The following is a 144,179-nucleotide window of genomic DNA, read 5'->3' on the forward strand; positions in this document are numbered from 1 at the left end:
GGGACAAACTTGTCGCTTTCACAGAAGTCTCTTTGCTCTATCTCCACGCCACAATTGATAGGAGAAAAGTCAAGAGCAAACTCTCCCAAAAAATCTTCGTCGAAATAAATATCTTCCCCGTCTAATTTGGTCAGATCTGGTAGCTTCCAACCTGTTGGAGTTTCGACCTTCTTTGACTTAGAAGGCTGTAATTCTTCGTCAATTTCCTCGTCTTCATCTTCGTCTTTGGGCTTAAACTCTACAGCCTCATCCGATATCTCAAACTGCACGCCAATGGAGTCATAAGTTTCAGAAACTTGGAGTTCGGCGCTTTTTCTGATCGGAAGCTTAGTTTCCTCTGAAGCCAAAACATAATGTTGAGCCTCTTCTGAAACTTTTGAGGTATCTTCAGTGAAACCTTCTAAGCTTAATACTTGGTCTTGATCAACATTTTCGTTAGTTTGACTACAAATATTTTCAGCCAGCTCGGAATCGTTCATTGCAAATTCATCAGGAACGAAATCTTGCTCCGATTCTACAGGAACCAAATCTCCCATTATCGCTATGAACTCTTCCTCATTTTGTTCTTCCTTTTCAACGGCAGTTACCACATTCAAATCTGAGTCAGCAAGGTCGAAAACGTTCAAAACTGTCTCCTCGGACGTTTTCTCACTTGATAGATCTTCAGTGCTTGCAAGAGAGCCGATAGATATTGTTTCAAGCACCATATCGGCTTGATTTTCAGCTAAATCTGTCTCGTGCGAAGTCATTTCAGACGCAATTTCAGACACTTCTGGCTGGTCAGCGACCTCATCGGCGAGTTCAGAAACGTCTTCTTTCTCAACTGTTTCGTCAAATTCGGACACCTTATTTTCAGTTAACTCTGTCTCGTGAGAAGTCATTTCAGATGCAGCTTCGGAACTCTCTGGCTGATCAGCGACCTCGTCGGCGAGTTCAGAAACGTCTTCTTTCTCAACAGTTTCGTCAAATTCTGACACCTTGTTTTCAGCCAACTCTATCTCGTGAGAAGTCATTTCAGATGCAACTTCGGAACTCTCTGGCTGATCAGCGACCTCGTCGGCAAGTTCAGAAACGTCTTCTTTCTCAATCGTTTCGTCAAATTCTGATACCTTGTTTTCAACTAACTCTGTCTCGTGAGAAGTCATTTCAGATGCAATTTCGGAACTCTCTGGCTGATCAGCGACCTCGTCGGCAAGTTCAGAAACGTCTTCTTTCTCAACAGTTTCGTCAAATTCTGACACCTTGTTTTCAGCCAACTCTATCTCGTGAGAAGTCATTTCAGATGCAACTTCGGAACTCTCTGGCTGATCAGCGACCTCGTCGGCAAGTTCAGAAACGTCTTCTTTCTCAATCGTTTCGTCAAATTCTGACACCTTGCTTTCAGCCAACTCTATCTCGTGAGAAGTCATTTCAGATGCAACTTCGGAACTCTCTGGCTGATCAGCAACCTCGTCGGCAAGTTCAGAAACGTCTTCTTTCTCAACCGTTTCGTCAAATTCTGAAACCTTGTTTTCAGCTAACTCTGTCTTGTGAGAAGTCATTTCAGATGCAATTTCGGAACTCCCTGGCTGGTCAGCAATCTCTTCCGCTATTTCATGGACGTATTCTTTAGCGATAGTCTCGTCGACTTCCAAAACTTTGTTCTCTATTAAACCTGTTTCGTGAGACGACACTTCAAACGGGATTTCTGATACATCTGTTTCCTCAGTTGATTCAGCGGCAATTTCAGATGTCTCATCTTTTTCTATGGCTTCTAAGGTCAAACATGTTTCATTTTCAGCGACAAAACTATCATGTGATTTCATTTCAGAGTCAAAAATTGAGCTAGAAACCTCTTGTGAGACTTCGGAGTCAAATTGGTCCACGTCTTCAACAGAAGTGGATTCATTTGAGACTGACAACATACATTCAGAAATCTTCGATTCGTTTTCTTGCAGCTCAGAATCTATCTGAGAGATCTCAACGCTCGATTCTTCACTCTCTTCAAACTTATTAACACTTTCGCGTTCAATCTCCTCTGTTGTGAGCGATATTTGAATCTCTGAGTTTTTAAATTCCTCAGTAGTTTGACATTCTTCCATAATTTGTTGGAACTCAGGAGTTGTCGCGTCTTCCACAATTAATTCTTCGACTTGGTCTGCCTTCTGGTCCTCGGCGACTTCGGTTAACATGTTTACGTGAAGAGTCTCGAGGGAATCTTCTTCCACTTTCTCAGTTTCCATTGCAACATTCACAAACTCTGCAGATTCTGACATCACAGCTTGAGTTTCTTCGACGTCTAAATCAAACTCAACTTCGGGTGCCAGATTTTCTTCAAACTTGGAGTCACAAACGTCCTTTACTGTATCTGATACGGTAAACATATCCACCTTTTCCTCTGTATCATCTTCTACGTGCATTTCGAGGTATTCTTCGTCAATTTGCTCGTCAGTCGCAAAAACGTTTGACTCTTCCGTAATTTTCTGTGGTTTTTCTTCCACCGATTCGATCACTGATTCCAAAGGAGTGTCTTGAACCTCCAAAAGAGATTCTAGTTTCTCGTCCACTGCTTCCGTGGCGTGAGAGTAATTGAGCTCGATTGCTGAAAAGACAGAAACTTCCATTGGAGCTTCATAGTGTTCTGCTTCTGTGAAGTTTTCACGAGGAGTCGAAGGGGATAACTCATTGGCTTTCTCAATTACTGGAATAGAATCGTCAGCGTTTATTCCGAATAGAGTAAGCTGCTCAGCCTTTACGGATGGCGGCGACTCTGCGCGTCTCTCGGTGTCCAGGAGTCCTTGTGAAACCTCTTGGTGTTGTCCGTCGTCAGAATTTGTTTCATCCCATTCGACATAATCCATTCTCGACACACCCGCCGAAACAACAATGTTTGTCTCGGTTTTCTGAGCCGAGTAGGTTTCTGAGACATCCGAGATATCTGTCTGGTCTCGGATAAAAACCGAGTCACTATCGTCGGCAAGATCCCAACTCTGGAAAGCATCTTCGCCCATTGCAGTCGAAACTGTATTGGATTCGTTGATTGATTGGTACATTCCAAGTTCGTCGGTCTCAAAGACATCTGGCTGTTGACCAGCAAATGTCCAGTCACCTTGATTGCCTTCATGCCAGTCAACGTATGTGTCAACTGGAAGAGCTTTCAACATTGGCTGTTCTGGATACATGGGCGCGTTTAGATTTTCAAGGAAAACTTCCTCTTTGTAAGTCTGTCCTAGCATTTCATGGGTTTCAACGTTGTACATTAAATGAGATAAATCACTGCTCATTGATTCAGTGAAATTTCCTAGAGCTAAGCTTTGTTTGGTTTCATCAACCGAGAAGTTTGAAAGTTGGTCACCCATTTCTACATGAGCTGCCAAAAATATGGGTTCGACGTCATCTAAATCATTGTCAAACTCCCAATCATCTTGACGTTCGTCAGCAAATCCTGTCATAATGGATCTCTCTAGGATGCTCTTCTCGTTCAATCCAGATTCAAATCGGACGGAATCAGCTATAAAATGCTCAGCGTTATCTGCTTCAAAGATGGAGTCTAGGTTATCCCAGTCTTGTTCTAGGTTCCTCGAACGTCCTTGGACATCCGAGACATGTTTTTCAATGAGTTTTGCCGTGTTTGGTTCCCGACTCGATACGACTGCCGACATTCCTCGGTTTTCGACGAACTCCTTGGACAAGTCCCAATCATTGTCAAGCTGCTGCATCTGGGGTGCAAGGTAAAAATTGAAGCTGTCTTCAGTCTCGTCAGGAATAACACTGAGCTCGGCCGTGTAGAGTGCGAATCCCAAATCATTCTCAGCTTTGAGACAGTACTTCCCAGAATCTTCAACGCACACATCTACAATTGAGAGACACGCTACTTTAGTTCTTTCAAAATTGGCAACTGTGATCGTCTTTCGGAAATCTTCTTCAACCACTACGCCGTCTTTAAACCAAGTCACACATGTATCAGCTGTTGCCTCGATTTGGGCATCGAACTGAGCGACTTCGCCTGGTTTCGCTTCGACTCTTATCTCACTCTCTCCTACGAATCGCGGAGGCGTCGGAGCCTCGTCCACCGGAGATACTACCAGCTCTGAAACGTGTTCGGCAACTTCACCCGCGGGTCCGATCGCTTTGACTACATACTGACCGGCATCGGTTACTAAGACATCGTCAATTAAAAGTGTATAGACTAAATGTCTATCAAAGACAGAATATGTGGCATGAACTCTTTTGTCTTCATTGATGTTTCTCCCGTCTTTGTACCACGTGACTTTGGTGTCTGGATGAGCCTGGATTCTGACATCCATGACAGCTGTATGTCTTTCTGGAGTCCGTTCTGGCTCTTGTTCTACTGTCACCACAAAAACAGGCTTCATCAACTCCTTGGTCCACTCAGTGACACTGATATGACCAGTGGTTTGGTCTTCACCGACAGCGTTCCAAGTCTTCAAAGTGTACTCACCTATATCTTCCGGTTTGACATTTTCAACAACAAGAGTCGTGATGACGTTGTCATTGATTCGACTATCAGTAATCAAAGTTCTCTCATCTTCGACTATAGGCTGTTCGTTTCTGTACCACTGGAATTTAGTATCTCGTGGGCCTTGGATAGTTCCTGTAAGCTGTAGCGTGGACGCTTCGTTTATTCGCAGAGGCCAGGCTGGCTCTTCAACGATCGTCGGTGGGCGGACCTCGACTACTTGAATCGGTGCAGCTACTGTGACAACTTGTGACTCTGCGATCTCTTCTCGGAACTGGTAAGTTTCTTCATTTATGTGGAGCACATTCGTAAAATGAACTTCCTCACCCGTTACCGAAACAGCTCTTGCAACGTATTCACCAGTATCTTCGGGTGTCGGTTGCGCAATCACTAGAGAGCTATGAAGATGTTCATCTTGCTGGACCAATACTACTTTCTTTCTGAAATCTTCGTACACGGGTTTCCCGCCCTTATACCAAACAATCTTGGTGTCATCTCGGGCAACGAAAGTCGCATCGAGCTGCGCTTTGGTGTATTGAGGCAAGACAATTTCCCGCTTCGGTTTGCCAACAGGTCTCATTTCTTTAGCAAATTCGGTGACTTTCAGTTCGCTGCTTAATTCGCTAACACCTTCCTGGTTAATTGCTCTTACGGTGTAGCTTCCAGTATCCGTTTCGTCAGTATCAAAGATAATTAAACTCGAGTTTATTTTGTCCTCGTGGACATTCATTACGATCTTCCGTTTGTGGTCTTCATTGAATCGCTTACCATCCTTGTACCAGACTACTTTAGTATCCGGAGTTCCTCGTATCTGGAAGTCAATATGACTCGTCTGATTCGTATAAGATTTGACAACAGGTTGAGCGTTTTCAATCAGAGGAGCTACGTAAGGTCTAGTCCATTCAGTAACCTTGAGTTCTGTTGTATACTCCATTATCTTTCCATCTGGTGACGTTGCTTTGATCGTATATTGACCTTCATCTGCAACTGAGACATTTTTCAAATGAAGCGTCGAGTTGATTGACTCGTTGTCAATAGTGTAGTGGAACCGGGTTTTGAAGTCTTCATTAACTTCGTGGCCATCTTTGTACCAAATCAATTTTGTTTCTGGATGCGCATGAAGTTGCACGTCAAACTGCGTTGACCCATACTCTGTGACATGCTTCACGTACCTCGGTACCTGATTAAATTCAGGGTTGATCAAATGTGCGTCTCTGATGATGGGTGGAACTGAAATGTGTGCCGATCGTCGCACTGGCGGATTGCCTCCGGGTCGCTTAACCTTGCAAGTCCAGACTCCGGTGTCGCCAGGTTCAACATTTGAGATGAAAAGTGAAGAAGTTCGGTTCTCTCCGACGTAATCTGTGACAGTGAAAACTCTTCTCTTATCCTCGTAAATTCGGCTTCCATCCTTGTACCAAATCAATTCAGATCCAGAGGGGATGTTTTGCAGGCTGACATCTAGTTTTACTGGTCTGCCAGTTGTGACTGGCTCTGGTTTGACAGCTGATTTTCTCGATGCCGGTCGGATGACCTTCAATTCCGAGAAAAGTTTCGAAGTTTTCGGGGAGTCATTGTCAATCATATGCGTGTCTTCGTAAATTTTGTGCACATAAGTGCTCTTGTTCTGTTCGCTTCCCTTCTTCGGTTTGTATTCGAATTTGTTTAGACTTAATGTTGACTCATACTGTACAGTTCCTCGTGGGTTCTGTGCTTGTACTTTGTACTTGCCTTCATCGTGAGCAGTGACATTCATAATGTCGAGTGTCGATTTATGTTCGGAATCAATAACCGAAAGAGTGACTCGCTTTCGGCTATCTTCGCCAATCTGCTTACCGTCTTGGTACCAAACAACACTGGTATCTTCGGTCGATTCGAAAGATATCTCAGAGTGAACTTGTTTCTTCTCCAAGTAAGGATGCATAGGCGTCGCTTTATTGATTTTGGGGATTGCGGGTGTCCCCAGTTCCCGAAGAGTGGATGGCGGCTCGCTTCCCCAGTTTGGTCGGGAGCGATTATCTATTTGAGATGGGTCCACTTTCACTGATGATTTCATGTGGCATTCTCCGTTCTGATTAACCGCGCGGCACAGGTAGGTTCCGGCGTCTGAGAAATCTGCGTCGCGAATGATCAAATTGCACGTCAGGTGATCACTTTGTACACTATACACTGTACTGTGTTTGTAGTCGTCTCTGATTCGCTTTCCGTTTCGGTACCACACAACTTTCGTGTTGGGTGTCTTGGATATTTTAGCGGGTAGAACAATTTGTTGTCCTTTCTCAACTCTGTTTAGGTAAGGCGTCTCCACCAAAAATCTTGGTGGCATTGTGAGCTCTCTTCGGTCGGATAATTTAAGCATTGAAGTCTTTTTCGGCAAGTTTAGACTACTCGGCTTTCGTGGCGAATCAAAAGCGTCATATGCAGTCTGGTGGTGCGGTGCTCTTCTAGGAAGAACGTTGAGTCGGCCGACAGAAGTGGCAACTCCCGCTTTGTTCCTGGCTACGCAGAGAACTTCGGACGAGAAGAGATCACCTGACAGATGCAACGAGTGCATTCCGTTGGGTTCATTTCTCTCCACAATGGTTGTGCCATTAGGCACAAGTCGTTTACCATTTGAAAACCATTCCACAGTCGGCTCAGGAGATCCGTCAATGCTGACTGTGAAAACGGCAACTTTTCCCGGGTTCGTAGACACGAGTCCGACCTCCGTCAGAAACTTTGGTTTCTTCATTCGGGGCACGGCTACATTCCACGTTCCGAGGTCTTCGCGACCAGACAAGTCAATACTCTCCACCGGGAAGATCTTAATCTTCCAGTAGTCGTCATTGTGCTCCTCGGAACACTCGGACCCGTTGTCGGTGATGACTATCTTCGAGTCGGTCACTTCGGCGTACTCGTCAAAAATAGATGGATCTTTTCCCACAACAACCAACTCCTTGTACAGCGTAGCTTCCCCTATTAATGAAAACCATAAGCAATTCCAAAAGTTTTTAAACGACATGTTACCAAAAGTAATGCAATAACTGTGCAAAATAGAGTAATTCGTCCGGCCCCAAACATCCTTTTAGTTTTGAAATTTTGCCACCGAAGTATAATCCTCACGAATCCACAAAATTTCAGCTTAGTTCAAAGAAATAACTGAATCTACAATGTTGACCATTCTAACCTGCTATGTTTCTCGCTCGGATCATGATATAACCGTCATGGCAAGAAAGCGTAGATCGGATCATCAACAAGTGCGATCCGTCTTGGTAGGCTCGCTGAGCATCTGGGAGGTCATCCACATTCTCCTCATTTAAGAACCACTCCACAATTGGGGGTGGGTGTCCTGAGAGGATGCATGGTATTTGGACTGGCATTCCTGCTTCCACGAACATCGGCTCCGCATCCGTCATGATGTGCGGAGGTTCAAGGTCTCTCGACATTCCTAAAAAAGATAGATTCAGACCATCAGCTCCATCAATGCTATCTCAATAATTCTTACATATATTTGATAAGTATAATTTTGAAAACTTGATTTTGGGAAGAACACGTCTTGGGCACTTAAGAACTGAAAACGATCAAAGTTTTCACGAAATAACTATGCAAGGAGTTTACCCTGGACACAGACAGACGCGTTAGAGATTGCTTCCCCGGCCGCGTTTGTGGCAACACAAGCATAGTCGTCTTCATCCAAGGGCCTGGTGTCGTGGAGGACGAGGAACGCCCTCTCATCTGTCTCGTGGTATGTGACTCTGGATCCCTGCAAGATGAGCTGTCCGTCCTTGTACCACTTGATGTCGGGGTGAGGCATGCCGCCAAGCTCACACTCCAACACCACATCGCCTCCCTCAGGGACCTAACAAAGATTGACAGAGCTGAACAGATGCCAATCATGTCAAGTAATCTAATCTTTAGTAGTCTCATTGAAATTCTTGTCTTGCTGTTCTTTTCCCCTTTTAAAAGACTTTTTTCAATGTACTCAAATTATTACCTCTATTTTTCAGCTCATTGCAATACTCACATCGCTGTCCAAGAGTTCTTTGGCGAAGAAAGGGGGCACGAAAGAGGGCACTGTGGAAAACTGGTTTCCGAACCCATTCCGATTTGGGAACTGGTCATCTTCTCCATTCTGGGTGGGCCCATTCGCTGATGTGCTGTTTGATCTCTGACCAGGTGGGTAAGCAGACATCCCATTGGGCTGCTGCGGAGGAACCCTCACACCCGAGTTGCCCTGAGGCCCCTTAGGGTGGTCATTCGGACCTGGAATATCGAAGCATTGATGACTTTGGCGGTCATTTAATGATACAAGTTTTGCAATAAATCAGATAATTTAGAAGACGTTGTCTTAAAATTGGTTTAAATTTGAACACTCGAAGTTCTCTGGAAGAGCAAATATCTTCAGGAATGAATTTTAAAATTTTTTTGGTAGCATCCTAAAATTTTCGAAGGAAACGGGACAATTTTTCAAGTTTTATTTCCCCCAAAAAACAGAGTTGCCTTTTGAAGATTTGATTTGCATCAAACTTTATTATAAAGGTTTTTAAAAGACACAATATTATCCTTACTGAGAACGAGCAGACATGCAGATGCAGATGAGCTGCCGAATGTGTTCTGTGCATGACAAGTGTACTCTCCTTCGTCTTCAAAGAGAGTTTGCTGGATGAGAAGCTGAGAGCGACCCGAGGACGGATCAAAAACCTGCTCAAACTCACCCCCACTTGTGGGCAGTTTCTTGCCGCTGAAACATCAATCAAAAACGATTTCAATTCATAAATGAAGAGAACTCAATTAATAATGAATCATTTAGAAATTTGAGCTTTTAAAGGCTATGGATTTTGGTTCGAGTTTTTTCCAACAGATTAAATGTCTATCGCAAGTAATGATTTCTTTAAACCAGGATGCAAAAAATGTTCAATAGATTGTTCCTAATAACATCATGCAGTTTGCAAGAAATTCTTTGACGAATCACGTTGAATTTTTATTTGGATGGATGAAGAAAATCGTTACTTGCTAAATTTATTTTAAAATACTGTTTAAAAGTTATCACGAAGACAAATTAGACTTTTGAGTCTACCTGTGGTACCAGAGCACTTCGCTCTGCTCCCCAACCCCTGTCAACTTGGCCTCGAACACAGCGCTCTCTCCCTCCTGCACTGTGATGTCATATGGCCGAGTCACAAAGTTAGGCTTGCTCTGTCTGGCTAGCGACAAGGAAGACGTTTTGTTGATGACGTCACGCGATTTGGTCTTGCTGATCTTGGTGCTCTTGACCAGCTGAAGAGTGGCGCTGCATGAAGCCACGCCCACTTCGTTCTCCGCTTTGCACTTGTACTCCACGTTGTCCTTCTCGATCTCGAGGACCTTAATAGCACTTCTATCATTATATGAAATTGATCACAATTTTCTTCTTAATTCATTCTAAATCTAATGCAAACTATTCGAAATCTGAATAGTCTAGACATTATATATCATAAAACCTAAACAATATTTGCTTTCATGGATTTTGAAAAGTTAACTTAAGCCATGTCAGTTTTTGTGTACCAAACAAAAGATCAGAGCTAGAATAAGGACTAAATGATTTGAAAGGATCCCAAAATCATTCGCAGAACAACTATGATAAACCAATTAATGAAAGTGAAACAACTAAGACTTTTTTTCGTTCTCACCTTGAGTCTGCATGATCCGTCGTTGTTATATGTGATGACGAACCCGGGAGTCCCTGGTGTGATTGGGATCCCGTCCTCGAACCAGGTCACGTGAGGCAAGGGATCTCCAGCAACCACACAGTCGAAAGTTGCCATGCTACCATCCACGCTAGGTACGATGAGCTTCGAAAAAGAGGGTGCCACTCCTGAAAAAATATGACAAGTTGGATATTGATCAATGTTTTTAGATTACGCAGCACACCTAGTTTGATGTGTTTGAGGCCAAAGTTCAGATCTCAGGGTCTGAAAGGCATTCAGCCGGACACCAGGGAAATAAACTCAAACTCGTAGAGACAAAAAACCTAGATGTCTTGAGAAGCAAAATAGTCGAAAAAGGTCATATTAAGATCACACAACCTAGAGTAATTTTTTGAACGCCGAGAAACAAACGTACGGCATGAAAAAAGGACGTTGACAGACCTTTATTGGTGTTTTCTTTCTGAACAAGTTCGACTGTACTAGAGGCCATTCCACACTCATTACTCGCTCTGCATCTGAACTTCACTGACCCCAGTTCTCTGATATTGTGCACTGTGAGACTGCATGTCCCGTCGGCATGGCTGTCAATCATGAAGCGTCCATTGTCCTGTCCGTGGGCTAGTCTCTGCTCTCCCAAGTACCACACGATGTCGGGACGAGGTCTGCCTCCCACTACACACTCGAACCTAAACAGTGACAGATCAAATACCAACACAAAGCTAAGCAAATAAGAGTCGAATGTCGAAAACTGATTGTGTTGAGACAATGGTTACTTTTTAAATGAAACCTATTCTTTGAAAGCTGTCTAGTAATTTTTTTAAAAATTTTATAACAGTCGCTAACTTGGCACTGATGTTAACACTGAGCTGCTCACATTACTAAAATAGTCTTATTTTGTGTCACGACCGTTTAACCAAAAAAAAGATTGGGAATTTTAAAAAGTAAAAAATATATATGCGAGGGCAACGTGCGACCAGTCTTTTTTCTGAGATCTCCTAAAACACTAAAAAGACTACACTTAACCTGGAACTTCTGCTTGACTGGCCAATTTTCCCACCAGATTACCCTCTTTTTGGCATATATTGGCATCAAAAGTATCTTCATTAAATTTTCGGTGTCAATACGTTAATTTTATGTCTTTAATTTGTATTTAGCCACTTTTTTATTTTAGTTTGTGATTTATTGTACTCACCGTGCGAAGTCGTTTTCAATATGGGGCACAATCTGCTGCACGAATCTGGGCTGTTCGCCTCCACTCATTTGCACCATGTGTCTCTCGTGTTCTCCCGAGTAGGAGAGGAGATCGTGGGTGGAGTGGGTCTGGAACTGAGGACGCTTCACACCCTCCACTTCTGAACAAACAAACAGACACACGTTCAATTCAAACAAAAAAGAGAGAAGAATGAAAGAAAGAAAGAAAGAAAGAAAGAAAGAAGGAAAGAAAGAAAGAACACTAATTTATTCCTACAGTAAATATTTTCTACAACAAACACAAAAAATTCAACTTATTTTTTTGTACTTAATTAATTTGTTTATTAACTGTACCAATTTTGCGTCTTTGAAAGAATAGATGAAAAGCAAATTAAATGCCCACTGAGAATCTATCCTCAAGTTTCATTCTTAATAGAACAAAGAAATCTACCAAATCATGAAATCAAATCTCTTGGCTGACAAACCTAGGTTCATCTACGGTTTCTTTGTACCATCGATTTTACCATACAAGCAATTAAGACTGCTGCACAAAAACGCTTCACTTCAAAACCAACTAGTTTAAATGCATAACCTTGTAATAACACTGGTTAAAACACCATAAAATTGTTGTTTTTTGTTTAGGGGGTGGGAGCAGACTTTTTGACAGAGGCAAAGCAACGCGGAGCTTCGCACCTTTTGTGACACAACGCAAGCATAGCATGGCAAAATAGCGTACAGAGTATGAGACGAAAACCGCCACGTCAATTTTCATTTAACATCGAAAAAACTACGTCTATCAAAAATTTCACATGTTCGTTTCGATTTGTATTGACTGTTGAATTTTGGAAAACAAATTATTGCCAGACAAACAAAACTGCATGCTAAGTAAGCATCGGAAGAAAAATTAACCAGGCAGTAACTAAGCCGAAAATATTTAAGCAGACCCAAAAGTTAAACCGAAAAGTCTTTTTCATAGCTCCCCACTCAAAATACACACGCGCATAAGAATTTTTTTTCGCTCATCAAGCGAAAACAATGCAAAATAAGCGAAAAAATTGAAACCTGAAGCACAGTTGAAAAAGCTTTAACTTGATACCCAACTGACTCCCTGCGAGCTTTTTTGAGGCAAAAGCAGGTCCAGGATTTTCCACCTAGTGAGGAGTGCGGATTTTCAAAAAACGCTCCCAAAATGCTTTCTGGAAGGTTTCAGGCGGTTTATAGGTTTTGAACATTAAATAGCGGTTTTTCGGCGCGCACCTCAAATTAAACAATTAATGGTACCCGACGCAATTTTAGAACTGTTTTCGTTGACAAATAATCTCAAAAATGAAAAAAAGCAGCACAATATTCGGATAAATCTGATTCAAAAATTCAGTGAAGAAAAACTTATTACAAAAAAAATTCGTTTTTTTAGCAGTTTTTATTGCTAAATTTTCCTGGCAAAGTTTTCAAGTGCGATTGAATTACGACGTGACAAGGCAAGAAAAATTGGTACCTAAAACTAAACAAGACTGCTCGTATCAGGGCGAAGCCCTGAATGTTCCGACTGCCTTTTAAGGTTTATGGAGCAGCAGTAAAAACATAAAAATATTAAATGAAAGAAAATAAAATGACATTTTTTTTTCTAAATCTTGAAATTTTTTAATGAAAATCATCCCCCCACACGCCATATAAAGTACAAAAGGAGAGATTTCGTTCCTTGTAACAAACCAATTATGGCAAATAAGCTTCGTTCGACCAATTTGGAACGATTTATAAGACGGATTAAATCTCGGCTTACGCGCTAGTAGCGCGAATTATATCGCGCGTTAATTGTCCCAAATTGGTCAAAATGACCAAAATGGTAATCTTTAAACCCTCATAACTTTACAAAAAATGATCACAGGTGAAATATCTTTTCAAATTTAAGCTCAGGACAACAATACCTTTTGAGTGATAAAAAAAAATTCCGTCAAAAATGGCTAGTTAAAAAGTCGAAATTTGTCTGAAGAAAAAAAAACCCACCCCGAGCACAAATATTCCGTTACTTTCGTATCGAAAGTCGGAACAACAAGACTGCTCGTATCAGGGCAAAGCCCTGAAGATTCCGACTGCCTTTAAGGTTTATGGAGCAGTAATAACATAAAAAGATTAAACGTAATAAAATAAGTAGAAATTTTTTTTCTAAAACTTGAAATTTTTAGGAAAATCATCACCCCACACGCCATATAAAGTGCAAAAGGATAGATTTCACTCATTGAAACAAATCAATTATGGCAATTGTACAATTGTAGTGGAATTAAACTTGTCAGCCTCTCATCAATTTTTTGCCTAATTTACTTTTAAATAATTCAGAAGTCTTCTCGACACTGAGACAACTTTTTACTATTTTTTTCAAAGATCACAACTGCAAGCAATAAGTCTTTAATATGGCAACACACTTAAGCCCCTTACGAGCTTTCAAAAATGAAAGCTCGAAAAAAATGAATGACTGGTTCTTGTACACAGACTAGTCAAGAATCATAATAAATGCAGAAACAAGACCTGACTGTTCCGACTACCCCTTAACAGCTCCCAAACAATTGTTCCGACTTTCGATACGAAAGTAACGGAATATTTGTGCTCGGGGTGGGTTTTTTTTTCTTCAGACAAATTTGACTTTTTAACTAGCCATTTTTGACGGAATTTTTTTATATCATTCAAAAGGTAATATTGTCCTGAGCTTAAATTTGAAAAGATATTTCACCTGTGATTATTTTTCGTAAAGGTATGAGGGTTTAAAGATTGCCCTTTTGGCCATTTTGACCAATTTGGGACAATTACCGCGCGATATAATTCGCGCTATTAACGCGTAAGCGGAGATTTAATCCGTCATATAAATCGTTCCAAATTGGTTGAACGAAGCTTATTTGCCATAATTGATGTGTTACAAGGAACGAAAACTACCTTTTTGTACGTTAAATGGAATGTGGGGGGATGATTTTCATTACAAATTTCAAATTTTAGAAAAAAAAGTTTTCATTTTATTTTATTTCATATAATGTTTTTATGTTATTACTGCTGCTCCATAAACCTTCAAAAGCAGTCGGAACATTCAAGGCTTCGCCCTGATACGAGCAGTCTTGTTGTTCCGACTTTCGATACGAAAGTAACGGAATATTTGTGCTCGGGGTGGGTTTTTTTTTTCTTCAGACAAATTTCGACTTTTTAACTAGCCATTTTTGACGGAAGTATTTTATATCATTCAAAAGGTATTGTTGTCCTGAGCTTAAATTTGAAAATTTATTTCACCTGTGATCATTTTTCGTAGAGTTATGAGGGTTTAAAGATTGCCATTTTGACCAATTTAGGACAATTAACGCGCGATTTAATTCGCGCTATTAACGCGTAAGCGGAGAATTAATCCCTCTTATAAATCGTTCCAAATTGGTTGAACGAAGCTTATTTGCCATAATTGATTTGTTACAAGGAACGAAATCTCTCTTTTTGTACTTTATATGGCATGTGGGGGGATGATTATCACAAAAAATTTCAAATTTTAGAAAAAATTTTCATTTTATTTTATTTCATTTAATTTTTTTATGCTTTTACTGCTGCTCCATAAACCTTAAAAGGCAGTCGGAACATTCAGGGCTTCGCCCTGATACGAGCAGTCTTGTTTTTTTTGTTATAAGAATTTTTGATAAACTGTAAATCTTGGCCTGCCAATAACCGAAATAAAGTGCTAAAATTTGAGTCCGATTAATATCACCAATTATTTTGCGTCAATTCAATTTGGAACAATTCACCACAATTCAATTTGGAGTGCGGGATGATTCGCCACGTATAAAATCTATGCGCAATGGAACAATTAACTTTTAATCGAGCAAATCCTAACGCAATTAAGTTGGTGGCAAGCAAACTCGCTTGGTAATCCACAATTCCCGGAGCGATCCACACGATTCCCAAACTTTCTAAGTATTTTAAAAAAAAATCACCCAGAGCATATACATTGCTCACTTTCTTCGAAGGTAATTTTAAGGCTAAGCAAAAACTTTTTAAACGAAACACTTTTTTTGCGTCTGGAATGTTGCTCCTAAAATGTTGCAATATTGTCTTTTGTATACAAGAGCAGAAAACCCAATAGTAGCGGGATTAAGGAAAAGCATGCTGGGTTTGTTGAAATTACAAAATGAGCTCTTTTCAATTTTCTCAGCGTCCGATCTTAAACTACAATCAGGGGATAGGATTTTTTCGAGGAGGGGGTGGGGTGCGGAATTTCAAAAAGTAAATTAAAAATTTTTTTAGGCCGACCAAATTAATCTTCCGAGCTTTCATTTAGAAACATTCAGGTCGGTGCCAAAAAACTATGTTTTAAAATTGTACTAGCGGGGGCTATCTGGGTCGTCAGGAGGTCGAGTTCCTGAGGAGAGCGCGCGTCCCCGCACTAAATACGTTAATGTTTACAAAATTAAGAAGTCTAAAAAAATCACTAGCGAAATTTGATGCAAAAGAAGTTGTTCGATTTTGTTCATACTGAGATTTTTCAAAAGTAAAGTCAATTTAACTAGCTTTTAGATGGTTGATTTTCAGAATAATCCAAGGGACAGTTCGAAACTGGAAACAAACCATATCAGGCAAAAACTCAAAAACCTGCGGGATTTTAACTCACGCCAACTTGAGCCTCTGTCTTGCTTACGATCGCGTAGTCCACTACATATAAAGCCTTGACAGCGATATCATCAAAATCCTTTAATATATACATTATGAGTTAAAAAAAGCATCAACGAATATTTTATTTATACTTCTCAGTCACACCGGAACAAGAAACAATGCCATCTGTGCAAGGGAAAAGCAGTCTTTAAATTCTCCGATATCCATTTCTAAAATCAATAAATACCAAATAACTTCAAAAAACAAGTTTCAATGAGCATGCGGCGTTTCAGTGTCATTTCGAAGCTTTAGCTAATTACTCTGCCGAAACAAATAGCGATTTTCAAAGCTTCGAAACAGTAAGATTAAGCAGTCATATTTCGACAGGAATAAAAAGGCAAAAAAATGACCAAAATGATACCAAAAAACTCCACTGATGACTATTGATCATCAACCTCGCTTAAGATTAAAAATTAAAATCAATCAACTTGAACTTTTATCAGACAAAAAAAACAGTAGAGCAATAAAAAACGAACTGAGTGCTTTTTAAGAAACAAACAATGAAACAATCTGAACAGACCCGATTAACAGGAAACTGAAAACATGGCCACCAGACAAATGGAAAAGAGTCATGAACGCAAGAAAACAACAAAAAAAGAAAATAAACGCCCTTAGAGCTCTTTGAATTTTAAAAACAATTCATGATGAGTATTTTTTTTTGATAATTAACCATATTTGAGAAATTGAACCAATAGGTAAATTGTTAATTCCGCAGAGAAATCTGAGGCTATATTCCTCTTTCGGAATTAGAAGTCGATCACATTTTTTGCGACCTCCACAATTTACTTTAAAATAATGATGAAGTCTTCTCGACACTGAGACAACTTTTTACTATTTTTTTCAAAGATCACAACTGCAAGCAATAAGTCTTTAATATGGCAACACACTTAAGCCCCTTACGAGCTTTCAAAATTGAAAGCTCGAAAAAAATGAATGACTGGTTCTTGTACACAGACTAGTCAAGAATCATAATAAATGCAGAAACAAGACCTGACTGTTCCGACTACCCCTTAACAGCTCCCGAATAATTGTTCCGACTTTCGATACGAAAGTAACGGAATATTTGTGCTCGGGGTGGGTTTTTTTTTCTTCTGACAAATTTCGACTTTTTAACTAGCCATTTTTGACGGAATTGTTTTATATCATTCAAAAGGTAATATTGTCCTGAGCTTAAATTTGAAAAGATATTTCACCTGTGATCATTTTTCGTAAAGTTATGAGGGTTTAAAGATTGCCCTTTTGGCCATTTTGACCAATTTGGGACAATTACCGCGCGATATAATTCGCGCTATTAACGCGTAAGCGGAGATTTAATCCGTCATATAAATCGTTCCAAATTGGTTGAACGAAGCTTATTTGCCATAATTGATGTGTTACAAGGAATGAAAACTACCTTTTTGTACGTTATATGGCGTGTGGGGGGATGATTTTCATAAAAAATTTCAAATTTTAGAAAAAAAAATTTCATTTTATTTTATTTCATATAATGTTTTTATGTTATTACTGCTGCTCCATAAACCTTCAAAAGCAGTCGGAACATTCAAGGCTTCGCCCTGATACGAGCAGTCTTGTTGTTCCGACTTTCGATACGAAAGTAACGGAATATTTGTGCTCGGGGTGGGTTTTTTTTTTTCTTCAGACAAATTTCGACTTTTTAACTAGCCATTTTTGACGGAATTTTTTTATATCATTCAAAAAGTATTGTTGTCCTGAGCTTAAATTTGAAAAGATATTTTACCTGTGATCATTTTTCGTAGAGTTATGAGGGTTTAAAGAATGCCATTTTGACCAATTTAGGACAATTAACGCGCGATATAATTCGGGCTATTAACGCGTAAGCGGAGATTTAATCCCTCTTATAAATCGTTCCAAATTGGTTGAACGAAGCTTATTTGCCATAATTGATTTGTTACAAGGAACGAAATCTCTCTTTTTGTACTTTATATGGCATGTGGGGGGATGATTTTCACAAAAAATTTCAAATATTGGAAAAAATTTTCATTTTATTTTATTTCATTTAATTTTTTTATGCTTTTACTGCTGCTCCATAAACCTTAAAAGGCAGTCGGAACATTCAGGGCTTCGCCCTGATACGAGCAGTCTTGTTTTTTTTGTTATAAGAATTTTTGATAAACTGTAAATCTTGGCCTGCCAATATCCGAAATAAAGTGCTAAAATTTGAGTCCGATTAATATCACCAATTATTTTGCGTCAATTCAATTTGGAACAATTCACCACAATTCAATTTGGAGTGCGGGATGATTCGCCACGCATAAAATCTATGCGCAATGGAACAATTAACTTTTAATCGAGCAAATCCTAACGCAATTAAGTTGGTGGCAAGCAAACTCGCTTGGTAATCCACAATTCCCGGAGCAATCCACACGATTCCCAAACTTTCTAAGTATTTTAAAAAAATCACCCAGAGCATATACATTGCTCACTTTCTTCGAAGGTAATTTTAAGGCTAAGCAAAAACTTTTTAAACGAAACACTTTTTTTGCGTCTGGAATGTTGCTCCTAAAATGTTGCAATATTGTCTTTTGTATACAAGAGCAGAAAACCCAATAGTAGCGGGATTAAGGAAAAGCATGCTGGGTTTGTTGAAATTACAAAATGAGCTCTTTTCAATTTTCTTAGCGTCCGATCTTAAACTACAATCAGGGGATAGGATTTTTTCGAGGAGGGGGTGGGGTGCGGAATTTCAAAAAGTAAATTAAAAATTTTTTTAGGCCGACCAAATTAATCTTCCGAGCTTTCATTTAGAAACATTCAGGTCGGTGCCAAAAAATTATGTTTTAAAATTGTACTAGCGGGGGCTATCTGGGTCGTCAGGAGGTCGAGTTCCTGAGGAGAGCGCGCGTCCCCGCACTAAATACGTTAATGTTTACAAAATTAAGAAGTCTAAAAAAATCACTAGCGAAATTTGATGCAAAAGAAGTTGTTCGATTTTGTTCATACTGAAATTTTTCAAAAGTAAAGTCAATTTAACTAGCTTTTAGATGGTTGATTTTCAGAATAATCCAAGGGACAGTTCGAAACTGGAAACAAACCATATCAGGCAAAAACTCAAAAACCTGCGGGATTTTAACTCACGCCAACTTGAGCCTCTGTCTTGCTTACGATCGCGTAGTCCACTACATATAAAGCCTTGACAGCGATATCATCAAAATCCTTTAATATATACATTATGAGTTAAAAAAAGCATCAACGAATATTTTATTTATACTTCTCAGTCACACCGGAACATGAAACAATGCCATCTGTGCAAGGGAAAAGCAGTCTTTAAATTCTCCGATATCCATTTCTCAAATCAATAAATACCAAGTAACTTCAAAAAACAGGTTTCAATGAGCATGCGGCATTTCAGTGTCATTTCGAAGCTTTAGCTAATTACTCTGCCGAAACAAATAGCGATTTTCAAAACTTCGAAACAGTAAGATTAAGCAGTCATATTTCGACAGGAATAAAAAGGCAAAAAAATGACCAAAATGATACCAAAAAACTCCACTGATGACTATTGATCATCAACCTCGCTTAATATTAAAAATTAAAATCAATCAACTTGAACTTTTATCAGACAAAAAAAAACAGTAGAGCAATAAAAAACGAACCGAGTGCTTTTTAAGAAACAAACAATGAAACAATCTGAACAGACCCGATTAACAGGAAACTGAAAACATGGCCACCAGACAAATGGAAAAGAGTCATGAACGCAAGAAAACAACAAAAAAAGAAAATAAACGCCCTTAGAGCTCTTTGAATTTCAAAAACAATTCATGATGAGTATTTTTTTTGATAATTAACCATATTTGAGAAATTGAACCAATAGGTAAATTGTTAATTCCGCAGAGAAATCTGAAGCTATATTCCTCTTTCGGAATTAGAAGTCGATCACATTTTTTGCGACCTCCACAGTTTTGACGAAGTAGAGTTTACCTTTCTTTTAACAAAGTAAATGAACAGAACTTGCTTCTTTTTCAATTCCCCCATTGAAATTTTCTGAAATTCATCATGCAAAAGTCAATTTAAAATGACTTTCAATAAAATAAATTGAAATAAAACGTGTCAGCGTGAACAAATTTCTACACTATTTCTCACATCCAAAATGCCGTGTGACAATTTTTGGACAGTTCTCTTTTTTTTATGTTGAGAAGGGGTGGGAAAATGGAAAAAAGTCCAGAAATTAAAAAAAATCAGAAGTCAGACGGCAAAAAATGACATTTGAGAGTGAACAAAATTTCAGACTTTCCTGAAAAAAATTAACAGGATCTATTTCAGAGTCTTCACTATGTTCATTGACATTTAAAAAACGGATTGTTTTTTTTTGTCGATTGCATTGGGTTTTTGATACAGTAAAAAAAACAGCAACCAGTATGCTGCGTGTTTGGACGATTGTTGAAAACTATTATAAGTCGGAATGAAGCGAAAACCGTAACAATTAACGAAGAATTCAGCAAAAAGCATTAAAAATTTTTTTCTTGGAGCAATGATTATATTTCAGTTTTAGTTACCCCGATAGTGCTAATCAACATACTCGCAGAAAAACAGGGTTAAAACTGAGACTGATAGCCAGAAGCCAAAAAGAAGAAGAATAAATTCTCAATTCTCAGAAAAATCTCCAGAATAAAATCTGAAGTAATTTCTTAGATGGAGGGATCAAACATTTAGTTACCACTACAGGTATGTACCAAAAAATTGCAGCAAGCTGGCAAACAATTAAACCGAAAACAAATTATATGGTGAGTCCAAACCAACTTAAGTTTATGAACCGAGTTAGCCAAAATTTTTCTGGTTAAAAACATGCTCATTGTTCTAAATTCTTTTATATGAGCCACTTTATCGCAAAAGGTTTTGCACTGCAAAAGCTTTAAATACTCACTGCTGTGTCATTTGCAACTTTAAACAAGTTGTTAAGGTGGGAAAAGATTCTTAAGGTAATAGATGAGTCTAGTAGCTGAACTGTGAGCATGAGTTATCAGAAGATCCAAGAAAAAGCGACCCATTTATTGATATTTCGGGCTTGTCAGTCAACCAAAAATTACGCCAGAACTACCAGTTCAATTGCTGTCAAAACTATATCAAAATGAGTTTCTTACGTAGTTTACAAATATTAAGCAACGCTAAATCTTTCTAATTGTGTATAAAAATATTTTGATTGATAGTAAAAAAAAAATGCCGTTTTTACCATATCAATCCCCAATTTTTAATTTGAGACAAACTTTTGGAGAGTATAACCTTCAAAATTTTGTTGCGCTACATAAGAGGCTTACATTGATATAGCTTTGTCAGTTTGTCAGCATTTGATCCGGTAGTTTTGGCTCAATAAATGGCACCATATTATTTTTGCTAAAATACTAAGCAAGTTTTGTTGTCTTGATCATTTTTAGTTCGGAAGTTTATTTTTTTACTCAAATTGGTCGAAAAACGGAGATTAGCTATGACAACATGAGTTTATATACTATTGTTTTCAAAACCAAAATCTTCTTTTTGAGACGATTGATTGAACTGAATAAAAAACGCGTTAGAAAACAATTAATTGGCTTGAATGCAGTACAAAATTATACGAATTACTAGCATGCTTCAACGAAATTATTTTGAATCAAATTCAAACAAATATTTTTCAACAATCTGCTCCGTCCTTGGTAATATCAGATATTTTAAACTAAAAAAAAACTATTTCCATGCTTTTCCAGAATAGATTGTTGAAAAAACTCAGAAATAAAAAATTGAGAAATAGAATTGGTTGAGTTTCAGTTTAAGTTTTTTTTGTGCTGAGTAACTTGTGATTGGCCCAAACTAAGTTCAAGTCAGTTTGACTTAAGGCCAGTTCAATTCAGTTTAAGGTCCGAATAATTTCAACTCATTTCCGCTTCCATTTCACTTCAGTTTAGTTCAGAACTGACTGAATTGCTCTCAGTAAAGATGGGCGCCCTCAAACCTCACGGACTCTAAACAGAAACTCAAAGTTAACTCTATTTTTGTCCGCTCGTTTGAGGGCGCACATCTTTACTATTTCACAGTATCATCTCAATTCCACTGGTCTCGAATCCAGAACTGATTTTAAGAGAAAAAACTAGTTTGATGGCTCTTGCTTCCTGTGACCACACAATTAGTTCAATCCAGTCAGGTTAAAAGCAATCAAATGGGCAGTTTTCAACTCATTGGATTATTGTACAATCTTTTTTCTTTGAATGGTTGTATAGGAGAGAGAGATCCTTGCACAATAAGTCAGTTCAGGCAGTGGAAATGAGATGTTGCGATTACTCAAAAAACAAAATGATGCAAAGATTTAAGATCACATAAATTATTTTTAAGCTGCATAATAATTTTCTAATGATCGAAATGAAAATTATTTCAGTTCGACAAAAATTCATGGTTTTCTAGATTTTGTTATCTAAGCAAACAGCGCAAAAGAAAACTCACTATTGAACTCAAATTGGGACAAACAAAAAGTTGAACAAACAAAGCCAATTAATCAACAAAGAAACGAAGAATCATTCTGGCAAAACAAAGGAATCTTACCTTCTAGCACAAGAGTGACACAGCAAGAGGTGATTCCCGAGGGGTTGATTGCCTTGCAGACAAACTCGGTCTTCGGTCCACACTCGTAGATGTCGTAGATCGACAGACAACAGTAGCCGTCAACCCCGTGCACGATACTGTAGTTGCCACCGTTGAATATTTCCACTCCATTTTTCAGCCATGAAACTTCTGGGCGTGGTTTTCCGTCAATCACGCATTCGAACTTAGCAGTGACGCCGTCAATTGAAGGCTTCATGGTCTGAATGAACTTCGGAGGATTACCAGGTTTCGTGATTCGCTGCAAAACAAGTTCAACCGTTGTCGATGAAGTTCCGGATGCATTTGTTGCTCTGCAAGTATACTCCGCATTTCCATGGTCGGTGACGTTGTAAATTGTCAGAGAGAATTCACCATTTCGTCCATTGTGAATCACAAAATCACCGCCAGATCTGATCTCCTCGCCATTTCGTAGCCAGACAACATCCGGGTAAGGATCGCCGGAGATGGTGCATGTAAACTTTCCAGTATTTCCATCAATCACAGGAGTCAGCTGCTTAACAATCTTCGGAGGCTTTCCAGTATTGGTCACAAATTCGATGGTCGAAGTCGCAATTCCGGCTTCATTTTCAGCCAGACACTGGTACTCGCAATTTCCGAACCTGTCAACATCGTAGACTATCAAGGTGCACGTTCCATCTGGTTCTTCTTGAAGTCCGAAGTCATTTCCAGGATTAATTGGAACCTTGTTTCGGAACCACTTAACAGACGGACGCGGTTGTCCGTTAACTTTGCAGGTGAACCTCGCGAACTTCCCTTCCACGTGAGGTGTTACTTGCTTGACAAACTTCGGAGGCACGCGGTGAAAGTTCGTCTCACTGGATGGAGAGTAGTAGAACGGACTTCGTCGATGAATTGAACTGGCATTCGGCGAGTGACTCCGGCTCGGTGAAGCCGACACACTTCGTCTCTCAATGATTAACTTCAAACTGCAAGAGATCTCACCGGCAACAGAAGTCGCTCTACATACGTACTCAGCAGGTCCTAGATTCTTGAAATTGTGGATGATCAAACTTGAAGATCCGTCAGCACTGGTGTAGATTTCAAAGCTGCCTCCGTGATGGATCAAATGTCCATCTTTATACCAGAGGATGTTTGGCAGAGGGTTTCCACTGACAATACAATCCAGCACAGCAGTGTTTCCGTCAATAGTCGGAATTATGGGTTGAGCGAACGTCGGCGGCTCTCCAAACCTGTATGCTTGACTCTGGAAATGAACCGAACAAGAAGCAACACCCGCGTTGTTGACCGCTTTGCAGACTATTTCTCCGTCTCTGATTTCGTGGATGTTATTGATTCTCAGCGATATCCTTCCGTCGTATGAAGTGTTGTACGTGAAGTTATGATCGGGTCGAATTTCTAGCCCGTCTTTCCACCACGAGATCGTAGGTTTCGGGCTGCCTGTCACGTATCCTTCCAGGTACGCGATATCACCCTCAAATCGGGTCTTGATCGGTTCCGAGAACTTCGGTGGAACCATGTCATAGAACGGATAAGCACTTCTTGGTGCTCTTTCGATTGTGAGTGTGATTGTGCACTTGGCTTCTCCCACGGGGTTCGACGCTTTGATCATGTACTCGGCTTCGTCATCGTATCGAATGCCACGAATGGTCAGAGTGTAAGACTCGTCATGTCCTTTCGTGATTGACACTCGAGAATTGAAATTCATCGGAAGTCCGTCTTTGTAGAACATTACGTCAGGTGCTGGGGTGCCTCGAATGTAAAAGAACACATTGACTGTTCCTCCCACAATCATGTCACCGGTCACTTCGGGTTTGGAGAACTTCGGCGGTTCCTGGTGTCGTCTGAACGAAGTCGACTCCTTCACAGTTACGTGACTCACTGGTGGGACATATTCGGGCGACGGAGGTCTCGGTAGAGGCGTCAGCTGGAGCACGCAAACTGCTTCTCCGACAGCGTTCTCAGCAAAGAACTCATACTCGCCTTCATCGGTGACTTGTATGTTGGGCAGAACTAGTGAGTAATTATTTCCCATTTTCCTGTCCAACTGAAGCCGATGTCCCAAAAAGATCTCTTGTCCGTTTTTGTACCACTTGATGGTCGGCTCGGGTCTCCCCGTGAGTGTGAAATCGATGTGCATGTTTCCTCCGATAAACATATCCCCGGTGATTACCGGTTCACTGAATTTTGGAGCTATCGGGGGATCAGCAGCTTCGATGTTGATGTTTCTCATAATTATTTGCGACTCATTAGGTGGTGTAGGAGCCCTAGGCGGTGACACTGATCTCCAAGGTCTCGCAGGAGCTTTGGGCTTTGGCGGTTCTTTCAGACCTGTCAAATTGAACGTAGTGTAGTTGGTTCCGTTCGAGTTTTCCGCCGTGATTTTGTATCCACCTTCATCGCCCGCATTCATGTCTCGGAACGTGATCACATACTTGCTGTTAGGTTCTGGTCTCAGGAAAATCCTCGGTCCCTGAAGGTTAATGAGGAGTCCGTCATGGAACAGTTTCACGTTCGGTTTCTCTTCTGAGTATATTTCAAACTCGACGTTAACTTCGTTTCCGGGCTTCACTTCGCCGATTACGCGCGGGTTCGTGAGCATCGGAGGGTCTTTCTGAGGAACCAGAATAACTTGGGGCTCGCCTCTGCTCGGTTTACCAGGCACCTCGATGTTGCCAATGTAAATCGTTCTGGCGTTTCGTCCCAGGTAGTTCTCGGCTATGAAACAGTATTCACCCTCGTCATCTGTTCGGAGGTCTTTGATCACGAGTTTATACGTGTCGTGCATTCCGCGCTCAAGTCGGATTCGCTCGCTAAAGACTCCGGGTCGCCCATTTTTGAACCAGTGAATTCGGGGTTCAGGATGTGCCGCTAGTTTGATGTCGATGACAATTTTACCGCCCTCTTTCAGATCACCTCGGACCATCGGTTGCCCGTAGAACACAGGTGGCTGGTAGGGTTTGTCGCTTTCCTCCGCAGTTTCTGGGTTTCTTCCGAGACCTGGAACTGCGTAGGGAGCAATGTGGTCTCGTCTAAAATAAATTTAGTTTGACTTAGGGCACAAGAAAATTACGCAAAATAGTTTATCTGATTTGAATCGGGTCACAAAAACAGCAGATATCGTAACGCGAAAATTAGCCCCTGGTTTTAGTTGTGAAGGATGCCAAGCATGGTACACTAGTCGGCGCAAAGTCTCAGAGACCTGAATTTTCACGCATAATTTTACTCTAAGGCTCAATCACAAAATATACTATCGCTTCATTACAATAAACAAATTTTCAGAGCTTTTGATATGACAGTAACCCATATTTGCACTCCTCGCGGAAAAAAAACAAGCATAATTTAAGGCGCCAAAATTAAACCTGTGTCAGTTAATATTATATCTCCTTGTAGTTACTAATCTTACATACATTTTATGTATTCCGAAGAACTTACCGACACATTGGCACGTGACTGTTGTCCGGTCCCTCTGCAATCCGCGACACTCGCACTCCCGAGAGATCATTGTGCCAGCCGGGATTTGTGGGAACCGCAGTGCTGTTGATCATGCTACTTCTTGCTGTCGGAGGCCCAATGCTGGCCGGCGAGAAGCTGTTCGGGTCACCAAGATTTCCGTTCGGACTGCTGATGCCGACGTCTTGAAGATTGACGACACAGGTCGCTTCTCCGAATTCATTCTCAGCTATGAACGTGTACTCGCCCTGGTCCTCGAGGCACAACTCTTTGATCTGAAGGGTGTACCATCCGTCAAGTCCCCCGAACAAATTGATCCTGCCGCCCAAGTTGAGCAGCTGGTTGTTCTTGAACCACTGGAGTTGGGGATCAGGATAGCCTTTGACCTGCACTCGGAAAAAATCATCAGAATATTTGCGTAATTGCTGGTTTTAGTTCATGCAATTTCTAGAATACTCTGTTAAACTTTTCAGATTACGTAGAACGAAAGCAACTGGTTAATTCGGAAATGGTCTTGCAAACTGTGATCGAAATGGCTGGCCTCTATTAGCGAGGAAAACAGAGATTAAGGCTGAAGGCCATTTCCCAAAGATTAGATAATTTGACAGAGGCGAAGCGGAGCTTAGCACCACTTGCGATACAACACAAACAAAAAAAATCGAAGTCGAAAAAAAATTTAAACGTTGAAAAAGAACTAGGTGAACCAAACTTTGCGTATGTCTAGATAAAAACAACTGGAGGCCAGCTAAAGCTGGAGGTATGTGTTTGATATTAAATGAATTCGCTATACTCGTGCAGTACAAAAATGTTATTTCAAAAATTGGGCTTTGCCCAAAACCTCAGTTGTTTCTCTACTAAATCAAGTAAAAAGAGTTTTAAAAAGATTGAGATGATCAATATTCTCAAGAAGATAATATTGACTATTTTCTCTGACAAAAAATTGCACAATTTTATCTAACAAATAATTAAGGAGTAGAATCACTGCTTCTACAGGAACCTTTATCGAAACCAGTTCTTTCAATTGAACTTTTTATATCATATTTGATTGTTTTAATTTTAGGAAAACTCAAAAATTTCATAAAAACAGTCAAACTTTATAGAAAAAGGTCAACAGGATTTCAAAAACCATAACTTTTTTTACAAAAAGCAGATTTGGGAGGGTAGTTCTCGAGAAAGGTCAAAAACTTTATAAATAACGGCCAAAAAATCAAAACCTTAACTTTTCCAAGGCCATGACAGGGAGATTTTCGAAAACGTTCTATTCTTTGAAATCAAAAACTCAGACTTGAGAGTGATATTTTTCGAGAAAACGAAAAAAAAATCAAAAACATGGGTCAAATATTATCCCACAGACTTTTTCGAAAGCTGTAGACAGAGGAGTCAAATAAAGAGACTCTAGGGGAGTATACAGGCACACAAGGGAGTAATCTATTTAAAAATCTATTGAAGTTTTTGAGAAAAACTAAAACATTTTCCAATGAAATTGGAAATAGTTTTCATTAAGGAAAAGAATTTTAACAAACCAATTTGTAAACATACAACCAACATGAAAAGTGTGGAGGGGAGTGTTCGAGTTGTGTTTCCCTTGAAACCACCCAAAATTAGGCCAATAAGCCGATAAAAAATAGGCCCAAAATATTTTGGCGAAAACGAAGTCAAGATAAGTAAAATTACAAGTTGTAGGAGTAAATCAAACACCTAAAAAAACACCAGAGAAAAATGCGCGCAGCAAAACAAAAACAATTTCAAGATGTGACAACTAAGCCGACAACAGATAAGCAGACAAATAATTGACCGACAGTTTTATTTGAAACACAATATTTCCCGTTAGAAAAAAAACAAGTCCTGGTCAGATTCGAAAACAGGACCTTTAACATCGCAGATATATTCGTTGCTTCCATGTTAAGCTGGACGGGAAAACATAGAAGTTTGATTTCATTATGAACCAATATACAAGTGATTCTGTTAAACAATTCGCTAACCGAAAAAAGTCTGTATTCCAGTTTGATAACGCTTGCTAATCGCAAGGGTAAACATTATTCAAACCTGGAAATCGATGTTGATGGTGCCTCCGATGCACTGGTCTCCGTTCACGATCGGCTGACTGAACACGGGATGTTCCGACGGCAATCCTCCGGCCGACTGCTTTTGATGAGCTCCGCCTACGCCTCCGTCGAAATGGTGTTGAGAGCCGTTCATTTGGAAACTCATGTTGCTGATTCTCTACTGCATTAATAAAACGAATATATTTAAGATACAGTAAAGGTAAGAGGTTTTAATTTGAAAAGTGCAATAAAACGGCGCAAATCTTCCCTTAACATTAAAGCGTCAAAAGGCTCTAGAAAAATTTTAGGAACAATTAGCCAAAATTGGATTTCGATGTCATATTAGTTCTCAAGGGATCACATGAATTTACTTATGCGGCAGTTTTTCTAAGGAAAAAAGTGATTTAGCTAAAAAAAACCTAATATTTTGATGCCGGAAATGTGAAATCAGGAAAAAATATATAATTGAGAAAAAATGTTCGAAAGTTAACTTTGAAGACTCACCTTATTTACAGCAATTAGCTTTTTTGTATGTATGTATGTACAAGCTACTCCACAGCCCCAGGGGCGAATTTGTTGGAGGGGAGAAATCTCCCTTACGGATGTGGGATCAGATTATATGGGGCTGTAAGATGTAAACCAACGGACAAAAGTTTAAACCGAGGTTAGAAATTTCAGGGGACGGATATAAGTTTGGGGGAAATTAGAGTTGAAAAGGATCAAACTATTTTAGGGAACTTTAATAGGAAAGTGATTTTATAGGTTCCGATAACACGCTTAGTGTACACATTTACTGCTTCGCCTAACACACAGCATGTAATCTACGCGGAGTCTCAGACAGAATTTTCCACATATATCTGCTCACAAAGATTCAAACCGGGTCAACGTTTTGAGCCCACTTTGCTTCAACGTTTCAGTGCCCGAAACCTGCGAAACTGATAACAAGGATTTGAGAAATGTTTAACCATTAGTTAGTGGCGTACCAAAAGGTCAAATATTCAAAATAAATTCCTTCGAAATTCCTTCTCCGAGCTCAGACTTTGTAGGAATTTATGTTTTCGCGGCTGTAAATGTAAATATCCTGTTAAAATTAGAGTTCCAGCGGGCACGAGGTTGCTTACATTTACGTATTCGGAGTTTAATTTACCAAGTTTAGCTTTGTTATAGCTTGGGGCCCTTTGATTCAAGACCTTTGCCAGAAATTCAGAGCAGTGCGACTTTTCTTGACGGTTTAAAGCCAGCACTAATAAACAGTTTACAGAAGTGAGGCGACTCTACCTTTGTTTTCTGAGAGAAGCTAGGCAAATCTTGGAAAAATGCCTGTAACTAAATCTCAAAATTTGGGAAAACTTCAAAAACTCCCCGTAAACTCTTAACAGGAATTGAAACTTGATTCCATTCCAAAACACAAGCAAGAGATCCAAATAAACCAGCTGACACTACAAGACTAAAGTAAACTTGTAAATAGCCTCTGAAAACAGAATTTTTGCTAGTTTCCCAAATTTTCAAGAGTTAGGATTGGGGAAAATCAGCTCGAGCATGAATGATTCCGATATTAATCATGCAAATATGGTCCAATATAGATTACTTTTCTAGGAAAAATCCTCTGGTTCAGGGATTGAAGTCACAAATGACAAATAAACCTAAACTCAGGAGTTTGAATGGTGCTCCGACAGAACAGGATCAAGAAGCTATAAAAATTCAGGGATAGAGAGAAGTAAAATTCAGTTATTGCACTCAATGCATTCAAACAACATACTCGGGGTACAAACATCTCATTTGAAAGAATAAGGTTACGATAGACTTGGAAGTGGGAGCTTTTTCAATTGAGCAGTTTCAATATTTCGAAATAATTTTCCTCTAAAAAAACGATTAAAAAAATACACCTAAGTAGACTGATTTTGTTTCAAACTTGTTAGAACAGTTTGACAATTCTTTTCTTTAAAAACAGAAAAATGCGTTAAAGTATTTGATAAAACTTCCACAAATCACGTTTATTCAAGAATCGACGTATTTCGTTCACTCTTTATTTCCGCTTCCCACTTCTCCGCAGTCTTCGATGAACACTTTGGAACTTGGCTGACCAGTGCTGCTTCCCACACTCTCCATCAGCTGCACGTGATCGTAGCCCTCGGTCACTTCTCCGAACACCACGTGTCTCCCATCCAGCCATGACGTCACAGCTGTGGTGATGAAGAACTGGCTGCCGTTCGTGTTGGGACCTAGATCAGTTGAAACAGAAAATGATTATTGTTTGGATGAAAAACTGAATGCATAACTACTGAAGGTATTTCAATATATTGAGCCTCTGACATAAAATTACCAGTAATCGGTCTTCGAACTATAGTTTGCATCGATTAAAAGATTTCACTGGTCAGTAATAAGATGGAGTAAGCGAGACATCAATAACACTTTGGAAAAAAGCTTTGACCGGATAATTGTTTACCTCAAAATAAGTACAATAATTCGTCGCCAAACGCGCCATACTAAAATCATAGAGCTGTTCGGCCAAAAATGGGTGTCGTTAACTAGTACCAAAAAGGTTACCCTTGCCACGGCGAGGGGGTCCCTTCATCGCAAAATTAAGTCAATATGTAGTAGTTACCTGAATTTGCCATTGAGAGGATCCCCACCTTAGTATGCTTGCACGCGAAGTTTTCATCCTCAAATTTTGACCCATATATACTTTTCCCGCCAGTTCCATTTCCGGCTGTAAAATCTCCTCCTTGGCACATAAACTTTGGAATAATCCGGTGAAAATGACTTCCTTTGTAGCCGAATCCTTTTTCACCTGTACAGAGTGCGCGGAAGTTTTCCGTTGTTTTGGGCACCTTGTCGGCGTATAACTCCATTACTACGCGACCTTTTACGGGTGCCTTTTTAGCTGCAGAAATCACTATGTCCATGAAGACTTTAGCATTAACCAACTTAGAACTCATTGTTCGCTAACTGAAACTTTTTTATTGCACTACATCTAGTATTGCGCATAAAAGTATAAGCAAGTCGCATAAACACGGCCAAATATTAGAGCTATTTGAAAAACCAGCGACTGGCTTTTTCAATTTTAAAATCCTAATTTGCGATTTTGCGCATTTGGGCAAACTAACAGTCGAAAACAGACCTACCTGACAACATCAGACCAATAAGAATCTGTGTGAGATTAGGTTACTGATTAAAGTCTCGAGAAAAGAGAGGCCTACTTAGGGTTTTTCGTAAATTCATTTGAAAACTTAAGATAATTTGATAACGTCGGAATTTATTAATTTTACAATAAAAATTCATCCACAATTTTCTTTATTCAAAATTAGTGTTGCAAAGCATGTGATGGATTTGTTAACTGTCCTCTCAGGTGCATTACTTATAAATTTTATTTTAATTTAGCGGACGTTAATTTTATACCAGAGAAAAAAGTTCTTCTTAATTAAATTTTTAAAAAGTACGCAAAATTTCGCCGCCAAAAAATAAAGGTTCAAAATCTGTTGGAAAAATATTAGGAGCTCCAAAACATTTAGTTTGAGACGTCAGTCTGAATATTTTTCTGAATAATCTTCTCTCGGATTATCTCTCATGATCGAGTCTTGATATAGTCAGATACACGTTTGGCAAAATCCATCTCATTTCGATGAAAAATTGGAAAACATTCTTTTTTTGCCCTTTTCTTCATTACTTGAATACTAAAACATAGGCTTACATAAGCTAACAGGGGTAGACGCCAGATGATGAGCTGGTCCCATGGTCTCTCTTCTACGAGTTTCATTTATTTTCATTAAAATTAACTAGCGTGTAACGCACCTCCGGTGCTTCGAGTTTTTGAGAACTCTTAGAAAAACCACAAATAAAGGAAAAAAATCTGCAACCTTTGAGTGCTTTCTGACAGCACCCAATTACACGGTTCGTAACTTCGAATTTTGCTAAAATTTTTTCTATGAGTTTTTTTTAAATTCAAATTAGGAAAAAAAATTGTGAAGTTTTCTAAATCTAAATTCTTGGAAAAATGTTGAAATGACATAAAAACGTCACGTCTTGGAAGCTAAAAGCATTTGAGCAGACCCATTTGGACGCAAAATTTGCAACTCCTGAGAGTACTCTCACAGTACCCAACTACAGGGTTAGGAATTTCAAGCTTTGGAAAAAAATTGAAAAGACAAAAAACCGTCTTGTCTCGAAAATTACAAAAACGTGAGCAGTCATATGTGGAGGCGAGATTCGCAAGCCCTTCGAGTAGTCTGACAGACCCCAACTTAAGGGTTGGGAATTTCAAAATTTAAGTTTTCTAAAAAAAATATCAAATCACAAAAAAATTCATATCTCGAAAACTGAAATATTTTGAGCAGTCTTATTTGGAGCCGCGATTTGCATAACCCGGGAGTTCTTTGAAAGCTTTCAACTAAAGGTATAGGAAATCCAAAATTTTAAAAAAAAATCATGAATTTAAGTTTTATGAAAACTTTTTTAAAATCACAAAATAAAACGCCACATCTCGTAAACTACTAAGATTTGAACAATCAAAATTGGAAGTGAGATTCGCAAGCCCAGATAGTATTCTGACATCCACCAAATAGAGTGCAGGAAATTTCAAAAAATGAACAAAATATTTAAATTTAAGTTTTCTGCAAAATTTTTGAAAAATCACACAAAACGTCATATCTCGAAAACTAAGAGCATTCTAGCAGCCACATTTAGAGGCAAGATTTGGATCTTAAGACTCCTAAGAGTACCCTCACAGTCCCCACTACAACATTAGGAATTTCAAATCTTTTAAGCTTTTTAAAAACTAAGTTTTCTGAAAAATTGAAAAGAAATCATAATACACGTCATCTCGATAACTACAAGGATATGAGCACTCATATTTAGAGGCAAGATTCGCAATCTTTGAGAACACTCTGACAGTACCCAAACACAGGTTTGGGAATTTCAAATTTTGAAAATTGAGTTTTCCAAAAAAAATTAAAAAATCACAAAAATCGTCGTATCTCGTACACTGAAATGAATTGGGCATTCATAATTGGAGACCACATTCGCCAATTTTGGAGAAACTCTGACAGCATACCACCATTGTGTTGCTAATTTTCAACTCGGTGGAACAAACACTAAATTCAAACTGAAAAATCGAAAAAAATCTTGAGCTTTTCAATATACGATATAGCTCAACCACGCATAGATACGTTAAGCCCTTATCTGTAGCAAAAAACGCTTTAACATGGCAAGATACGTGTCGGGGCACACGCATTCAAGTATAGCATATATTTTTTTTGCCCGGAGACAGAATTTTTTTCTTTCCTTTTTCAAAAAAATTAGCAGCCAAAAATTGACAAAAACTGATCCGGTTGAAAACAATTGCCCAAAAAATTGTTCGTGAAGTTTGTTTTTGTTGGTATTACTGCTGTTTTTGTATAAATCAATGTGAAAATTATCTCTCGCATTTTTTCCCTTGCGTCCGATGATTTGTCATGAATTGCACGAATTGGCTGCTCGATTCAATGGTTATTCAACCTTTTGTTTGGTCTAATTTGAAAATTGAATACAGAGGATAATCGGAGCTTCCATCACCTGCAAAACTTCACAAACATAGCATTGCAAATTACCAGACGGACAATGAAAGGAAAGCCAAATAGTAGAAAAAATCGAAAAACTTCAAAACCACAACTAAAAACATAGGCGCTACGCGCAATACACCGAAGGCATAGAAACTGAAGCAAAAACCAAACAACTTGAACAACTAATAATTGAAGAATAACAGTTGTAGAACAAAAAATCGTACTAATACATGTATACACCAAAATTTTGCTATATCGAGAAAGAGCCTGAAATAACAGTTCTAGAACTAAAAATCGTACTAACACATGTATAGATTAAATTTTTGATATATCAACGAAGATCATAAAATAACAATATTTCGAGTTACAAGAATACAAGTTACCTTGCGACTTGTGAATTGTAATCGCGCCAGCAAATACAATCGGAAACTGTTTCCTTGCAATACGAAGTGACTGGTTTTTGCCCATACTGAACACCCGAGTAAACATAACAAGCAATAAATAAGCAATAAAAAAATAAATCAATACATAAATAAATAAATAAATACATAAATAAATACATAAATAAATAAATAAATAAATAAATAAAAGCAAAAGTGAAATGTACAAATAATTAAATAGACATGAAAAAAAATATATGAACAAATAACCAAACAAACAGACCCATAATATAAATAAATGAAAATAAATAAATTAAATAAATACACACGCAGAAATAATAAAAGCAAAACTAAATGAAAGAAAGAATAATTAAATAAATAAACAAAACACGTGATAAAAATAAACAAAAATAAATATGTACATACAAAAATTATAAATAAATATAAGCAAACTAAACATAATTAAATAAATAGAAGAACAGATAATTAAATAAATAAAGATGAACAAATAAAGAAACAAACATACGCAATCACGTCACATAGCGCGATATAGTCCAGCCCACATGATAATTGATAACTGTGGACGTTATTTGTCGACACTTGACAACAGACAACATTAAAAAAAAACCCGTTACACGATACCATAACACCTTGACTAAAGTCTTCGGTGTAAACATTTCTAAATGGAATGCTGTTCAGTTTGAGAAGACTCCCGGAAAATCAATAGCCAGCATTATAAAATTTCATAATTTATTGAACGGCAACTAAGCCAAGAGAACATGGGTAAATTCCCGTAATGTTCTCATGGAAAACTTCTGAAATTCTAAAATTATACAATCCCTGCCCCCTTACCCTCCACCCCCACACACACACTCCGAAAATACAAAACACTTTTAAATTTTCCGTTTTCAAACGACCACAATTAGGTAACTAAGCCAAAATTAATACATTTTGACGGAAAGAATCATAAGTCGAAACAATTAAGGCCAAATAAAGCTTTTAAGCAAAAAGTACAAAAAGCGTTAGAAAATTACAAATTACAAGAATCATTCAAAAACTTTCTCGCTTGCAAAGAAACCGCTTGCCGCACAAGAAAAATCAGTAAAGTCGCAGTGGCGACTAAGCCCGAAAAACATAAGCAAACAAATAAAAGAGTTTTGGGCACCTTGTCGGCGTATAAATCCATCACTACGTGACCTTTTACGGGTGCCTTTTTAGCTGCAGCAATCACTATGTCCATGAAGATTTTAGGTCTAACCAGCTTAGAACTCATTGTTCGCTAACTGACTTTTTTTTCTTTACACTGCTACTACTCTTGCGCATAAAGGTATAAGCAAGTCGAATAAATGAGGTCAAATATTACAGCTATTTGAACAACCAGACACTGTTGCAGTTGGACAAATTAACAGTCGTAAACAGACCTATCTGACAACATCAGACCAATTAGAATCTGTGTGAGATTAGGTTACTGATTAACAACTCGAGAAAAGAGAGCCCTACTTAGGGTTTTTCCCAAATTCATTTGAAAACTTTAGATAATTTGATAACGTCGGAATTTGTTAATTTTACAATAAAAATTCATCCACAATTTTGTTTATTCAAAATTAGTGTTGTAAAGCATGTGATGGATTCGTTAACTGTCCTCTCAGGTGCATTACTTATAAATTTTGTTTTAATTTAGCGGACGTTAATTTTATACCAGAGAAAAAAATTCTTCTCAATTAAATTTTTTAAAAGTACGCAAAATTTTGCCGCCAAAATATAAAGGTTCAAAATCTGTTGTAAAAGTATTAGGAGCTCCAAAACATTTAGTTTATGAGACGTCAGTCTGAATATTTTTCTGAGTGTTCTTCTCTCGGATTATCTCTCATGATCGAGTCTTCATATAGTCAGATACACGTTTGGCAAAATCCACCTCATTTCGATGAAAAATTGGAAAACATTCTTTTTTTGGCCTTTTCTTCATTACTTGCATACTAAAACATAGGCTTACATAAGCTAACAGGGGTAGACTCCAGATGATGAGCTGGTCCCATGGTCTCTCTTCTATGAGTTTCATTTATTTTTATTAAAATTAACTAGCGTGTAACGCACCTCCGGTGCTTCGAGTATTTGAGAACTCTTAAAAAAACTACAAATAAAGGAAAAAAATCTGCAACCTTTGAGTGCTTTCTGACAGCACCCAATTACACGGTTCGTAACTTCGAATTTTGCTAAAAGTTTTTCTATTTATATATAAATAATTATAAATAGTACTAATTAAATATAAATTAGTAAAAGAAAATTGTGAAGTTTTCTATATCTAAATTTTTGGAAAAATGTTGAAATGACATAAAAAAGTCACGTCTTGGAAGCTAAAAGCATTTGAGCAGACCCATTTGGACGCAAAATTTGCAACTCCTGAGAGTACTCTCACAGTACCCAACTACAGGGTTAGGAATTTCAAGCTTTGGAAAAAAATTGAAAAGACAAAAAAACGTCTTGTCTCGAAAATTACAAAAACGTGAGCAGTCATATGTGGAGGCGAGATTCGCAAGCCCTTCGAGTAGTCTGACAGACCCCAACTTAAGGGTTGGGAATTTCAAAATTTAAGTTTTCTAAAAAAATATCAAATCACAAAAAAATTCATATCTCGAAAACTGAAATATTTTGAGCAGTCTTATTTGGAGCCGCGATTTGCATAACCCGGGAGTTCTTTGAAAGCTTTCAACTAAAGGTATAGGAAATCCAAAATTTAAAAAAAAAATCATGAATTTAAGTTTTATGAAAACTTTTTTAAAATCACAAAATAAAACGCCACATCTCGTAAACTACTAAGATTTGAACAATCAAAATTGGAAGTGAGATTCGCAAGCCCAGATAGTATTCTGACATCCACCAAATAGAGTGCAGGAAATTTCAAAAAATGAACAAAATATTTAAATTTAAGTTTTCTGCAAAATTTTTGAAAAATCACACAAAACGTCATATCTCGAAAACTAAGAGCATTCTAGCAGCCACATTTAGAGGCAAGATTTGGATCTTAAGACTCCTAAGAGTACCCTCACAGTCCCCACTACAACATTAGGAATTTCAAATCTTTTAAGCTTTTTAAAAACTAAGTTTTCTGAAAAATTGAAAAGAAATCATAATACACGTCATCTCGATAACTACAAGGATATGAGCACTCATATTTAGAGGCAAGATTCGCAATCTTTGAGAACACTCTGACAGTACCCAAACACAGGTTTGGGAATTTCAAGTTTTGAAAATTGAATTTTCCAAAAAAAAAACGAAAAAATCACAAAAATCGTCATATCTCGTACACTGAAATGACTTGGGCATTCATAATTGGAGAACACATTCGTCAATTTTGGGGAAACTCTGACAGCATACCACCATTGTGTTGCTAATTTTCAACTCGGTGGAACAAACACTAAATTCAAACTGAAAAATCGAAAAAATCTTGAGCTTCTCAATATACGATATAGCTCAACCACGCATAGATACGTTAAGCCCTTATCTGTAGCAAAAAACGCTTTAACATGGCAAGATACGTGTCGGGGCACACGCATTGAAGTATAGCATAGATTTTTTTTTGCCCGCAGACAGAATTTTTTTCTTTCCTTTTTCAAAAAAAATTAGCAGCCAAAAATTGACAAAAACTGATCCGGTTAAAAACCATTGCCAAAAAAATTGTTCGTGAAATTTGTTTTTGTTGGTATTACTGCTGTTTTTATATAAATCAATGTGAAAATTATCTCGGGCGTTTTCTTCCTTGCGTCCGATGATTTGTCATGAATTGCACAAATTGGCTGCTCGATTCAATGGTTATTCAAGCTTTTGTTTGGTCTAATTTGAAAATTGAATACAGAGGCTAATCGGAGCTTCCCATCACTTGCAAAACTTCACAAACATAGCATTGCAAATTACCAGACAGACAATGAAAGGAAAGCCAATAAGTAGAAAAAATCGAAAAACTTCAAAGCCACAACTAAAAACATTTCTAAATGGAATGCTGTTCAGTTTGAGGAGAAGACTCCCGGTAAATCAATAGCCAGCATTATAAAATTTCATAATTTATTGAACGGCAACTAAGCCGACAGAACATGGGTAAATTCCCGTAATGTTCTCATGAAAAACTTCTGAAATTCTAAAATTATACAATCCCTGCCCCCTTCCCCTCCAACCCCCCCCCCCCCCCCCCCACACACACACTCCGAAAATACAAAACAATTTTAAATTTTCCACAATTAAGTAACTCAGCTAAAATTAATAAATTTTGACGGAAAGAATCATAAGTCGAAACAATTAACTCGAGAAAAGAAAGCCCTACTTAGGGTTTTTCCCAAATTCATTTGAAAACTTTAGATAATTTGATAACGTCAGAATTTGTTAATTTTACAATAAAAATTCATCCACAATTTTGTTTATTCAAAATTAGTGTTGCAAAGCATGTGATGGATTTGTTAACTGTCCTCTCAGGTGCATTACTTATAAATTTTGTTTTAATTTAGCGGATGTTAATTTTATACCAGAGAAAAAAATTCTTCTCAACTAAATTTTTTAAAAGTACGCAAAATTTTGCCGCCAAAATATTAAGGTTCAAAATCTGTTGTAAAATTATTAGGAGCTCCAAAACATTTAGTTTATGAGATGTCAGTCTGAATATTTTTCTGAGTGTTCTTCTCTCGGATTATCTCTCATGATCGAGTCTTCATATAGTCAGATACACGTTTGGCAAAATCCACCTCATTTCGATGAAAAATTGGAAAACATTCGTTTTTTGCCCTTTTCTTCATTACTTGAAAACTAAAACATAGGCTTACATAGGCTAACAAGGGTAGACGCCAGATGATGAGCTGGTCGCGTGGTCTCTCTTCTACTAGTTGCATTTATTTCATTTATTTTTAGTAAAATTAACTAGCGTGTAACGCACCTCCGGTGCTTCGAGTTTTTGAGAACTCATAGAAAAAACCACAAATAAAGGAAAACAAAATTTGCAACCTCTGAGTATACTCTGACAGCACCCAATAACAGGGTTCGTAACTTCGAATTTTGCTAAAATTTTTTCGATGACTTTTTTTAAATTCAAATTAGGAAAGGAATTGCGAAGTTTTCTTTATCTAAGTTCTTTGAAAAATGTTGAAATGACATAAAAACGTCACATCTTGGAAGCTAAAAGCATTTGAGCAGAACCATTTGGACCCAAAATTTGCAACTCCTGAGAGTACTCTCTTAGTACCCAACTACAGGGTTAGGAATTTCAAGCTTTGGAAAAAACATTGAAAAGACAATTAAACTTCACGTCTCGAAAATTACAAAGACTTGAGCAGTCATATTTGGAGTCGAGATTCGCAAGCCATTCGAGTAGTCTGACAGACCCCAACTTAAGGAATGGGATTTTCAAAATTGAAGTTTTCTATAAAAAATTTTGAACAAATCACAAAAAAAACGTCATATCTCGAAAACTGAAAAATTTTGAGCAGTAATATTTTGAGCTGAGATTTGCAAAACCCGAGAGTTCTCTGAAAGCTTCCATGTAAAGGTATAAGAAATCCAAAATTTTGAAAAAAAAACATGAATTTATGTTTTATGAATTTTTTTTAAAATCACAAAATAAAACGTGACATCTCGTAAAGTACTAAGATTTGAATAATCATAACTGGAAGTGAGATTCGCAACCCCAGATAGTATTCTGACATCCCCCAAATAGAGTGCAGGAAATTTCAAAAATTAAACAAAATATTTAAATTTAAGTTTTCTGCGAAATTTTTGAAAAAACACACAAAACGTCATATCTCGAAAACTAAGAGCATTCTAGCAGCCACATTTAGAGGCAAGATTTGGATCTTGAAATTCCTGAGAGTACCCTCACAGTCCCCACTACAATATTAGAAATTTCAAATCTTTTGATTTTTTTTAAAAACTAAGTTTTCTGAAAAATTTAAAATAAATCTTAATATACGTCATCTCGATAACTACAAGGATATGAGCACTCATATTTGGAGGTAAGATTCGCAATACCCTGACAGCGCCCAAACAGGGTTGGGAATTTCATGTTTCGTAATTTGAATTCTCTAAAAAAAAAAATTAAAATAACAAAAATCGTCGTATATCCTACACTGAAATGACTTGGGCATTCATAATTGGAGACCACACTCGCAACCTCTGGTGAAATTCTGACAGCATACGACTATTGTGTTGCTACCTTTCAACTCGGTGGAACAAACAATAGATTCAAACTGGAATTCGAAAACATCTTGAGCTTTTCAGAATACGATATAGCTCAACCACGCATAGAAACGTTAAGCCCTTAACTGTAGCAAAAAACGCTTAAACATAGCAAGATACGTGTCGTGTCACACGCATTTAAATACAGCATAGATTAATTTATTGCCCGGAGAAAGAATAAATTTCTTTCCTTTTTCAAAAAATTTGACAGCCAAAAATTGACAAAAGCTGATCCGGTTGAACATATTTGCCCAAAAAAATTTCGTGAAGTTTGTTTTTGTTGGTATTACTGCTGTTTTTATATAGACCAATGTGAAAATTATCTCTGGTGTTTTTTCTGTTGCGGCCGATGATTTGTCATGAATTGCACAAATTGGCTGCTCGATTCAATGGTTATTTAAGCTTTTGTTTGGTCTAATTTGAAAATTGAATACAGAGGCTAATCGGAGCTTCAGACGGACAATGAAAGGAAAGCCAAAAAGTAGAAAAAATCGAAAAACTTCAAAACCACAACTAAAAACTTTTCTAAATGGAATGCTGTTCAGTTTGAGAAGACTCCCGGAGAATCAATAGCCAGCATTATAAAATTTCATAATTTATTGAACGGCAACTAAGCCGACAGAACATGGGTAAATTCCCGTAATGTTCTCATGAAAAACTTCTTAAACTCTAAAATTATACAATCCCTGTCCCCCCTCCACCCCCCCCCTCACACACACACACTCCGAGAATACAAAACAATTTTAAACTTTCCTTTTTCAAACGACCACAATTAAGCAACTGAGCCAAAATTAATACAATTTTACGATTTGACGGAAGAATCATAAGTCGAAACAATTAAGGCCAAATAAAGCTTTTAAGCAAAAAGTACAAAAAACGTTAGAAATTTACAAATTACAAGAATCAACCAAAAACACTTCGCTTACAAAGAAATCGCTTGCCGCGCAAGAAAAAGCAGTGGCGACTAAGCCCGAAAAAACATAAGCAGACAAATAAAAAGCTGACATTTTTTGAAACGGAATATTTCCTATTTGAAAAAATAAGTCTTCAGATTCGAACCTAATAATAGGTCAGATTCGAACCCAAGATTTTCTCAAATTGAATTGAATTGATGATTTCTACTGCATCGGATATGGCATTTCAATTTTTTCATTTTCAAAATCTTGAGATATTTGACTACAAAATCAAAACTTTTCCTGGGCAAGGAAATGCTAGCTTTCTATTACAGGATTTCAAAAATTGTTGTACCTCAAAAACGCCACCAAAAACAAATATGCTATCTTGTATTTTTAACTTCAACTACATAAAACATATAGTCAATTGAGCAAAATACTCAGCTCAACAAATTTGAAAAATCCACATACTTCATCAAACAGCTAAATATTCATTTATACGTTAAGTTTTCAGACAAATAAGTTTTCAGACAAAATAATCGGTTTAAGCTTTGTTAGACTCAGTAAAAACTGATTTTATTCCATTTTGATTAACTTGGCTGGCTAGAATTTTTTTTCCTTTTATAAATGATTTTTTGAGCCAGTTTTTTAAGTGAAACTTTGAGTCTCTTGAGTGCGTGAAAAGAATTATTTTTAGCGTGAAACTTTAGGTTTAAAACATTCAAATTATATTTTATTATTTTAAATCTCGCAAAACTCAAAGCAACTTTCGTCCCCATCGTATTTCGTCTTATGTTAACACACATTAGGAAAAACACGTCTTGAATTTCTATATTTTTCCAGATTATTCAAATCAGCACTGTTTTATGATGAAAAGTTAAAACACCATAGCTTAGAAAACACCATACCTTTTTAACCACAACTCTTTTTATCGTCAAAACTGGACCTAGAATTTCTAAATGAGATCGTGATTAATCTAACATTACAGTTAATGAGCACTCACCTATCTTATAAGAAATGGAATATCAGAAAAAATTGTTAGACGCTTCCGATGACTTTCCGCACAATATTCTTATACGAAAAGGCTGTTTCGAATATCTGATTGAATTAACTATAAAGTTTTTAACTTTTCATCTGTTAGAAATTAATAAATTGGCTCCTGTGGTATCCGAATTTGTCCATGAGCATTTCTCTCAGCTGGAGGACCCAACTCCACCGCCCACACAGAAACACCATGTCATCTTTCCTCGCAGCTTTGATGGTCTTCGTAATGTGCACTTCTTTTAACAATCCAGTGTAGTAGTTCCACCTGATAACAGATTAAACCCTACTCGATGAGTTTTCCCCATGCCGAATTATGAATACATTTATAAGAACCATTCTATCTTGCCTTCCTTCCATTTTTGTTCCGACCCCATTTGAGTAAGGAGGAACTTTGTCTTCTAGTGTTTTTGAGTTTTTTTGTGCCGACCGTTGAAAATGGGGAGGCACTTTCTATTCCGGTGTTTTAGTTTTTTTTCTTTTCTTTTTGTTTTCTACGCAAATTCAGATATCACAAATAATCATCGAGCATGGTCGAGTGATATATCATATTAAAGCCCTTATAATCGTGATTCAAACTTCATTTTAAAAAAAATTCCGAATGTCGAGAAAGACCGGTTTGAAATTTTTGATTTTTTATCTATTTTTGAACGAGTAAATTTTCGAACGAGTAAAATTTTAAAATTTAGACTAAAACACTTAATTTTACTAAGAGAAAAACTAGTTTTTGAAGGTTGACTTAGCTCTACAAAAGCTTCAAAAAAATTCTTCCAAAAATAATTATAATTTTAGTGCAAAAATTGGGGGAAAAAATTTTAAACAAATTTCGAAAACTTTTTTCATGTTTCTTATTTATTCAATTTTAGAAGCCTATTGGATTCCTTTATGCCCAATTCACTAAATTTCTACGCTTTCGTATAATTTTATCGTCACACTACGTACCAAAAGACATTAACTTGAAGAAAACAGAGAAAAGCTTTTTTTCCCGAAGATGTGGCCGGAACATTCTCTGCTACTTGCAGAGCAAACGGCTATGCTTGTTTCTTTTTTGTTTTTCACGCAAAATCAGGACTCACCAATAATCATCAGAATGGGTCGAGTCATGTACCAAATTGAAGCCCTTTCAGTCGAGATTCGAACGACGGTTTCAAAATGTTTTCTCAAAACCGAGAAAAACTGATTGAAATTTTTGATTTTTATTTCATTTTTGAGCGAATAAAGCGAGCACTCATGTTTAAAAATCCTGAGTTTAAGCCCTGAGAACTCAATTATACGCAAAGAAAATTAGTTTATATAGTTTCTTAGCGCCCTATTGGGAATCAACTTCAAAAATATTCAATAAATTTTCTGCAAAAAAATTTGAATAAAAAAATTGAACGTTTTTTTAATCTTTTTTGATTTTATTTAGCTTTTTTAGTATGTTTCTACAACAATTTTTGTCTAAATTTCCTATTTTACTATGGCTGTCGAATATGCCTAAATTATAGTTTTACGTCAGAATTTTTTATCAAACCATGCAGAAAAACACTAATTAGAAAAAATTATTTTTTTTTGTAGTTTCTTAGAGACTATGGTCGAAACATTCTGTGCTACTTGAAGTTTTTTATTCCAAAAAGGCGCTAAAACACTCAAAAACAACTAACGGAAAATTAAGATTTTTACGTATTAAGTTAAGCTATTGTAAGCTTTTAAGCCATTAAAACAAGCTATTGTAAGCCTGCTCCGAAACCGGTTTTTTTTTCGACACTGGAAAGATTTTTAATGTCACTCAAATCACGACTGTAAGGGCTTTAATATAAAATATCACTCAACTCTCTCCGATGAGTATTGGTGGTAGCTGAATTTGCGTTGAAAAAAAAAAGAAAAAAAAACGTAAACACACCCGAATACAGAGTTCCTCCCATTTTTCAAAGGGTCGGAACAAAAAAAGATTATCTTATAAGATAGCAAATCGAGGTAGAGTGGTAAAATGGTAATAACACGGTTCACCTGATAGAATAATTTGAAGTTTTACTGAACCGTAAAAACGACTATTTTCAATTTCGAGCAGATCGAACGAAGCATACCTATGCATAGCTGTGACTGGCACCCATTCAATCACATGGCTGAGGACGAACTGGGGGTGCTGTTTAACATGTTCAACCAGACGGGTTCGGTAGATGATGTCATCTTCTGTTCTGTTGCAGCAGATGAGACAGGCCTCGTTGCCCAAGGGGAGGAACTTGTCCAGTAGTCCCATCATAGGAGTCACTCCAGTGCCACCCACCAGCATCACCAGTCTCCTCAGATTGTACCTATCAATAATTATCAAAAATTACAGCTTTTGTCGAAAGAAGAAAAAACTTGAATCAAAAATTGTAATTTTTGAAACAAAATTTTCACAGAGATCGTTTCTTTGTAAAACTTTTTTTTACTTTACGTTCTTTATAAAGTTTTTCGGATATTTGCTGATATTAACTCCTCGGAAGTGTTATGAGACGTTTGACCCTGATTGTGTTATTTAAAAACAGAGTTGAAGTTGCACTTCGCATACACAAGCAAAAAATATGACCGAAATAGCTACTGGGAAAAACTGAATGATTAAAACTTTGAGTCTACAAAATTTCTTAAGTGACGCACGCCAATTGTGAGTCTACGTAATTGGTAAGTGACGCAAGCCAATAATGACGCATTAGCAGTACCAGTCAATCTGAAAAAAAAAGAAATTTAACAACTAACATGCCTTAATTTATAGAGCGGACGCATTTTAACTAGTATAAGAAAAAGTTCATTAAAAACATCCGACCCTACTCAGGTTTGAACCCTCTTCTTTGGTTGCGGGTCTCCTTCCCTACCTCTACGCTACAGATCCATGATACCTTGGAAGCCAAAGTGCTGTTTGTAATATCATACTATCACACAAGCTTTGCTTGTCTAAAGACGAAGTACAAACCTAGTTCCCTTCATCTCGACAAATCCCTTTCCGAGGTGATCAAGATGAGACACCGGCCCGTAGCTCTTCACCATATCCCCCTTTTTGAGCTTGTCCAGCATTTGGGTGAATTTGCCCCCCTGTGGATTGATGGAAGATTTCTGGTAGATCTTGATTGCAAAGAACAAGTCGCGCTTGTCATCTCCAACTTTCACTGGAACAAACTTTTACCATTATTTTTTTCCATTTCTTTTATCGGCTGATGTGGATTTTTAAGGCTGAGGCTGCAAACTCTTCATAACTCTTTAAAAACTGATCGAGATAACTTTGTTTTTTATAAACTATCAGAGCCAGATTCTGTTAGCTTTGACTGCGTGGTGAGAACAAATACGATACGAGAGAACATCCGGTAAAACTGGACAAGAATACCATGCTGCCGTGCTTGCTTGAAATCTGAAGCTTCATGAGCTACTTAATAAAATGTATATACAGAGGTGAAGCAGCGCTTCGCAAACGCAAGCGAGAAAACGATAAGAATCAGCTCTGAAAGGTGAAACACAGAGGCGAAGCTGAGCTTCGTACCACTTGCCATACACAATAAATCTCCAAAAATCAAAAGATAATGCTGCTCCAACGTAATTGAACTTTGTTGAAAAATCACGTAGGCTAAAAAATCACGAATTTTTTTTTGCAAATGTTAAAGAAATTAGTTACCTTCAAAACGAAAAAAAAAAAAGGATTTGGGCTTAACTCTATCCATTTCTTTCTAATAAACAATAGATGAAAACGATAAGAAAACATTTCAATCAAAAAACTGAGATACCAAAAAAATCCCCAATGTACTCGAAATCAGCTCATTAAATCTTGCAACCAAATAATCTGCATATCTAACAAGAACAATCGGGGGTGAAAAGCCGTATCCGCTAATTGCTGTATTATAAGACCAAAAAAAAAACGAAAAACAAAATTTCGAAAACACGAATGCAACGATTAAAAACAATTGACACAGAAAAAACTTGCTAAAAATCTGAAAAAAAACTCTGAAAACCTATGAAAATAACCCAATTACATCAAGAATTATCAATTATGAATACTATTTGCAACGGTAAAAAATCTAGATCACAGAAAAAACATTTAAAAAACGCGAAGAAAGGACTTCAATCAGAAAGACACATTACTTTGCAGACAAAACAATCAAGTCAATCTTGCAAAAAAAAATCTGGAAATTTATCTTTTTTTTGACATATTAAGACAATACGTTAAAACATCAATTTCAATCGATTTCAAATAAAGTTGCTCGAACCTAAAACACACTTAAGTAATTAAAACTTAAACTAGTTTCACGCACTTTTAGAGCAAAAAAAATCAGAAACCCTGTATCCGAAAAAAAAATGGAAATTTTTTGCAAAAAAGAATTCCAGCAGAAAAATTCAAAAAAGTTTTAATTTTAACAAAAAATTTTGGCGCCTATGAAAACCAGAAAACCATGAACTATATTTAACCTCATGAAAATGAAGAAAAAAATACTTGAAAAATTTATCAAAAAAACTACAAAATTAATTACCGGCAAGTCAGTCGACAAAAATTGGGTCGAAATCAATAAAGCCGGCAAAAAACTTACCTTTAAAAATACTTTAGCTGTAAACCATTCAAAGCTAACAGAATCGATTCAATCAATGAAGCCAGCTTTTGAATTACAGCTGTTAGACGTGCAAGTTGGGTACAAATAGAGATGCATTTGGAGATGACCACAAATTTCAGTCATCCTGAGGACAAAGTTGTTTAGGGGAAAAAACTGTAGTAAGGGCTTATCGCAAGGGTAATAAGAAAAGTTAGAATTAAACCTCTAATCAGTAAAACTTTTGCTAAGAGTCGGATTCGAACCAACGACCTGGAGATTCGGAGTTTCACGTGCTCGCATCTGCGCCACGGGCCAATGAACTTATAAACACTAGCCACCAATGATGCTTTATATGCTAATAAATTAACAATGCTAATCAGCAAAAATCACACTTAATATAAATAAAACTGTACTAAGTCGGGGCGTTGAACCTCTCCCAAGTAGCCCTAGAATCTCACGTTTTTTCCTCTGCGCCAGTTACCCTTGACTAACGTCAAACAGTAGCCACCAATCAGAAAGACAACATGCTATGAAATATCCAATGCTATAGATTGTTATTATAGCAAGCGCCACCAAATGAGAACTTGTCTAATCGAGTTAGATTATTCGCCAGATCACTCGTGTTATTCATGAATGAGTTAAAGTAAAAACATAGACCGTGAAAGTACATGCGTCAGTGTAGAGAATTTTTTCAAGCAAAAGAATCAAACCAGTTTTATCGACACAAACTTTTTTAATCAATCAATTATAATTGAAAGGGTTTTATTACGGTACACCACAAATTATATTTTGAGACCTTGTTTTTAGTGGAAAAAAGCACTATAAAACAAAATTTCTCTCCATTTCGTGGTCGCAACAATGAATCAGAACAAAAAACATTCTGAAAATTCAAAAGAAGTAATTAAGCATTGATACGTCATTTTTTGCAAAAACCAAATAGTTCTACCTTGACAAACTTCTGACAAAACTAATTTCTGACAAAAAAAATGGGATACCAAAAATTTATTAAATGAAGTTTCGATTAATAATAATAATTTAATGTGTATTATAGGGAACCTACATTTTAAGAACTAGAGTCTGTTTATTCACAGAAAACTTTTTTTTACAAACTCTGACCATTCTTGAATTAAAACCTTCGATTTAGCTTGGTTTCTCACGCCGCCGATAACCACTTTAAGGCCACAACTCTGTCGATTCATGAGATGATGGCGCATTTTCTTATTTGTCAAAGAAGAAGTTCGATTTAACTTCATAACAGTTTCAATCCATGCAAGTTAACTTTTTATTGTTTTACTCAACGCTGAAATTATTCCATACAATAGTACGCCCGAAATCCCAACTAACTGCTATATCTGTATGTTGAAGCGCAACTTCAGCCAGATACATCAAAACTTAAAGCAAAATAAATGAAAACAAGAGCTTTACAAAATCCTGGTAATCGCTTTTTGATCAAACATTAAACAGTATAAAATTACTACTGAAAACTAGATATGTTGTTGTAAGCCCCCAAGGGACGCGTCCGGCATGCTCATACCGAGTCCTAGAAGCTGTGTTCTTGGAACAGTTAAAATGTGTAAAGTGGTGTGTGGGAAGTACAGTGGGGGCAGTTTGGAGGGAGATTTGGGTCTTATCCGATAAAGTAAGTGTTTAGGAAGGGACTATCACCGGACCTCGATTAAGCAAGGGACGAGATTCTTCGAGATGTTTGAGTGACGGTACTTTCGGGGGAGGTGCATCTGCAATAGCCTGCTCCACACTTAGAGTCGGTATTTATTTTAAAACCGATTTTTAATTTTAGGAGGGGAAAAATCCAAGTTCATTAAAAACGTTTAAAACGGTAAAACATGCATTAACTGAGTCTTGGAGGATGATTTCAATTATGGGACTATAGTGTCGGATGGATACTCCGGGGAGTTTGGGTTGATGGTGATAAGGAATATATGTTTTCAGTGTAAACTGCGCAGATAATAATTGATGATGGTGAGCAATATTTAAAAATTTACATTCTGAATGCCAATATTTTGGGGAACTCATTTTGTACAACCCGTACAACTCTTTATAGTGCGGGGAGCGGTGTTTTCAACTACTTCCAGTTTGTTCAAAGACGTACAACTGGCGGCATGGGTCCATGCTGGGCATGCGTAATCTAAAATTGGTCTACCAAAGCCTTGTAGGTTACCATTAGCGTCTTTTTAGATTGACCCATTTTGTCCCCAATAGTCGTTTGCGTACCATTGTAATTTGACTTCGTGGGTGATAATGGCGCATCATGAACGTAAAAGTAGGTGATAGGACTGAGCCTTGAGGGAAACCTGTGAGAACAATCCTAGATGTTGAGAATGCATCCCTAAAAAGTGTCTTCGCTTGGTGGACACTAAAATAGTTAAATAATCATTTGGCTGAGTTTCTTGGTACGCTGGTATCATGAAGGAGATCCAGGAGAGTTCGATGACAGACCATGTCAAAAGCTTTAGTTGAGTCGAGCGTGGCCAAAACTGTTCTAGTTGGTGGCCTTTATTGTTTAAAACCGTCATTCACAAAAAAAAATCGAGGACTGATATATCCGTAGTGGTTGGATCCATCTGTAGAAAGCCATCTATCGAAAATCTCTGGTCGAATTTCGGTAGATGTTTGGCTAGGGTAGGATGAAATAACGATTCTTTAACTTTCACAGCTGGGCTTGAAATAGATACCGGTCGGTTATATCTGACGATTTGAGGTCTTTATTTGGTTTAAGAAGGGGAACCACTTTTGAATTTTGCCATATTTGAGATATGATGTTGAGAGAAAGAGAGAGGTGAAAAATGCGTGTTAAAACATTAATAGCTACCGGACCGATATGTTTCAGATGAACCGTGCATAGACCGTCTGGTCCTAGGTCTTTTGACGGCTTCATTCTTTGAATACAGTTCTGTTTTACCAAACCTAAAACCAAATCTCAAACCAAACAACAATAGCCTGTTACTGTACAAGCAGCAGAGAAAGTTTCGAACATCGTATTAAAATACAACAAAAAATTTTTTTCGAATTAGTGTAGTTTTTTTCAGCGTGTCTGATAAAAAGATCTGAAAGAAAAACTGAAACTTAAGAAACTTCAACAACCATAGAAAAATAGGCCAATTTGAAAACAATTTTCGTAGAAACATAACTAAAAAAAAACAAGTAATCAAAAAAATTTTCAAAAAAATTTAAATTTTTTTGTAGTTTTTTTGAACTTTTTGATTCCAAAAACCGCTAAAATTCTAAAAAAGACTAGTTTTTTTAACACTGAAACTTTTTCAAAATTTTTAAAAGTAGTTTTGAATCACGACTGTAAAGGTCTCAATATGATATATCAATCAAATCTCTCCGATGATTATTTGTGGTAGCTGATTTTGCGTGGAAAACAAAAAAAGAACCAAATTAAAACACACTCGAGTATAAAGTTCCTCACCATTTCTCAAATGGTCGGAACAAAAATCGATAATAAGACCAGGTGGATTACCTGACTAAGCACCAAAAAACTACATAAAATCATGTGTTATGTACAGCAGTTTGTATATACGAATATCCAAAATAGTTACTTTTGACAGGCATTATAAATAATGCTATTTTAAACGCAATCTACGCATTCAGAGCAAAAATATGATAATGATCTTTTTTCATTTCACAGATAAAAAATATATCCATGAATTTGCTTAATTGAAGCGGAAAAGCAAAATTACAGAAATGAAAGTCTGCTGGAAATATCCAAGCATAAGTGTCGAAGTAACAAAGAACGAAGAACTCAATTGAACGCGAGCTCAATCATGAAATTTCAGCTGGGATATGCTACTGCTCGATGTCGCAAAAAACACGGAGGTAACTCTGCTTGCTATATTTCCAGACCGTGTTAGCGGAAAATAAGAAAAAATTATCTTTTGTGGTGACCCCGAAACATCGTGGACAATCAAAATTTCGATTAGAAGACAGTTTTTTATTCAAACCATCTTTGTAATTAAACCAGTCAATCCAAACATAAATGTTATTAAATTTAATTGCTTCTTAATGTGTTGAAAAAGTTGCAAACAATAGCCAATTTTTTCTAACTTCAAGGGTTCATAATTTCACAAAAAGAAGAAAAAATTCTAGCCTATGACGAAACACAAATCAAGCTAGCGCAAAATCAGTTCGCGTCTTTTTATGTTTCCTGTGATTTGTCGAAATTAAAATATTTGGCAGCTTTTTTGAAAAGGCGCATCCTTGCAGCTAAACTTAATAAAAGCTAAAGAAAATACCTTGACTCGCAATTAAAATAATGTCTAATAGACATTAAATCTCAGGAAACTGTACTGATGGTAGCACAATTGATTAAATTTACGGCCTGACAAACCCTCTAGGCAATGTTTTCGGGCCGTAAATTCAGAAACCACTGAGCAAAGCGATCGGTGAATTCTATCAACTTCATTCTATTCATGTTGATTCATCTGGAGTTGGACCAGCTTGTATGTATAACTTCCATTTAAGCAAACCTTATTAACTTCGATCCCTTCATAGATGCCTCGTCAAAAAATAATCAATTATTCAGGTGGGCATCATTTCACTAAAAAAACTAAAAAATATTAATAATAAAATAATAACTTGTTTCCAAACGATATCTAGTTACAGAGTTATTTATAAAAAAATTATAAATACATATTGGAATCGTTTGCAAAACCCCATCAAGCCAGCACCGCCCGTTTTCAGGTGTCTCATTAAGCGGAGAACAAAAAAATTAGTTAATTTCTCCGATCCAATTCAGTAAACATTTATTGAACGTAAAACCTCTTTATTCGCACCTTTAAACCATTCTCTTTATAAAAAATTAAATTTATTATTTATTATCTCGGGTAGTCTTTTCTACCCATAACCTAGAAACAAACAGAAACAAATTCTACATGTTGAGCAAAAAAAATGTCTCAAAGCATGCCCAATAAAACCGTATTTCCTAGAATGTAATTATCCAAAAATTTATGATTAAAACTATTCAATTGAAATCGAGAATCTCTATTCAAGAAATTGACCCAGGCGGGAAATAACTTTACAACAAAATTGAACATTTTTCTTATTTTAGGTGTAATCGACGATCTGTTGAGTATATTTGTATTTATAGCTAACTTTTGATTTCTTTTTCTCTTTGAAAATATCACGTTTAACTCATGTTCAGTAATGCAGTAATGGAATATCTCAATGGATCAACTTGGCATTCTTTTCGAATAATTTTCTCGGCTAATTTCAGAACTTCGTACGCAGAAAATTCTCTTACGGTATATATTTTTTTTCATGGAATATTTCAGTGATTGAATTCATCCTAATGTTTATAAAAAATTATTCTGATAAGCCTTTTGATTTTCATTTCCAGTTCTAACAGTTTGGTTTTGTCGGTATTTGCATAAAATAAAACTCCATATTGGATGATTGGTTGGACATCACTTTTATACGGAAATATTAATTGCTGTCCAAATAGAAACTTTCTCAATTGAAAAAACACTCCACGGAAATGCAAAACATTAATTTTTACCTTATCAATATGTTGACGAAAATTCAATTCACAGTCAAGGTGAAATCTAAAATATTTAAAATCTTTTATTTGGGTATCAATTAAAAAACATTTGACAGGTCTTTTTGCAGTTTTTTTTTGGTCCAACAGAGGCTCATGGTCTTGGTTTTGTTGACATTTAGTGCTAATTTGTTCTTTTCTAACCAATCATTTACTTCAGGCAAAGCCGATTGATGTGCGAGAACAATATAATCTTTGTTGTTTGTGGATTTCAGAACGGTGTCATCTTAATCAGAACATTTCTGTCTTAAAAAAAGTTTGTTTCGATGTACTGATAGCGATTGTCAAGGTAGGATTCTAAGAGCTTTAAGACAGGACCTCTGAATCCCATATGTTCTAATTTTATTAGCAGATTAGAGTGATCAACTGTGTCAAAAGCCTTTGTTAGGTCTAAAAATGTATTCTGAACAGTTAGTTTTTTGTTCGATAGCAATGTTGAAACTTCTTCCAACAATATAAGGATGGTGTCAACAGTGCTCCTTTTTGATCTGAAGACAAACAGTGTTTCGGATGATACTAAACTTGTCTAATATGATTGGGCTCGTCTGAAAATTAAACGCTCAAAAAATTTTCCCAGAACTAGAAGAAGCGAAATTGGTCTACAGTTTGAGGGGTCATCGATTTTTCCTTCCTTGAAAATTGGTACAATTTTTGCAATTTTTAAACAATTTGGGTAGATTCCTGAGTCATTAAAACTTTCAGTCAAAGGGCCTGCTAGTATAGTTTTAAATGCTTGACGAGAACAGTGTTGATATTATAGCAATCTGTACTAGATTTATTTTTTTAGACCTTCGATGGCTTCAATTAAACCAATTTTTTTTTTCAAAAACCGATTGCTGCTGACGGATAACATTATTTTCTATGCAGGTTTGCTTAGTGAAAGTCTGGCGCTAATATTTGCGAAATATTCGTTGAAAGGCGCATCGTCTTCCTTAGATATATTAATTGACTTGGAATTTTTTCTCTTTACCTCTTATTTCATTAAAAGTGTGAAAAAAAAATTTTCGTTTTAGAATTAGACTCAAGTTTTAATTTATTTTGATAGTATTTTCGTTTCTTACGGATGATTGGGTTTTTGGCAGTTTTTATTTTTGGAACTAGATTTGTTCCGGGCATCCGTTGTTTTAACATTCAAAAATTCTTGTGGTAAACGTCGCTTTTTTGCTGCTGAATTTTTACTTCCATTTACTTTTGGGCCGAAAACCCGAAGTTACTCAATGAAGCGATTAATTAAAAGATTTGAAGATGTGGTTGACTTCAATATTGAAAGCTTACCAGCTTTGAGGCAATGTAGAAAACCTTTTAACATTTTTTGTAACAATAAATCATGCCAGTTTAGGCCAAAATTAATTGAGATGCCATAATACATTAAGCAGTAAATCAGTTTTGGTTCGCATAAGAGTAGCATTCGGAACACTCGACAAGATAATTTCGGGCAACAATTTGCGACGCGGACAAAAGAAGCGAACAGTTATCAGGCTTCAAATGACAAACAATTAAGTTTCTTGTATTTTGGATTTAAACGATATTAGGTTATCGAACTGGTACCCTATAGCAGTGGTTTCAATATGCTAAGATACTATGGTGGGTGGAAAATGTACGGTATGGAGGAAAACTGTTAAAAAGTTTGGAAATTCTACAAGCTCAAATTTTAAAAAAATATATATATACATACTAAAAAATTCGAGGAATTCTAACTTGCGTTACCAAAGATAACATTGCCAGCTAGCTGACAGAAATTAAAATAAAGGCCACTTAACCGCAAGAAACTTGAAAAAATGGCGAGCAGCAACTAAGCTGACAACAATTAGGTGAGCGCTCGTTGAGGTGAGAGCAAAAAAATTCTGAAATTCGAAACTTTCACGCCCTCTTCCCTCTGGAACAACACAAAAAGATTAAAAAAAACTTTTCTTACTTTCAAAAGACGCAAAATTAGATCACTAAGCCGATAAAAACTATTTAGGCCGAATAAAACTTTGAGCCAAAAAATTACAGAAATGAATCAAAATTGCTTTCAATTACAATGAAAATTGCTAACTGCGCAAGAAAAGTCGGTGATCTGGCAAACATGCCGACAAAACATAAGCTGACAAAGGATAGGCCGATAATTTTTTGAAATTGAACATTCCCAGTCGTAATCATAACCTCTTCAACAAGTGAGCCTGAGAAGCTTAGATATTTGAATCTATTGTCAATCAAGCTATCAAAAGCTTCAAGTGATTTTTTGAGTTAATTGCGCCAAAACTTTTTAATTCTGATTAGACAAAAATTCGGGGTTTTATTCAGCCGTTGAGCCAAAAAAAAAGTCATATAAAAGTTTGAGCGTTAAACCACTTTGAAACTCATCGAATAAGACTTCCAAGCGAATAAAAAACTGAAATTTTACAAAACCGGAGTTTTTTAATTAACAAGCTAAATTAAAAATTCGAATAGGTTGAGTAACTAAAAAGCCAAAACAATCAACAAAACCTTCGAAATTGGAAAACTTCAATTAGGAAAAAACACGAAAATACTGATAGACAACTCAGCCTTCCATTCTTTTTGATGAACACAGCAGCCGATACTTGCAGCTGGGAAATCAGAAAAGAAGACAAGCGACTGCAAATAAAGAAAGCCAAAAATTAAAAAAATATCATAACCTTCAGAGCCACAAAAATAGTTTCTCGCAAATTTGTTCGCTTTTCCATTATTATGTTTTTTGGTTTCAGAAATGAAAACAAAAGTGGGCCGGAAAACGAAGTCCCAAGATTATCCCTTGTTGGGATATTTCTTTTTCAAATTCGATTCTACATTTTTATTCAAAGTTTTAGTGTAATACAAGAGCGAAACAGCCCACAAAATTGTAGTTTTTGAAGTTTTATTTGCAATTTTTATTCTAGCTACGACCCCTATATATTCAACTAATAATTGAGTTTTTGAACGCCAAAAAGGGGTCGAGCTTGGAAAAAACCAACGGCCGAACTTTCCTATGCCAAAAAAGTAAGCTGACATCACAATCAGCATTCTCTGATTTCGAAGTTCCTGATTAATTTTTTTGATTACCTTACCGTAGGGTTACTAATTCATCACTTCTGGCTCGAAGTAACTCACCGTTTTGATATTCTCACTGGATTCTCAGAAGCAACCTTCAGTACTCACCTAGATTGTAAGGTCGACACACTTTCGCACCATCTTTGTCGTACAAAGTTAGGAAGAAATGGGCGCCAAGAGGGATTTTGTTGAGAGCATTTTTAGCTTTCAACTTGAACTCGAACGTGTCATGAGTCAGCTGTCTCTTCTCAATTATAGTCATAGTTCCCCATGCAGGTATGACCAAATTAGAGACAAGAGCTTTGTTCACGAATGTCTGTAGTTTGCCCACATAGTATTCGTCCAGCATCATGGCAACGTGAGGTTCATGGCTTGATTCGAAAGCGTAGGAACATTCGGTTCCGGCATAAGCTGCAAACAGCTCGCTTCCTACACAACAACATTTATTTATGCAAATTTTAAGTCGGTTGGACTTAGATAACTATGCACCGATGACAGGTTGTACGACTTGCGCTTAGAAAAAAAAGGAATTCCTTAAATCAAATCATGAAGACGAAAATTAATTCCTCGTATTTTTTTTAAATTTTAAATGCTTTACAACTCGTATTCGCACTTCAAAATTTACTGATTACAAGATTCAATAACAGGTGTTCATTTATTTATTCATTGCTATACACACCAAACTAAACTCTGATTACCATGGCATCAATTCAGTACACTTACAATGCAGAAAAAATTTGGCATCAATACAGTACACTTACACTGGAGAAAACATTGAAATGAAATAAGTTGAATTAAACACGTTCGTTTTTCTCGTATCTATGATTAAAACTGATTGTTTTTAGTTAGAAAATTGTGTTACTAGGATCCAAAAACTAACGCCAATTATGGCTATCCAGGAAAGCTCAGCCAAAAATTGAGAAGTACAAACAAACTCCTTACATCTCCAAAACAGCGCACAGAAACAAAACAAGGTTTAATTTTATAGTCAAACAGTCCGAATTTTTTATCTCTAATATTGTACGCTTTATTAACAATTATGCCCGAAGAACGTTGCGACAAATGCTTCAAGGTAAGCTATTTTGATTTCATGTGTGAAAAATAAGGACCAATCCATCAATGAACTCTTCCCAATGGTATTCAAGGATATCCATTTTTGGCCAATCATCTCTAAATATCAAAGCGCGAAGAGGAGTTCGCACTTAAAAACGCAATTTTGCTGAAAAGTATCCGACGGCGGCAGAGCAATAAGCGGAATGGTCTAAGAGCAAAATGGGTCCAATAGCAAGAAAAAAAGAAAAAAAAACAACTTTTATTGACTTAACGGGCTATTTGATAAAACAATTATTAGAACATCTTCAATAATACCAAGAAAATGCATAAGTAATGCATGAATTGAAAAATTTCATCAAGTTTTTAGAATGAATTAGAAAAAAATCTTGATTAAATTACACAAATATGCAAAAAATCTTCGTTTCTTTGATAATATTGACAATTCTTATACATAATTTACCGATTAGCATATAAAGGGTAATATTTTACTGTTTCTCTGCTCCTGGACTCATTCTGCTTATTGACTGGCCACCGTTTCCGACACAGGCTACTGAAAACGCGTTTTAAGCCCTTTTTCCCCAAATTAACAGCGGTGCGAAGCTTTTCACATATTTGAAAAGGTTTTGAAAATTATTTCTGACAATAAGAAACTCAGCAAAACTCAAATACCATATACTGAAAAAGAATCGAATATAAAATCATTATTTGTCAGTCGAAATTTTTTGGGTTTTTTAATCACACAGAGGCGAAACGGAGTTTGATTTAAAAACCTTTTTACCTTGGTCTCGACTGATGTTCGAATACAGGAATGACCAGGCAATACAGAAAATCAGAGATGGTGAATTTACAAAATAAAGGGCGAATTTCAATTACTGTGCAAATTGTTCAATTAAACAAAATTCATGCTTTCGAAACTAAGCCGACAAAAAATAAGCAGAGACAATAGTCCGACAATTCAAGTTTTGCAGCAAAATAAAATAAATTTCAAAAACGCTATTTAAAAACAAGGATAGCCGGTTACTGTGCAAGTAGCAGAGAATGTCCCGACCATAGTCTTTAGAAAACTACGGCTTAGAAAAATTTATTCCAAATTAGTGTAATTTTTTCTGCTGGGTGGGATAAAAAAATCTGATGTAAAAATATAGTTTAGGCAGGGCATATTAGAGACAGTCATAGTAATAGAAGCAAATTGGACAAAAAATTTGTAGAAAAATGACTAGAAAAACTAAAAAGTAAAAAGAAATTAAATTTTTTGCAGTAAATTTTTGTATTTTTTTGAAGTTTTTGGTTCCCAAGATGAAGCTAAGAAACTAGTTTTACTTGCTTAAATTTAAGTTCTAAGGTCTGAAATCAGGCATAATTTAGCTGTTGTAAGCCTGCTCGCTTGCAATATTCGCTCGAATTAGGGCGAAAAATCAAAAACTTCGAACCAGTTTTTCTCGACAACAGTGGTTCGAATCACAAGTGAAAAGGCTTTAAAAAGATATATCACTCAAACCAGTCCGATGATTATTTGTGGTATTTGATTTAACGTGAAAAATAAAAAGAAAAAACTAAAACACACCCGAATACAAAGTTCCTCCCCCTTTTCAATGGTCGGAACAAAAACAAAGTCCAGCCGGAATTCGGGGTCCAGACATGACAATTCAACAACAAGCGATTTACAACTTAAGCAAATGTGAATGCGCCCAAAATAGTCCTCGAAAATTGAAATTTTTGTTGAGGCGGATTGAAACCTACGACCAGATTTTGACTCGCACGTCCTCGCATCGGCGGGCCCTTAAAAAGAACTTAAACTAGATACCACTAAAACTAGCCGCACCGGCCCTTAAAAAGAACTAAAACTAGCCACCACTAAAGCACTACATATGCTAAGATACTGCCAATGCTATACAGCAAAAGTCAAACCAAATATAAATATACACAAAAATTGCATATTTCCGAAAATAATTGAATTGAAAAAGACAAAAATATGGTTGAGAAACTCAAATTGCCTCATATGCCAAAAACAACTAGGAACAAAAGTAATCTATTCCTGTGCAACTACGACAGGAAAATCTGAATTACCTTCGAAGAACAAAAAAGGGAAAATTTTCAACGCAATTTCTTGAAGTCTTGTTAGCGCCGAGATGGCGCTAACTGATGGTTCCAATACTGCTCTATACGAGCTTGATTAAATAAACTATTATAAAAAATTTAGACTGTACAATAAGAAATTATCATTTCATCGTCAAATTTATAATAGACTCGCTCATAACAAAAAAAAATTAGAATAATTTTCTTCACACTCTAATCGTCGAATCAAGCACGACTGGAACGTCTCCAAATAATATATCACTTACCCCGTCCTATATTTAATTGTGGTAACAGATTATGCGTGGGAAAAAGGTTCTGTGGCTTACCAACGATTTTTTGTTAAAAAAAAACAATTAACCGTTACACAGAGGCGAAGCTGTGAATCGCAAACACAAGCGAGAAAAAGGCAAAAATTAGCTGTAAATAAAACAAGAAAAATAAGAGAGAAAGAAAATGTTTGAGATTTGAATTTTTCCAAAGAAATAACATATCTCTTAATGTCTCAAAAAATAAAGGAGTAGCCAATTCTGCATGAAAAATTTGCGCAACCGCTTCTTCCGATTGAACTCATCTCAGATTTGATTGGATAGTTTTAAAGAACCTTCAAAAAGTTTCTTAAAAAATGGTCGTTCAAAACTTGAATTTTCGAAATCCGTATTTTTTCTGCTAAAAACAGGTCTTGGCCGGTAAAGTAGAGAAAATTTCCAAAGTCGGGTTTCTCGATCGAACATTTAACCTGAGAATTGGCACGGTAATTTTCGAGTGAAGTAAAAAACTTCAACAAAAACGATTTCAAAGCTTAAATTTATTTAAATACATTTTTTTAGAGAAATTGGGCGTAACAAAATATGAAGGTAAGCTTCAAACAACATGTTGTGTCTATTAAATCTTTGATATCAGATTTGGCAGGATAGTTAACCAGAAGTGCAAAAAACGGTCAACAAATCAGAAAGTTGACATTTCCGAGAATCATAGCTTTTTGCTTAAAAAATTTTGGGCTGAGCCGCTTATGCAGAAGAGATTCACCCAAGTTATTATTTCGATTGAACCCAAAACCACAGGTTTGGCAGTGTAATTTTCGAGAAAAAACCAGAAGTCAAAAATAACTTTTTGTATAAAACAAACTGAGCGTAGTCGCGTACCCAAAAGAGCTTACCAAAGCCCGTTCTTTTGACCCAAAACCTCAGATATGGAGGGTTTTTTGGATTAAAAAACGCTCAGAAAATCAAAAAATCGATTTTTCACGACCTTAGGTCCAGGAGGTTGGGTTTCGCGAAACGTCAAAAAGATTCAAAATACAATTATCTTAATCTGAAGACCATAATTTTTCAATTAAAAACAGTTTGGGCGTAGCCGCTTAAAAAGGAGAGCTTTTCAAATCTCTTCTAATCAATTGAACCGATAGAACGAAAGAAAAACCAAAATAATTGGTCAAATATTCAACCAACTTTTTCGAAGGCTGTAGACAAAGATACAGAGAAAAAAGATACGAGGGGAGTGCAGGTACACAAGTGTGTAAAAGATCTTTTTATGTATACAGCCTTTCGAAAATCGGTAGATTTGCAAAAAGAGGTGAAAATTTCCAAAAAAAAATATATATTAAACATTATTTTCTTTCAATTATTTTCTGATCTCGCATGTGTAATCAAAACAGGTATTACAAATCAAAAAAGATTTTTTTCCGATATCAGCAGTACATTACAGCTTCTCGAGCTGACTTTTCAAGAAAACAGCTTTGATCATTTATTTCTCAAAGGAGCTTTTGATAACTTCGATTTTTCAGTTTTAAGCAAGGCAACTATTTTGAAAAATCAAGCCAGATGAAAGTTAAATTATCGGCTTGAACAAGTTTATCATTGGTCCACCAACAAAGCATAACCAGGGTTGGCATGTTATTTAACATTGTTATTTAACATTGAATTTAACTTACAGTGTTATTTATAATTTCTAACAGTGATGTTAGCTATTTCTTAGAAATAAGAGTAATTCTTAGAAAAACACAACGCAGCTATACTGCATGCTTGTTCCGAAACGATTGTAGCGAATCCCGAACGGATGAAAAAAAAATTTCAAACCAATTGCAGTTTCACTTGACAAACTACAGAGCGAAAAATCTCACCTGACGTATGGGAAGCTTCGTGCTCAACTCGGCGCTGAGAAAGCCGGAAAGTTGGCGTTTCTGTTCAAGAAACTCAACTCTTGTTGATATGTTAATTTAATTAACAATTTAACAAAAATAACATGTTTTTTTTCGATAAATAACAGTTAGTTTGTTATTTTTGTTTTTAACTTACATTTTGCCAACCCTGAGCATAACCCTGCAAGATGAATCCAGATACCGTCTACATGACATTCTAAACACTCAACGCTTCATTTCTATAATTCTTATCCAGGTAAGTGCCCTAACTATGGCCTATCATCAGCGTGCAACCCAAAAATCAACGTCCACTCCCAAACCATCAGCATTTACCCCGTTGCTATCGTCAGATTACTATCCAGAAAAAAAGCAGCGTCCGACCTCAGGAACATTAATGTTAAATCCAGGTCAAATCTAGCCTCTCTTTGCAAAACTCTAGAGCTGTACTTAACGAAATTACCGAGCATAAGAGTTGCCAAACCAGGGATGGGTCAATAGCGAAATGGAATAAATACCGTTAGAGGTGAACTTATAAGTAAGCTGGGCCTTTCTCACATTTTTCCGCCGTAATTAAACATTACTAGCGTGTAACGCACCCCCCGGTGCTTCAAACTTTTAACAACTCATATAAAACCGCATATATTGGATATAAGATCCGCATCCATTGAGTGTACCCTGACAGCACCCAATTACAGGGTCGGCATTTTCAAATTTTGTAAAGTTGTTTTATTCAAGCTTTTTTAATTCAAAATTTGAAAAATTTAATTCAAAATTTGAAAAAAAATAGTGAAGTTTTTTATATGTAAATGTTTTGAAATGTTTTATAAAATTAAATAAGAAATGTCACATCTCGAAAACTTAAAGCAATTAACCAGTCGCATTTTGACGCAAGATTTTCATCTCCTGTGAGTAATCTTACAGTACCCAACTATAGCGTTGGGAATTTTCAAATTTGAGAAACTTCAAACTTAAGTTTTCTACAATTTTTTTTTGAAAAACCAAAAGACACCATATGGGGAAAACTACAATGATTTGAGCAGTCATATTTGGAGAATAGATTCGCACCCTCTGCGAGCACTCTGACAGCCCCCAACTACAGGGTTAGGAAATTCAAATTTTGAAACAAAATTTTAAATTTAGGTTTTCTGAAAACTTTTAGAAAAATCACAAAAAACGTCAATTATGGAAAACTACAAATATGTGAGCAGTCATATTTGGAGGCGAAATTCGCAATCCCTGAGAGTACTCTGAGAGTCCCCAAATAAAGGTTTGGGAATTCCATTTTTAATTTTCAGAAAATTTTTTGGATTATCACAAAAAACGTCATATCTCGAAAACTAAAATGATTTGAGCAGTCATATTTGGGGAAAAAAATGCAACTGTTGGAAGTACACTGACAAAACCTCACTATAGAGATTGGAACTTCAAATTTGGCAACTTTTTTAATATCTAAGTTCTTTGAATAATTAGAAAAAAAAACATAACAAACGTCACATCTCGGAAACTAAGGACCTTTAATCAGTCGCATTTGGACGCAAGATTTGCGATTTGGAACTCCTGAGAGTACCCTCACAGTAACCAACTAAAAAATTGGGGATTTCAATTCTTTTGAATTTTTCAAAATCTAACTTTTCTGAAAAATAAAAAGAAATCATAAGCCAAGCCATATCTCGAAAATTACAAGGATCTGAGAGTCATATTTGAAGGCAAGATTCGCGACCCTTGAGAAAATTCTGACAGCACTCCACTACAGGGTTGGGCATTTCAAGTTTTGTAAATTATTTTTTAAATTGAGTTTTCTGAAAATGTTTGAAAAAAATCACAAAAATCGTCGTATCTCGTACACTAAAAGAATTTGGGCATTCAAAATCGGAGGCCAAATTTGCAACTCCCTAGGAGAAACGCTGACAGCATCGCACTATTGGGCTGCTTATTTTACCCTCGGTAAGTATACACTGAGTTCAAACTGGAAATCGAAAAAAAAACAACCATTGCAATATACGATATAGCTTAAACGTGAAAAAAAAAATCCTGCGTTAAACATGCAAAAAATACCTTGAAAAAGCTTAAGAATGGCGAGATAGTGAAGCCCGCATTTAAATGTATAATAGAATTGCTGAGAAATTAGTGAAAATTATCAACAAAATAATTCAAACTCGACTGAGCAAAACAAATTCGATAGATTTTTGATGAAATCAGTTTATCTACACGAAGTTATCCCAAATTGACAATTTTCATATCTTTTATAATCTTATGAAATATGATCGCAGGTGAAATATCTCTTAAGTTTGGATCTTAGTGCACACATCTTTTAGATGAAGAAAAATTCCGTCAAAAATTTTCGAGAGAATCGAAAATAAGCCGGATGAAAAACACTACGAACAAAATATTCTCCGAAAATCGGGAAAAAAACGTGATACCTATAAAAAGTCAGAAAAACAGATTAATCCTAAAATAAATTTGAGTCTCGAAAGACAATTACGAAAGCTGCTAAATCTTCTGAGATAATTCGAGTCAAACCGAACCCAAAGCATCCCAAATACTACATGATCTTACTGATTACGTCAATATGAACAACACACTCAACGTTTACTGGATAAACCAGCATTCAATACATGAAATATTGAATTAAATCGCCGATTTGCAGGTCCTAATTTGACACCTTTAGTACGCCAGTGAAATTAGGTACCCACAACAAAGAATTATGTAGCATATTTGTAGCAAGTAAAGTAGTGTCACTGAAAACTCGAAGCTCAGGGAGCACTACAACAACAAAAGCGTAGCATTGCAAACTACCAAATAGAAAGTGAGATGGCAATAACTAAGTCGAAAAGAAACTAAGTTTGAAAATTGAAAAATTCAATTCTGGAAAATAGACGAGAAATACAACCACAAGCATTAAACAAGCTTTTAGTAGTTTCCGAGAGTTCAATAAGCCCACAACAGGTGTTAGACACCCATAGATCCGAAAAAGTACAACAAGAAAACTGAAAGTCAACCAGTCAGGTCTAGTAAATTTACAAACTACAGGAGTTAATGAATGACACTCGAGACTACAAACCTAGCCAATCGAAGATTGGAAAAGAGTAATGAACGCAAGTAAACAGAAAAAAAAACACTGACTTGGTTGAAAAAAAATCTCAACTTTCGAATTTCAAAGAAAAAATAGATCTTTGAATTTCTAGAACAATTTATGATTGGCGCTTTTTTGATAATATGAACCCAACTTGAGAAAACTGGATCAATAGGTAAAGTTTTTCTTCCGCTGGGAAATCTTAAAAACAAAGACCACTTTCGAAACTAGAAATTGTTCACGTTTTTTTGCGCCATTTCTACGTTCGTATTTGGAGAGTTCTATTTACGTCACTTTCAGCGGATGGATTTCAAATGAACTCAAAAGAAGCATTATATCCAAGTGCATCAATATTTTAAGACTTCCTGAGAAAAAACAATCAGAAAGACCTATATAAGAGTTTTCACTACGTTCACTACTCTTTTTAAAAACTACTTACAGTGCAAAAATTCAAAAAAAAACGCGAGGTGGCAACTAAGCCGACAAACTCTAGCCGGACTAACCAATATTCCGGGAGAAAATATCAATTTCAGACACTGAAAAAAAAACAAGATCCGACCGGGACTCGAGCCCCAGACCATGGGATGCAAAGGCAACTGCATACCTCTAGACCAAGTGTGATGGAGCCTGGAAGTTGCCATGTTCGACACAGACAAAACGCAGCTCTAGAATACTAAAAAGAGCAATCAGAATTAAAAATACGCCTCGAATTAGTAAAAATTCGCTGACGTCTCGGACTCGAACCCTAGAAATTACGAGTCTCACGCACTAAGCACTAATAAATAAACACAAACACTAGCCACGAAAAAAAACGAGAACATATGCTATGAAATTTCCAATGCTACAGATCGTGATTATAGCAAAAAGGCACAAAAATGAACACTTTTAATGAACTCTTTTATTTCCAAGTTAGGTTAGAAAAAAATATTCTTACTAAAACACTAGCTGCTCGCTATCGTAATAATACAGCAACATCAATTTCTTACAAAACTGTTTCACTAAGCATAAAAACTGTTTCAGGTGATAGTTGACGACTTTCTGAGCTTCAAGGGCAGCAACTACCACACGGAGTGCTTCACATGTAGCCACTGCCAACTGTCTCTGGATGGGAAAAAGTTTGCAGTCCAGGAGAGTGGCAGAATGCTGTGTGCCACGTGTCTGCAGAATGCCTCTTTTACGTGCAACATATGCGACGAACCCATTATAGGGGGTAAGAAACAATGAGACAAACGTAACAAAAACCAAATGGTCGATTGTAAAACAAACCAAGTCTCCATTCTGAAGATGGTTCGTTCTTTCAGGAAAGTCTTGAAATTTGTTCACGCTAATTTTGGGTTTTAGCGGTTTGACTTTTGACTTCTTTTCAAATTCAACTCCTTTCCTTTGTTAAAAGGAAGGCAAACTCCACTATCGAACAGCAAAAGTGAGAAGGTCACGAAAAACGTTATCATCTTTAATGTTCAGATTTTCTAGCGTAATTTAAAAAGCACCCGTTGATCTAGTTTTCTCAAATTTAATCATTTTATCAAAAATACACCAAGCATATTGTTTCGCGAAATCCAAAGAGCTTCAAAGGCATACATTTTTCTTTCAAATTCGAAAGTTCGTTTAAAAAAAAACAATTCCGTTTTTTTTCTGTTCCATTGTGGAACCTGATCTAAACTATATTTTATGATTGGATAAATTAAATGTTTTACCAATGTAAAGTATTTAATATTAACCAATCACGATCCATCTAACTAACAACCCACTTATTTGTAAGTGCTGAAGTTACTTGTAATTTCAGCACCAGAGAGATTTGAATTTAACTTAGAAATTAGTTGGACTCTCCCGAGCACTTCAGCAGCCGCAATAAACCAGTATACCCTAGATCTATTGAGCCTAGCAGAGACTAGTTAAACAACCTGAGACTAGATAGTATAAGAGTAAGATTAGGATCGGTATTAGACTAAGAAGTTGCACGAATCTATCCGGCCGAAAATAAGATAGCGTGACGAGCAGACGGTGTACCCTATCCGAAATTACTCTATGAGTTAACCAACTCGGTTCTAACTCATCTGGTGCGACCATAAGTCTCGAACAAGACCTTAATAGCTTAGAATTAACCAAAATAGATTAGAAATTAGACAAAAACATTTACAAAATGTTATACGACAATAATTTAATCGAAATGTCTCTACGACTCAATAGATCAGAGCCAATATTCCGAACCATAACAGAACTACCCGGAATTGGAAGAAGACCTCGAACCAGAGACGACATACGACAAAGTAGAAACTTGCCATATAGCTATATGATAGTTAGGCAAAAACCAGAACAAACTTTTATATTTAGAATACTACTGGCAATGAATTTAGATTTTCATTTGCAAACATAAAACCTTGAAGTTAATCTTCAAAATCATTTCAGGCGCTAAACAAAATTATTAATATACAATAACGATTGATAAAAAGATCTAAGATCGTTTTCCTAAAACTCTGCAGTAATATACAAAACATGTTTGAAAAATATTTATTGAAAAATAAAAAATAAAAATTAGTAGCATGACAATAAATGGTTAGTAATCATAAATCATCCTGTTGTTCCAGCTCCATCACCTAAAACATAACAGCAATCATAAACCCACTAATATCATCAAAACACTAAATTTTTCCTTTACACACATTTAAAAATTTATTAAAACTTAAATTCACTTAATTTTAAAACCAGATCATCAAGGCTTATCCTTGGATCTTAAATCATTTTCTACTTAATTAAATTTCAAATTTGATCATCAAGGCTTATCCTTGGATCAAACAGAACAACTTTGTTCTCCCCCACCCACTTAATTAGTGTCTAACGACCTCAAACGTCGATTCACTACCCAACCCTTTCTAAAGACCCAAGACTAATAGAAATTTTTAAACAAAACTAATCATTCAAATTAGGATAAACAGTGAAGAACTTCGGTTATTCATCCTTCACTTGACCCCCCCTCTTACCAGACCCAGGATAAATCTTAGACTTAGTAAGTTTAAAATAGTATCTAACGAACTACTCGCGTTCTAATTATACCTGAACCTTGTGGATCGATTTACTATTCTCCAACCCTTGAACACAATCACTACCCCTAAGTAAGATTAAGTAAGTTAACACCTTAACTTATACTAGCCACGAGAAAGTAAAGAATCATTCTTCGGAATCGATATACTTTTCTCTCCAACCCTGAACAAACAGACCCAGGTTAAGCTAACCAAAAAATCGTAAGAACTAACAGTTTAAGAAAATAGAAACCATTTAACAACCCTTTGCATCCGTCATTCTAAACCTTATGTCATTTAAAAACCTAGGAAATAAACAGACAATCGTTTTACACAATTGTGAAATAGATAACAAAAAATACGACCTTGTAATCACACCTCATACACAAACAGTTGGATACATTCGAACAAAACGACAAACACTAAAAAGAAAAATAATAACGAAACAAAGACAAATAACACGAAAAAGATTTTCAAAAAATCGAAACGCATTTTCAGAATCAGAAACCAACAGTTTAGACGAACTTTACAAACTAAAAGAATCAATAGATAAAAATTGCCCACTTCACGATCAATTATATTTTTCTGACTCAGAAACAACTTCAAATTCATCACAAAGAGGAAAAAGAAGAATAAAAAAACAGTACAAACACAAACCAGTACATCTATACAATTGGAATCAACCAATTCGACACATTAATAATTACATATTAACAGTCATCGAACGGAAAAATGAGTTCAACGCACACCCCAGGTGACGAAACTCCAGATGATGATGAAATCTTTCCTTTTATAGTAGATGCAGATACTGATAGAGGACAACACATATTTTGTCAAAATTTACTCGTAAATTTATTTGAACCCGGAATCAGTCCATGTAAAACAGAGTTCCCAGATGTAAAAATCAAAAGACAAATCATAGACCACTACTTAAAAGATATATGCAACATAACACAACAGTATGGAATCTACTCCATAGAATTCACCTCACCAAACCATAATAATAGAAAATATACAATTCAAACAGACGATCTTGATTTAGAATTTTCAAAAGTTTTTTCAGAATATATAAAAAGCATCCAATATCATAACTCACAAAGAGCAAACTCCATATTCACCAATGAAGTTTTCGCAATAATATATAGTTATATTTCGATATTAGAAAACGAAATCCCAATAACAAATGTCTCACCGACAGAAACATCTAAACATTTAAGAGTACGACATGAAATCACACTACTCTCTAGTTATTTAAACATCATTAAAGAAAATTTCACGAAAGACGACGTTTCACAACATACAAAACACGATCTACAAAAAATTTTGGCATGGTTCATAATAGATTATTTCACACACAATATTGATTTAATTGCACAAGCAAGAAAAAATTTTAGACCCCAAAACTCGAACGATGATACCGCTATCACAGAACAATCAGATTATGTTTGGGACCCCGAATGGTCTCATCCCGCATTTATAAGCTTCCCACAATCAATCTCAAGTCAAGCAATAAGTACGATATCTTACACAAGAGATTATGTAAAAGTAATACCATTAACCATTGATGCAACACCATTAAACTATAATACATTTTTGCCCGATACACAAAATAATAGTTTAAACTCTACAGTTATACACAATGAAAACCTCAATGGAACTAGGAATCTTACTCAACAAGATATCCAGACACCATCACACTTCATAAATGAAGAAATTGTGCACACAACAACTACACAACAAAGTATTTCACCAATACGCCCAAATTTAACAACACCAAGAAATACAAATCCTTCACAAACACAGGTAACCTTACAATCAACCGTTAAACCTTCGGTTGCCCCTAAATATTCACATATGGATTACCAAACATACAGACCCATGACAATACCATCAAAAACACGCAAAACATTCACTAGAAACAACTTTACAGACCATAATTATAATTATACACATCCATCAAAAACATATAACCAACCACAAAGAAATTTTAACCAATATACAAGATCTCGAAATTGGGATAACCCAATGACCCAACCTAATTCAATAAATTTCCAAACAAATCCTCCACAGGATCACAGTGAAAATTACCCATTTTTTCAACAAAATAAAAATAAAAAACAGACATCTTATCAAATGGATTATTTATCCTCAGATGATGATTTCTTACAACCAGATATATTTGCACCAAATACTCAAGAATATCGTAGACAAGGAATACAGAGAACACGTACAAATCATAGAAATTTTTCTCCACAACCAATAGATGCACAACATCAACAACCAATTCAACAACAAAATCTAATTAATACACAATCTATTCAACCAATTCAACAACAAAATCCAATGACTGCACACTCGTATCAAGCATCACAAATGCAAAATGAAATACCACTCCCATATTATCTCCAACAACATGAAATAACAAGAAACCAACTTTCAAATTTTTCTCAAATGCCAAATGCAGCAGAATCATTACAAATGACAATGAATCCATACCTTATGGGTGGATCATCAATAACATCAAACAAACCTTTAATGGTTTTCACAGGAACAGACCCTGAATACTCTGTAGAAGATTATTTAAATGCAGTAACAGCAAACCTGATTTTAAATATTGGACCTGAACCAATTAATACGCCACTACATCAAAATTGGATACATCGACGCACAGCGTTAATACAAACAACCTTAGATGGCGCAGCCCAAAAATGGTTTTCCGTACTACCTCTAGAAATAAAATCAAACTGGAAAAGGTTTACACAGGAATTTTCAAAAATGTTTGACTCCGAAAGAAACAAACAACAACAAAGAGTTTTATGTAATGAAATTCGCAGATTACCAAACGAAACAATAAAGCAAATAGCAGTACGAATCGAAACACTAGTTCGAAAAGCATATTCATTAAATACACATGACTATAAAAACACAAAGATGACAGAAATCTTAATGATGACCTTAACACCACAATTAAGGAAAATAGCAATAAAAAAGAGAGCATCCCATCCTTCTTCAATTCGAGAACCCGATTTAGATTTTCGAAAACTAGTAGACAAATTAGAACAAGCAGAAATCACGATGAAACTAGAAGAAACGGAAAATCTGAAATTACAATACGTTAACAGAATTGAAACGACTCCCACTAATATTAATAATATACAGGAATCAGAGACAGACCTCGTTGAAAAAATCACTGAAATACTCAATATTTACGAAAAGAACCCAAACTTTAAAGGCAAACCATCTTTCAAAAAATGGTGTAATTATTGCCGACGATACGGACATAGTATTTCCGAATGTAGACAAAAACAGCAAGACAATCAAAATAAACCTCAAAAATATAAAGAACCAAATAAATCATTCTATCAATACATGAAAAAAGATCAAAATCTACCGAACAAAACAGTTTACAGCAACAACAGTTCAGGAAAACCACTCCCGAACAATACAAATTATACAAGAAATCAATCACCATATAACTCAAGTTATAGAGGAAGATCACCAGAACGAAGAAACACGAATAATTCATCACAAAATCACTACAATAGACCAAATAGTCGAAATAACTACTCCAGATCAAATTCAAATACACAACGATTTGTTTCTAGATCTAATTCCCAATCAAGAAATAACTACTATCCAAACAACCAATCACGAAATTCATCATACAATAGGAATAGAAACTACTCCTATAATCGAAATAGAAGTTATTCAAACAACCGAAACCAGAATTACCCGAACAATCAATCAAGGAATAACTCATATAATAGATCGAACTATAACAGACCAAACAATAATTACCAAAACAGATCGCGAAATAATTCACAGAATCGACACTCAAGTTATAATAATCGTTATAGAAATTATTCCCAATCACCACACCGGAATAATAATAACTATAATAATTCTAATAATCGCCACAGAAGTAGTACACCTAAACATCAAAGACAAATCAATCAAGTACAATCTAATCCAGAAACAACATCAGACCCTCCAGGTATTGATGACACAGTAACTGATACGTTACAACTCAATCAAATAAACTGTACATCATCAGATTCAGAAAGTGATACTGAAAACACTCTTTCTATCAATATGATAAAAGTCGAAAATGACTATGAATCTGTCATATATGAACAACCCTTTTCATCACACATATATGAAAATCAATCAGAATTTCTTCAAAATTATTACACTACACCCATAAATTCCACACCAACGACGCAAGAAACAAACGAGATTAACACTACAGATCAAACCAATAAAAATACCAAAACAAAATGCTTGAATACAAACCACATTTATCAAAATATACAAAAAGAACAACCCAAAGAAAAAATTTGGACAATACCATTTCTCTTAGAAAGCCCAAGAAACAAAGAATTTCAACCACCAGACCTTGAAATAGATTTTTTAATTGATTCAGGAGCAGAATCAAACATAATAAACATCCCCACATGGAATGAAATAAAAACCTTACACCCAAAGCTAACACCTCTTGAAACCTCCAGCAAACTAGCAACAGCACAAGGATCAACATTGATAAACTACGGAAAAATCCAATTATTTCTCCTCCCCACCAGAACAATGGAACAAAGCAAAATTTTAAATAAGCCATTTAAACAAATATTCCATATCACTGACATTAAATATAATATCATTGGAATACCATTTATTTCGAAGTATATACCAACAATTAACATACTAAATAGTAAAATATTAATCAAAGATAAATATACAAAAACAAAAGAAACATCCTTAACATTTTTTCAAAGATTAAATAAACAACCACCATTCTTTTCAAAATTCTACCCGATATTTAACCAACAAAGAAAACACCTAAAACCACTATCAGGAAATATCTATAATTTTTCAATCAAACAAGTTCACCAATATGATAAAGAACAAAACAAACAAAAATTTTATATGTCAGAATTTGAATTCAAACCTATTCACAAATTTTTCAAAATCACAATCTCATCCATAAAATATTTGAAAAATTCGAATTCCGATATCATTTCCTTACATGTCTATAACAACACACCTTACCAAGTAACATTACCTTTAGGACTTTTAGGATATTGCGAAACCAACGCTACAATATCACCAATACACGAAAAAGCCTATCGCGTAAATAATATACTCCAATTACTAGATATTTGCCAATCTACAATTCTTAATGAAGAATTATCTATAAATAATATAATAAGTAACGAAAACAGAAATACGGATTATTTCACAAAAACTCCATATTTCAAACCTACATTCAACATAAGTAACTACACAGAGGACCAACAGAAATTTTTAACAATGTTTAATTTCCAACATTCACAAATAACACAAGACGAATTCGAAAAGTTAGCCAAACAGCTAATTAAATATTCATCAGTCTATGCAACATCAAAATTCGATGTTGGAAAAATCAGTTCATCACTACATCTCCCGTTAAAACCAGACGCAGTTTTCAAAAAACAGAGCAAGTAAAGTACCAATTCACTTACATGATAAAGTGAACAGATTACTCGATATTTTAGAACAATACAACATTATATCACCAGTTAATAAAGAAGAACAACCAAAAGGCAACACATTCATCAACCCCGTTATCATTCTAGCTAAAGGAGAATCATTAAAAATCGTTCTCGACGCTAGATACCTAAATTCACTTATAGATGAATCAAAATGTAATTGGCCCATTGAACCAATACAAGTTATTTTAACAAAAATAAACGGCAAATACTTTACAACCGCCGATATGAATAGTGCATACAATCAAATGCCACTAGATGAACAATCACGACGTTTAACACAATTTGTTATCGGAAACCAACAATATGAATTCAACCGCTTATTCTATGGAATATCCATAGGACCAGCAGCATTTTCAGCTTTTATGAGCAAAATTTTTAGACCACTAATACTCAAGAAAAACGCAATCACCTATTTAGACGATGTTTTTATGCAATCACAAACAAAAGACGAGATGTTCAACGTTTTAGAAAAATATCACCAAATACTTCAGAACGAAAATCTGAAGGCCGCCCCCGATAAATCACACTTCTTTTTGACAAGAGTTAAATTCTTAGGACATAATATAGAAAGAAAAACAATCACTCCATTGAAATCACGCATTGACGCTATTCAAAAACTTCAACCACCAACAAATAAAAAGAAAATCCAAGAATTTCTTGGAATGTTAAACTTTTTAAGTAAATATGTTTATAAAATGCAATTATATCTACGACCATTTTATAACATCCTTAGACAACAAAATAATTTTGAATGGAACACAGAACATCAAACACGATTTGAAGAAGTAAAGAAACTTTTAACTGAACAAATTTCAAACACAATTCCAGATTCAAATCAACCATTTTATGCAATGTGCGATGCTTCGAACTTTGGCATCGGTGCAGCACTATTACAATCACATAATGGTACAAATAAAATGAACCTCATATCAGCAAATTCTCGATTATTCACTCAAGCAGAGCTACGACTCTCAACTCTAATGAGAGAATGTACAGCCATAATATATACACTGACAGAATATGAATTTCTGATACTTGGATCAAAACATCCAACAGTTCTATTCACAGACCATAAACCAATCATCTTTCTCTTTACACAAAAATCTAACCCAAACCACCGAGTTTACAGATTTCAACTAATTCTAATGAAATTTCCAAACTTACATATAGTTTGGACTGCAGGAAAAAATCTTGCATTACCAGACACCTTAAGTCGAAACACACCACCTGAATTACTTACACGAAAAACAACAGTTGAAATACCCAAAAACATAAAATTCTACCTTGCAGAAAACGAAACATCACCCCGATTGGAATGCAAATATGCAGTAAAAACTGATATTGAACAATCACAAATAAATAGTTTACAACATTTCCCACTTTATTTAGATTGTCAAAATAATCATTATGAAGTTGATTTACTTGGAACATCAACTTTCAAACCAATCCCATATTCTCAATGGATAAAAAATAACACCCAACAAAAACGAACAAAACAACACCCGCCTAAAAAAGACCATTTTCCACTAATTGAAAAAGAAGATTTAACTGATAAAATAAATTTATCAGGACCACAAACAAATGATTCAAAATACACAATAAATCAAGTTTTTGACCTCCATGACCCACTTGATACAATACCTTTATCTAAATTAGAAATCGAAAACATTTTTCTCCCCCCAACAGAAACAATTACAATTTCAACACTGAAACAATATCAAAACCTTGACCCAGTAATTCGACAACTGAAATCATGGCACAAATATAAAACTAAACCTATCAAAGCAGATTCAACCATTCTAGGAAACAAAACACTCCTCCGATACTTTCGCAAATTTAACAATACAACCATTAACGAAAATACAGACCTTTTAGAGTATAACCTGAATGAATCTACAGTTCCATGTCTCCCTTTAAGTATGATTCTTATAGCTTTTAATATTTCACATACACAAAATATTAAAGGACACTCTGGATCAGAAAAAACATATTCAAATTTTATACAAAACTTTTATTTCCCAAATGCACCAATTTGGATAAAAGTACTATGCAATGACTGTATAGTATGTCAACTAAATAAACCTTACCCAAATCAAAAACAAATAGCACAAAAACAAGATTTTAAAGGACAAAGTTTGTACTTTAACCATCGTATCTCATTTGATACCAAAGGACCAATTTCACCCTCATCAGAAGGAAACTCCTACATTATGGTAATTGTTGACGCATTTACACATTATGTAGCACTTAACCCAGTACCACATTGTAACGCTTATTACGCTTACACAACACTCTATGAACACTGGATAGCAAAATTCGGACTACCAGAAATTTTAGTTACAGACAACGGTACAGAATTCATAAATAATGAAATTATCACACTATGTCATTTATATAACATTAAACACAAACCACGTACATCTCATGCACCTTGGACAAACGGCTTAGTCGAAGGTATGAACCGTTCATTACAAGAATATCTTAGATGTATCATCAACGGAAATGATACAAAATATACCGAATGGTCAGCAGATGTAAAATTATTTCCCTTAGCGTATAATTCACAAATTACGACAACTTTAGGAATGTCACCATACGAAATGGTTTTTAACCAAAAGCCACGCAAACCAATAATGTTTACAGCAAATTCTCATAAAAACGCACAAGGTTATTGTCAACCAAATAAAGACTCAATTTGTTATAACCTACCTTTACATACACACGATGAAGATCATTTTCATCACCCACAAATTCTTAAACTAGCCTCCGGTACACACACCGAATGGATTCTAAATAGAGATAAAAAACACAATGAAATTTATCAAAAAATAACAAAAAAGTTATTACAAAGACAAAACATTAATGAACAAATCAATTCACGTTTTACACCAGCCTCTGATTTAAAAATTGGAACATTTGTTTTAATACCTAATTTTAATACTCAAAAAGGAATTTCTAAAAAATTACAACCCCTTCGAAAAGGACCATACCAAATAATTGCAAAACCCACTGATGTCACATATAAAATTACCGACTCAAACAAAAAAGAAATCGTTCAACATCGAAACAACCTATTACCTTATTACCCAAAAGAATACGCACTCCGCGAATTAACTCAATTATATTCTTTCACAGGATTAAAAATCATTCAAAATGAACCACATCTGAAAAACACAGAACAAAATGATACCCCCACCGAAAATCAAAACACAAAATCAATCGCCACCAAAAACAATACACAAAACCATAAAGAATCCCCAAAACAAAGAAAAAATAGAAAAATGACCGAACAAATAATACCCCAAGAACAAATCGACAAATCAGAAAATAGAAAAACAACAAGACTCCGAAATCAACCACGTAAAAACTATAAAATATTCATCCCCCAATCTAAAATTTTAAAGAAAGTGGAATTTCAAAAGTAATTTTAACATTATACTTCACAATCTTGAAAACCTCCGAAACATTTTCCATTTACATTTTTCAAAATAACATGCTGACAAGTACGCAATAATTCTAGTTCAAAATAGACCAATAGGATTCATCCAATCCGTCACTTTCTCTAACTCAAACTAAGACCAATTAGACGAATCATATAGAACTCCAGGCACATCTATAACTATAACTTTACGACCTCCAGGTCAAAAATAAGCAAACCACTCCAACTTGACAACTAAAATAAATATCACCATAATACCGTACCCCTCCCTTATCTAATAACCGAAAGATCAACAATATTTCCCCAACTCAGACCACGAATACCCCCAAAGCAAATTTGTTAACTTAGCCTAAAGTAACAAAATGAACATTTTAATTAGCCTAAAGTATAAAAATCTCACCATACCCCGGATCATTTGACAAACAAAAATAAAGAAAAAGACGACCTCCCAGTCACCATGAAAATTGCCCCCAACAATTTTTTACAAAACTCAACCCACTTGTCAAAAAACTAATAAATAATCCGACCACACTAGAAAATCGCCTCAAACAGCAAAAAATATTCGACCAAGAGATCATTTCTTAAATGCTCTTCTCTCAATCAGTTACTCAAATACTCATAAATCTTAAACATTTTTTTACAATACTTGAAACCTTTATAATATTTCTTTTTGATATACTTGAATCTTTTCTAATAATCCTAATCATTTTTTGTAACATTTTTTTAATTTTCTACACTCTACTCGAACTATTCCTCCAACTTTCCAAAACCCTTGATTACATCCACAGGTACGAGTCATATAACTTGTCTAAATGATACGAACAATTTTCAGTAGAACCGATATTTTTTTATTGTTTGTAATTTTCATAGCATTCTTATCATCCCTCATTTTGACAATATGTAAATGTATAAAGAAAGCAATCCTCACATTTGCCCTAGCAACAATCCTTCTAATTCTTTTTTTGGAAGATTATTATAATAAACACAAAATTTCTCACTAAAATAATAATTCAAAAAACTATCAAAAATTGCTACCCAACAGTCACAAAGTCAGTCTTCACCGACATCATCCCAAAATAACCAAACACCACCTTCAATTACTCAAAATCCTCAAACATCTACACGAATTTCTTTTCAAGACAATCCATACACTTTTGAAGAACGACATGCTCGTTTATCAGAACCACTAGAACCAGTTCAACGACAAGCACCTTTAAGCGAACCAACATATAACCTATACCCAACACTACCACAAGAACTAAATAGAATAAGAAATTCTAGTCAAAACCAAAATACAGTCGAAATAAATAGACAAATTATACATCCTCGACGAAACAGAAATTTTCAAACTCCCCGAGTTCATTTTGATATACCTCAATCCCCATCACAAAACACTCCAGAAAACCCCATTGGTATATTACCAGAAACCCCCACGCTTCTTTCACAACGTAGCACCTCAAGCCTACCATCAGATTACTTAGGTTCAACACCAACATCTGAGCAAATACGTGAAAATCCTTTCAACCCCACAAACCAAACATCACGATTTCCATATTGGACTACACATTCATTTACACAAGGTGAACCAAATTTAGTCAATGACCCCATAGATATTTCTACGGATACAACAACATCCTCATCACTACCAGAAACATTATCACTACCATCAACACCATCAATAAGCCAAATTTCACCACCACCTTTTAACTTAAATTTTCCAAATAATCTCGACGCCAGATATCGAGAACAATCATCAATAAATATTCCTTTAAGATTAGATTGGAATACATTTACAGCACCTCCACCATTATTTGGACAACATCAAGAAAGTAACCGCCTTCATAACTGGGCACTTAATAGATTACAATATCGCCAAGATATTCACAACGATATCCGTGATCACAATATTCAAATACTCCAACAAAACAGTTTACAATTAAAGTTTGAAATCACAGTTAAGTTAAATAATATTACCCAACATCCCTACCCATTAAATCCACCTAACATAACAGCTCAATCACTACCACCACCGTTTATAACTACTGAAGTAATATACAAATACGACAGATATACCAAAAACACAATTGGCTACATTACATTTTATAATCCATACTCAGGATTATCATACACATGTATATTCTAAAATTATTAATTTTTCTCCAACTCCTTTTTCTAGTAATCTCAAATCAAAACATAAACCCTTCTCCTCGTACAGGACCACAAGATTTATTAGTAACACATTACGATTGTGAAGAAAATGAACAAAAAACACTACATAAATATGCAATAAATCAAGTATCACAATGTGAAACAGAACCACAAGCTATAGAAACCACAGATGTAATAGCAACACTCTATTCAAAAGCCCGAGCAACAACAGTTACAGGTTATAAATTCACAGCAACATTTTCCGAAAAGAAAGTACATTGTTCACAAGTCTCGAACGGAAACAAAAACCGACTTGACCATGAATCATTCTATCAAAGTAATATAGAACGTCTTTTACATCTCAATCCCGACGATTGTAAAAATGAATTACTTAGACTAAACATCACACAAAATAAAAACTCCCAAAGAAAGTTAGTTAATTTTCAAGTTTTTCCAGACTCTGTACATCAATCACAACTTGAAAGACACCAAGGACATATAAAACTAGACGAAAAATACCCGTATAACGGCGCACACGGACGATTAACCTATGACCTACACGATAAACATTGGATACCACACATTGGTATAAATGACCCATCAAACTGCAAAGCAGACACAAAAAATAAAGGATACCAAGAAATAATGTTTTTCGATTGGAAAATACAACTCGAAAAAATACAACTAACACGAGATTTATCAGATAATACAATGATCTATCAAGGAATCCGATTACCTTGTAAAAATGATCAAGGTTATTGCGACCCTACAACGAGAACACAAGCAACAATTGTTTGGTTCCCCGAAGATACATGTACAACATTTCAAGTAGCAAAAATACACGCTCGTATGATAAAATTTCACGAAAAATATTTTATACAATCAATTCCATATGAACAAGTCCATCCATCACGAAAACTAAGTTCTAATTTTAGAAACATAGACAATATAGAAAATAAATTGACACGTTTTCAAATATATCAAGAAACAGAACTTGCATGTAAATACAGGAATCCACTTCACAGAACACAATACTCTGAAATATTAGTTGAATACGAAAAAGGATTCGACATGACCACTGGAAAAGTAAAAATCGACCCATATGCCACAGGTCATCCTCTAAACGAAGGAACATCCTATATACCAGTTAATTTTGAAAAAAGCAACGGACAACCTGGTGGACATCTAAAACCCCATGACACCAGAAGCACACGCTTACAAGAATTATCACTAATGAATACTACATATTTCGGTAATATCCACTATGATATTCATTTAGATATGAAACTAGATTATACAATTAGCCGAATTTTTCAAGAAATGTCACTCTCCGAATTAGAAACACTACACCACCTATGCGAATTAGAACGAACACAAATATTACAATCACTTGCACTAGCAGTATTAAAAATACCCTATGCAGGATACTTATTATCTGGAAATAGATCAAATTTTTTAGACTATGAAGGAAACATCTTATGGTTTTATACTTGTACTAAAAAAGTATCACCACTATACGTTTTTGAAGATAAACGATGTTATAAAAGAATCCCTATCTTTTATAAGAATAAAGTACATTTCGTGGATACACTTTCACGAAGAACCTATTTCTGGGATACCGCAGTCCCATGTGGATCAGAAAACAGCCACAATGTAGTACAACTAAACCCTGATGAAAATAAATATTACCTTCTCACTCCATATCCCACATTAATGCAATCACTCAAAAAATTTTCACCAGAAAGCATTCGCGCTATTGCTCGAAACCCAAATATAGACTTACAATCAATAGGAATCTATTCAAAATCAGATATTCAACATCACATTAGAACACAACAATTCCAAGAATTATTAACACAAATGGACACTATACAAAGACAATCAATAGACCAAAATTTACGCAAACTTGCAGAAACCGCAGGATTTGCCGATATCTACACGCAAGACTATAGCGGATATTTTAAAGACATTAAAGATTATATATATCTAAACGGTGAAAAATACCGTCCCCAAGATATATCACCAATTAACATTTTTAGCTTTGTTACACTCAAAAATGAGATCCTCGATTTTCTAGGATGGCCCTACTACATCTTAGAAAAATTGACTATTTTATACGCAATGTTTAACTTTATTGGATTTCTTTTCTCACTTTTAAAAGGAATCTACAACACATGTGCTATACACACACAAGTCAATCGACAAGCAAGTGTAGCACGCATACTCTTTGCAGGATTTTTTGGAATCTTTTCTACATCTATAAACAAAATTCTTTTAGACGCACAAATAAAAGAATATAACACAAAAATAGCAACACGACAAAATACATACGACGAAGAACATAACAATGTAGACATAACGCCAACGGCACCACAATTACCACCCCTACCAAACAACCATCCACTATCCCTAGTCCCACGAAATTTTCGAAATTTAGCCATCACACATAATCCAAATTTTCGACTCACCACATCACAAAGTCCCATTCAACATATAATGACACACCAGTCACAAGATGATAATACTTATGAACAAATTATTGAACAACCCCATACCACCGCTTTTCAGTCTCAAAATAATCATTTTTTTAGCCCACGATGAGCCGCCAACTTGGATCACTACACCGATCAAATTCCCACCCAACCAATCTTACCTCTCCAATCCCAATAATACCACTTTTTGCTTTTCCGCCACCCGATTTTCCATCTAGTAATGTAACATCAGGCATGAATTCCGACACTAATTCACACATCTCAGTTTTATATTCCATCTCACAACTCAATAACCCGAATATTGAAACCCCCGATGAATTTGCCGACTCAGAACCATCCCCATCAAATCATTTTCATAACTCTTCTAAATTTTCTCAACCCCCTTTTCAACCCATATTATCCAATAACCCTGACCCAATCACTCCCACACCCTCTTATGCTTCCCAAGTTACCCCAACCTACTCCTCATACCATTCTGACCAATCATCTCATTCTCCAGACACCCCCCGAATCTCCCCAGAGCTAGATAATTTTATTACCCTTCAACAACAACCCTACCACCTTAATACCCCAACCATAAACCAAATTTCCTCCACAATAAATTCATCCAACCCCCCTACCCCTACACCCTCTTCAAATTATACTGAATCATTAGCACCATCATCCACATCAACTGAATCTTCACTCAACACTAATAGAGCTTACCGCACTTTTAAAAGAAAGTTCCCCAACCATCCTTTCCCAGCAAAACCAGGAACAGCCCGTGAATACATCAACCACCCCAAGCATACTAACACAAAAGAATTTTTAGCCATCACCTTACCCTCATTCCCACAATACACCTTAAACACCCCCCACGACACTAACGAAACACGCAACTTTGTAGATGAATACGTTTTAATGCCCACTCTCTCTTGGACCTCATATTATCATTTTACTAATCCTCTTTGCTTACCTTTATCTAACACTCACATCGATATAGAGCGAAATACGGACATGCTATATCGACTCACTACACCACTAACACCTAGACAATTTACTTACGTTGGATATAAAAAATCACTAAAAACACACACTGCACCTAGAGCTAACGAATATACACTCGAATACTATGATCACAACATCATCAGAGCTAACCAAGATCAATTCTTAGACGACGATCGCTTCGCTAATCCACAAATTACCGAGAAATTTTTCATCAAGACACCATATATATTCACACTAAACATCTTCGACCGAAAGTTTGATCACATTATTTCAGAAGCACTAACAGACACACAAGCATACGAAAGTTTTAAAGAACGCTTCCAAATATTTTCACTAACCTTTCATTTCCTTGCACCACACGAAAGAGATTTACACTGCTCACACGATATTATGTTGCGCACTAAACAAACCCACACATATAGTTATTATCGCTTCATCCAAAATCACTTTGACCTACACACACCCTCTAGACAACCACACCATCGCTTTCAATTCATTAATTCCAAATACACTTCACCATTTTTCCTAAATTTCACATATTGTATTAAAGACACTAACCTCCATGGTATTCTTCGTAATTATGACCCCATAACCCAAATGTACATCTTCTGTCCCATCACCAAGACCTTCAACGCCGAAGAATCCCGACCCTTCCTTATCCCGCACGAGTTTGTACAACCTATAGAAATCCCAATTTTAGAATTCATCCACAACACTAAATTTAATCACAAATTATATAACTTAATCCAAAACACACCTTATGAGTTTGCAGTAGGCACTGAAGAACTAACCACTATCAAGGCACTCCAATTGCTTTGGCCACTGCTTCAGACTAAAAATATCATCCGCATCTTAGCTAAACTACTAACAACTTCAGAACTAATTCACGACATCTTCCCCCACGGTTTTTTCCCCGACGACTAACAGGTAAGTATGAATTAAGTAAATATTACTAACTAATTACAGTATTAAAAACTCACCATTCTTTATTCATGTTTTCCTTAGATTTTTAGCTTTCATCCGACAATCACCTACAAAAACCACAAAAGAAACAATAAAAATCACAATTTTCATCAAACAATTTTAAAATTCTATTAATCTCTTACACTTATAAATTTCTAAATTTAATATCAATGCAGTAAATTCATCTCTAATATTTTCCCCCAAAGCAGTAAATCTAATTATGATGAAAATTTGTATCTTAATATTCCCCCATGACTAGCAGTAAATTTCTAAATTCTATGTAGTAAATTAAATAAATGCAAATGCAGTACTAACCTTTTGATATTTTCATTCATTCGCACAAAAATTCTATCCACACTCGCACAGCTCGCCCACGAAGAATTGTTTAAAATAATGAATTTCAGTTTCAAGTTTTCACACTCAACAACTCTAACATATAATAACATGTTTCAAACTTTCCTTTAACCCGGTTGGAAAGGAATCATATACTAAACAAAACTAACCAACGCAGCTTACTAAATACCACAAATCATAGAATAACAGCATGACTAAGAAAAGGAAACCAACGGTACCCAAACCGGATTAACCCAGTTTAAAACTGGATAATTTATTCTTTTGAAGACTATTACAAAGTCTTAGAAAGAAATAATAAAACACAAAAAAGTCGAAAGACAAACCCATACCACAAACAATTTGCTTTTTGGAAAAAGTACATAACCAACAAGACATAAGTAAGACCACAACAAACCCAACATAAAACGTTGTCACATAACAGGACCCCTCACAAAAACCGCATGAAATCATACTCCCACTCCTGGCCTAACCCACCAGGAAGGACGTCCTGAGCATGCTCTATAGCCGGCCTAACCCACCGTGCTACACCCACGCTTTGTGACCACACCTCTATTTTTAATAAGAGCTACTCAAGTGTGAGTAACTCTTCAAAATAACCGAACTAAAACAAAAAGCTTTTGTGAAAACAACTAACTAAAATCATTATTAAAAAATATATTAAACTAATAAAAGTTTTATAAAATGTAAAATCACATGATGCAATACATAGATCAGAATACAACACCAAGGACGAACATCAAAAGACAAAACGACCCCACCACACTCGAGAGAGAATGACCAACTACAATCAATATGCCGCTCACAATCACAACTCAAAGGATTTAGAGTACGACTTGACCTCGCAGAAAAGGACTTCATTGAACTAGACCAATGACCACCTCGATGACCCAAGTGTACGTACAGATCCGAGTAACCAGGCATCCCCTCCACGCACAATCTCCACGCCATTCCCAAGCTAGATCAGACACAAAAGAAGTTCTCCCCGAAGAACAGAAAAACCTGACATAGCCAACCATTCTGAAATCAGAATTGATTTTGTTGCAGAGACTCAGTCGTTGTCACAAGAAGAACACAACGTCTTATGTCCCTAACTCCAGCTTCCTGAAACTTCTTTAACAAAGAAGAAGCGGAAGAAAATTATGATGTTCACCAAATACCAACGTCCATCATCCATCCTTGAATTACAGAAGAACTGTTCTAAAAAACTCTGTAAAACCCGGATGGGTGGAACCTGATCTAAACTATATTTTATGATTGGATAAATTAAATGTTTTACCAATGTAAAGTATTTAATATTAACCAATCACGATCCATCTAACTAACAACCCACTTATTTGTAAGTGCTGAAGTTACTTGTAATTTCAGCACCAGAGAGATTTGAATTTAACTTAGAAATTAGTTGGACTCTCCCGAGCACTTCAGCAGCCGCAATAAACCAGTATACCCTAGATCTATTGAGCCTAGCAGAGACTAGTTAAACAACCTGAGACTAGATAGTATAAGAGTAAGATTAGGATCGGTATTAGACTAAGAAGTTGCACGAATCTATCCGGCCGAAAATAAGATAGCGTGACGAGCAGACGGTGTACCCTATCCGAAATTACTCTATGAGTTAACCAACTCGGTTCTAACTCAATTGCGTTAATCACTCTTTTCCAACTGTCAGTTGGCCATGTTTTTAAAACTTCAAAGCTCTTACATGACTCTAAAGTCTCCGAAGCTAACACAAAAATAAACCTCATGAGCAAAACAACTTCTTTGATTTCTATTTTAGGGAAGTACGTGGAGTACAGGACTTCCCACTATCACGAGGACTGTTTCCTGTGTGCAAAGTGTCGCAAACAGATAGGGCAGGGCAAATTCTCAGTCACCGCCAACGGTTTCTTCTGCACACTCTGCAAAAAGCTGTGAACTAAATTCAACTGAAATCTTCAGTGCAATTACTAACAAATACACGAATACAATTTTGAACTCACTCACAAAATTTATGTACATGAAAACTACGCTGCATAGAATAACACTTGCATATTTGCCCAGCTCAAGTTTGTGGTATAAATGTTTTAATTCCACGTGAATTCCGCCTTGTTGCTTTTTTCCCCTTCAAATCTTTTTTGCTCTTTCTAGCATTACCGCCTTCAGCCACAAAACTTTCTCCACCTGTGAACTCGCTTTTGAAAACTGACAAATTTTCTGAAAATTCAAATGCGCTTCATTCGTCCATTGCCTCTTGGTTATCATTTGAAGCTTCCTTCTGCAATCTTTCTCTCACTATCTCCGCAATCGCCTTTTCTGTCCTCCTTTCTAGCTTTCGTAACTTGGGTTCAATTGCCCGCTTCAAATCCCAATCAGGCTTCTTTGGAGCCAAATCTGAAAAATCGATGTTCTCCAGGGTTCTCAGATGTCTATTGGCTACCTCGGATTCGACCGTTTCTGAGACGTCTACTGGTTGTGCTGATCCAAACATCTGTTTTTTCAAGGTGTCTGAAGTTGGTTGGTAGCTCCTAAATTTCGGTTTCACCGATTCTGTAGCATTATTGTTTGTGTCATCATTTGCATCTTTCTCTTCTTCGGTTTTCTTTAATTTGGATCTAAGAGCCAGAAGCTCTTCTTTTCTTTTTCTTGAAATGTCAAATATACTCATTTAAATCTGAAAGTGCTCAAACCTTTAAAACGCTGGACGGCTAAGATCTAGGAAATAAAAATCATATCTTCCGGATCATTTAGAACCAAAACGTCCGTAGAATTAACTTACATTCAATGTGACTTATGTTCTTGACATTACTGATATTAGCTAGACCAAGAAAGGACTAAAAACACAGTCACCGGAGCAGGTCACAAAAACATGCGGGGCAACATAAAACGGCGGAAAGAGAGCGCCCGAAAAACATTTGAAACAAAAAACTCGGTCATAACTTAACCAGAGGTGAAGCAAGCAAAAGAGCGGTAAAATTGAGCTCTTCAAACATACGCAAATACGTCATGACAGAAAAAGAAAATCTAGGAAAAGAAAGATTCGAAACCCAGCCTCTGGCTGATAACAATGAACTAATAAAGACAAACTTTACAAGGACAAACAAGAATAGCCAGTTACTGTGAAAGTAGCACAGAATGTTCTGATCATAATCATGAAAAAATACCAAAAAGTTTTCTTTTAGTTTTCGTTAAATTAGTGTCATTTATAGTGGATGGTGTGATTCGAGGACAATATGAACGCGTCAAAAATTAGCGAATTAGGCATGATCGACAACATTTGTCTTCAAACTTTTTGCACAATAACGTTTAAAAAAGTCTTTTTTTATGTAGTTCGAATCCCGACTGAAAGGGCTTTAATATGATACGAGCCGGACCTATCTGCCACGTCGATTGATGATGACTTCTGACAATTTCGAGCCACATGCTGTTCTTGGGACAGAGTCAGTTATTCGTGGATCCCAATAGAACAAATTGGTTGACGAGAATGACTATCTGGCTGACACGATAGAGTCAACTGCACAGAACAGTGCAGCTGAAACCAACAAACAGATAGCGAAGTTCTTCGCAAGGTCAGAACACTATTTTTGGCTCAACGGAAAGAACTTGCCTAGTAACAAAACCCTTTGAAGCACAATTTTCCAATGAAACTCTGCCACAGTTTCAGGAAAGACAGAAGATCGACAGAACAGCAGCTAAAGTAATAAAAAAGAATGCCGCAGTGAAGATCACAGTAATTATAGAAAATGGCAAAGAATATTTCGCCGGAAAATAGAAAATCGAGCAGGAAAGGCAAATGATAAACGGAAAACCTAATAAAATGTAGCTTATCAGGTGCCAGAAGACTTTTCAGGCAAGAGATTGGATGAGTAAATTTTATCAAAACACTGATTTCAACGTCATAGATGAGGGAAGTGTTTCGGCGTTTTAGAGCCTAGTGACATTAAGTTTGCAGGCGAACTGAGTTCATGGAAAGAGCTTTGTTTTTGCACCAGTGAAGAATACAGGCCAAACGACAATTGAAAAACGCTGGGTACTGATCTCGAAGATAACCGAAGATGGCGCTTTGGGGCGCCGAGTAGTTTCACGTGGTTTCATGGATCAAAACATTTCTCAATAGCTTCTCGAGAAATTATCAAGCTGTTTTTCTCCGTAGCCAGTAATCACAGTTGGAAAATCAGCAGTTTGGATATCAAAACCGCATTTTTCAGTGATTCTCTCGCTCGTGACAAGAGATTGCGCATCGACATTACAGCTATCAAAAAATATCGCATTGAAAAGGTTTGGCGGTAAAACGGTTCCTACTCATTTGCAATTATCATATAGCTTACTTAACAAAAAAATCTGCTGTATAAGCAAAATTAATTAGCGTCATCGAAACCGGCATACTTGAAAGTCTGATTGCTTACAGAGACGCTGCTTGCATCACCTGCTGAAACTCGATATCTTTACGGTCAAACAATGTTATAAACCCCGCAATGGGTCGAACATTAAAATTCAATAACAAAATAGGCAGTTAGCTAAGTACGCAACTTGTCTTGAAATTGTTGTCTTGTAAGAGTTGTAAATCAGAAAATTTATGCATATTTTTATTCAGATATTAGATTGTACATGGTGCCTCATTTCATTGTTTTTCAGAAACAATTTTAACAAAAATTGTAAAGAAATTGATAACTTTGAGAAAATTCAAGATCTAGATTAGAGTTCGTTTAAAGACGTATTATGAAGTGAAACGCCTTCAAATTTTCCAGGGACTACTACTACTAATGCGTTAATTTCCAAAAGAATATTTAATCATTTAGTACCTCTATTCAAAATTGAATGGCTTGTTGTTTTAGTTTTACAATTTGGAAGCTCAAAGCAACATTTTTTTGGTTTTCGCATTTTATACGTGAATTCTCTTAATCTATAAAAACTAAAAAAGATAGATAAAAAAGGTCGATAAAAAAGATAGATAAACAGATAGATAAAAAAAGAAGGCAAAATGATAGATAAAACATGTTAAAAGCTCTTAAACATGTCAACATAGGGAACTCTAAAACATGGCTGGAAATGTCTAGCTCAATTTAAAAAATACTAGCGTTTAACGCACCTTCGGTGCTTCGAAATTTTTCGACAGCTCATGAAAAATCGCATATATTGGAAACAACATCTGCAAACTTTTAGTGTACTCAGACTGCACCCAAGTACAGGGTTGGTAATTTCGAACTGTTGAATTTTTTATACCCCATTTTAAAAGCGTCATCTCGAAAACTTAATGGACCTCTGGAGAAATTTAGAGGCCAGATTTGCAACCACTGAGAGTCCCAAAATTTTGTGAATTTTTTTAAATCTAAGTTTCCCGAAAAAAAAGAAGAAAAAAAACGTCTTATTTCGGAAACTAAAAGGATTTGAGCATTCATATTAAGAGGCAAGATTTGAAACGCCTGGGTACGCTGACAATAAGGTTGTATCTTCATCAAGTTAGTAGTTTCAACTTTTGTACGCTGACAATAAGTTTTCTGATTTGTACGCTGACAATAAGGTTGTATCTTCATCAAGTTAGTAGTTTCCAATTTTTTGAATTTCTTTGTAGATAAGTTCTTCGAGAAATTTAAAAAAAATCAAAAAACGTCACATCTCGGAAACTAAAAGCATTTGAGAAGGCGCGCTTAGCAGTCGCATGTGGCAAGATTTGCAACTCTTTAGAGTACCCTGACAACACCGAATTATAGCGTTGGAAATTTCGAGTTTCGAGAAATAATTAATTTAAACTTTCTGAAGTTTTCTGAAAATTTTTGAAAAAATCACAAAAAACTTCATATCTCAAAAACTACAAAGAATTGAGCATTCATACTTGGAGGCAAGATTCGCAATCTTTGGGAGTACTCTGACAGGACTTAACTACAGGGTTGGGAATTTCAGATTTTTAAAAACTAATAATAATTTAAGTTTTAAAATTTTTGAAAAAATCACAAAAAACATCATATCTCGAATACTACTAAGAATTGAGCAGTTATATTTGGAGGCAAGATTCGCAATCTTTGAGAGTAATCTGACAAGACATAACTACAGGGTTGAGAATTTCAGATTTTGCAAAAAAAAATTAAAATAAGTTTTCTGAAAATTTTATGAAAAAATCACAAGAAACGTCATATCTCGAAAACTACAAGGATTTGAACAGTCATACTTGGAGGCAAGATTCGCAATATTTGAGAGTATTCTGACAGGACATAACTACAGGGTTCGGAATTTCAGATTTTTAAAAACTAATAATAATTAAAGATTTCTGAAAATTTTTGAAAAAATCACAAAAAACATCATATCTCGAAAACTACAAAGAATTGAGCAGTCATACTTGGAGGCAAGATTCGCAATCTTTGAGAGTAATCTGACAAGACATAACTACAGGGTTGGGAATTTCAGATTTTTAAAAACTAATAATTTAAGTTTTCTGAAAAGTTTTGAAAATCACAAAAAACATCATATCTCGAAACTTACTGAGAATTGAGCAGTCATACTTGGAGGCAAGATTCGCAATCTTTGAGAATACTCTGACAGGACCCAACTACAGGGTTGGGAATTTCAGATTTTGCAAAAAAAAAATTAAAATAAGTTTTCTGAAAATTTTTTGAAAAAATCACAAAAAACGTCATATCTGATGTCTCGAAAACTACAAGGATTTGAACAGTCATATTTGGAGACAAGATTTGTTACTCCTAAGAGTACTCTGACAGCACCCAACTACAGGGTTGGTAATTTCGAACTGTTGAATTTTTTATACCCCATTTTAAAAGCGTCATCTCGAAAACTTAATGGACCTCTGGAGAAATTTAGAGGCCAGATTTGCAACCACTGAGAGTCCCAAAATTTTGTGAATTTTTTTAAATCTAAGTTTCCCGAAAAAAAAGAAGAAAAAAAACGTCTTATTTCGGAAACTAAAAGGATTTGAGCATTCATATTAAGAGGCAAGATTTGAAACGCCTGGGTACGCTGACAATAAGGTTGTATCTTCATCAAGTTAGTAGTTTCAACTTTTGTACGCTGACAATAAGTTTTCTGATTTGTACGCTGACAATAAGGTTGTATCTTCATCAAGTTAGTAGTTTCCAATTTTTTGAATTTCTTTGTAGATAAGTTCTTCGAGAAATTTAAAAAAAATCAAAAAACGTCACATCTCGGAAACTAAAAGCATTTGAGAAGGCGCGCTTAGCAGTCGCATGTGGCAAGATTTGCAACTCTTTAGAGTACCCTGACAACACCGAATTATAGCGTTGGAAATTTCGAGTTTCGAGAAATAATTAATTTAAACTTTCTGAAGTTTTCTGAAAATTTTTGAAAAAATCACAAAAAACTTCATATCTCAAAAACTACAAAGAATTGAGCATTCATACTTGGAGGCAAGATTCGCAATCTTTGGGAGTACTCTGACAGGACTTAACTACAGGGTTGGGAATTTCAGATTTTTAAAAACTAATAATAATTTAAGTTTTAAAATTTTTGAAAAAATCACAAAAAACATCATATCTCGAATACTACTAAGAATTGAGCAGTTATATTTGGAGGCAAGATTCGCAATCTTTGAGAATACTCTGACAGCACCCAACTACAGGGTTGAGAATTTCAGATTTTGCAAAAAAAAATTAAAATAAGTTTTCTGAAAATTTTATGAAAAAATCACAAGAAACGTCATATCTCGAAAACTACAAGGATTTGAACAGTCATACTTGGAGGCAAGATTCGCAATATTTGAGAGTATTCTGACAGGACATAACTACAGGGTTCGGAATTTCAGATTTTTAAAAACTAATAATAATTAAAGATTTCTGAAAATTTTTGAAAAAATCACAAAAAATATCATATCTCGAAAACTACAAAGAATTGAGCAGTCATACTTGGAGGCAAGATTCGCAATCTTTGAGAGTAATCTGACAAGACATAACTACAGGGTTGGGAATTTCAGATTTTTAAAAACTAATAATTTAAGTTTTCTGAAAAGTTTTGAAAATCACAAAAAACATCATATCTCGAAACTTACTGAGAATTGAGCAGTCATACTTGGAGGCAAGATTCGCAATCTTTGAGAATACTCTGACAGGACCCAACTACAGGGTTGGGAATTTCAGATTTTGCAAAAAAAAAATTAAAATAAGTTTTCTGAAAATTTTTTGAAAAAATCACAAAAAACGTCATATCTGATGTCTCGAAAACTACAAGGATTTGAACAGTCATATTTGGAGACAAGATTTGTTACTCCTAAGAGTACTCTGACAGCACCCAACTACAGGGTTGGGAACTTCAGATTTTTAAAAACTAATTTAATTTTTCTGAAAATTTTTGAAAATCACAAAAAACATCATATCTCGAAAACTACAAAGAATTGAGCAGTCATATTTGGAGGCAAGATTCGCAATCTTTGAGAATACTCTGACAGGACCCAACTACAGTGTTGGGAATTTCAGATTTTCCGAAAAAAAATACATATAAGTTTTCTGAAAATTTTTTGAAAAAATCACAAAAAACGTCATATCTGATATCTCGAAAACTACAAGGATTTGAACAGTCATATTTGGAGACAAGATTTGTTACTCCTAAGAGTACTCTGACAGCACCCAACTACAGGGTTGGGAACTTCAGATTTTTAAAAACTAATAATTTAATTTTTCTGAAAATTTTTGAAAATCACAAAAAACATCATATCTCGAAAACTACAAAGAATTGAGCAGTCATATTTGGAGGCAAGATTCGCAATCTTTGAGAATACTCTGACAGGACCCAACTACAGTGTTGGGAATTTCAGATTTTCCGAAAAAAAACAAATATAATTTTTCTGAAAATTTTTGAAAATCACAAAAAACATCATATCTCGAAAACTACAAAGAATTGAGCAGTCATATTTGGAGGCAAGATTCGCAATCTTTGAGAATACTCTGACAGGACCCAACTACAGAGTTGGGAATTTCAGATTTTGCGAAAAAAAATTAATATAAGTTTTCAGAAAACTTTTTTGAAAAAATCACAAAAAACGTCATATCTGATATCTCGAAAACTACAAGGATTTGAACAGTCATATTTGGAGACAAGATTTGTTACTCCTAAGAGTACTCTGACAGCACCCAACTACAGGGTTGGGAACTTCAGATTTTTAAAAACTAATTTAATTTTTCTGAAAATTTTTGAAAATCACAAAAAACATCATATCTCGAAAACTACAAAGAATTGAGCAGTCATATTTGGAGGCAAGATTCGCAATCTTTGAGAATACTCTGACAGGACCCAACTACAGTGTTGGGAATTTCAGATTTTCCGAAAAAAAATACATATAAGTTTTCTGAAAATTTTTTGAAAAAATCACAAAAAACGTCATATCTGATATCTCGAAAACTACAAGGATTTGAACAGTCATATTTGGAGACAAGATTTGTTACTCCTAAGAGTACTCTGACAGCACCCAACTACAGGGTTGGGAACTTCAGATTTTTAAAAACTAATAATTTAATTTTTCTGAAAATTTTTGAAAATCACAAAAAACATCATATCTCGAAAACTACAAAGAATTGAGCAGTCATATTTGGAGGCAAGATTCGCAATCTTTGAGAATACTCTGACAGGACCCAACTACAGTGTTGGGAATTTCAGATTTTCCGAAAAAAAACAAATATAATTTTTCTGAAAATTTTTGAAAATCACAAAAAACATCATATCTCGAAAACTACAAAGAATTGAGCAGTCATATTTGGAGGCAAGATTCGCAATCTTTGAGAATACTCTGACAGGACCCAACTACAGAGTTGGGAATTTCAGATTTTGCGAAAAAAAATTAATATAAGTTTTCAGAAAACTTTTTTGAAAAAATCACAAAAAACGTCATATCTGATATCTCGAAAACTACAAGGATTTGAACAGTTATATTTGGAGACAAGATTTGTTACTCCTTAGAGTACTCTGACAGCACCCAACTACAGGGTTGGGAACTTCAAGTTTTGTGAATTATTTTGTTATTTGAAATTTCTGAAAATTTTTGAAAAAATCTCAAAAATCGTCTTATCTCGTTAACTAAAATGATTCGGGCATTCAAAATTGGAGGCCAAAATCGCAACCCCTAATTCGACATTGGGCTGTTTAATTTAAACTCGGTAAAATAACCACTAAAATCAAATTGGCAAATCGAAAAAAAATTCTTAACCATTATAATATACGATATAGCTTAAACATGCAAAAACAATACGTTGAAAAAGCTTAAACAAGGCGAGATAGTGAAGCCCGCCTTTAAATATATAATAGATATCACTCAACCCAGACCGATGATTATTTGTGGTACCTGATTTTGCGTAGAAAACAAAAACACTAAACACACCCGAATACAAAGCTCCTCCCCATTTTTCAAATGGTCGGAACAGCATTATTTAAAGCTAAATCGCATTTAATGATCATCTGATTGACTCACCAATCGGGTGTTCTTTCACGAATTTAGTGACGTCATACACATGCTCCCGAATGATAATCCAGCAGTCTTCAGGTGTGTTATGCTGCTTAACTTCCTCGCGACTGTACGTTTTAATCTCTGACTTGTTCCCTGGTCTTTCTTGTCTCGGTATAAAGACAGATTGAAACGGTTTCAATTTCCGCTCATCAACTGGGCGTAACTCGATTTCAACATGTTTCCCCAATGTTTTCCTCCATGATTCTGGCTTGTGTAGGTCTTTCTTAAAATTCACTTGGAGACCTTGTTCTTGGCTTTTAGTAGCCGTGATTTCTCTCTTTTTGTATCCCCCAACAGTTCTTGCAACAGCTTCGGGCAGTCCATTTGTCGGTCTAAGTCCTTTGGATTTAATCGGTAAAATGTTCTCTATATAATGACTTTTCAGTGCCTTTTTACTTTCCTTCATTGGTCCGTTGTCAACAGCTGTAACTGGTTCCATCAAATGGTTATGTTCAATCTGTACAGCGCCCGGGTACACGATAGATCTCTGATTGTTCGGCAAGTCTTTCAACTCAAGACGGAAGTAGGAATTGTCGTATGGACAATTACTGGACAACTTTTGCTCCGGCTGGGTCACCCAATTTTGGTCTGTAGCTCTAATCCAAACGCTCGAATTTTTAGGCAGCTGTCTCAATTCTAGCGTGAACAGAAATTTATGCAGCTCATAATCTGACTTTTCTCCTCCACCTTCAGTTTCCTCAGTAAAAGCTGTATGCCATGACTCTCCATTATCCGTTGAAAACTCTACAAAAAGAACTTTGCGACCTCCGCCGACAAACGCGAAACCCTCAAAAGTAACTTCGTCGCGATTTTGGAACACATTCTCATTTTCAGGTTCAGTTATGAACGACATTATGGGCATTTCAAGTGGCATTGGACAAGAGTCGGTTGTCAGATTAATGGACGATATGGAGTAAAAACCAGGATCCGATAGATGACCAGGAATAACAAGACAGTATGGCCCACCACTCTCAATATCCAAATCTTGACCATTCATCTGAGAGGCAAGCATAACCTGTGAGCTCTTTGACAGGCAAAATTTCAAAGGCAATTTGACAACCCTGTCGTTTTTCAGATAAGAAACGAACTCGACAGTGTGCAAATCGGATAAATCGCTATCTTCAATGCTGTGTAAAATGTCCGCCAACCAGATCCCTTTGAATGTGGATTCGTAATACAATTCTAATCTTTCTGCAGAAAACTTTGAATCCACCACAAGAACCTTTTGCTCAACGACATCTTTTTGAAAATCTCTTAGGTCTATAATCTGGTCAGCAAAACTAACTCCGGATAAAACAATGTAATTTTTTACCTTGGTGTTGTTTCCATACTCGATGTATAAATTGGTTATGTAACGGGGCACTTCACTTTCAATTGAATCTTCTGTCATTATTTTCTACTATTGAAAACTGCGATTCTGAGAGCGTCGCTGAACAGCGTATAATACACATAAGCAACTGCGTTTGAGTGTCCAAACAACAATTAGACCAAACTTTTCAAACATTTGTCTGCGGCACAGAATTGATCAAATTACATTTGCGAGAGTTATACTGAAGGTCCATCTGACCAAAAGATCAAACAAAAAATTATTCACAACTGAGTATCGATTTACTCTGCCAGAAGCAAACAATGTCCGAAAGCCAACCAAAGTTATCATTCAAAAAACAAAAATTCTAATAGCTCTTTTTGTTCCGACCATTTGAAAAATGTGGAAGAACTTTGTATTCGGGTAGTAGTCATCGGAATCGGTCGAGTGATATAACAAACACAGAGGCGAAGCTGAGCTCCGCGCCACTTGCGATACAACACAAGAAAATCGAGAATGTCGAAAAAATTAATCAATCATAATGAATATTCAAAAAAACTAATACTGAAAGAAGTTATTAAGCTCCCCTCGCCCTGAAAAACACAAACACGCACACACAACTTTTTTTGGTCATCGAAAGACTTAATGAGGCCGATAAGCCGATATAATATAGGCCGAAAGTTATCAAGCCGAAACAAAAGGGAAAAAGACAAAAATGGCGATGAAAAATTGTTGTCATAAAAAAATTTAATTATACTTCTATTCAAATGTTTAGCATTTTAAGCAATCCAGAGATAAGCATAAAAAATATGTTTCCTTTCCACTAAAATGACTGAAAATTATGTCTCTAAGCCCATAAAATATAGGCCGAAACCATTTGGGCAGAATGAAGTTTTTAATCAAAAAAAAAAATATATATATATATACGTCAAGGTTAATAAAAATTGGAAACGATCAGCTGAGGTAAATCAAAACACTTAAAGCAACTATAATGTTGATAAACCTAAAAATCAAATAAGCGCATTAAATGGATCGTAAAACCAAAGCGGATACTATGCGGACAAAAAGTAAACTGAAAGCTACGACGTCGAAAAATCAAAAAAAAAATACCAAAAAACATCATTTAAAAAATGTGAACTGCCAACTAATTGGAAAAAAAACTAATAAAAATAAGGATACACAATGAGAGTAATAGACCAATGAGCGCAAATATATGCACATAGCTCATGCAAGCTGAAATCTGTGGACAAAGTTGTTTACGGGAAAAAAAGTCTAGTACCCGATTGCAATAACTTTGCTATCGCAAGGGTAATTGAATCCCTTTGAGTCGTGATTCGATCTGTGCCAGTCGGTCATGTCTGGGGGTTTGACCTTGAGAAATACGTAATTTTGGAGTGAAATTTTAATTTTGCAAAATTCGAATCGAGCCTGTCATGCTCAATTTTCTCGAACCAACTGAAAATGAAAAAGTCAGAAATCAGAACACCCGAATTAACAATTGCGGGAAACTACTCAAGAAAAAGGCAGGAAATTGCTATTCGCAATTTCTCGATACGAAATATCAAGAGAGTAGAGCTGTCTTGTCCTGAAAACAGGAGAATCGAATACGGACTTGAGACAGAACAATTATTCGAATGGAAAGGAGTGGACTCTGAATGGAAGAGTGGACAACTCGAGTGTCCAAAGGGTTCATTCAGAGACTTTGATTCTAGAGACAAAAACTTACTTCTGTTATTGAAACTAATTGGCCTTAAAACTTATTTAGTTATATTACTTAATTCTCAAGCTGCTCAGTTATAACTTACTCCTCATATTCAAGTGCGTCGATATGTAAGTTCCAATTTAAATTTCTCGAGTGTATTTTATGATAGTTATGTTGAGATAAGGCGAGTTTTAGGTTGATCCATCTGAAATGGATCAAAGTTCCACTGTCCAATAAAAAGTAACTAAGCGGATTGTTCCGACCCGGTTTTTAACGGCGTTCATGTATTTTGGGTATCCCGAGACCTAAGTATGGGGACGTCTTTATTTCTAGAGTGGGGGGGTATTTTGGTAGTGGCCTTTAAGCTGTAATGGGTTCCAGTCTCATGTCGCAAGCGAACCGAATTGGCTCCGACCGTTCTTGAGGCGGAAAAACACAAGAGATAGTGTCCCTGACTCTTGAGCCAATGGTTATAGGGCCTATTTTTCTTAAGCCTCATATGTGACTAAAGTAGGCGACTGTTACATAGTGTTTTTATGGCGCTCCTGGGTGTTTTTACGACATCATGACTACGGAGTCGAACCCACTTGACACAGCTCCGGGCTACATGCCCATTCTAGAGTACCGGTGGTACGGTTCAGCGGGAACGTGTAAACCTTCCGGTTGTACCGTGATAGCTTTTTAAGAAAACTCAAGAAAACTTCCTGGTACGCTCTCCGAACGAGGCTTAGCTAACCGAGTAAAGGGGGGCAACTAGGGGGACAAAAACACGAGCGAAAAAGGAAAACAAATAGGAACAAAAACTATAAAACGAAAAAAGACAGTGACTTTGATACCAAATTAGTTGGATCGAACCTTTGTATTAATTAAATAGTATACACATACTGTTTTACAAGACCGATCGTTTCGATCAATCTAGCAATTTTTCGATCAACTAGCAGTGACCTTGGTAGGGTGCCCGAGTGGGGGGCGTTGTTAAGGGTTTTTAGATAGATTGCGACCCAACCGGACCACTGGGAGACTTGACTGGAAAGGGTGACCAGTCGAGTGGGAAAGAGGTTCACAAGGATCGAAACGGACCACCAAGAGACTTGATTGGAAGAGGTGACCAGTCGAGTGGGAAAGTGGGTCTGCTGTCAAGGGCAGAACAGAGACAACCAGCACAGGGCCACCACAAGAGGACGCACAAGGGTGTTCTCAGGTCGGACAACGGGTATCGTTAGAATCCACATTACATTATAAGAAATAAGTGTAAAATTGGATAAGCGGAGTCCCATTGTTTTGAGGCAGTTTTTACTCAAGCAGACCTGGAAACAGGTCTACGGTTTTCTCAAGAGAGGTTTAGCACCCGGCGCTTAAGGGATTTTTCGGCTTAAGAGGGGGGCTAAACAGGGGGGAGGTTAGCAGGGGGACTGGTTAGGTTAGAGGTTGGCGGTTGTAAATTGTAAAAAGGGGGGAATTAGAGTAACTAGTTAATCGACATCGTTGATTTAGTTACATTAGCCATCAACACGCGTGGTAACAATAGGTGGACATCCAAAACTTATCTCGAGTTAAGATTGGTACGCTGGTTGGATCGGTAGGGGGGAACGGATATAGACAGTTTTCGTGACACCTCATAAGACAACTAGTGGGGGGAGGAAAACGCGTGGCAATTAGGTACCAGACATTTTTTTTGAAAGAAGGTTGACATTTGTCTCCTTTGAATTTTAGGTGGGTTGATTACTCTGTTTTGTTTTTTTTTTTTTTTTTTTTTTTTTTTCGGTATAAAATTTTATTTTTTCTATATACATTGTTGCGTTTTGGGGAAGATTGGCGATTGGTTTTTAATACAAACAGGTGATCACAAGATACCTGCACACAAGTTTTGGCTCCCAATTGCTGGGAACATTCAAAAAGAGGTAACTAAAAAAGGGGGGCCAGATTTGGCAACCAAGAGAGGGTTTTTGGGAAAATTTTCACTAGAGCTTGAGTGGTGGTACAAGGTACAGACAACCAAGAAGTCCCTACAACGAAGAAGAAAGAAATCCTATATCCAGACACTCAGTGACAAGTCTTGGGACAGTACCGAACTAGTCTAGGGACATTGCAGTCTGGGGACAGTCTTGGAGCAACACAGTCTTGGGACAGTGCAGCTTTGGGGCAGTCTTGGGCCAGAGCAGTCTTGGTACGAAACGGTCTTGGGACATTGGTCTTGGGACATTGGTCTTGGGCCATTGGTCTTGGGACGTTGGTCTTGGGACATTGGTCTTGGGACATTGGTCTTGGGACGTTGGTCTTGGGACATTGGTCTTGGGCCATTGGTCTTGGGACGTTGGTCTTGGGACATTGGTCTTGGGCCATTGGTCTTGGGACATTGGTCTTGGGACGTTGGTCTTGGGCCATTGGTCTTGGGACGTTGGTCTTGGGCCATTGGTCTTGGGACGTTAGTCTTGGGACATTAGTCTTGGGACATTGGTCTTGGGACGTTAGTCTTGGGCCATTGGTCTTGGGACGTTAGTCTTGGGACATTAGTCTTGGGACATTGGTCTTGGGACGTTAGTCTTGGGCCATTGGTCTTGGGACGTTAGTCTTGGGACGTTGGTCTTGGGACGTTAGTCTTGGGACATAGGTCTTGGGACGTTAGTCTTGGGACGTTAGTCTTGGGACGTTAGTCTTGGGCCATTGGTCTTGGGACGCTGGTCTTGGGACGCTGGTCTAAAGGTACCAACGAGAAGTACAGGGACAACGCTGAACGGTCTTGGGACGGTAAAGAGAAAGTCTTGGAACAGCATTAGGAAGGGGGTACTACAAAAGTAATAGGTTAGGTTGAAGCACCAAGTATAACAACACGTTCAACACGTTCCCTATCCTAACCTAACACGAAAGAGCTTACAAGAGTTCAAGAAAAATTGTTTTTAGCGAATTATTAATTTTTTTTCCTTGGAGTTTTTAAACCTTAGAATAGAATTTTTGTAGATAATAATATTGTAAATAATAACAATTGTAAATAATGAGGCGGAGCAGGGTACCGGTAGCTGAAAAAAGATCGACCGAAGCTAAGTATAATTCGTCGCTAAGCAAAGCAACACCAATGGGTCCGAAGATAACAAAGAAGAACTTTTCAGTTAACATGGTCAGCACAAGGAGTACAGCGGAGAACAGGGCGAAAGAGGGCACGGAAGGGGAGAGAGTAGAACCCACCATCGAGATTGATCTAGAGACACCCGATCAAAGTGTGGATGAAACAGGGAAGATGGCGACAGAGTCAACTCCAATGCCCAATACAGAGGAACCGAACCAGAAACCCATAGAGTTCTCACCGATAGATGACGCGGAAGATGCAATAGGCAACACCGAAGAAACGGTGAAAGAAGACTCTCAAGTAAAGAGGACATCTTTTACGGAAAAATTGGGAATAATGTTCGGAATAAAAACGAAAGAAAACGTGACTGAAGAGCCAAAAGCAGAAAGAGCACGAACATTTGGTACAGTGAGCACGAAAGCGACAGAAACCGGCCAGAATGAGGAACAAGCTAAAGCAGAGGCTATGGCCGAAGAGAAACCCACGGTTGACCATGAAGAGACTACCATTGAGCTGTGCGATTTGTTGGCGAAATTAAATCAGATCGACAAAAGACTTAAGAACAGTGAAGAAGACAGAGAGGTGATAAAAAAGGAGATAAGATACAACAAGCACGAGTATCTAGACAGTTATTTTAACCTAGCTAAAGCAACAGAGGAGAGACTCAAGGAAATGTCAGACAAGGTAGAGGCCACCAATGAAGAACGAGAAAAGAACATCAAAACAGACATGCAACAGTTGAAGAACCGATATGATGATGTTAACAGCCAATTAGGGAGCCTGGAAAGGAGAATGGACACAATGAGCAAGAGTCAAGCAGAGAGTTCGTGTGCAATACAGGCGAAGTTGGATGCAATCTTGAGAGGTTCTACACCACAAGAGAGACCGGCAGCGGATCGTACGCAAGGCACCAGAGTTGATTTTGTAGAACCACAAAGAAACAAACGGCAATCGACACCGTTGCCCATACCCAGGGATGCGATAAGCATAGCACCAACAGCTGCGAAAACAATAATGAAGAGTGGAACGTCGAACACGACGACTGGTCCGGGAGATTCAACAGCCAACAGCAACTCAGGACCGGATGCTATGACATGGGCCAGCACTTGGGAGATGATGAACAGGACTCTAGAGGCCTTCGCCACGAGGAACACTGACTCGAGCGACAGGAGAGAGGGAAAATCAAGAAAAACATTCAAGAAGCCAAAAGAATTCAAAGATGACTCCGATGGATGCATTGACACTTGGGTGGAAGTGATGAGACTACATCTAGAGCAAGATAACTTGAGTGACAAAAGACAAGCGTGCACAGCCATACTCAGCAATTTAGAAGGCACGGCATTAAAGTGTGTGGTTGCGAAGAAAGAAGAAGAACGCGACACCGCGGACAAAATCTTTGAAATACTGTTGAACAGATTCGGCTCAGGCATGAAGGGTCATCAAGCGATGATGCGATTTGAAAAAAGGAGACAGAGGGACGACGAGTCAATAGATCGGTTCCTAGATGACCTCGAGAGCTTGAGAAGGAGGAGTGACCCAGAGGAGTCGACTAACAGACGGAACTTTAGCATTGCCTCGAAGTTCATTGATGGGGTGAAAAGTGATGACTTAAGGACAATGTTAGCAACATACTACACGTTGTCGAAGGACAGCGCACCCACCCCAGAAGAAATGAGACAGAAATCAAGAGAATACATGCTGATGAAACCTAAGAAGTACTCATATTCTGAAAACAGGAACACGCAAGGGGGAAGCCAACCCCAGAGGTCATCATGGTACAAACCTAGAGATGATATGGATAAGCGCAGATCATGCGCGAACTGCGGGTCAGCGGATCATCATGTGGCTGACTGCACAACGTACAAACAAGGCATGAAGAGCCTAGGTTATGCACCGGATGAGGAGGACATGAGTCAGATGGAGGAACACGAGTACTATAATGGCTTAATCATCAAGATAGGCGCCAGATGTTTTTTCTGTAACCAGGAGGGGCACTTCAGAATGGATTGTCCCTTGTTCTGGGAAGCGGTCAAGGACCAGAATCACCCCAAACATAAGTTGGCATTAGCGGCGGTGCAGAATCAGCGGAACAGGCAAAACGAGTTCGAATCTAGGAACTTAGGGGCACCAAAAACCGAATTGCCGACGAAGACAGTGAAAGCTGTAACACATGTTAGCGGTGCGTTAGAGTCCGCGGCCGGGAGCTCTCTAGAGATAAATTATGAGAGAGCGGCGACGGAAGCAATTGCCAAAGTGAAACAAGATCTGGCTGCGAAAGAAATAGAGCAACGACTAAAGTTGGAGATCGAGAGACAGAATTTTAACGAAGCATTAACCGGAACGAACGTAGTACCAGAGGCTAGAACGGGCTCAACAAAGAACGGGAATTGTAACACCGTGAAAATGGTGACAGGTAAACCCTTTGGAATATCGAAAATCGGAGCAAGAATAATGTCGATAATCACAGTGGGCGGCCACGAGGTGACTAGAAACTTGAGCGAGCCGAGCGACCAGACGTTAATGCACATTGACGTGTATGCAGACTACTTGAGTGGAATAAGTCCACGAACTACTTCTAGAGCGCTCAGGGCACTACTCACGAGAGGGGGCAGCAAGTCGGTACGTGTTGATAACAGATACACTGAAGCTTACGGTCCACACGAGGTTATGCTAAACATAGATGGAATCAACATCTATACCAAGACGATGATAACATGCGACGAAGACCTGATTGGACAAATCTATGTAGGGAAGGAGGAATTGAAAGTAAGATCGATTGGACACTGTGCTATGCTTGAAGAAGATGCAATGCACATCGGAACGGAAGCAGACGTGACAGGGCACGTGTTGGACATAAGTGGAAAGAAGACTCAGTTACGTGGGTTACTTGACACGGGAGCGGTCTTGAGTGTCATACCAATTGAGACTTGGGAGCGAATGGGCTTCAACAAAGATGATTTGATAGACTCGAGAATACGGCTGTCAGCTGCGAACAAAGGGGCCCTTCGGGTGCTAGGCAGGACGCCGATAATAGCCCTCAATTTGGGAGAACGTAACCTGTGGATGAGCTTCATCGTGGTAGAAAACCTGGATGAATCTGACCAATTCATTTTGGGCAGAGACTTCATCAGGAATTTCGACGTAACGATTGATCTAAATAATGCAATGTTCAGGATACGGAACCCGGATAGGAGGTACGCAATCAAACCGGTAAATTTGATAATGGCAAATGAAAACAAAGCACCGGTATTCTTGAGTAGGAGAGTGAGGCTAAAAGCTAATGAAGCAGCAATCGTGAGCTTGAGGATGAAAAACTACAATGAACTAAGTGACAATAAGCAAGTATGTATAGTTCCAAACCCTAATAGTCAAAGTGCTGCTGTTTTAGGAAGATCATTTTCGATAACGAAGAGTGGTCTCTGCGTCAGTGTCTTGTTGAATACCCTTGACATACCGATCACGATACAGAGAGGGAGGAAACTGGGATATGCTTTGCCGGTTAAAACTCGATATGAAACGATTGAGAACTTAAAACAAAATGAAGTTGTTGATTGTCCCAATCACAGGGATAAAATTTGTATCTTGAGACGATTGCAAAAAATTAAATATTCTTCAGGCCTAATTAAATCACTTAAGTCAGAAACGGACGATGGGCTGTCGAGCTGTTCAAACTTTCCAGAGCGACCCACACTAGATGAGATGCAGACAGATAAACCGGTTCTGCCGGAGATTGAACATTTGAGGGGCAAACTGAAAGATGAACAGCTCGAAGCCATCAAAGACGTACTAGAGCGGAACGAAGAAGTTTTCTCGAGGCATAAGGCGGATATCGGGTGTTGTAATTTTGTGGAGCATGAAATAGAACTTGAGGAAAACGCGGTACCGCACAGGGAGGGGGCGAGGCGTATGACCCCACACAAATCGGACGCGTGTAGAAAAGAAATCGAGACGTTACTAGAGTATGACATGATAGAACCATCCAAGTCACCGTGGGCGTGTGGAGTAGTGATGGCCAAAAAGAAAGGCGACCAGTTGAGGTTCTGTTGTGACTTTCGATACCTGAACTCCGTCACGGTGAAGGATGCCTATCCCATACCTAGAATTGATGAAAGCCTCTCGAAGTTAGGTGATGCAAAATTTTTTACGACTCTTGATTTAGGCTCGGCTTTTTGGCAGGTACCATTAAGGAAACAAGACAGGGACAAGACAGGGTTCGCCTGCGAGTTAGGTCTGTTTCAATGGAAACGGATGCCGTTTGGACTCTGCAATGCCACAGCCACGTTTCAACGGCTGATGGCACACGCGCTGATAGGCGTGACGAAGAAGTACGGCAACCTGGTAATGTGCTACGTGGACGACGTGGTAATAGCAACGCCAACACTAGAAGACCACATTGAGAGACTTGATGAGGTGTTCGCGTGCATGAAAAGATCGGGGCTGAAGTGCAAACCATCAAAGTGTGAAATACTCAAGGACTCAATAAAATATTTGGGCAGGATGGTAGACAAGCACGGCATCAGACCTGACCCAGACGCCGTGGAAGCAGTCCTAACCTGGAAATCACCGAAGACAGAGCACCAGTTGATGAGCTTCCTGGGCTTCGCTAACTATTACAGGGAGTTCATCAAAGGCTACGCGGACAAGGTATACCCGATGCAACAATTAATGAGACACAAGGGCAAGAAGTTCACGTGGAACAACGCAGCAGAAGAGTCATTCCAGAGAATAAAGAAAGAGCTATGTGAGGCACCAGTACTGGGTATGCCGACTGAGAAGGGGATGTACGTGCTGGACACAGATGCGTCGGTAGTCGCGATTTCTGGGGTTCTCCATCAAGAACAAGAATGGAATGGGAAGACAGTCTTGAGACCAATAGCATACGGGAGCAAAGTCCTAAGTGACACAGAAATGAAGTACGGAGCACCGAAAGCAGAGATGTTCGCAGTGGTCACCTTTGTCGAGAAATACAGAGCGTACCTAGGCAGTGAACCTTTCAAACTGCGAGTAGATAACCGAGCATTAAGCTGGCTGAAAACGTACTCAATGGACCAGAGCTACATTGGGAGATGGATAGTTCGCTTGGACGGATACAACATGATAATTGAACATAGAACGCGAGACAAACATCAAAATGCCGACAGCTTGAGCAAGAAGACGGAGTTCTACGAGAGACAAGAACAAAGAGAGGCGGACAGACCTGAGATCAAAGATGGTTTCTCCTTTATGGACAAAGAAACATACGACAGTCTTCCACTCACGAGATGGCTGGACAAATCAGGTAAACCGATTGAAGATCATCCCGAATTGCCAAAAGAGTCTCTTGAAAAGACCATCTTGAAGAAAAGCAGAGGGATTCCGGTAGGAATAATGCTCAAGTCCAAAATCGTGAGGGAAACACTCAAGGCAAAAGGTCACGATCTCACCCAGGTAGAGGAGGGAACGGTCCAAATAGATGAAGACTTAATGAGGTTGCTTGAGGAACTATCGGATGACAAACCCGTGATCCAAGGGAAAAGTCAGGAGGCACCGGAACTAACCATACTTCGGAGAGAAAAAACAGTGAACAATACTGACGTCTCAAAAGGAATCACCACTGATAGCAAGGAAGTTGTGCGATCACTAGTTGAGAAAATCCCCGAAAAAATTCTGGAGCAAACAAAAGTCAGGGATAAGAAAGTGACATTCAGAGAAGAAATTGAACACCTGGGATTAGATCAAGAGTCCGGGGAGTGGTCCAGATTCATGAAAGAAGACGAAACCGGAGAAGGAAAATTGTCCGGGGAGCGTAAAGAATGGGATGAAGACTCGGACGAGAGCAGTGAGGATCAAGACAGTCTATGCATGATACTGGCGGAAGAGAAGATGAGACAGCACGACAGGGAATTACAGACAGATCCATCTTCAGGAACGTACAATCTGGAAATGCAAGAGGTACGAGGTGGAACAGAGCTCGAGAAAATAGCAGTTTCAAGAAAGCCTCTTAGGGAACTATCGTGCAACTCAAACGTCAGAACGAATCTGGTACCAGAGGACGACATGAAGATCATGAAAAGGATAATATGTGTGAAACTGAGCGATGACATCCACAATCCTGGTGAGATGAATGGACAGATCATGGCGTTAAAGGAGCACGTTAAGGCGAGATATAGACTGTCTGACCTAATAAGGGCCCAGAAGAATGACAAAATGACAAGTAACCTCTCCAAATGGATCCATTCTGGAGTCAAGGAGAAGGGGGAACTTGAGGAAGACAGCTACAAGATCTTGAGCCAGTTCTACAAAGAAAAGAGAGACTTACTTTACCACACAGCGGAAGGGGTGGTAGCGTGCAAGAGAAGAGATGAGGAAAAGATATTACACAAACACAACCTCATCATACTACCACAACTGTACCAAACGGAAGTGCTCTTCAGATCACACGACCAAATGGGCCATTAGGGGATAGATAAAGTACAACAAAGGATACTTCACAGGTTTGACTGGCCGGGAATGAGAAAAGCTTGCGAGAGATGGGTGAATGCCTGCCTAGCATGCCTTCAAGTAAAAGACCCAAGGAAGATGAAGTTTCCCCTCAAGTCTGTCGAGAGTTCGGAATTCAATGAAGTGGTGCAGATAGACCATCAGAAAATCTGCATGACGGAATCGGGTTATAACCAAATACTAGTTATAATAGATCACTTCACCAAGTTGGCGGAAGCAGTTCCGTGCCAGACAGCCTCAGCAGAGGAAACATGTGATCACCTGATAACGCATTGGATATCGCGGTATGGTTGCCCAATGACTTTCCAGTCAGACAACGGCAAGGCTTTTGTGGGGGACTTAACAAAAGAATTGATGAAGAGGTCACACATTGCTCAAGCACACTCGACGACCTATCATCCACAGACCAATGGGTTGGTAGAAAGACAGAACAGGACACTAGTCAACATGCTCAGGGTGTACTGCTCAAGGTACATGACGGACTGGGACAAATACCTGCCACAGGTAGTAGGAGCCTACAATAGTACCCAGCACTCTACAACGGGTATCAGCCCTTTCATGATGTTGACGGGCAGGGAAAGGGCAATGCCTCTGACATTCTTCTATCCGGAGTACGAGGGGAAGAGGACGTCGCCTCAAGCATACGTGAAGGAAGCGATCAAAAGACAACAAGAGCTGAACGAGCTATGTCGGAGAAACACGGCACAAGCGCAAACGAGGCAACGCAAGAAATATGACGAAAAGATACTGAGAGCAAAGCCATACGAAGTGGGCCAATACGTGTGGGTCTTTCAAAACGTCATACCGCCCAAGGGAACAAAGAAACTACTCAAGAAATGGAGAGGACCGTTCATGATTACGGAAGTACATCAACAAGGAAGGTTCTATCGCTTGAGTACAGGGCGAGCAGCACATTACGAAAATCTGAAACCTCACGTTCCGTCCCCGGAGGATTGGTGCCTGCCGAAAGACATGGAGGGTCTTGACTACCTGGTGGTGGAACCAGCGTGCGAAGTGAATGAGAAAGGCACCAGAGAGAAAAATGATGGTAATGAGAACTTGAGTTTGGACGACAACGAAAAGATAGAAGTGGAGTCGGATGCAGGTTCATTTGTAGAAGAAGACTGGAACGACCCAGAGCAAAACGAGGTACCGAAGTGGATGGAACCGGATCGACCAACACCACCGGAAACCAGGACGGGCAATCGTAAACGCACAGGCATGAGGTACAATAGGTACGGGGATGACTTCTTGATCGATAAGATACAGCCAGAAAAGTTAAGCGAGGAACTACTAGGCGTAGGCGAACTGGAAGCTGGAGAGGAATGGCAGGTCATTGACGATGGTGGACATTATCCGCAGGATGATTACTCGACGCCAGAAGTGGAGACGGATCTCGAGCAGGGTGAAATAGAAAGGAGGGAGAATACGAACTTGAGGATTCTAGAGTGGATGCGTGATGTCAAAGACGAGGGTCACGAAGGACAAAGCATGCAGCAAGTCGATGTATCAGCAGCAAAGTACATGAAGACAGCGGAGCCTCTTTTCGGATGGACAGCAACAGACAGGCCACTGGACATCCCTAAAGACAATTCAGACCCGACTACATCGACGGGGACGTCGATAAATATTTTTGTCCGGGGAGTGGGGGTAGGACTTACCCACACCGAAAATTCGATGATAAAGAAGCTCAAGGAAGTGAGGGAAACAAGCGGATTGGAACTGGAGGAAGAAGAACCAGAGCCTACCATAGGAAGGAATTTCAAAACGAAATTCGAAATACCCAATGAATACTCAGAGAACATCATGATAACGGATAGCGACTTCATCCTGTCAAACAGGACCAGCGCGATCTGCATCACGGCGGACATGAGTTTCAAATCAAGATTGGAGGCTGACTTCAAAAGAGAATACCAGAACGTAGAGTTTCTGTTCAGACAGAGGCCAGGATTGGGAGGCATGGCGGCGCTTCCACCGTCAGTGGCACAAGTCCCGGGCAAATACCTCTGCTTCCTAGTAACGAGAGTCAACGACAGGAACACAATTGATCCCGAACACGTGATATTGGCTCTGACAAGACTACGCGACTTCATGATTGAAAGAGGAATATTGGAGGTCTCGGTGCCGGTGTACGACCCAAACAGGGGCAAACTGAGCTCGAGGGAATTGTACGCCATTCTTCATGTGGTCTTTGCAGAAACGGAGATAGTGGTGCATCTTCACAAGAAGTACTACTTGAGCATCGCCTGAGTCAGGTACACGGGAGCGTCGAGTCGGGTGTGAGGGAAGAATCTTGAGCTAGGTATTGGGGTACGAAACAGGTAAGGGATCTCATGGGTGATTGGCATGACAATTATCATTTTAAATGAATGATGGTGCTAAAACATAAAATGTGTCTGCATGTTTTTTAGAAAATTCAAATTGAATCATTTTAGTAGGGTGAAAAGGGGAGGGTTTTTAATCATAAAAGTAATGGGGCTTTCTGGTTAGGAACACAGCTCGTCGGTCTAAATATCGGGTGTTATTTTCAGATTGATTTGTTGATCTCAAATTGACTACTCATCTGTATTTAATCAAAAGAAGAGAACGACATCTCAAGAAAACTCAAGTTGCTCAGGTAAAACTCAAGTTGCTCAGGTAAAACTCAAGTTGCTCAGGTAAAACTCAAGTTGCTCAGGTAAAACTCAAGTACTAATACTCAAAGAGTCAATCGAAGTCACAGAAATGGCCGATCGATACTGGAAGTCCATGCCATCGGCTCTGAAAAAGCCCACACTTGACGAACTGTACAGACGGCTGAGAGATCTGGATTACACTCAAGTGAACGAGAGAATGGCAGTGATGCTGAACGCCATCCTACAATTGGAGGATGAGGGCGAGTGTCGAGAGTCTGCGACGGAGGCGGTCTTGATGGTAGGCTACACCACTGAAGGGGTGTCCGATCAAGCACAGACCAGATGGCTGTCCTGGAACGTGGATGGAGCGATAAGGGGGTTCGATTTGGCGAGGAACCCTGGTCTAAACAACAACACAGAGTATGGCGCGGGGGAATTCCCACTGCCGGCCAGACCATCAGTCAGGCCCGCGAGCCAGAGTACGAGTAAAGTACCGTCGATGTCACGGGCACAGCAGACGGGGGAGGCTTATCCGGACGTCAGTGCCATGAAAAAAGAACTCGAGAGAACCCAGCGGGAGAAGAATAAGGCGAACCTCGACCGGGATCAAGCGGTGCTCGAGAGGGATCAAGCGCGGAGAGAATTGGACATAATGAAGGCGGAACGGCTGCAGGCAGAAAGGGTGCGGGAGAATGCCGCGAATTGTGAGCAGCTGAAGCAGGCTCTCGAGAGAGACCAAGCAAAACTTGAGAGGATCCAGCAACAACAGCGCGAGCTCGATATGCAAAAAGGGGCTAGGCCCAAAGAGCGGGTAGTGACTGTCTCAAGGCCAGAGTCACGCATGGAGGTGGACGAAGCTCCTAGGTCAAAGGGACGATTCAACCTCGATCGTGCGGCGCAAGAACATATGAATGAGGGGCTGGAGGTATGGATACCACCCGAATCAACGTCCTCCCTGCGTGGAATGGAGACTCAAGTAATACGACCATTGATGGACGTCGCGCTGCCTGGATACACACCGAGTTCGACCCCAGGTAGTAGTGGCGGCTCGTCACGGCTGAAAGAGTTGCAGGAGAGGTTACAGCTGAGGAATCGCGAGAGTCCGGTAAGAGTGGATTTACCCTCGACTTGGGGGGAACAGCCTGTCAGGAGTGTGATGATCTCGAGCTACAAGAAGAATACGGATGGGAGATATCGCAAGCACAATCGTATAGACTGGAATCCGGCGCAGAGAGAGAGAAGAGATTGCTTCCACGATGCGACTTGGGTGGAGTACTTCACGTATCCTCGAGTGCCTGAAGGCTCGGTTCACTTGATCATTGGAGACAGCTTGCTGCGGGTGCTGACCCGGATCCAATCCCATTGGCAAACGGGAATCTTGAGCTTCGCCGGAGCCGCAACGCCGCAGATGTTAGCGACTCTTGAGATGCTAGGGATGGTGAGCGTGTACACAGTCACCCTGATGGTCGGGACGAATGATGTGTCAAGGGGGGAAGCGAGGAAGGTGACAAGGCTGCATGAAAAGATGAGCTGCATTCTCGAGGAGATACGGATCCAAATGGACCCGTCCATTCTCACGGTGTGTACTGTTCCCTACAACATGGGAGCGGATCAACATGCGGTAGAGATGAATACGAAAGTGCGCAGCCTGAACGAAACAATCAGGAAGATTCATCAGAGGAGTGTCCTTCCCCTTAGGCTACTGGACGTGGCTGAGCAAATGGAATTAACCTCTTTCCCTGACAATGCATCTGCGGATGGCATTCACTTTGACAGGCCCAGAGGGGTGGAATGGTTGAACGACGTCTTTCAAAAGCATATATGCGCGCTAGAGACGGATTTGCTGGAAACAGCACAGGTCACGTTCGGGCCACCCCCAAACCCACCCTTCTTCAACCCGAGATCTTTGTCGAGTCGCTTGGGCGAGAGGGCCGATTCTAGAGATAGTGAGAGGAATAGCCGGGCCAAGTTGCCGAGCACCACGCCCATGGAAGCTGATGAAGTGACATCAGCAACTCCCCAGGGGTCGGTAATGTCCTCAGTGGTGGTTGCGGAGAAAAAGAGGTCAGAGAAGCCACTGGAGACCAGCAGACAGAAGTATGAGGAGAAGGTCAAGGAACTGGATCTGGAAGACCTAGAGTGTAGACAGGAGCTAGCGAGGGCTTTGGGTCTTGAGCAGGTCTCACATGAAGACTTGGGGAGGCACAAGTGTGTGGACTGGTTGAAGGCTCATGAAACGCGTTTCTCGAGAGCGAAGTTGACAGAGACAGCAGACCTGAGTGGAATTCCCACTAGGTCGATGATGGGACCAATTAATTACAGACCTCTCAAGTCCTTGGGGAGCCCGGGACTGGTGGTGGAGCCTCCCAAGCACCGGACCAGCATTGCCAGAATTAGAGTGGCCACTCCAGCACAGTTGAGAGTGGTCGACAAACTGATGAACCCAAGAGAGATGGAGTTACCAGACGCCGAATATGAAGGCGCAAAATTGGCCAATGACCCCCGATATGGGAAACCCTGTGGGCAGGCGCAAATGGCCAAAACCTTAGCGGTCTACGACAGAGCAGACCCAGCTGCAGCAAGGGTGGTGATCGTGGCAGGATCAGATTTCGAAGGTACGTCTCCCAAGTTGTTTTGGCCAGAAACCCTGATATACACCTTGCCGGGTGCGGAACTGAACCAGATGTTGACCCTGGTAGTGGCAATAAAGTCAGAAATGCCCTGCGAACCTGAGTTACTGCTGTTTGCGGGGATGAACGATCATCTGCACGCAACGGGATTTCTTGAGCAGCTCAAGGGTGGTGAACCTACGCCAAAGAGGATCTGGGAGGCCATCCAGACCTTATTCGCGGCGATTAATGAAGTACAGGAGAATGTTGCCTCAAGATTCGGCGCCAAGACAAGAGTGGCGTTCACAACATCCCCCGGGTACTCGAGCATGCCGCTGGCTCTGCAATTCGTGTACGCGATCTTGATCTTGATCGCAGAGGGGAATGGGTGGCGTGTCCTGATGGCAGCTCCCAACCGAGAATTGGAACCGACGAACTTGAGGCTGTGCAAGTCAGAACTCGCGGCAGCGTGGGCGGACGTCTCCCATGCATTGAGAGGCTTTCACGAGTTGGCTGATATCCTCATCGTATTGGACGAGGTCCTCCTACTGGAAGTATCTAACTTTGCCAGGCAACTCAAGCTCAGCCCGATCCTTAGGGATGATCACCCAGTGATAATTCACCTGACGGCTAGTCTGTGGTTTCGGGACATGGAGTTGACCATTACGAGCTCGACCAGCAGATCTAGAGGGCCAAACAACGAAAGGCAGAACGTGGCCACATCGGAGAAACAGCTGGAGTCGATGGGGAATCGGTTGGCGCAAGAGGGAGGCAGATGGCCCTTCTTAAGCCCAAGGTTGGAAAATGCCACGAGGAAAACAAGAGAGGATGCGCCGCCTCTGGTGAAGCAGATCTGGGAGTTTCTCGAGGAGCAACTGGGAAAAGCTGAGGAAAAGGGGATGACGGTTGGCAGGTTCGTCACGGCAGCCAATGAGGTCACGATTGGAGGATTTTGGAGAGAGCACGCGTGGGGTGAGCTGAAGACGAGGAGGGATCATGGGATTCTCGAGTTCTTGAGTCCTTGTTGGGGAAGAGAGTTCCTGACTGAGGTGTACAGTGCGAAGGAGACGATCTTTGATGCGTTTATACAGGAGATGTTGAATATGCCGATCAGCCTGTTGCTGGCGCTGTACCTGGTCTACCCAAGATACTTGTTTAATATGGGCCCCGCATACATGTTCAGTCGTGGTGTGGACGCCCTCAGAATAGATGGATACTTGACGTTAGTACTCCTGACCCACGGTGAACTGGCGTCATTTCACCGATTGATGAGGTATGGGGAGCCCCTGGCGATGGGAAGAACACACTCGAGTATTGAGACCTACTCGTACAAGTGTGCAGCCGGGCTAAGGACGCTGCTCGTGCAGTATCTACTGATGCAGAACAGGCACCTGACTGGCGAAGAAAAGAGCCCGAAGACCAGAGAGGAGTGGAGAAAAGTGAATGGAGGCATGCCCCTATTAACGGATCTATGCCTGGCCATGAGATCGGATCCCATGGGGATTATCCGGGGGCTGGGGGAGGTCGTGACTTGTATATATGGACCGGCTGTCACGTTCGCATTTCCAGATCCCTTGGTGACAGCTTATCGATACTCCGTGACCCACGTGAGCCTCATAAGCGTACTGGATGGAACGACACTGAACTGGTGCCAGCAAGAGGTGCTAAGGGCACAAATGAGCAACACGGTGCTCTTCGGAAAAGTGAAGGATCCAGAGTTGATCGTGTACAGTTTCCGAGGACAAATGCAATGCCGGATGGGAGGCAAGCGCGAGGGCCCCATCGAAACTTACCCCGAGTTTTGGAACTTGAATCCCTTGGCAGCCAATGGACAAGAAATCTTGAGAATCCCTGCATGGACAAAAAGTTTCGAGTTGGTGAAAAAGGAGCTGGAAGCGATATTGGAGAGAGAAGCCCTACCGACGAGCATTCCCGAGTTCCCCATAGTGAGGAGAATGACCCTAGGGATGAACAGTTCCCTGGTTGTCCCATCCTCCTACGCGAGAACCACGACTGAAGAACGGCAGAAGGAGTTTACTGACGGCTGGGATCCGCTCTTCATCGGCTATACTGCAGCAATTTATTTCCATACTAGCGATGTGAAGATAAACTCATGGACGACTCAAGCCAAGAAAATCAGAGGATCGATGCCCCCTAAATTCGACGTGCGAGATACCTTGAGAGTACTTAAGCGGGCAGGCCTAGAGAACCAGCTGCTGGTATGGGACGACGGCAGGATGATAGTGGAAGAAGGGCATGTAGCACTGAAAGCAGACGCGATGCTATTTGCCACAAGGAAGTACCGGGCACCTTACGGACTTGAGCTGATGGAGCGTAATAGGGAAGGAAAGAAGTTAGATGCAGCAGGTCCATTGTACGTGGCACTGACAAAAGGTGAGGCGACGAGTTCAGCGACACCATCACCCCTTCCAGTAGACATCCCTGGGGATAAAAAGAGTGGCACCGTGGCAGATCGATTCAAGAGGATCTTTGAGAGAAGGGAAGCAGAGTCAGGAGACGAAAGCATGGATGAAACCCTCAGTGAGGCAGGAGAGGATATGGAAGTGGGAAACACACCGGAGCAAAAGCCAACGGAAGTGGAATTCACAGCGCAGGAATTGTTGAAAGACCTGAGTGAAGAAAACTGGGCAGATACTCCCACGCCACCTTTGACCTCGTCCCCTCGCAAGTACCCGGAAATGTCGTTGACAAGCGAGAATCCCAACATGGGAATGATCTTCTTGAGTACGGAGAGGAGGGAGAAGAATACCTTCGAGGGAAACAGAGACGCCTTCCTGGGCACTCTGGATGGAGATGCTTGGCAAAAGTTCTTGAGCGAATTCAATCGAGAAGTGGATGAAGACACCACGTTGGATAATTTCAAAGAAGAACTGTGGGACACGGTGGTGAAGTTTGGTGAGCCTGTCCTGGTGGGGACGGGTTTAGAAGAGAAAGCTAGAGTGGAACTACTGAACAAAATGGTCGAGTTGAGAAAGTCAAGAAAGACCAGAGAAGACAAATGTAAAGACAGCTCTACTCCGAAACAGAAAACTGACAATAAAATAATTAAGTGTACAAGGGGGGATAAGGTAGGAACTAGTAATATGATTAAAAGTACTAATATCCTTAAGGCTCGAGCAGGGGGGAGGCAAGAGTTGGCTGGAGAAAAGGAAGTTGAATCAGTGATGATACCAATGACGCCCCCAAGCAAAGACGTGAGGTCTCGCAAGAGGAAGAGAGATGTGGAGGGAATGGGCAGTCCTTCAGCTGACGCGGTCTCGGAAAAAGACTTGAGAGAGACGGCTCCCATGGTTCTGGCGCGATGGAAAACGGCAGCCTACAAGAGTAGCTACGAACCGAGGAAACTGCTCGACATAGAAAAAGAAATGGAGAATCCCACTAGTTCCGTGACGGAGGAGGATTTCAAACCTCAAAGAATAAAAATGAAGCGAGGTTCGACGAGCGGGCAGACCTGGGAAGTAGATGTTGGCAAAGAGTGGGTCTCAAGTGAACATCAAGCTGTCGGGAAGCAAGTGACCAGTGATCCACTTGAGAAAAATAAAACCAGAAACACCTCCCGACCATGGTGGATAGCTCTCGAGACATTGAAGGAGATGGAAGGCTGTTTGAAGAAGTTGAACAGTGGAGTGGCTCGCAAACGATACAGCTGGGCCACCCAGCAGAAGGCTGAGGTCAACAAGATAGAGTTGGCAAACCAGCTGAAGAGATCCTGGCAGAACTTATTGAAGGATCATTTTGAAGAGGCGATGAGGACATCCTCATCGGCACCACCACTGATGGCGAATCCCTTTATCAGGACTGCAGGACAACTGATGTTCGCGTGGAGCCTGTTGGGGATAGAGCTGGAAACGCTGACTTCATACGACAAGTTGAAGCTGGGAGGAAAAAATCTAGAGATATACCGAATGTTGATGCAGCACGTTGCCAAGGACAACTCAGGCTTGAGTCTGGCAAGGAGGAAGGATGCAACCTGTTTCTTGAGGTGGACGATGTCGATGATGACTGACAGTACCATCCTAGCATGTCATCAGAAAGCAGTCGCAAGCAAGACGTTGGAAAGGAGAGTCTCCACAGTCATCTTGAATGTGTATCAGAGCACTGGGATAGAGAGGGAGGATGGTTCTAGGCAATCTCTGGAGAACCATAGGAAGTTGGATGAGATACGGAGGTTCTACAACAAGAAGTTCGAAGAGGAGCACGACGTTCACCGCAACCTGGCTTCGTCAGGGGAGTACTTGAAACTCAACAGAAAGGGAGAGTACCAATATGTTTCTGGAGTAATGGGAATGGCGTACAACCCCTTCTTGGACCTGGAAGCTGGAGGAGCCAACAGAAATTATGAAGTGGCGGAGCTGTTGAAGTTCTGGACAGAGAAGATAGTGGAGATAGACGTTGTGGAGAGAGAGAGACCTAGCCTGGGTCTGGTTCTTGAGGGGATGCCGGGAGTGATAAGTGTGCCACGCTCAAGTAAAAGAGTGGAGCTAAAAATGGGTGATGGGAGTGGCGTGTTGATCACGAACCTGGGAGTGGTATGGAAATTACTCAGACCTTCCTGGTGTCCACATCCTCATGCAAGTATGATTGAGGAGGTCACTGAGCGAGTGAGATTGGCACCGACAGAGGATGAGGACTTGGCGATCTTGAGCATAGTACACAAACTGATCTTGCCTCAGGTGAAAGAATCAAGTGAGGTGACAAGTGGAACAGAGCCGGTGAGGAGGATGGAGCCGGGCAGTTGTCTTGATTCGACATGCAGTAACGGCGAACATATTTGTGATGGACGATTATGCGTCAGGATACAATCTTTCCAGAAAGAGGACCTCACTACCTGGTTTGAAGATATCACTGAAAGGGAGAAGAGTGAGGTACAGATAGTGGCTGAATGTTACGCGAGGACCACCGTGAACCTAGCGACAGCCTTGGGATTCTTCTCAAGAATGTGCAGTCTCCAGTCACTGGAGAGGCTAGAGTCAGAACATCACCTGGTGACCGCGTTAAGCGTGGAATCATGGCCCGGAGTGCTACAAGTGAACCAGAAGCACATCAAGAGTTGGAAGATCGGACTCGAGGCAGAGATGGGATTTCCCATGAGCGAAGCCTATGGATTGCCTCTAAATGCAAAATCCTTAGTGGGATCAGTGTTGGCTAACCTATGTGGGAGCCACTATCCACTACACATGGCGATGGTGGAGGTGTCCAGCCAGAGGGTGATGATAGACAAAGCCTTCTCAGTGCCCAAGTGCGTGAGACTAGCTCGGATGTCACACCACTCACACAAGCTATTGAGGAAGATCCGAGGAGCAGTACCAAGGGAGCAAAGAGATGACTTGAGTGAAATCTGGGGTGAAGAACTTCTAGGCTTGGAGAGCGAAAATGCAAGTGATCATGGGAAGCAGAACGTGGTGGGGAAACCCGCAGTAGGTGCTTCAAGCTCGGAAGAAGTCGACGTGGTGCATGAGAAAATGATGGAACTTGAGCCTCTCCTAGAAGCTTCGGGAGAACGCAACCTTAGAAGCATCGACCTCACGCATGGGGATTGTCCATGCCACTGTCTGGCGCAGACAGTGTGGTACCCGGACCGCGCCAATCTCTGTCTGATCTGGGACGTAGAAGAAATTAAGTCGCTAGGACTACCGGAGTATCGACAAAAGGTGACCATCTTAGTGGTAAGCACGATGCTGGCTCTGAGATGGATTGAGGAGAATATAGCGAAGTACAGAGAATCGAGAGCGCCAACAGCTGAATCGATTTATGCGATAGATTACAGCAGGAGACTGGAGTTGTTCGAGACTGCATGCAAGGTATTCGCCATACCAGTGCAAGTCAGACACATATGGAGCCGCCTGAGATTCTTTCCTTGGTTTCGTGCGACGTTAACATCCTGGTTGTATGCAGTGACAAAGGACCACATGAGGAAACATCAGAAGGAATATCGACAATTCCAAGCTGAAATAGGGCCAGATGCCTTTAAGAGACCTCTGCAAACCCATCGAAACGCAATCACGGCGGGGTGGAAAAGAGTAGGCAGAATATCCAGAGACAATTCTAGAGCGAGGGAAACGATACTGGAGGAGGACCTGGCGAGGAATGTGAGCTTGAGTCTTCATAACTCCTTCTGCTTGAACCGGGAGTCGAAGGTGAAAGGCCTACCAAGTCAATTGAAAAGGTTGCAAGAGCAGAGAGAGTGGATGCGAGCCTATGAACAGCTGAAGGCCTGGGAGGAAATTGTGATTAGCTCCGATGACGAAGAGGCACTATTGGAACAAATTACAGTGCCAAGAACACCGGTATCAGGTACCTCGAAGGCGAAGAACATGAGGTGAGCCAGTGGCCATAAAGGAAATTCTAGAGTCTTGAGTCTTGAGAGGGAGGGGGCTTGAGCGTGAACTTGGATGAAATCTGGGTTCACGAAAAAGAAATTTTAGACGAATAAGATATTGTTATTAATATGATAGATCTAGTATATAAATCAAATTGATGCATGACAATTCTCTGACTGAAATAGGACAAAAGAAATTTTAAAATTACCAGCTTAAAAAGCGGGGATCCATGGGTGCAGGTGTGTGCAGATTTTGATTGCTGTTTAGCGATAGTGTGAAAATTTTATATGGTTGTGAATTTTGGAAGGTAGATAAACTTAAGTCCGATGCAAACTTCTGTAAATGACCACTGGCACTGTATCTTGAGCAACACTCGGTTCTCTGGGACTTATTGACAGATGACAACACACGATGAGGACATCGATCTCGAGTCCGGGGAGTATGTGCCAGTCGGTCATGTCTGGGGGTTTGACCTTGAGAAATACCTAATTTTGGAGTGAAATTTTAATTTTGCAAAATTCGAATCGAGCCTGTCATGCTCAATTTTCTCGAACCAACTGAAAATGAAAAAGTCAGAAATCAGAACACCCGAATTAACAATTGCGGGAAACTACTCAAGAAAAAGGCAGGAAATTGCTATTCGCAATTTCTCGATACGAAATATCAAGAGAGTAGAGCTGTCTTGTCCTGAAAACAGGAGAATCGAATACGGACTTGAGACAGAACAATTATTCGAATGGAAAGGAGTGGACTCTGAATGGAAGAGTGGACAACTCGAGTGTCCAAAGGGTTCATTCAGAGACTTTGATTCTAGAGACAAAAACTTACTTCTGTTATTGAAACTAATTGGCCTTAAAACTTATTTAGTTATATTACTTAATTCTCAAGCTGCTCAGTTATAACTTACTCCTCATATTCAAGTGCGTCGATATGTAAGTTCCAATTTAAATTTCTCGAGTGTATTTTATGATAGTTATGTTGAGATAAGGCGAGTTTTAGGTTGATCCATCTGAAATGGATCAAAGTTCCACTGTCCAATAAAAAGTAACTAAGCGGATTGTTCCGACCCGGTTTTTAACGGCGTTCATGTATTTTGGGTATCCCGAGACCTAAGTATGGGGACGTCTTTATTTCTAGAGTGGGGGGGTATTTTGGTAGTGGCCTTTAAGCTGTAATGGGTTCCAGTCTCATGTCTCAAGCGAACCGAATTGGCTCCGACCGTTCTTGAGGCGGAAAAACACAAGAGATAGTGTCCCTGACTCTTGAGCCAATGGTTATAGGGCCTATTTTTCTTAAGCCTCATATGTGACTAAAGTAGGCGACTGTTACATAGTGTTTTTATGTAACAGTCGACATTAAGTTGTAACAGGTGACATTAAGTCGACATTAAAAAAACTTGAAAAAAATGATCTCAGTAACGGAAAAACCAGTTTTTAATTTTTGATTTTTGGTCGTATTTCAAGCTAATAAGTTGAGCCCACAGGCATACAATAGCTTAGTTATGCTGAATTTAAGCCGTAAAAACTTAGTTTTACTTCGGTTAAGTTAGTTTTAGGAGTCTTTCAGCGCCAATTAGGGAATCAAAAACTTCGATATTCAAAAAACTTTCTGCAAAAATTTTGATTTGATTTTTTTTTTCGTTTTTCTAGACATTTTTCTTTTCTCCAAAAACTGTTTTATAATTGGCATAATTTACTATGACTGTCGAATATTCCTGAGTTTTAATTTTTCGTTAAGATCTTTTTATCACACCACGCAAAAAAAACTCAAAATAAAAAAACTATTTTTATTTTATTTTCAAGACTATTGTCGAAATACTCTGTGCTACTTGCACAGTGACCGGCTATCCTTGTTTTCGTTAGGGTTTGATTGAAAAATGTGACTGATCATAGGATCATCACATCACTTGTGACTCGAAATGAATGAAACTTCAGAGATAAACATTGGCCTCTTCTACCCGACTTTTCAACTAGCAACTTTTGACGACAATTTCTATATCATCATTATATATCATTCGTTTTCTCATATATCGCGCGTCAATTTCGGATAACTGATTAACTTGAGATACAACAAAAACATTGCGTTACAAGATAGTGAATAGAAAAAATACGGAAGAAAGAAACCTCAAAACGACCATAAAAAAACGAAAAATTATTTTTAGGTGAATCAATATTTTCGATGTCTCAAAAAAAAACTAGGTGCCCAATAGGTGCCCAAGTAAAGCTGGAGGTACGTGTTTGATATTAGATGAATTCGCTAGACTGATGAGGCACGAAAAGTGTTAGTTCAAAAACAACTAACATGAAAATAACCAACACAAGGTAATAGAGGAAGCTAAGCTTTGCTTTATAAGGGCTTTCAGGATTGAATGCTTAGAGTATCCCCCTGCAATTTTGAGGCATTTTTGTCATCAATCAACTGGACACACACTATGGTTTTTATCTCCTGAAAATCTGCTGTAGCATGCCAAAACTGCTATATTTTGAGCGTACGAGTCCTTGTTTTTTTGCGAAATGAATTTTTGGAACGCTCCGACAAATTATTAAGATATTCGTAATGCAAGATCGCAAATGTGAAAATGGATGAGAGCTAGTTTTATAAGCAGTTCTCCCGGTAGCCAAAAACTGTCTGGGATTTTCTTCCGCTTGTCTACTAGCTTTACAAGTTTTCTTAGCTTCAGCAGTAGAAAATATGCCTTAAGCAAAATTTTGTTTTGGAGAATGTGAATGGAACTATGATGATGCGCTTACACAGAATTGCAATAGGATTTCGATTAAGCTCTATAGAATTTTGGAACGCATTAGGCTCTAAAATGCAGTGAGTTGAAGACGTTACCGTAGAGTGTTGGCATGACCTTTCTTGCGTCAAAACTTGTAACAGACGCCTGCTTAAGTCACATATGAGGGGTAAGAAAAATAGGCCCTATAACCCGTGGCTCATGAGTCAGGGACACTATCTCTTGTGTTTTTCCACCTCAAAAGATCGGAGCCAATTCGGTTCACTTGGGACATGAGACTACAAACCGGGTTACAGCTTAAGGGCTACAACCAATGTGACATTCGACCAGAATGGCCAAAATGCAATCTCTGCAGAATTCGGAATTTTAGCAGTAAGCCTTCCGGATTGGTGGTTTTTATGAACTAAGGGCGTTATTGGAACGTTTAGCCAAACGGTGAAGGCTGGAATATTCTAGTATTTTAAAATTTCAAAAATTCGAATGATGACGTCACATTTCCGAGAAATGCTGAAACGGCCATTTTAACAAAAAACGAGAGAGGAAACAGAACAACAACGTTAGTTGCGCTGACGAGGACAACTCTATTGAAATTGAAGAAGTCGAAATTGAAGAAAAACAGCAGCAGAGTGCAGAGAACGTTCCGAGTTGCAACTATTGTGCTGCTACAATAGTTGCAAGGCCGTTGCGAACAACGGTGAAGGGTAAGAAATCAGCCCTCCGTGTTATCGTGAATTCGAACTTGAGGAGCTTGATTCACTGGATTCAAGAATCCGGAAGGGTCTCGGGACGGAAAACTTTTATTGACTCATATGAACTTTTAGCATCCTGTCATGTCCTGACTTGAATTTAATTGATATTTGGATTAGTTTTGACAAGGATGAGGTGCTAAGAGTGGGGGGGGGAAGGGTTGATCCATCTTCGATGGAGATGATGACTTTTATCTACTGAACAAAAACAATAGTAATATAATAAATAGTAGCCCTGTTTTTAGGAGTGACCTCGTGGTCTGGGGATACTGAGACCCAGCCATGAGCTCACTATTTTTGCATGTAATTCAGTTAATTTGAGCGTTCTGGTCGAAGCCGGAGAACAGTAACGTTTTTGTCGACCCGATGTTAGAAAAGACCACCGAAAAGTACTGGCTTGGTAGAGACGGTGAAAAACATGCAAAGCTCTGTTTAGACGCTAGCCAGTCGTCTTAAGACTTAGTTTTGTTATCCGTCGATATGTATCTTCCGGGCGAATGTTACATGTATGTTTTTATGGCGCTCCTGGGTGTTATTCTTTCATAACATCATGACCGGCGGAACCGTTAACGAGCACTCCGCGCCGAGCGGATGCTCACATTAACGCCCTTAATAGGCCTAAACTGCCGGGGCGGAAGCGTAGTTCGGAACGCGGAAGCCTTCCGGATTACCGTGAATAGTTTTTTAACCTAGTTAAGACCGAAAATTCACGAACCAGGAAGGGTGGGGGGAATCATGAACCCCTCATCCCCTGAGTGGTTTGTGACCAAAAACACTTAAAGATATAAGCAAAACCAAACAAAAAGTAGTATAGTACCCAAGAAAAACAAAAAACATAAAAAATAACCGAAAAAACCAAAAACAGTAAAAAAGTAAAAAATCAGTAGAAATCATCCCCCCAGACAAGATGTGATTCAACCCCCCCGTTTGTTGTTGATAGATATATTGTTGTTACAGACATTTATATCAGTCAGGATCGTCACGATCAATTTTGTGGCCCGTTTGTGAGGCTTGTACTGTAGGGTTATTTGAGCATTTAAGCACGTTAATGATAAATTGCGCTCAATCCGGAAGGGTCAGCTGATTTGCGCTCAATTCGGAAGGGTCCTGGGTGAAGACCGATCCGGCAAGCAGTACAAGGAGCAACAAGAAGGGGCTCAACGACAACAACAATCGACTGTTGGGTATCGTTAACAAGTTTTGTATCCCTTTTGGTACAAAAAGTAAGATAGTAATCTGTGGGGGGCTCGACAGTGCTGCACTGTAGTGACCCTTCACCGAACTGCGAATATCCGAGTTAAGCACCTTAATTCGGATAATAAACAAACCCGGAGGGGTATAGTATTACTAATATTATTACTTATGTAGCCTATATTAATAGTCTTATATCGTTTTTCAGTGAAAAACAACGAAAACAGACCGGTTTTTAGGGTCAAAATAGCGATATTTTGATCCCCCCACAAGTCGCGATTTTTGAGATATCGATATTTTTTGAAACGGAAAAAAGCGCTAAGTTAGTGTGTTACATCGTAACTGCACTACTGTAATAAGGAGAACCGGTTAACTTTAGTTCGGAAGTGGTTGGAACTAGTTTGGTACCAAAAACCAAATTTTCCCATTTTTTGATAGTAAGAAGCACTATAAAATCAGAAAATTTTTTGAAATCTTTGAGTTAGGACAGTAAAAATAGTTGTTCGGACAACGTCCACTAGTGAATCTACGAGTTTTAAAACCCGCTACCCGAAAGCCTTCCGGGTTGCAGAGAAATCGAACATAACGTGTTTGATTTGGTGGATTCATCAATCCGGAGGGGTCCATGTAGCATAGTTTTTCGCAAATTTTTTCTACAAAAGCGTTTTAGATCGGGTCTTTTGCATTGAACTAGAAGAATATAGGCCTTCTGAGCTCAGATCAATAATTTTTAGGTCGAAAGGACCAGATTTGCGGAAAAAGTTAGGCGGAACCTATAAGAGAGAAAATTTTTGAGTTTGGAAAAAAGACGTTTTGGTTAATAACTTTGGAACTACAGAGCATATCGAGTCAATCTTGGTACCATTAGATCAGAAATTAGCTGAACTTACTAGTAGGAAAGAGAATTACTCGAAAAAGCGAGCGAGAAAATTTTTTGAGATTGTTTTTAGCAAATTACACAAATCCGGAGGGGTGCACCCTTCACGTTTTATAAATTTTTCTGAAAAACCCTTATACCTCTACCAAAAGTTGATAGCGATTGAACTAAGTAACTTAGGACAGTTCTAGACAAAAAGGGAGGGCTGAAGGCACAAGACAACCATAATAGAGTCGAAATTAGGCAAGTGATAAGACCCTTCACCGTTAGTGTGAATTGTCAAATAAGTGCCTTAACTTCAATACGGAGGGGTCTAGGAAAGGACCCTATACCCTTCCCAGTTAATTCAAACGGCATAAAAGCAACGCAGAACGTATCCGGAGGGGTATAAGCTGAAATTAAGAAAACTACGAAAAGCTACTTTGACAGAGCTAAGGGCTCCCAATCCGGAGGGGTCGAAATTTTTCAAAGTCAGAGGGGTCCGAATCCGGAGGGGTCTCTTTTCCACAAAACCGGAGGGGTCCGAATCCGGAGGGGTCTTATAGTTGCTAATTCGGAGGGGTCCAAATCCGGAGGGGTCTATATTCTGACAGTCCGGAAGGGTCCTATTTGTGCCAATCCGGAGGAGTATTATTTTATTAAGGACTTAGGTAAACGAAAGAAAGACTAAAAAGCGAGAGGTATTAGGTTATTAATACACAGGCTAGGTATCAGTGACTGCACTGGTAACTTGCCTTTCAAAAAGAACCAGACTAACACAAAACAGGTCCGAACTCGGATATTCGCGACACTAAGTCTAAATTAAAAAGAGCGTGACTCATTGGTGTGGATTGGAACATAATACGTTTTTGGGAAAAGTGACTGCCCTGAGGATTTTAGTAGGTCTAGCTCGGGCAGTCCGAAGGCAGATAGGTAACACAGTACTCGGTGGGTGCAATAGACGCCCACTTGATAAAATAACTGCCTTCAAAGTTTTGTCTGTTTGGTGCAGCACCAAGCAGGGAAAGCTTTTTCTTTAAAAGACAGGTTCGACTATTGTACTGCGACCGACTAAGAGTACAAGACACATACGTTTTTTAATATATACATTCATATTGTGTCAATATATATTTTTTGTTTTTGATTTTAAATCAACCTAAACTGTGTTTGATTGGGTAGTGAGTACACTATCTTTTAAATTGACTGATAACATCATATTGTGCTAGTTTCCAGATCTTTGGACCGATAATCGGCTAGTGTGAATAAATTTTATACAAACTGTACTCTGACAACATACAGGGATTCGTGGTCACTATTTAGTAGAATCTGGTGAAATTTAGTTTGTTGTGTCATTATTATTGTTAATAAAACTATAAAGTCTCTAGCAATTGAGTCAAGAGTAGGCATAGGAAAGTGACAAATAAAGAATGAGTTTAGACAAGTCAAGGATACCAAAACGAGGTAATAGCTCTAGGAAATTCATACCTGAAAAGCAAAGAAAAACGATGACCGATCCTTTTGTGGATTGGATCAAGCGATCCCGGTCCGATAAAGAGGAGACGGTTTCAGGCAGAATGGTTGAAACGAGAAGTCAGAAGACCTCAGAAGAGCGAGGAGAACTGTTAGAAGTGGAGGTCAATACGGACCATACCATGAACGACAACCAGGGAGTAAATGGACTGGAAGGGAGAGGCAGAAGGCTGGCGAGTGAATCTACTCCGGTAGAACAAGGCCATGATTTTGCCACTTCCACCGGGACATTGGATCGAGAGGAGATGTCGGAACTGTCCGACATCTCAACTGAAGTAACGGCAACTAGAAGATCTCCGACAGACAACACTATGATGGCAAGCGGAACTGGAAAACAAACAACCTCATCATCGTTCTCAGAAAGAATGAAGAACACCTTCGGAAACATCTTTCCATTCAGCATGGGAGGAGGAGCAGGAAACGATGGTGAGTCCCAGGAGGAAGAGGATGAAGAGGAGCAAGGGGACTTTGGATCTCAAGTCAGCCTCAATAGTTCGATCCAGGAGAGTGAGGCACACGTCGGAAGAGAGACTGGAACCATGGACAAATTTGGTGTAGTGACAACGATAAGCAAGGAGGCAAACACACCGGGCCAGTCAAAGGACTTCGCGATTAGGACAAGTTCGGAGCCACAACTTGAAGAGAGTAGAACCAGAAGGCTCGGCAATGCGTTAATGGATCCTGAAATAAATAATGAAAAGACGCTGAAGCAGAGAGTCAAGGCCCGGATCTCGACAAGCACGAGGCTACCTGGGACCGACAGGGTTACACCGCCACTAGTGACGCCACTCGTGGATAACGGGGCAGCACTAGAGGAAGCCTTAAACAACATAGTGGGCAGTTTAGGAGAACAAAATGAACAGATGTCGATAAGGATGAGTGAACTAGAAAGAGCAGTTCACATTGAAAGAGAAAGTGTGCGGGAAGAAATAAACCGCAACAGACAAGAAGTTGGCAGAAGCGAAAAACGCTTGAAAGAAAGAACGGACGAACGTATGACAAGGAACTTGTCGCGAATGACAAGAGAGGCGGAACAGAGGGAGTTACGCTTAAGAGCCGACATGGAGAAGTTAAGAATTCAGCAAGAGCAGTCTCTTGGGTCTCTTGACACAAAGATAGACGCGATGATGGAGAGGCGAACTCAGGCTATCATGGATAGGTTGGACGGGCTACTAAGCAGCAAGAGTGGACCAAAAGAAGGAGAGCCGAACTCGGGAGGTCCCAGCAGGGAACCGAGGGTGAACTTCAATGAACATCAAAGGAGGAAGACGTATGGATCCACTAGAGGCAGGGGCAGTTCATCAGGCTATGCCACAAGGGGTAATACAGCATGGGGCCCGAACAGTAGAGCAAGTTCAACGGGGAACAGAGAAACCTCGAAAGAACGACCAACGCAAAGCACACATGCGACTGGGAGAAGCGATTCTGGCAACATGGGGCATACAAGCCCGAGGAGGAGTCACATGGGCCAAGCGGGAAACGCTCATGGTGATTCGGATTGCAGGGATGCACCGCACACAGAGCCTTCGACAAGGTGTGAGGACACTCAAGCGGGACACTCAAGGGATGCTACGGCAATGGCCACAGCATTTGAACCCCTGAACAGGTCTTTAGAGACATTCCTGACGAGGTTATCAAGAACCAATGAACGCAGTGAGAAGTCCAGAAGAGTCTTTAAGAAACCAAGATGCTACAAAGACGAATCTGATGGCTGTATTGATACCTGGATAGAGGTAATGAAGCTGCATTTCGAGGAAGAGGACTTGTCGGAGAGACAGGAATGCAGCGCGCTCACCAGCAACTTAGAAGGGACAGCCCTGAACTGTGCCATGGCCAAGAAACAGTATCAACGTGACACTGCTGAGAAAATCTTCGAAATCTTGTTAAACCGTTTCGGATCAGGGGTGCAGGGGCACCAGGCGATGATGCGCTTCGAGAAACGGAGGCAACGAGAAGATGAAACAATAGACAAGTTTCTCGATGATTTGGAAATGCTGAGAAGACGCAGCCAACCGGATGAGTCAAACCGAAGGATGAACCTGGCCGTAGCCTCAAAATTCATCGATGGTGTGAAAAATGATGAACTTCGTACGATGCTAGCAACGCGTTACACACCACTATCAACTAATGCGCCAACACCGGAGGAGTTGAGGCTCAAATCAAAAGAGTATCTTTTGTTGAAACCTCCTTCGAGATCTGGATATTACAAGAACAATTATGGAAATTTTAACAACGGACCAGCAAACCAAGGGAACAATTGGTATAAACCGAGGGATGATATGGACAAGAGACGTTCTTGTGCTAATTGCAGTTCAACAGACCATCATGTGTCAGCATGCCCAGCTTACAAACAAGGCATGAAAGCAATAGGCTTTAGCCTCGAGGACGAAGATGCGTCAGAGTTGGATCATGAGGATTTCATGAGAGGAGTAATTGCGAAATTCGGCCCGAGGTGTTTCTTTTGTAACTTGGAAGGTCATTTTAAATCAGATTGTCCGCAATTCTGGGATGCAGTGGCAGACATCAAGCATCCAAGACATGAAGAAGCTTTGTCAGGAGTGAAAGCCAGCAAGGCTCGACTTTTGAGTGAAGCGGAGGCACGCAGAAAGGATAAACCTCAAGAGCTGGTAGCAAAGAAGATGCAAGCGGTAACAGAGGAAGCACGTGAACCGGAACCTGGAGAATGAAAAATTACAGGAGCAACTGAACGCCTTTGAAGCAACGGAAGTTGAAGAGGCAAAAGCACCAAGCAGCTTGAGCATGAAACTTAATGTTATCTCTGGTCAGAGGTTCGGTATGGCACCGCAAGGAAGTAAAATACAGTCGATAATCTCGGTGGCAGGGCATCAGGTAATCAGAAATCTGAGTGAACCGTCTGAGTTCACTTTGATGCATTTGGACACATATGCAGACTATCTGAGGCAGATGGAGCCACGCACCGAGTCGAGGGCTGTGAGGGCACTACTGACCACGGGTGGCCCTCGCATGAAGAAACTTCATGGACGCTACCTAGAAGTCTATGGGCCGTATCAAGTGATGCTGAACGTGTATGGGATCAGTATCTACACCAGGACTTATGTAACAAAAGATGATGACCAAATAGGGCAGATCTATTTGGGTGAAGAGGAGTTCAAAGTCCGCAGGATAGGCCATGACGCCATGATGGAACAAGACGCGGTACACATTGGATATGAAGCAGATGTGACAGCACACCTGCTCGACACCAACGGAACAAAAATCGGAGTCACAGGGCTTCTGGACACAGGAGCGGTAGTGAGTGTGATGCCGATAAAAACTTGGGAAAGAATGGGCTTCACGCGGGAAGATCTGATTCCAACGAATCTCCGACTGGCTGCAGCCAATCGAGGAGCTATCTACGTAGCCGGAAGAACACCAATAACGGTCCTCCACATGGGAGGACGGGATCTTTGGATGAGCTTCCTGGTGGTAGAGAATCTGGACCATGCCGACCAATTCATCTTGGGCAGAGATTTTGTCAGGAATTTTGACGTGATGATTGACTTGAACAACGGTCTAATACGGATTAGAAACCCGGACCGAAAGTATGTTAAGAGACCAATTAATAGGATAATAACAGATGAAAATAAGGTACCAGTTTTTTGGATAGAAAAGTAAAGTTACAACCAGGACAAGCTGTAGTAGCAATGAGTAGCAATTTCTTTAGAATGAGAAATTTAAATTCGTAAAGTGATAGCAAACAGGTTTGCTTAGTACCGAATCCAACTAGTCAGAGTTCGGTGATTTTAGGCCGGAGCTTCTCGGTAACGCGAAACGGACTGTGTGTCAGTGTGTTGTTGAACACACTGGACACCACGGTTTCAATCCAGCGTGGAAAGAAGCTTGGCTACGCCTTGCCGATGAGGACCGACTATGAGGAGACACAAAACTTGAAGAAACATAATGTGAAAGACTGTCCTTATCATGCAAATAAAGATAAAATCTTAAAGAGAATTAATGAATTAAAATCTATTCATAAATTGTTTTCAATGAAATCCGAAACGGACGACGGCTTATCAAGCTGCTCGAATTTTCCGGAACGCCCCTCGTCATATGAACTAGATTCTGACAAACCGGTTTTGCCAGAAATAGAACATTTAAAAGGAAAGATAGGTGAGGGAGATTTTGAAAAATTGCGGGACCTCCTACATCGGAACGCCGAGGTATTTTCAAAACATAAGGCGGACATCGGTTGCTGTAATTTCGTCGAACACGAAATCGAACTAGAAGAGGGCGCCGTTCCCCATAGGGAAGGCGCAAGGCGAATGACGCCACATAAATCGGAAGCGTGCCGAGCGGAAATAGAAATGTTGCTTGAATACGACATGATAGAACCCTCGAAATCGCCGTGGGCTTGCGGGGTAGTCATGGCGAAAAAGAAAGGGGGGCAGCTTAGATTTTGTTGCGACTTTCGTTACTTGAACGCGGTAACGATTAAAGATGCGTACCCGATACCGCGAATAGACGAGAGCCTATTTAAACTTGATGATGCAAAGTTCTTCACCACATTGGACTTGGGTTCTGCCTTCTGGCAGGTTCCTCTGCGAAAGAAGGACAGAGAGAAAACCGGATTCGCGTGCGAATTGGGGTTGTACCAGTGGAAGAGGATGCCCTTCGGCTTGTGCAATGCAACAGCAACTTTTCAAAGGCTGATGGCTCAGGCTTTGACAGGAGTGACCAAAAAGTACGGGAATCTCTTGATGTGCTACGTGGATGACGTAGTCATAGCGACACCAACCCCGGAGGATCACATTGATCGACTCGATGAGGTCTTCGGATGTATGAAAAGAGCAGGCTTGAAATGCAAACCATCGAAATGTGAAATCCTTAGGGATTCGATCAAGTACCTAGGAAGAATGGTGGACAGGCATGGTGTGAGGCCAGATCCGGAAGCAGTAGAAGCAGTGATGACATGGAAAGCTCCAAGAACGGACACACAGCTCATGAGCTTCCTAGGGTTTGCCAATTACTACCGAGAATTCATAAAAGGATACGCGGACAAGGTGTACCCGATGCAGAAGCTGATGCGCAACAAAGGGAAGAAGTTCGAATGGAACGATGAGGCACAGGTTGCCTTCGAGAACATAAAGCGGGAACTGTGCGAAGCGCCAGTGCTGGGCATGCCTACAGAAAAGGGCATGTATGTTCTCGACACAGACGCATCGGTGGTGGCCATCTCAGGAATATTGCATCAAGAGCAAGAATGGAACGGAAGAACAGTTCTCCGTCCCATTGCATACGGCAGCAAAGTCTTGAGTGACACAGAGATGAAATATGGCGCACCAAAAGCAGAAATGTTTGCAGTAGTCACCTTCGTGGAGAAGTACCGTGCATACTTGGGGAGCGCTCCCTTCAAGTTACGCGTAGACAACAGAGCGTTATCCTGGTTGAAGACCTACTCGATGGATCAGAGTTATATTGGTAGATGGATAGTAAGACTGGATGGCTACCATATGATAATCGAACATAGGATGCGTGATAAACACCAGAATGCTGACAGCCTCAGCAAGAAAACTGAGTTCTATGAAATATTGGAGCAGAAGCAGGCCAATCAGGCGGAAGTAAAGGAGGGATTCTCGTTTCTGGACAAAGAAACTTATGAAGCGCTTCCCTTAACGAGATGGTTGGATAAGTCTGGACATCCAATTCCAGGGCATCCTGAGTTACCTGTAGAGAAAGCAGCCGAGATATAGATCCTGTCAAGGGAGGACCCGGTCCCATTGGATCTGTTGCTGCGCTCGAACCTGGTCCAGCAAGAACTCTCTCGCATGAATATAAACAGCCTCTCATTATTGGATAAAACGGTGCAAGTCACACCACAAGTAATGCGGATGCTGGGTGGATTGTTAGAAAGAGAAGTGACCAGAGATGACCCCGAATGGACAGCAGCAGTGGCATCGCTAACAGTCAGTGAGAAGGTGAAGATCATGCCGTCCAGACGACAGCACGAAGAGAACGAAAGGGATTGTAGGACAATAGTTCAGCAACTAGTATCCTCAATACCCCAGGAGATTTTAACAAGTACTTCTTACGGACAGAAAGGACAGGAGAGCGGCAAGCAAAAGAAAACTGTCACCTTTGTAGACCGGGATAAAGAGGGTGAAGTTGTAAAACAAAATCTGCTGCAAGACTATTTGTCCGGGGAGAAGCATAAGGAGAAAAACCAGCGATCACAAGATCAACACCCGGGACAAGTGAATTGGTCCGGGGAGTCCGAGATAGACGAGAAAATTCCTGATGAGAAACAGGACCTAGAGAACAAGGTTTTGTCCGGGGAGTTCAGATGGATGCGAAGGAAATACAGACATGATCTGGAGGAGCGTGCAGTCTCCAGCACAACACCTTCGACGGATGATGAATCCCGAAACTCAGGAATGGATACCTATTCCGACAGGAATTCGACTTCGGGATCCGAACTGTCAGAACTGGCGATACACACGCTACTAGTGGAAACTCGGGCGAGAGACCTGGACAGAGAGGTGTACCAGGATCCTGACAGTGATCGCTACCTAATACCAAGCGAAAGAGTCTTTGACAACGCAGCGGATGACTTAGAAACGATAGCGGTATCGAAACGTTCGATAAGCCTGTTGCCGCAGAAAGAGGTAGTCAGGACTGATCTTCAGCCGTTTCAGCAAGAAACACAACCGTTGGTGAAGATTTGGTGCGTTAAGATGGAAGAAGACACACATCAGCCCAACGAGCTGAATAGTCAGATGAGAGTCATGAAGACGTACTTGAAGGCGAGATACAGACTCTCGGACCTTCTAAGGGCGCAGAGAAATGATCGTATGACAAGCAACCTAAAAAGGTGGATAGAAAACGGTGCACCTGACAAAGGTGACCTGGAAGAAGACAGCTATAGGATCCTGAGACAATACTTCATGCAGAAGGAGGGGAGATTATATCTGAACAAGGACGGGATCGTGGCTTGCAGGAGAAGAGAAGAAGACAAGGTTTTATACAAATATAACGCGATAGTGTTGCCGCAACTCTATCAGACAGAACTATTATTCAGGTCGCATGATCAGATGGGCCATCAAGGGATCGACAAAGTGTATCAGAGGATCCTGAAGCACTTTGAGTGGCCTGGGATGAAAAAGGCATGCGAGAAATGGGTGACAGCATGTCTGTCATGCCAACAGGTCAAGGATCCTTGGAAGTTGCGATTTCCTTTACAATCAATTGAGTCGTCTGAATTCAACGAGGTGGTGCAGATAGATCACCAGAAGATATGCATGACAGACAGCGGTTACAACCAAGTCTTGGTCATGATAGATCACTTCACGAAGTATGCAGAGGCCGTGCCCTGCATCACTGCCTCGGCGGAAGAGACATGCGACCACCTGATCAATACGTGGATAGCAAGACATGGTTGTCCAATGACGTTTCAATCGGACAATGGAACGGCTTTCGTAGGCGATCTTACGAAAGAGCTTATGAGACGGTCACAAGTCGCTCAGGCTCACTCCACGACATACCACCCTCAGACGAATGGCTTGGTGGAAAGACAGAATAGAACGTTAGTGTCGATGCTGAGGGTATATTGTTCCAGGTACATGACCGATTGGATAGATACCTTCCACAGGTGATGGGAGCTTATAATAGCACGCAACACTCCACCACTGGAGTCAGTCCACACATGATGCTGACGGGACACGAGAAGTCTTTACCCTTGACATTCTTCTACCCAGAGTATGAGGGAAAGAAAACATCTCCACAGGTTTACGTAAGGGATGTGATCAGACGTCAACAGGAGTTGAACGATCTGTGTAGACGAAATACTCAGCAAGCACAGGCAAGGCAAAAGAAAAGATTCGACAAGAAAGCAGCTGGCGCAAAAGCTTACTCGGTGGGAGACTATGTATGGGTATTTCAGAACGTTATACCACCGAAAGGGACAAAGAAACTTCTAAAGAAATGGAGGGGACCCTTCATGATTACGGAGGTGCACCAGGAGGGACGCTTTTATAGACTGAGTACTGGCCGAGCCGCCCACTACGAGAACATCAAGCCACACAATCCATCGACAGAAGACTGGTGTATACCTGCAGACATGGAAGAAGGGGATTATTTAATGATGGATCCTGCTTGTGAGGTCAATGAAAAAGGCACCAGGGAGAAGAACGATGGAAACGAGGTCGTAAAGGAAGGTACGGATACACCATTGGACCTGGATCCAAACGAACAGATCGAAGCGGAAGATGAAACCTTACCCTACGCAGAAGAGGATTGGCGGGATCCCGAACAGACAGAGGTTCCCAAGAACTTGGAACCAGATCTTCCGTTCACGATTCAGACTCGTCAGAAGGACGGGACGAGACAAAGAAAGAAATACAATCCTTACGGTGACGACTTTGTAGTGGATAGGATAGATCTAAAGAAAATAGTGGAGGAAGTAGTGGGTTTAGAGGAAATAACCGTGTCACAAGACATTGACATAGTCGATGATCACAACGATGAGTGGGTTGATGACTGGTCGAAATCCGAAGTAGAATTCGACGCTGAGCAACAGCAGTCAAATGAACAAGACCTGACGAACCTGCGCGTCTTAGAGTGGCTGAACGAAATGACATCAGACCCTAAAGAGACCAATGTTACGATTCAATACGTAGATCGCGAAAGCGCGAAATACATTAAGACCGAACGAGATGATCCTTCCTGGGCTGCCCAGGAAGGACAACTTCTCATTCCAGCTTCTAACCTTGACTTAATACCCGGTATGCGATCGACAGGGACGCCGATGGATATTTTTGTCCGGGGAGTGGGGGTAGGACTTACCCACACTGAAAACTTGATAATAAACAAATTAAGAATAGCAAGAGAAACAGGAGACTTAGAAGCAGAAACAGGTGAAGAACCTAAGAAATCTGACATAGGCAGGGTAGTTGAGTCATATTTTAATTTACCAAATGAATATTCTAGTAACATAATACTAACAGACAGTGATTTCATACTCACAAACAGAACATGTGCGATAGCAATCACCGCAGACATGAGTTTTAGGACAGCGCTAGCGGCAGATTTTAAGAGGGAATACAAAAACGTGGAATTCCTTTGGAAGCAAAGACCAGGGATAGGGGGCGTAGCAGCCTTACCTCCGGCGGTGTCGCAGATACCGGGAAAGTACTTGTGCTTCTTGGTAACGAGGGCGACGGAGAAGCAGCACGTGGACCCAGAAAACCTAGTCTTGTCTTTGACGAGGCTGAGGGACTTCCTTGTGGAAATGGACGTGAAGGAGCTCTCGCTTCCAGTGTACGATCCAAATAGAGGAAGACTGCATCCTCGGGAATTGTACGCGCTTGTACACGTGATATTCTCTGATACGAACATACAAGTATATCTACATAAGAAATATTATTTAAGTATAGGCTGAGTGATGTGCGAAAGAGTGTTAGGCCAAAGACCAAGTTGCATGTAATATGTGATATGTGTGTTATGTTATGTTATGTTATGTGTTAGGTTATTAAGATCATGGGTAAGTAGGGGTTAGTGACCATGAACTACTAATGACGATCTTAGGAATAGATCCAAAGTTTGGACTGTCCAATCTTAGGTCGAATTCCAAAATTTTAGAAACCAATTGATTTTAATAAATTTTAGGATAAATATCTTTTTATCTGAACTGTTTTAAGCAGATTTTAACGATATATGTTAAGGTGAAACTGACAGGTGTGACAGTCGTGATTCCTTTTCTAGATCCTGATTGATCATTTAATTGCTCATTTGAGTCAAAACTTGAAATCGAAATCAAAATCAAACTTGAAAAGAATAGAATGGACAACTTCAACCTGGATGAATTGATGGACCTGGCAGAGGCATATGTAGGACCGATGGTAGATGCGATCTATCGTCGGCTGATCGAACGAGACTTCGCTCTGGAGGACCCAGAGGTGGTCATGTTGCTGACCGCCCTGATCAACATCTTGGGGCACGACAACCGTGGGGACCGCCCCACGGAAGTCCTGTTGATGGCAGCATATGGAGAAAGAGGAGTACTAGACCGCCCGAACTTGAGAGTGATGAGGTGGAGAAACGGGGCTCTCTCAGGGAGTGACTTGGCGAATGAGCCTGGATTGGGAAGTTCTAGGACATACCAACCAGGTGAGATGCCAATGCCCTCTAAGCCTAAACCTGGGCTGACGAGAATGCATCGGGAGATGAACAGCGAGGCGACCTCGTCTGGTTCACCACTGAGAGCAGCTGTGCCACCAAAAAGGGCGAAAGTAACACAGAAGGTTCAGACGAACCAAACCATACAAGATCGAGACAGAGATGAACATCAGACACAGCGAAACTTATTGTAGACCATCAGGAGCACGATATTTGGTGGGCTCAACGTTGGCTCCAATGTGCAAGAGCAGATATCCTGTACATTTTGTAGCTGTGGACGTAAAGAGTACAAGAACGATTGTGGATCAAGCCTTCTCAGTGCCGAAGTGTGTGAGATTAGCGAGGATGTCTGAAAAGTCTTACGAGTTACTATGTAAGATGTTCTCAGCAATTCCAGAGAGAACCAAAGAAGAGTTGGAGTCAATACTAGGAAAGAAGTTCATGGGATATGTGAGCGGGAACTTCAGTGACTTCGAAAAACAGAAACAGGGAGGATCAACTGTCACAGATTACAATGCAGTAGATGAGAATGATGAAATCCACCGAGTGATGATGGAAGTGGAACCATTGCTGGAAGCTTCGGGAAAACGTAATTGGAGGAGCATCATGTTGACGCATGATGAGTTTCCTTGCCACTGCTTGCTGCAGACCTGGTGGTATCCCAAGCGTAGTAATCTGATGTTGATCTGGGACTCTGGAGAGCTGCTCTCTATGGGTTTACCAGATTCATCACAGCCCATAACAATAGTGATAGTGGGAGTTATGATGGCGATACGATGGCTGGAAGCTCATGTGAGAGAAAATAATAGACAGGAGGCACCGACGAGAGAACAATTGCGGAAATTAGATTGTCTAAAAGACTTAGATCTTTTTGAGACAATGTGCAAAGTTCTAAACATTCCGATGGAAGTGAAGAAGATATGGGCAAGAAAACGATTGATGCCATGGTTCAGAGCTAACATGACTGCATGGTTGTACGAGTATGCGAAAAAGCATATGTCGAAGCATGGCAGAGTATACAGTGAATATCAGCTGGACATTGGAGCAGGAGCTTTCAAGCGAGCTTTCGTGACCCATCGGAATGCAGTGACCACCGCTGTGAAAAGAGAAGGCAGAGATGCTGAAAGAAGATTTGGAGAGAAACGTGACGTTGTGTCTCCACAACAGCTTCTGTAGAAACAGAGAATCAAACGTGGATCCCCTACCTTGCTGTAAACAGAGGGTGGAAGAGCAGAAGTCTTGGAGGACGGCTTCCAACAGCGTCAGGATAGTCAATGACGTGCTACAAGACACGGAAACCGAAAGTGCGGAGTCAGTGTCACAGGAGGAGGAAATAGAGCATTGACGAATGGTCGAGAAAACAAGAGGCAGCAAGAAAGAAAATTAGAAGAATTTAGAAGTTTTAGAACTTCTAAACGACGAAAAAAGAAGAGAACAAAGGGATGATGAAGAAAAGTCAAAACTCAGAATTGTTTTATGTGTGTGAAAAACTCAAGTGAGAAACCAAGCAACCAAGTTGTAATTGAAAACTGAAGCATTTAGTTGAGTTTTGAAATTGTTGCATTTATAAATTTGCATTTTGATTTTAGCAGAAGTGGCTTTAGAGACACTTATTATTTATTTAGAAAGGCTTGAGGGAAGAGTATATTTAAATATTCCAGCCTGCATGATTGTTTTTAATCACTTAGGAAGATTGATCACTTTGTGGTGACGTGGAAGGCTTGAGTAATCTCTTGAAGAGGGAGGTTGTTGCATTTTTCTTTCTAACCACAAAGTTTCTTAGTTTTAATATTCAGGACAATAAACAAGCAAGATTTCCGAAGGGAAGGAGCATAGTAGGATAATTTTAGCTTGTTGGTTGGCAGGACTGTCCTGCAAGCCAACACCTTTTAAATCTAAGAGAAAAAGATTCAATCGGGACATTGACACTGGAAGTCAGAAAATATGTTTTATCTTAAGTCATATCCTCAATGTGCAGATTAATGAAAGAATTTGAAGGCTATAATGATGTAGTATGATGCCATTTGTATTCTGCAGTGAGTCGATGTGACGTAGATAAAAGTAATTTCGTGCATTTTGTAAATTCTGTTCGATGACACTGTAACCATTTAGAACATTGCGCGATTCAATGAGGACATTGACCGGACTGTCCGGGGAGTATGTGACATTCGACCAGAATGGCCAAAATGCAATCTCTGCAGAATTCGGAATTTTAGCAGTAAGCCTTCCGGATTGGTGGTTTTTATGAACTAAGGGCGTTATTGGAACGTTTAGCCAAACGGTGAAGGCTGGAATATTCTAGTATTTTAAAATTTCAAAAATTCGAATGATGACGTCACATTTCCGAGAAATGCTGAAACGGCCATTTTAACAAAAAACGAGAGAGGAAACAGAACAACAACGTTAGTTGCGCTGACGAGGACAACTCTATTGAAATTGAAGAAGTCGAAATTGAAGAAAAACAGCAGCAGAGTGCAGAGAACGTTCCGAGTTGCAACTATTGTGCTGCTACAATAGTTGCAAGGCCGTTGCGAACAACGGTGAAGGGTAAGAAATCAGCCCTCCGTGTTATCGTGAATTCGAACTTGAGGAGCTTGATTCACTGGATTCAAGAATCCGGAAGGGTCTCGGGACGGAAAACTTTTATTGACTCATATGAACTTTTAGCATCCTGTCATGTCCTGACTTGAATTTAATTGATATTTGGATTAATTTTGACAAGGATGAGGTGCTAAGAGTGGGGGGGGGAAAGGGTTGATCCATCTTCGATGGAGATGATGACTTTTATCTACTGAACAAAAACAATAGTAATATAATAAATAGTAGCCCTGTTTTTAGGAGTGACCTCGTGGTCTGGGGATACTGAGACCCAGCCATGAGCTCACTATTTTTGCATGTAATTCAGTTAATTTGAGCGTTCTGGTCGAAGCCGGAGAACAGTAACGTTTTTGTCGACCCGATGTTAGAAAAGACCACCGAAAAGTACTGGCTTGGTAGAGACGGTGAAAAACATGCAAAGCTCTGTTTAGACGCTAGCCAGTCGTCTTAAGACTTAGTTTTGTTATCCGTCGATATGTATCTTCCGGGCGAATGTTACACAGATGTTTTTATCGCGCTCCTGGGTGTTATTCTTTTTAACATCATGACCGGCAGAACCGTTAACGAGCACTCCGCGCCGTTGAAATAAGAGCGCCCCCATGCTTAGGTCTCAAAATACCCAAAACTCACGAACGCCGTTAAAATCAGGGTCGGAACAGTCCGTATAGTTACATTTTATTAGACAGTGGACCTTTGATTCATTTCGGATGGATCAACTTGAAACTCTCCCAAGCTCAACATAATAATGTAAAACACAATCAAGTTTAAATTGGGTACTTACATACCGACACGACTTCTATAATCTAGTAAATAAATTCATAATCAACTCTAGAATTAATCCAGTTATCAAGTTTAATTCAAGAAGTTCGAAGTGAATATGTTTTAACTCAAGACACAAGTGTTCTGTTTCGACCATTGGGCAGCTTCAGCTGTCCACCTTTCCACCGAAGGTTCACTCTGGTCCACTCAACCTTCTTTTTCTCTTCTCGTCACGACTTGTTCTTTCTCTAGGATTGAAACAGCTCTACCCTCGTTCGATTTATACGGCGAAATTGCGAACAACAATTTCACGCTTCTCTTTTTGCACTACTTTCCCGCGGTTGTATTTTGATTCTTCTGATCTTATTTTTTTTGTATTTTCAGTTGTCGTTAGAAACTTGAGCCTAATTCAAATTTTTGAAAAATTGCACTTCCTCCTAAAGTCAAGACTAAACGTTGCTCAAGGTCAAACTTCCAAATATGACCTACTGGCACATACTCCCCGGACTCAAGATCGATGTCCTCATCGCGTGTCGTCGTCTGTCAGTGAGCCCCCAGAAAGTTGAGTGCGTCTCAAGATTCGGTGCCAGTGGTCATTTACAGAAGTTAGAAGCAGATTTAACTTTATCTACACCCCAAAATTCACAGTCAAGCAAAAGTGACACATTATAGCTAAACAGCAATCAAAATCTGCATACACCTGCATCCTGAACTTCTGCTTTGTAAGCTATTATTAAAATTTCTTTTGTTTTGCCCGTTCAGAAGATTGTCATGCAGCATTTTGATTTATATAGTAGATATAGTATACTAATATCAATAACTTTTTAATGAAATTTCTTTTCCGTGCCCTCAGATTTCATCTGAGTTCACACTCAAGCCCCTTTTTCTTTCCCCCGCCCACGACTCGAGAACCAATTCCTGAAAACCCACTTCAGTTCGTGCCCCTTGTCTTCGAAGTACTGGGTCCTGACACACTCGACATCGTAATCTGCCTCGCCAGTTCTTCTTTGTCGTCGGAACTGATTACGATCTCTTACCATGCCTTCAGCTGTTCATAGGCTCGCGTCCATTCCTTTTGCTCTTGTAGTAGTTTCGCCTGATTCGGTAGACCCTTCACTTTAGACTCCCTTTTCAACCAAAAGGAATTGTGCAAGCTCAAGCTCACGTTCTTCGCCAAGTCCTCCTCCAATATCGATTTCCTCGCTTTGGTGTTATCTCGAGACATCTGTCAACCCTTTTCCAACCCTTGGTTATCGCAATACGATTACGTATTGTGTTCTCCTTTTCCAGAATCCAGAACTCTTCTCCCTCCAGATCTCACTCAAGTCCTCTCTTCGATCTCCAGGCACTGCTCCTAGTATCTTACGCAACAGTTTAAGACAGTGGTGCGAAATTCGCGCCAATCTTACACACTTGGGCACCGAAAAAGTCTTGTCGATTAACACCCTCTGACTAGATGCTTCCACCATCGCCATGTGTAATGGATAATGGCTTCCGCACAGGTTGGCCATAACTGATCTCACCAGAGACTTCGCTTTCGTGGGTAAATTGTAGGCCTCGCTCACAGGAAATCCCATCTCCGCCTCAAGACCGATCTTCCATCCTCTGATGTGCTTCTGGATAATTTGCAGCACTCCTGGCCAAGACTCCACTCTTAACGCTGTCACCAAATGGCGTTCGGACTCCAGCATCTCTAGAGATTGTAAACTGCACATCCTCGAGGAAAATCCCAATGACGTCGCTACAATTACAGTGGTGCTCGCGTAACACTCAGCCATTATCTGCACTTCTGTGACATTCAACCAGAATGCACCAAAATGCAGACGCATCAATTTCGAGTTTTTAGCAGCGAACCTTCCGAAATGGCGGTTTTAAGAGATTAACAACGTTATTGGGACAATTAGCCAAACGGTGAAGGCTAGAATATTCTGGTGTTTCAAATTTTTAAATTTTCGAAGTATAACGTCATATTTCTGAGAAACGTCAGAAACGGCCATTTTGGCAGAAAAACCGGAATAAAAACAACAACAACATTAGTTGCGATAGCGATAACGACGAGAATTGTGATTGGAAAACAACAACAAATTGCAGAAGTAGCAGAGACCGTTCCGAGTTGCAACTATTGTGTCGCTACAATAGTTGCAAGGCCGTTGCGAACAACGGTGAAGGGTGGAAGACAGCCTTCCGGAAGGAGAATAAGAGTCTTATTTCCCCGGATTCAAGAATCCGGAGGGGTCTCGGGACTGGAACTTTTATCATCTTATATAAACTTTTAGCTTCCCTATTATGTCCTGAATTGAATTTAATTAACATTTGAATTCATTCTGCTAAGATGAGAAGCTAGGAGTTGGGGGAAAGGGTTGATCCATCTTCGATGGAGATGATGATTTTTATCTACTGAACAAAAACAATAATAATTCATTAATAAGTAATGGCCCTGATTTTAGGAGTGATCTCGTGGTCTGGGGATACTGAGACCCAGCCATGAGCTCACTATTTCTGCATGTAATTTAGTTAATTTGATTGCTTTGACCGAAGCCGAAAGCACTAACGTTTTTGTCGACCCGATGTTAAAAAGACCACCGAAAGTACTGACTTGGTACAGACTGTGAAAAGCATGTAGAGCTCTCTTTAGACGTTGGCCAGTCGTCTTAGAACCTAGTTTTATTTTCCGTTGATATGTATCTTCCGGGCGAATGTTACATAGATGTTTTTATCGCGCTCCTGGGTGTTATTCTTTTTAACATCATGACCGGCAGAACCGTTAACGAGCACTCCGCGCCGAGCGGATGCTCACATTAACGCTCTTAATAGGCCTAAACCGCCGGGGCGGAAGGGTAGTTCGGAACAAGGAAATCCTCCGGATTACCGTGAATAGCTTTTTAACCTAGTTAAGACCGAAAATTCACGAATCAGGAAGGGTGGGGGGATCGGCTATCCCCTCGTTCCCTGAGAGGTTTGTGACCAAAAACACTTAGAGATATATATAAAACCAAACAAAAAGTAGTATAGTACCCAAGAAAAACAAAAAACATAAAAAATAACCGAAAAAACCAAAAACAGTAAAAAAAAAAGTAAAAAATCAGTAGAAATCATCCCCCACGACAAGATGTGATCCGACCCTCCCGTTTGTTGTTGATAGATATTTTGTTGTTACAGGCATTTATATCAGTCAGGATTGTTACGATCAATTTTGTGGCCCGTTTGTGAGGCTTGTACTGTAGGGTTATTTGAGCATTTAAGCACGTTAATTGTAAATTGCGCTCAATCCGGAAGGGTCAGCTGATTTGCGCTCAATTCGGATGGGTCTTGGGAGAAGACTGATCCGGCAAGCAGTACAAGGAGCAACAAGAAGGGGCTCAACGACAACAACAATCGACTGTTGGGTATCGTTAACAAGTTTTGTATCCCTTTTGGTACAAAAATTAAGATAGTAATCTGTGGGGGGCTCGACAGTGCTGCACTGTAAAGACCCTTCACCGAACTGCGAATATCCGAGCTAAGCACCTTAGTTCGGATATTAAACAAACCCGGAGGGTTATAGTATTACTAATATCATTACTTATATAGCCTATATTAATACTCCTATATCGTTTTTCAGTGCAAAAACACAGAAAGCAGACCGGTTTTTAGGGTCAAAATAGCGATATTTTGATACCCCCACAAATCGCGATTTTTGAGATATCGATATTTTTTGAAATGGAAAAAAGCGCTAAACTAGTGTGTTACATCGTAACTGCACTACTATAATAGATAGAACCGGTTAAGTTAAGTTCGAAAGTGGTTGGAACTATTTTGGAACCAAAAACCGAATTTTCGTGATTTTTGAGAAAACGGAACACTATAAATTCAGATTTTTTTTTAAAATTTTGAGTTAGGACAGTAAAAATATTTGTTCGGACAACGTCCACTAGTGAATCTACAAGTTTTAAGACCCGCATCCCGAAAGCCTTCCGGGTTGTAGAGAAATCGAACTTAACGTGTTTGGTTTGGTGAATTCATCAATCCGGAGGGGTCTAGGTAGCATAGTTTTTCGCAAATTTTTTCACCTAAAGCGTTTTAGATCGGGCCTTTTGCATTGAACTAGAAGAGTATAGGCCTTCTGAGCTCGGATCAAAAATTTTTAGGTCGAAAAGAACGGAATTGCGGAAAAAGTTAGTCGGAACCTATAAGAGAGAAATTTCTTGACTTTAGAAAAAAAGACGTTTTGGTTAATAACTTTAGAACTACTGGGCAGATCCAGTTGATCTTGGTACCAATAGATCACAAGTTAGCTGAGCTTACTGATAGGGACAAAAGTTTTTCGAAAAAGTAAGCGTGAAAATTTGTTGAGATTGTTTTTAGCAAATTCACCAATTTGGGAGGGTAGACCCATCACGTTTTATAAATTTTTTTTAGGAAAGCCCTTACACCCTTACCAAAAGGTAATAGCGGTTAAATGAAGTAACTTTAGGCTGTTCTAGACGAAAAGGGAAGGCTAAAGGCACAAGAAAACCTTAATCGAGCCGAAGTTAGGCTAGCGATAAGACCCTTCACCGTTAGCGTGAATTGTCAAATAAGAGGCTTAACTTCAATCCGGAAGGGTCTAGGAAAGCATTACATACCCTTCCTAGTTAATTTAAAAAGCATAATAGCATCGGAGAACGTATCCGGAGGGGTATAGGTTGAAAGAAGGAAATCTCCGAAAAGCTACTTTTACAAAACCGAAGGGCTCCCAATCCGGAGGGGTCCAGATTTTTTTTTCAAATTTGGAGGGGTCCCAATCCGGAGGGGTCTTGTTTTCACAAAACCGGAGGGGTCTCAATCCGGAGGGGTCTTATATTTGCTAACTCAGAGGGGTCCCAATCCGGAGGGGTCTAAATTTTGCCAATCCGGAGGGGTATTATTTTATTAAAGGACTTAGGTAAACAGAGGAAAGACTACAGTGAGAGGTATTAGGTTATTAGCAGACAGGCTAGAAATCAGTGACTGCACTGGTAACTTGCATTTTAAGAAAAAGACCGGACCAAAACAAACAGGTCCAAACTCCGATATTCGCGACACTAAGTCTAAATTAAAAAAGAGTATGTAACTCATTGGTGTGGATTGAAATCCAAAACGTTTTTGAGAAAAGTGACTGCCCTGAGGATTTTAGTAGGTCTAGCTCGGGCAGTCCGAAGAAGGCATATAGGTAACACAGTACTCGGTGGGTGCAATAGACGCCCACTTGTGAAAAATACTGCCTTCAAAGTTTTGTCTGTTTGGTGCAGCACCAAGCATGGAAAGCTTTTTCTTTAAAAGAAAAGTTCGACTATTGTACTGCGACCAACTAAAAGTACAATACACATACGTTTTTCATAGGGGTATTCTTATTCTATAAGAAATTTTTTTGATTTTAAATCAACATAATTTGTGCTTGATTGGGTAGTGAGTACACTATCTTTTAAATTGACTGATATCATCATATTGTGCTAGTAGTCAAATCTTACGACCGATAATCGGTTAGTGTGGAAAAATTATTTACAAGCTGTACTCTGATAACAAACAGGGATTCGTGGTCACTATTTAATAGATTCTTGTGAAATTTATTGTGTTGTGTCATTATTATTGATAGTCAAACTATAAGGTCACTAGCAATCGAATTGAGTGTATAGGCATTAAAAAGTAACAAATTGAGAATGAGTCTAGACAAGTCAAGGATACCTAAACGAGGTAATAGCTCTAGGAAATTCATATCTAAAAAGCAAAAAAAAAACAATGACCGACCCTTTTGTGGATCGGATCAAACGAGCCCGGACCGACAAAGGGGAGACGCTTTCAGGCAGAATGGTTGAAACGAGGAGTCAGAAGACCTCAGAAGAGAGAAAAGCTACGTTAGAAGTGGAGGTCCATACGGACCAGGCCATGAATGAGAACCAGGAAGTACATCGACCGGAGGGGAGAGTCAGAAGGCTGGCGAATGAATCTACTCCGGTAGAACAAGGCCATGATTTTGCCACTTCCACCGGGACATTGGACCGAGAGGAGATGTCGGGACTGTCCGACATCTCAACTGAAATAGTGGAAACTAGAATTTCTCCAACAGACAACACCATGACGGCAGGCGGGACTGAGAAACAGACAAGGTCCTCATCGTTCTCAGAAAGAATGAGGAACACCTTAGGAAATATCTTTCCATTCACCATGGGAGTGGGCACAGGAAATGAAGGTGAACCCCAGGAGGAAGAAGAGGACAAAGACGAGCAAGTGGACTTTGGATCTCAAGTCAGCCTCAATATTTCGACCCAGGAGAATGAGGCATACGTCGAAAGGGAGACTGGAACCATGGACAAATTTGGTGTGGTGAGAACGATAAGCAAAGACGCAAACACACCAGGCCAGTCGAGAGGCTTCGCGATTATGACAAATTCAGAGCCGCGAACTGGGGAGAGTAGAAACAAAGGGCTAGGCATCGCATTGGCGGATCCTGAAGTGGATAATGAAAAGACGTCGAGACAGAGAGTAAAAGCCCGAATCTCGACCAGCACGAAGCTACCTGGGACCGACAGGGTGACACCGCCACTAGTGACGCCACTCGTGGATAACGGGGCAGCATTAAAAGAAGCCTTGAACAAAATAGTGG

General features: G+C 39.0%; 5 protein-coding genes across 5 annotated transcripts in view; 1 reads left to right on the forward strand and 4 right to left on the reverse strand.

Moving 5' to 3' along the window:
• Positions 1-1,851, reverse strand: part of LOC134841597 (titin homolog) — an 11,029-nt gene extending 9,178 nt beyond the window's left edge. Inside the window, exon 1 of the mRNA XM_063857629.1 lies at positions 1-1,851. This exon is cut by the window's left edge and continues 2,902 nt beyond it. Within this exon, the coding sequence (XP_063713699.1) occupies positions 1-1,805 (1,805 nt within the window). The 5' untranslated portion in view covers positions 1,806-1,851.
• A 19,655-nt stretch (positions 1,852-21,506) lies between these two features.
• On the reverse strand, positions 21,507-28,822 carry LOC134842420 (muscle M-line assembly protein unc-89-like). Its single transcript, XM_063858747.1, has 5 exons — positions 28,533-28,822; positions 28,030-28,209; positions 25,966-26,369; positions 22,513-25,562; positions 21,507-21,938 (listed from the first exon to the last, which is right to left on the reverse strand). Exons 2-5 carry the CDS (start codon positions 28,192-28,194, stop codon positions 21,904-21,906), a joined length of 3,654 nt encoding a protein of 1,217 aa, XP_063714817.1. The 5' UTR covers positions 28,195-28,209; positions 28,533-28,822; the 3' UTR covers positions 21,507-21,903.
• Positions 28,823-29,969: 1,147 nt separating this feature from the next.
• Positions 29,970-30,984, reverse strand: LOC134842421 (peptidyl-prolyl cis-trans isomerase-like). The gene is made up of 2 exons (XM_063858748.1): positions 30,634-30,984; positions 29,970-30,250 (listed from the first exon to the last, which is right to left on the reverse strand). The coding sequence occupies exons 1-2, from the start codon at positions 30,965-30,967 to the stop codon at positions 30,048-30,050; spliced, it is 537 nt and encodes a 178-aa protein (XP_063714818.1). The 5' UTR covers positions 30,968-30,984; the 3' UTR covers positions 29,970-30,047.
• Positions 30,985-42,139: 11,155 nt separating this feature from the next.
• LOC134842191 (uncharacterized) lies at positions 42,140-94,694 on the reverse strand. Its single transcript, XM_063858412.1, has 5 exons — positions 92,878-94,694; positions 55,320-55,640; positions 45,025-45,217; positions 44,159-44,386; positions 42,140-42,360 (listed from the first exon to the last, which is right to left on the reverse strand). The coding sequence occupies exons 1-5, from the start codon at positions 94,301-94,303 to the stop codon at positions 42,189-42,191; spliced, it is 2,340 nt and encodes a 779-aa protein (XP_063714482.1). The 5' UTR covers positions 94,304-94,694; the 3' UTR covers positions 42,140-42,188.
• On the forward strand, positions 55,973-84,693 carry LOC134842192 (four and a half LIM domains protein 2-like). Its single transcript, XM_063858413.1, has 3 exons — positions 55,973-56,283; positions 64,571-64,760; positions 84,256-84,693. The coding sequence occupies exons 1-3, from the start codon at positions 56,251-56,253 to the stop codon at positions 84,390-84,392; spliced, it is 360 nt and encodes a 119-aa protein (XP_063714483.1). The 5' UTR covers positions 55,973-56,250; the 3' UTR covers positions 84,393-84,693.
• Positions 94,695-144,179: the final 49,485 nt, after the last annotated feature.

This window comes from Symsagittifera roscoffensis, chromosome 3 (genome assembly GCF_963678635.1).
Source record: "Symsagittifera roscoffensis chromosome 3, txSymRosc1.1, whole genome shotgun sequence".
NCBI lineage: Eukaryota > Metazoa > Xenacoelomorpha > Acoela > Convolutidae > Symsagittifera > Symsagittifera roscoffensis.

Excerpts from the sequence above, each read along its gene's own strand:
- LOC134842421 (XM_063858748.1), bottom strand. The coding sequence starts at position 30,967 with ATGAGTTCTAAGTTGGTTAATGCTAAAGTCTTCATGGACATAGTGATT. Across the intron at positions 30,251-30,633 it reads CCTCTCAATGGCAAATTCAG|GTCCCAACACGAACGGCAGC; the intron begins GTAACTACTACA and ends CAACTGATCTAG.
- LOC134842192 (XM_063858413.1), top strand. The coding sequence starts at position 56,251 with ATGCCCGAAGAACGTTGCGACAAATGCTTCAAG. Across the intron at positions 56,284-64,570 it reads GTTGCGACAAATGCTTCAAG|GTGATAGTTGACGACTTTCT; the intron begins GTAAGCTATTTT and ends AAACTGTTTCAG. Across the intron at positions 64,761-84,255 it reads CGACGAACCCATTATAGGGG|GGAAGTACGTGGAGTACAGG; the intron begins GTAAGAAACAAT and ends TTTCTATTTTAG.
- LOC134842191 (XM_063858412.1), bottom strand. The coding sequence starts at position 94,303 with ATGACAGAAGATTCAATTGAAAGTGAAGTGCCCCGTTACATAACCAAT. Across the intron at positions 44,387-45,024 it reads GTCGAGATGAAGGGAACTAG|GTACAATCTGAGGAGACTGG; the intron begins GTTTGTACTTCG and ends AATTATTGATAG. Across the intron at positions 42,361-44,158 it reads CCAGTCACAGCTATGCATAG|GTGGAACTACTACACTGGAT; the intron begins GTATGCTTCGTT and ends ATCTGTTATCAG.
- LOC134842420 (XM_063858747.1), bottom strand. The coding sequence starts at position 28,194 with ATGAGTTTCCAAATGAACGGCTCTCAACACCATTTCGACGGAGGCGTA. Across the intron at positions 25,563-25,965 it reads AGTCACGTGCCAATGTGTCG|ACGAGACCACATTGCTCCCT; the intron begins GTAAGTTCTTCG and ends AATTTATTTTAG. Across the intron at positions 21,939-22,512 it reads TGTCACTCTTGTGCTAGAAG|AGTCCGTGAGGTTTGAGGGC; the intron begins GTAAGATTCCTT and ends GTTTCTGTTTAG.